The sequence below is a fragment of the Salmo trutta genome, chromosome 34, assembly GCF_901001165.1.
Source record: "Salmo trutta chromosome 34, fSalTru1.1, whole genome shotgun sequence".
In the NCBI taxonomy this organism is placed as follows: Eukaryota; Metazoa; Chordata; class Actinopteri; order Salmoniformes; family Salmonidae; genus Salmo; species Salmo trutta.
This window is the reverse complement of record NC_042990.1, coordinates 16,862,560-17,006,738: the sequence shown is the minus strand read 5'-3', so window position 1 is coordinate 17,006,738 and position 144,179 is coordinate 16,862,560. Positions and strand designations below refer to the sequence as shown.

The 144,179-nt window shown below is 45.0% G+C and overlaps 2 protein-coding genes across 7 annotated transcripts; one reads left to right on the top strand and one right to left on the bottom strand.

The window, feature by feature from the left end:
• The first annotated feature begins 34,366 nt into the window (after positions 1 to 34,366).
• Positions 34,367 to 124,593, top strand: LOC115173712 (protein Jumonji). Of its 3 annotated transcripts, XM_029732045.1 has the most exons (18): positions 34,368 to 34,904; positions 77,205 to 77,340; positions 80,706 to 80,826; positions 93,188 to 93,357; positions 98,106 to 98,129; positions 103,406 to 103,582; positions 107,754 to 107,965; positions 112,169 to 113,393; positions 114,012 to 114,526; positions 115,442 to 115,534; positions 115,687 to 115,805; positions 115,926 to 115,996; positions 116,111 to 116,225; positions 117,220 to 117,508; positions 118,137 to 118,267; positions 118,575 to 118,758; positions 121,482 to 121,589; positions 122,324 to 124,593. In XM_029732045.1, the coding sequence occupies exons 1-18, from the start codon at positions 34,860 to 34,862 to the stop codon at positions 122,504 to 122,506; spliced, it is 3,918 nt and encodes a 1,305-aa protein (XP_029587905.1). In that variant the 5' UTR covers positions 34,368 to 34,859; the 3' UTR covers positions 122,507 to 124,593. The 3 variants fall into 3 exon arrangements, with proteins under 3 accessions (XP_029587906.1, XP_029587905.1, XP_029587907.1); XM_029732046.1 differs by lacking the exon at positions 98,106 to 98,129 and having other exon boundaries at positions 34,367 to 34,904; XM_029732047.1 differs by lacking the exons at positions 34,368 to 34,904; positions 77,205 to 77,340; positions 80,706 to 80,826; ... (2 more) ...; positions 103,406 to 103,582; positions 107,754 to 107,965 and adding an exon at positions 111,448 to 111,551.
• Positions 124,594 to 125,309: 716 nt separating this feature from the next.
• Positions 125,310 to 141,102, bottom strand: LOC115173711 (dysbindin-like). Of its 4 annotated transcripts, none has more exons than XM_029732041.1 (5): positions 140,704 to 141,102; positions 135,788 to 135,870; positions 127,182 to 127,445; positions 125,923 to 126,066; positions 125,310 to 125,809 (listed from the first exon to the last, which is right to left on the bottom strand). In XM_029732041.1, exons 2-5 carry the CDS (start codon positions 135,837 to 135,839, stop codon positions 125,541 to 125,543), a joined length of 729 nt encoding a protein of 242 aa, XP_029587901.1. In that variant the 5' UTR covers positions 135,840 to 135,870; positions 140,704 to 141,102; the 3' UTR covers positions 125,310 to 125,540. The 4 variants fall into 4 exon arrangements, with proteins under 4 accessions (XP_029587901.1, XP_029587904.1, XP_029587902.1 ...); XM_029732044.1 differs by having other exon boundaries at positions 125,923 to 126,057; positions 140,704 to 141,098; XM_029732042.1 differs by lacking the exon at positions 140,704 to 141,102 and adding an exon at positions 136,345 to 136,371.
• Positions 141,103 to 144,179: the final 3,077 nt, after the last annotated feature.

Below are 144,179 nucleotides of genomic sequence, written 5' to 3'. Positions count from 1 at the left end.
AGTCGAGTCTCAACAATGCTGTCATCAGCATGCCGTGACTTTGGTGTAAATGAAGCAGGGTGATGGCATGCGAGAGAGGAGAAAAGAGAGCAGAGATCAGAAGTGAATAAAACAATGTGCTCTCTAGCTGCTCAGACACATATTGGGCCGCATCCAAAATGGCACTCCATTCCCTATATAGTGCACTACTTTTGAAGGACCCTCAGCCAGGCTGCCTTCTCCTGTTAGACCCCGCTCGGTGACCCTCCAGATACACTTCACCCTAACCGCCTGGGAAAGCAGGAAGCTGTGGTCCTGGAAAATGTCATGTTTACACTGAGCTTCCTTTAAACTTGTCTGCTGCCCTCCTTTTACTCATTGACTGAAAGTGGACAGGATCATTCTTAATAGTCACAGATTACCTTTTAATAAACACCTACGAGCCAACACTTGGTAAATAATCCAAACAAAGCCTTCACTGCTTGAAGATTAAGTAGAAACAGTGAGTCGAATCATCGCTTGAGAAACGTGCGTGCGACTCAAAGTTTCACGCAAATCTCCATTGGACATCTATGTATGATTTTCTTTAAAGTTGTGAGATAAGATCCCGTTCGTCAATCTGGGATTAAACCCTACAAAATGAAGCCTTAACTAGCATGAACACAGTTGACCCACATCCATATAATCATCATCCCTATGTCTTCACCCATATACCGTATATCCCGCACTGCTCCCTCCCCCTGCTGTAACCCGCCCTGCTCCCCGCTCTGCTCCACTCCCTCCCTCCTCCTACCTCTCATCTACCTGCATGTTTCCCATTCCCAGCCATCAATCAACCACTACCTTCCTGTCTACACCTTTCACTCCGCCCCATGTGTCGGTCTGAAACCCCTTTCTGTGTCGGTCTCAAACCCTTACTCTTAATTTCATGGATCATAGATCTTCTGCGTTCCTCCCGGCTCACAGTTCACTCCCCAACCTGAGAGATTCGTGCCTCTACACACAGCCCAGCCAGAGAGAGAGCAATGCGGTAAGCTGATACCTGGACGCTCCACTACAGTTCCCCTTGAGGGGATGTGAATGGTTGACAGGTGGACACACCTGGTCTCTACAGCAACGCAAACCTGCCGTTCTCAAAACCTGCATCCTGTTCCAAACCCACGGCCATCTACAAGCCTCTCTAAGACCCTGGAGCAAGAGACAGGGCTGGGGATAGTCTCTTTCGTCTCTTTTACAGAGATGTGAGGTGTTGACAGTTCTGCATTATAAAGACAAATTGTCCAAGGTAGAGCATTTCCAGAGGCGTAAATTGATGGTCTTAAACACTGACGGGATGACAACTGAAATCCAAGACACTGCAAAGTACATTGCAGTCTAAGCTAAAAGGTTCTCAGAGCATGTGGGATGGGAAATGGGTGAAATGTGAATGCTGTTTGAGGCTGTTGAGATATTGTACATCACAGTGACTGAAGGGAAGACTAAAAAACTGGGACAGGCCATTGACCTTGACTCTGCCCACGTAATGTGTGTGTGAGAGAGGGAAAGCACACGGGGGCAAGGGGGAGAAAGAGTGCAAGTGTGAGAGATATAGACAGAGAGAGAGAAAGAAAGACAGCAAGAGAGCAAGGGGGAGAGAGATTGAGAATGAACGAGAGCGAGATCGAGAGAGAGAGAGAGAGAGAGAGAGAGGGAAAGAGCACGATAATAGAAAGATGGGTGGAGGGGGGGTGGAGGTAGGTAGTAAGTTGTGGGTTGTGGACAGGCGTTGAAGAGAGCCGGTGATGGTATACGTGACAGACTCTTTGATTTGCATATACATGCTGTCAGTCTGGAGCCTGACGACAGGGGGTAGGAGAGGCTGGGCAGGGGTTAAGTAGCAGCTTTTTACTCGGTTTTTAAATAGCAGCAAACTGGATTTACTTTGGGGTGTGCTGAGTGGTGTGGCAGATCTATCATTCTGAAATCACCAGCAGCTCCAGCAGCTCCAGCAGCTCCAGCACTAGTCCAGGACTTACATAGTGCATGTTAGTTATGCATGGGTATCTATGAAGGTATCAACAAAAATAACAGGGTTCAATTCAGTGTATCACCTTTTTACTCTCTGTATAAAGATGACAAAACAGAGATAAAACGTGTATCCCTGGCTCTTGCCTCCCTAATCCAGCCCCAGTCTGTGACATTGTCTCTGTAGCATAGCTCAGTGAGCTCTAGACACTTTGTTGTTCTCAGTCAGACCACAGTCTGTGGTGGCAGTGCACTATAATTATCTAGGGTCTGCTAAGTCCCTCTGTAGCGACAACGAGATAAACTCCTCTTAGAGACTAAAGACTCCAGTTTAGAGACATTTTAGTCATTTAGCAGATGCTCTTATCCAGAGCAACTTACAGTAGTGAATACATACATTTCATACATTATTTTTTTATTTTTTATTTTGTACTGGCCCCCCGTGGGAATCAAACCCACAACCCTGGTGTTGCACACACCATGCTGGCATTGCAAACACCATGCTCTACCAACTGAGCCACAGGGAAGACCAGTTCTGCATAGTAAGGTGTTAAGATGCATCTGACTCTTCCTTCCATTTCCTCCTTAATCCATGCGTAATTTGAATATAAATAGAACCATACAGTGTTGTAGCCCTGAGAGTCAAGTGTATAATAAAATGGTGGACATATTTAGATCCCTTAAAATAAACTTTCCTCAGTCTCTCTTAGGAAATGACAGATTTACAATATGACAATTACCACAAGCCTCACTCAGTGTTAATTGTTGTTCTGTTCTGTTCACCTTATTTTGTCTCATAACGAGGATCAAGTTTGCTTGGCCAATTAAACATTGGGTTCTTGAAAAATACACAAGGTTGGTTAGATGAGTAGCTTTGAGGTTGAGTGGTCTGCTCCCCTTTACAGGACTATGGCGTAGAACTGAACTCACAGACAACCTCTGAGCTGCACATGGCATTGGTTCAATTCATCTGGAAAAGCAAGCAGTTTTAGACCGACATTCTGTGTCAGAAATATGGCTGAGACAGGAAAATATGTTGTGCTATCATGTCAAAGCATGACGTCTTACAACAATGGAAAACGCCACTTCTGAGAGAGGAAATGTTTTATAACTGGGGTTGATGACATAGATTTGGCTGGTTTGAATAGAGCGCTGCAGCTTCAAAGAGCTCATGCTTCACCACCAGTATATTTCCAGTTGCTTAAGTTCCTCTACCACATGACTTTTAGTGTTACAGACTTGGCTGGGGGAAGAGAGCAATGCTCGCACACAAGTATAAAGCGCAGAGAAAGTGCTACGCTTCAAACAAGGAGACTTAATCAATGTTATCAGTAATGGTTCCAGGCAGACCCTTCAGTCTAATGTGAGAGAGAGAGAGAGAGAGAGAGAGAGAGAGAGAGAGAGAGAGAGAGAGAGAGAGAGAGAGAGAGAGAGAGAGAGAGAGAGAGAGAGAGAGAGAGAGAGAGAGAGAGAGAGAGAGAGAGAGAGAGAGAGAGAGAGAGAGAGAGAGAGAGAGAGAGAGAGAGAGAGAGAGAGAGAGAGAGAGAGAGAGACTGTTACCGTGGCAATGTTGTGCCAATAGGCCAGCTGAAGCCTGGTGCTTTGCCTTGGTAGCCGGGTGTGTTGTCTTGGTGTTGGGTTCCCTCCCACTCAGGGCCAGTCAGGATGAGGTCGAGTGGAGGAGCTTCTCTTTTGTACAAAACAAATAGCAGCATGTTCGTTCGTTCATATAAAGATAATGTAGTGTGACAAAGTAAAGAAAACTGTAGTGTCCGATGAGGGTTAAACAAAGGATTACACATGGCAAGGGGAAACAGAAGGGAGGGAGTACAACATGACAGATACTCTGTCTGTGACAACAGGAGGGTTGTACTGGGAGATAGACCACGTGCAGCGACAGTTGGTGTTGAGTCATGTGATGGACCTCATGGCAGAGCCAGGCTTCTGGTTGGTTGTCTGCAGTGGAGAGCGAGGGAGCCAGTGTCAGTGGGGAGTCACCCCAGTGTGTTGGAGCTAATCTCTGGGCTTCAGCTCTACTGGGTGGAGGTCAGGGGGGAGCCTGGTGAACAGACAGTAATCAGCACAGGAAACGACAGAAGCAGGAAGAGCCGTTGCCTCACCATCCGCCCTGTCACTCTATCACTACGGTCTCAACACTCACAGCCTATCCTTTCGGCTGGAGATGTATGCCATGAAAAATTCTCTGTATCACATTCTCCCACTCAAAGCACTCCCCTGTGTCTCTGCTGAGCTAACTCATTTTAGTGCGGAGTCAGTCTCTCTCTCTCTTTCTTTCTTTCTTTCTCTCTCTCTCTCTCCATCTCACACACTCCTCCTCATGAAGTCATTCACTGGGAGAGAGGATGTACCACAGGGGAGGTTGTACCAGTCTTCCCACCTTGTTTTTTTTTTTACAGCTCATCGATGACTGATGCTGGGTTCTCAAATAAACCACTGTGGGAACAAATCTGTTAAATACACTACATGACCAAAAGTATGTGGACACCTGCTCGTCGAACATCTCATTCCAAAATCATGGGCATTGATATGGAGTTGGTCCCCCCTTTGCTGCTATAACGGCTTCCACTCTTCTGGGAACTGTTGCCACAAAGTTGGAAGCACAGAATCGTCTAGAATGCCATTGTATGCTGTAGCGTTAAGATTTCCCTTCACTGGAACTAAGGGGCCCAGCCATGAAAAACAGCCACAGACCATTATTCCTCCTCCAACAAACAGTTGGCACTATGCATTCAGGCAAGTAGCATTCTCCTGGCATCTGCCAAACCTAGATATATCCGTCGGACTGCCAGAGTGCCAATCTCTCCAGAGTGGTGATTTTAGGCTTGTGTGTGGCCGCTCGGCCATGGAAACCCCTTTTATGAAGCTCCCGACTAACATTTATTGTGCTGACGTTGCTTCCAAAGGCAATTGGAACTCGGTAGTGAGTGTTAAAACCGAAGACAGACGATTTTACCCGCTACGCTCTTCAGTACTGCGATCTCGTTCTGTGAGCTTGTGTGGCCTACCACTTCGCAGCTGAGGTGTTGTTGCTCTTAGACGTTTCCACTTCACAATAACAGCACTTATCAGTTGACCGGGAGCAGCGATAGCAGGAGAGACCTTTCCCCATCTTTACAACCATTGAATCTGTATATGTTTTGACCATGACAGTTTACAATCTAAGGTAACACCAAGTCATTTAGTCTCCTCAACTTGTTCAACAGCCACACCATTCTTACCAGATTCAGCTGAGGTCTAGAGCTTAGGGAATGATTTGTACCAAATACAATGCTCTTAGTTTTAGAGATGTTAAGGACCAGTTAATTACTGGCCACCCATTCCAAAACTGACTGCAACTCCTTGTTAAGGGTTTCAGTGAATTCATTAACTGTGGTTGCTGAAACATTTATGGTTGACTCATCAGCATACATGGACACACAGGCTTTGTTTAATGCCAGTGCAGGTCATTGGTAAAAATATAAAAAAGTAGAGGGCCTAGAGAACTGCCTTGCGGTACACCACACCCTACATGCTTGGCATTAGAGAAGCTTCCATTAAAGAAAACCCTGAGTTCTATTAGATAGATAGCTCTGAATCCACAAAATGGCATAATATCCACAATACTCAACAATAGGTTATGGTCAATAATATCAAAGGCTGCACTGAAATCTAACAGTGCAGCTCCCACAACCTTTTTATTATCAATTTATTTCAACCAATCATCAGTCATTTGTGTCAGTGCAGTACATGTTGAGTGCCCTTCTCCATAAGCATGCTGAAAGTCTGTTGTAAAATTTTTTTTTTACAGAGAAATAGCATTGTATTTGGTCAAACACAATTTTTTACCACAGTTTGCAAGAGCTGGCAGCAAGCTGATTGGTCTGCTGCTAGAACCAGTAAAGGCCGCTCTTGGGTAGCGGAATGACATTGGCTTCCCTCCAGACATCTTCCTCTAGACTTAGATTAAAGAGATGACAGATAGGAGTGGCCATAGAGTCAGCTACCATCCTCAGTAGCCTTCCATCTAAGTTGTCAATGCCAAGAGGTTAGTCATTATTGACCGATAACAAAACATTCTAAATGTCAGTTTCTTAACAGGGCATGTTTATCAATAATTGGAGGAAGCAATTTCATAAATTCATCAAGTGCAGCGTCTGGATAATCCTTATTAATTACACCAGACCAACAAATATTTTTTACATCATCCACATAAAAGTCACAGCAAAAACTTTTGTATGATCTCTTATACACTATTTTAAGCCCAGCTTTTGGAACCTTGGTTCTCCTAGATATAGCCACTATATTGTGATCACTGCATCCAATGGGTACGGTTACAGCTTTTGAAAAGAGTTCTACAGTATTAGTAACAATTTGATCAATACATGGGGATGATCATGTTCCTGTAGTGTTTGTAAACACCCTGGTAGGTTGATTAGTAACCTGAACCAGATTACAGCCACTGGTTACAGTGAGAAGTTTCCTTTTGAGCGGACAGTTTGATGAAAACCAAGCAAGTAGACCTCTCTGTTCACATCACATACACTATCAAGCATTTCACACACATTATTTAGATACTGATGGTTAGCACTTGGCGGCCTATAGCAACACCCCCAAATAATGGGCTTTAGATAAGGTAGGCGAACCTGCAGCCACAGTACTTCAATAATACTTGACATGAGATCTTCTCTAAGTATTACTGGGATATGGCTCTGAATATACACTATCGTTCAAAAGTTTGGGGTCACTTAGAAATGTCCTTGTTTTCCATGAAAACATACATGAAATTAGTTGCAAAATGAATAGGAAATATAGTCAAGACGTTGACAAGGTTATAAATAATGATTTTTAATTGAAATATACTGGTCAAAAAAATCAAGGGAACACTTAAACAACACAATGTAACTCCAAGTCAATCACACTTCTGTGAAATCAAACTGTCCACTTAGGAAGCAACACTGATTGACAATAAATTTCACATGCTGTTGTGCAAATGGAATAGACAACAGGTGGAAATTATAGGCAATAAGCAAGACACCCCCAATAAAGGAGTGGTTCTGCAGGTGGAGACCACAGACCACTTCACAGTTCCTATGCTTTCTGGCTGATGTTTTGGTCACTTTTGAATGCTGGCGGTGCTTTCACTCTAGTGGTAGCATGAGACGGAGTCTACAACCCACACAAGTGGCTCAGGTAGTGCAGCTCATCCAGGATGGCACATCAATGCGAGCTGTGGCAAGAAGGTTTGCTGTGTCTGTCAGTGTAGTGTCCAGAGCATGGAGGCGCTACCAGGAGACAGGCCAGTACATCAGGAGACGTGGAGGAGGCCGTAGGAGGGCAACAACCCAGCAGCAGGGCCGCTACCTCCGCCTTTGTGCAAGGAGGAGCAGGAGGAGCACTGCCAGAGCCATGCAAAATGACCTCCAGCAGGCCACAAATGTGCATCTGTCTGCTCAAACGGTCAGAAACAGACTCCATGAGGGTGGTATGAGGGCCCGACGTCCACAGGTGGGGGTTGTGCTTACAGCCCAACACCGTGCAGGACGTTTGGCATTTGCCAGAGAACACCAAGATTGGCAAATTCACCACTGGCGCCCTGTGCTCTTCACAGATGAAAGCAGGTTCACACTGAGCACGTGACATACGTGACAGAGTCTGGAGACGCCGCGGAGAACGTTCTGCTGCCTGCAACATCCTCCAGCATGACCGGTTTGGCGGTGGGTCAGTCATGGTGTGGGGTGGCATTTCTTTGGGGGGCCGCACAGCTCTCCATGTGCTTCCCAGAGGTAGCCTGACTGCCATTAGGTACCGAGATGAGATCCCCAGACCCCTTGTGAGACCATATGCTGGTGCGGTTGGCCCTGGGTTCCTCCTAATGCAAGACAATGCTAGACCTCATGTGGCTGGAGTGTGTCAGCAGTTCCTGCAAGAGGAAGGCGTTGATGCTATGGACTGGCCCGCCCATTCCCCAGACCTGAATCCAATTGAGCACATCTGGGACATCATGTCCCGCTCCATCCACCAACACCACGTTGCACCACAGACTGTCCAGGAGTTGGCGGATGCTTTAGTCCAGGTTTGGGACGAGATCCCTCAGGAGACCATCCGCCACCTCATCAGGAGCATGTAGGGAGTTGTAGGGAGGTCATACAGGCACGTGGAGGCCACACACACTACTGAGCCTCATTTGACTTGTTTTAAGGACATTACATCAAAGTTGGATCAGCCTGTAGTGTGGTTTTCCACTTTAATTTTGAGTGTGACTCCAAATCTAGACCTCCATGGGTTGATAAATTGGATTTCCATTGATTATTTTTGTGTGATTTTGTTGTCAGCACATTCAACTATGTAAAGAAAAAAGTGTTTAATAAGATTATTTCTTTCATTCAGATCTAGGATGTGTTGTTTAAGTGTTCCCTTTATTTTTTTGAGCAGTGTAATAAACTTTTCTTTTGTCAAAGAATCCTCAATTTGCAGCAATTACAGCCTTGCAGACCGTGGCATTCTAGTTGTCAATTTGTTGAGGTAATCTGAAGAGATTTCACCCCATGCTTTCTAGTAGCCGGGGAGTTTAATGCAGGGAAATTTAAATCCGTTTTATCAAATTTCTATCAGCATGTTAAATGTGCAACCAGAGGGAAAAAACTCTTGGCCATCTTTACTCCACACACAGAGATGCATACAAAGCTCTCCCTCGCCCTCCATTTGGCAAATCTGACCATAATTCTATCCTCCTGATTCTTGCTTACAAGCAAAAAAATTTGCAGGAAGCAGCAGTGACTAGATCAATAAAAAAGTGGTCAGATAAAGCAGATGCTAAGTTACAGGACTGTTTTGCTAGCACAGACTGGAATATGTTCCGGGATTCCTCCAATGGCATTGAGGAGTACACCACATCAGTCATTGGCTTCATCAATAAGTGCATCGATGACGTCGTCCCCACAGTGACCGTACGTACATATCCCAACCAGAAACCATAAATTACAGGCAACATCCGCATTGAGCTAAAGGCTAGAGCTGCCGCTTTCAAGGAGCGGGACTCTAACCCGGAAGCTTATAAGAAACCCTGCTATGCCCTCCGATGAACCATCAAACAGGCAAAGTATCAATACAGGACTAAGATCGAATTGTAATACACCGGCTCTGACGCTCATCAGATGTGGCAGGGCTTACAATCCATTACAGACTACAAAGGTAAGCACAGCCGAGAGCTGCCCAGTGACACGAGCCTACCAGACTAGCTAAACTACTTCAATGCTCGCTTTGAAGCAAATAACACTGAAACATGCATGAGTGCACCAGCTGTTCTGGAAGATTGTGTGATCACGCTCTCCATGGCCGATGTGAGTAAGGCTTTAGAACAGGTCAACATTCACAAGGCCACAGAGCCAGACAGATTACCAGGATGTGTACTGCGAGCATGCGCTGACCAACTGGCAAGTGACTTCACTGACATTTTCAACCTCTCCCTGTCCGAGTCTGTAATACCAACATGTTCTAAACAGACCACCATAGTGCCTGTGTCTAAGAACACTAAGGTAACCTGCCTAAACGACTACTGACCCGTAGCACTCACGTCTGTAGCCATGAAGTGCTTCGAAAGGCTGGTCATGGCTCACATCAACACCAATATCCCAGAAACCCTAGACAAACTCCAATTTAGATACCGCCCCAACAGATCCACTGATGATGCTATCTCTATTGCACTCCACACTGCCCTTTCCCACCTGGACAAAAGGAACACCTACATGAGAATGCTATTCATTGACTACAGCTCAGTGTTCAACACCATAGTGCCCTCAAAGCTCATCACTAAGCTAAGGACCCTGGGACTAAACACCTCCTTCTGCAACTGGATCCTGGACTTCCTGATAGGCCGCCCCAGATGGTAAGGGTAGGTAACAACACATCCGCCACACTGATCCTCAACACAGGGACCCCTCAGGGGTGCGTGCTCAGTCCCCTCCTGTACTCCCTGTTCACTCACAATTGCACGGCCAGGCACGACTCCAACACCATCATTAAGTTTGCCGATGACACAACAGTGGTAGGCCTGATCACGACAATGACGAAACAGCCTATAGGGAAGAAGTCAGGGACCTGGCCGTGTGGTGCCAGGACAACAACCTCTCCCTCAACGTGATCAAGACAAAGGAGATGATTGTGGACTACAGGAAAAATAGGACTGAGCACACCCCCATTCTCATCAACAGGGCTGCAGTGAAGCAGGTTGAGAGCATCAAGTTCCTTGGTGTCTAATTCACCAACAAACTAACATTGTCCAAGCACACCAGGACATGTGGTGAAGAGGGCACGAGAAAACCTAACCTAAAGACTCCAGCCACTCTAGTTATAGACTGTTCTCTTTGCTATCGCACGGCAAGCGGTACCGGAGCGCCAAATCTAGGTCCAAGAGGCTTCTAAACAGCTTCTACCCCAGAGCCATAAGACTCCTGAACGCCTAATCAAATGGCTACCCCCCCTCTTTTATCTCGGCTGCTGTTGTTATCCTCTATGCATAGTCACTTTAATAACTCTACCTACAGTTGAAGTCGGAAGTTTAGATACACCTTAGCCAAATACATTTAAACTCCGTTTTTCAGAATTCCTGACATTTAATCCGAGTTAAATTTCCCTGTCTTAGGTCAGTTAGGATCACCACTTTATTTTAAGAATGTGAAATGTCAGAATAATAGTAGAGAGAATGATTTATTTCAGCCTTTATTTCTTTCATCACATTCCCAGTGGGTCAGAAGTATTCATACACTCAAATAGTATTTGGTACCATTGCCTTTAAAACATGTTACTTGGGTCAAATGTTTTGGGTAGCCTTCCACAAGCTTCCCACAATAAGTTGGGTGAATTTTAGCCCATTCCTCCTGACAGAGATGGTGTAACTGAGTCAGGTTTGTAGGCCTCCTTGCTCGTACATGCTTTTTCAGTTCTGCCCACAAATTATCTATGGCATTGAGGGTCAGGGCTTTGTGATGGCCACTCCAATACCTTGACTTTGTTGTCTTTAAACCATTTTGCCAGAACTTTGGAAGTTTGCTTGGGGTCATTGCCTATTTGGAAGACCCATTTGCGACCAAGCTTTAACTTCCTGACTGATGTCTTGAGATGTTGCTTCAATATATCCACATAATTTTCCTACCTCATGATGCCATCTATTTTGTGAAGTGTACCAGTCCCTCCTGCAGCAATGCACCCCAACAACATGATGCTGCCACCCTCTTGCTTCACGGTTGGGATGGTGTTCTTCGGCTTGCAAGCATCCCCCTTTTTCCTCCAAACATAACGATGGCCATTATGGCCAAACAGTTCTATTTTTGTTTCATCAGACCAGAGGACATTTCTCCAAAAAGTACAATCTTTGTCCCCATGTGCAGTTGCAAACCGTAGTCTGTCTTTTTTTATGGCGGTTTTGGAGCAGTGGCTTCTTCCTTGCTGAGCGGCCTTTCAGGTTATGTCAATATAGTTCTCGTTTTACTGTGGACATAGATACTTTTGTACCTGTTTCCTCCAGCATCTTCACAAGGTCCTTTGCTGTTGTTCTGGGATTGATTTGCACTTTTCGCACCAAAGTACATTCATCTCTAGGAGACAGAACGCGTCTCCTTTCTGAGTGGTATGACGGCTGTGTGGTCCCATGGTGTTTATACTTGCGTACTATTGTTTGTACAGATGAACGTGGTACCTTCAGAAGTTTGGAAATTGCTCCCAAGGATGAACCAGACTTGTGGAGGTTTACAATTTTTTTCTGAGGTCTTGGCTGATTTCTTTTGATTTTCCCATGATGTCAAGCAAAGACGCACTGAGTTTGAAGGTAGGCCTTGAAATACATCCACAGGTACACCTCCAATTGACTCAAATGATGTCAATTAGCCTACCAGAAGCTTCTAAAGCCATCACATTATTTTCTGGAATTTTCCAAGTTGTTTAAAGGCACAGTCAACTTAGTCAACTTCTGACCAACTGGAATTGTGATACAGTGAATTATAAGTGAAATAATCTGTCTGTAAACAATTGTTGGAAAAATTACTTGTGTCATGCACAAAGTAGATGTCCTAACCGACTGGCTAAAACTATAGTTTATTAACAAGAAATTTGTGGAGTGGTTGAAAAACGAGTTTTAATGACTCCAACCTAAGTGTATGTAAACTTCCAACTTCAACTGTACATGTTTCCTCAACTAACCGGTGACTCCGCACATTGACTCATTGACTCTTCCTTCTTCAATATCCCTTTTACCCTGTACAAATCTCCCACCTTATCACCACCAAAGAACCCCCAGACCATCATATTGCCTCCACCATTCTTGACAGATGGCGTCAAGCACTCCTCCAGCAACTTTTCATTTTTTTTGCTTCTCCAGAATGTTCTTCTTTGTGATCCGAACACCTCAAATTTTGATTTGTCTCTCCATAACACTTTTTCCCAATCTTCCTCTGTCCAGTGTCTGTGTTCTTTTGCCCATCTTAACCTTTTCTTTTTTTTGAGATATGGCTTTTTCTTTGCAACTCTGCCTAGAAGGCCAGCATCCCGCAGTCGCCTCTCCACTGTTGACGTTGAGACTGGTGTTTTGTGGGTACTGTTTAATAAAGCTGCCAGTTGAGGACTTCTGAGGCGTCTGTTTCTAGACACTGTAATGTACTTGTCCTCTTGCTCAGTTGTGCACCGGGGCCTCCGACTCCTCTTTCTATTCTGGTTAGAGCCAGTTTGCGCTGTTCTGTGAAGGGAGTAGTACACAGCGTTGTACGAGATCTTCAGTTTCTTGTCCATTTCTCGCATGGAATAGCCTTAATTTCTCAGAACAAGAATAGACTGACGAGTTTCAGAACTGTTTCTGGCTATTTTGAGCCTGTAATCGAACACACAAATACTGATGCTCCAGATACTCAACTAGTCTAAAGAAGGCCAGTTTTCTTGCTTCTTTATTCAGAAGAACAGTTTTCAGCTGTGCTAACATAATTGTAAAATTGTTTTCTAATGATCAATTAGCCTTTTAAAATTATAAACTTGGATTAGCTAACACAACATGCCATTGGAACACAGGAGTTATGTTTGCTGATAATAGGCCACTGTACACCTATTTCGGACCAATTTTATGTTATTTTAATGGACAAAAAAATTGCTTTTCCTTCAAAAACAAGGACATTTCTAAGATCCAACTAAATCTTCCTTTGGTCCATCTTAATTTTCTTCCTTTTGTGGTTCTCAGACCACATTCCAGGTCTCGTGTTGATTCTGCAATTCCGTCAACCACAATGTTGTTCAGCCTTGATTGTCCCTCTAGATAATCTGATTTCTCTGTCATTGTTATGATGGATTCCCATACAGAACTATTGTCCTCTCTCAATGACTTACAGGTTGTTGTCATCTTGCTGTTTTCCTGTTTAAACTCATCAAGCTAACCCTGGGAGAACTGCAAACTCTTCTTCAGGTCCTGGACCTCTCTGGTCAGGTCGTCCATTATTTTATTTGTTGACTCCATCAGTATTTGGACACAACACTTGAAGTTATTTTCTTGTTGTTGTATCAACTGCTTGTAGAACTATTTTTGTTAATTTTAAAGATCCTTTACCTGTGATAGAGAGACACCACTGTCCTCAACGGTACCAGCTTTGGTCTTGTCATGGTAGCAACGTAGGCTACGTTGTTACTCCCCACAATTCCAGACAGTGCAGGTTGCAGGGAAGACGGAAACAGCAATAAACAGTAGGGATCTAGACAGCCACAAGCCTGGGACAATCCGAGTTCCAATGAAAACCTGCTAGCTTGATAGGCAGCTAACATTGGCAGCTAGGTCCTCAGTTGGCAGGATCCCTGGACAGATAGCAATGGTCCCAGCTGCTGATGCCAATCGCATCACAGGATCCAAAATCAAAAGGTTTCCAACTAGTAACCAAACTTTTCCAATAAAAAACCTTTTCAGACTCTTTCAAACTTTACAAACCAACAAACCAAGTGCTGCCTCTCTTCCACGTTCAACAGGAAGTTACATTTTCATATGGTTAAGTTGTTAAGGCTTGTCATCCTAAGGGTATTACCAAGGAGGTAGGGTTGCAAAAAAACAATTATGTTGTAACAACAAACCTTAACAGTGAAATATTTAGCCTGTTGCTCCTGGAATGGGAAAGGTTATTGAGGACCTAACCATTTCCATTTAGCACTAGAAAGCATTCTGGTAGTCAGAATAAGCACAACAGACTGCTCACAGACATACAATACAATCAACCCACATACTGAGTCATTAGTCATTAGAAGCATTTGCCTGGTCTCTACAGAGCATCTCCCTCCTACATCCTACAGCGTGGTGGAGGCTGAGAGTGGTGCTGAGGATGATCGGCAGAAGCAGTGAGGTTAAAAACAGACACCACACACACACACATTGATCAGCAGGAGACAGATGTCAGGCTTCATTTACCTAACCCTTCTTCCCTCCTAACTGACTAACAGGCTGAGGTGGGTGTTGGTGCTGTGACACTGAGAGTGCAAGTTCATGACCCAGTAGTAATAAACACTGAGTGTACAAAACATTAAGAACACCTGCTCTTTCCATGACAGACTGACCAGGTGAATCCAGGTGAAAGCTATGACCCCTTATTGATGTCACTTGTTAAATCCACTTCAAATCAGTGTGAAGGGTAGGAGACAGGTTAAAGAAGGATTTTTAAGCCTTGATACAATTGAGACATGGATTGTATATGTGTGCCATTTAGAGGGTGAATGGGAAATATAAAATATTTAAGTACATTTCAACGGGGTATGGTAGTAGGTGCCAGGTGCACCAGTTTGTGTCAAGAACTGCATCAAGAATGGTCCACCATCCAAAGGACATCCAGTCAACTTGCAACAACTGTGGGAGGGGGGGGGGGGGGGGGGGGGGGGGGGTGCAAGTGCAACTCAATATAATGAAGGTGTTCCTAATGTTTGGTATACTCAGTGTATATACAGCATATACATTATACTGTGTTCCTCTACAAACTCCTGTGTCTCATCCTGCCTCATTAGAACACACTAGAAGGTGAGCCTGCTAGCCTGTTAGCTGGGCTGCACACCCTGCTGCTGTTAAGAGGAGCTCTGAGATAAGCGTTTCCTCTCACCTCCCTTTGTGCTGTGCTTAAGAGATCAGCATCGTCGTGACACTTCTCCCTGTGAGTATACTCTTGACGCACCTCCCTTATCCTTATCTCCTCTCTCCTCACCTCTTCTCACATCCTCTCTCTTTACCTCCCCTCTGCCTCGCCTCCCCTGCTAAACCCAACACCCTGGACAACGCACACAGCAAACCTGTAAACAATTCATGAGGCCTCCATTTTTCATGGGTGGAGAGAGAGGGAGAGTAGAGAGAGAGAGAGAGAGGGGGGGGGAAGAGATGGGAGTATGTGTGCAAGAGATAGTGAGAAAGAGATCGAGTCAGGAAGAGTAAGAGAAAAAAGTGTCATGGAGTGGTCGAGGAGTGTGCTGGTCGAGTGGTCGAGGAGTGTGGTGGTCGAGTGGTCGAGGAGTGTGGTGGTCGAGGAGTGTGGTGGTCGAGTGGTTGTTGGAGTGTGGTGGTCGAGGAGTGTGGTGGTCGAGTGGTCGAGGAGTGTGGTGGTCGAGGAGTGTGGTGGTCGAGTGGTCGAGGAGTGTGGTGATCGAGTGGTCGAGGAGTGTGGTGGTCGAGTGGTCGAGGAGTGTGGTGGTCGAGTGGTCGAGGAGTGTGGTGGTCGATTGGTCGAGGAGTGTGATGGCCGAATGGTCAAAGAGTCTGGTGGTCGAGTGGTCGAGGAGTGTGGTGGTCGAGTGGTTGAGGAGTGTGGTGGTCGAGTGGTTGAAGAGTGTGGTGGTCGAGTGGTCGAGGAGTGTGGTGGTCGAGGAGTGCGGTGGTCGAGTGGTCGAGGAGTGTGGTGGTCGAGTGGTCGAGGAGTGTGGTGGTCGAGGAGTGCGATGGTCGAGTGGTCGAGGAGTGTGGTGGTCGAGTGGTCGAGGAGTGTGGAGATCGAGTGGTCGAGGAGTGTGGTGGTCGAGTGGTCGAGGAGTGTGGTGATCGAGTGGTTGAGGAGTGTGGTGGTCGAGTGGTCGAGGAGTGTGGTGGTCGAGGAGTGTGGTGGTCGAGGGGTGTGGTGGTCGAGTGGTCGAGGAGTGTGGTGGTCGAGTGGTCGAGAAGTGTGGAAATTCTTTTGTAGATTCTCCTCACCCGTGCTAGTACAGAGTGCAGTGCCTCAGTTGCATGTAGTGTGGCTGGCTGATGCTAATGTAGTAGAGATGCTGATTAGTTATAAATGGGTGTGAGGAGAGAGTGAGGAGAAAAGAGAGAGGGGAGAATAGAGAGAGGAGAAGAGCGGATAAAAAAAAAGAGTAGAGGAGAGTGGAGTGGAGTGGAGTGGAGAAAGAGGAGAGAGAGAGAGCGCAGCACCGATCAGCTCCACTACTTAAGCCAGTGGGCCCCAGCAGCTCCACATGGGAGCTGGCCTGGTAACAATGTAGGAGAGGCTGCTGAACAGAGAGCCTGCTTAGAGTAATGATAATTATTATCATCATAATCACACTTGGTTATTAAGGATGTTTATGAGTTCTTTTGGAGAGAAATAAGGCTTTTTATTTAATTTATTTTTTACCACAATTGTCTCCCAATTTTTCAATCTTGTCTCATCGCTGCAACTCCCCAACAGGCTCGGGGGAGGTGAAGGTGGAGACATGCGTCCTCCGAAAGACATGATCCGCCTAACCGTGCTCTTTAACCCGGAAGCCAGCCCCACCAATGTGTCTGAGGAAACACTGTGCAACTGGCACCTGGGGTCAGCCCGTAGGCACCTGGGGTCAGCCCGTAGGCACCTGGGGTCAGCCCGTAGGCACCTGGGGTCAGCCCGTAGGCACCTGGGGTCAGCCCGTAGGCACCTGGGGTCAGCTTGTAGGCACCTGGGGTCAGCCCGTAGGCACCTGGGGTCAGCCCGTAGGCACCTGGGGTCAGCCTGTAGGCACCTGGGGTCAGCCCGTAGGCACCTGGGGTCAGCCCGTAGGCACCCGGCCCGCCACAAGGAGTCGCTATATTGCGATGAGTCAACTAAAGCCCCACCGGCCAAACCCTCCCCTAACCCTGACGACGCTGGGCCAATTGTGCGATAAATCCTAATAATTCTGGTATGAGGTATGGAATAAAAAGTTTGGGATTGGAATTCATTAAAACTACACAGGGAGAGCTGTGAGCCTACCAGTAGTATGAATATACTGAGTCTACTGAGTAACATCTTGTGTTGGAGCAACCTTTGACAGGCAAATGATCCTAGTGAAATATGATAGATACACAGAGGACTACATAACTACTCTTCAATGTTCAGTTGAGTGGTTCATGGTTTCATTTATTGCCATAATGATGGTTATCAGAGCTGTATTCTCATGAAGAGGATGATATGACCAGAGAGTGCTAGGGAGCCTTTATTACACATGTATTACTAGTCACCATCCCACCACACTGACGCAGTTCAATATCGTTATTATTATTCGGTGTATGCGTTTGATAAAGGTAAAATACCAATGATGATCACTAAAGAGACCTCTATTCATGAACACAGGCCAGCAACCAGAGTAACATGGTGGGGAACGTGGTGTTCATATTGTTCACTACACTTCATGTTCTACTCCTGAACCATCACATTACAACAAGAGCGCATACAGAAGAGGTAGAAAGTGTTCAAGGTTGAATCGAGATCAACACATAAAAACACCTTTCTCTATTTTCTCTCTCCTTTCTCTCTCTCTCTACTCTCTTTTCTCTCTCTCTACTCTCTTTTCTCTCTTTCTCCTCTCTCCCTAACCAGCCTGTGGTTTTTCAGTTAGTTTCAGTACAATTACAGCCTTTTAGTTGCTAATCAGGCTGCTGTAGGACCAGGCCAGACCAACAAGGGGTTGCCTCTAGAACACAATTCTCCTTCAACCCTCCTGTCATTCACAACCCTCCAGGCTCTAACAACCTCTATCCCATCAGGAGAGGGACATGTGTAGCTCAGTGACCAGAGCCCAGGGGAACCAGGGGAAATGCTCATCAACAGGACTTTCTGTTACATGCAAACAAAGCAGCTAGGACCAGCTCCATATAAAACATAGGGAATATTCCACCATGTCTGTGAAAAGGCTCTATTCTGCTCACAGGTTATACAGTAGAGACTCATTGATGCTAGGAGTACCTGGAACCATCTCTCCCTCTCTGCTCCCTCCTTTCCCAGACTGCCCAGTCTGTCTTGTCGTTCTGTGCTCCCCAGTTGATCCTGGCCATGCCCCATTTGTGTTACTTTTTTTCCACATGGCTGAGGTCAGTGGCAGTGGCCTCGCTCCCTCTCCCTTTCTCCTCGCTCGCTCTCTCTCTATCTCTCCTTGCTTGCTCTCTCTCTCTTCGCTCTCTCTCTCCCCTCGCTCTCTCTTCTCTCTCTCTCTCTTCCCTCTCTCCCTGTGATCACAAAGCAGAGGAAGGCTGGTGTTTGTGAACGGTGCAGGTGTCCTGGGCATGAAAGGGCCTCAGGGCTACAGGGAGACCCAAGAGACTCAGGTCCCTCTGGAGAACTTTCAGCTCAACCCAGCTGAGTCAGTCAGTCAGCCGAACAGAACACCTTCTCTAGCCACTCGCTACGTGACTACACTGAGGATGGCAGGCCTCCCCTGGTCATCACTGAATCATGGCTAGAGACAAATCCACTTAATCAAACCCCAGAATGTGCGGAGGAGAAATGTGAATGACAACCAGAACGTACAGTTGAACGGAGAGATCACAGAGAGACAGTGACAGACAGAAGACACAAAGTGTCCACATTAGACTGTATCAGATGGGGGGCGTCTCCAAGCAACAGGTTCAGCTGGACAGAACCAACTCCACATCAGACAGTCCCATAGAGACAGGATGAGGACAGGGTTCCTAGGCGAGGACAGGTAAGGCTGTGGGTTCTGAGGTGAGGCTGTGACAACTAACATTGTCAACAAACACAACAACACAACAACAGCTGTGGGGCAGCAGCACCCTTGTGGTTGTGTTTAACCATACAGTAGAGCAGTAGTGTAACTGACATTTCACGACGTGAACAGTTACAGTCTTTGGATTCTGTTGTTGTTCACGTTGAACTTGGATTTTCTCTCTTTCTCATTGGTGTTTCCATTTGAGTCCAGCTGATGCAATTACCTAGCATGTATTTCATTCCAGGAGGGATTTAGGAACTCAAGGTGTCCAATTATCCTGCGTGGTAGACTGGGACTCTCAGTCCCTCTGCGGGGGCCAAGGCTGTAAAATAAATGTTGTTTGTGATCTTGACTGGTCCCAGCAGAGAGGAGAGGGCGGTGGGGGAGAGGGTAGAGGGGGCAGGGGAGGTTAACCTCACTTTAATGAGACTAGTTACAGGATTTCCATTTCAACAGGGTCATTTAATACAAGCGCGACCCTCGGCACGCCACACCATTTAAAACATTATTTCTCACTCTCTTGTGTAATATTCAATATCCTCACTAATACTTACATTTTACAGCAGCTTGAAAAGACAAAAGTGTACAAGTGGCAAGCATCTATTTTACATCCTCCTCCCCCACCCAGCAGCACAGGGCTGTTCCTCTCTCTGTTTCTGTAGTGGAGTTGTATTTTGGTAAGTGGAGTGAATTTTGGTTAAAAAGAATTACAGTATTTTTTACATGTAATCTTTATTTAACTAGGCAAGTTAATTAAGAACAAATTCTTATTTACAATGACGGCCTACCCTGGCGACACTGGGCTAATTGTGCACCGCCCAATAGGACTGCCAATCACAGCCGGTTGTGATACAGCCTGGAATCGAACCAGGGTGTCTGTAGTGATGTCTCTAGCACTGAGATGGAGTGCCTTAGCTGCGCCACTCGGGAGCCGAGTGATCATCTTTCTATTATAAAAAGAGTAAAAGAAGCCTTGCTATTTATACCAGATTCATTACTATAATAGCACATTCAACATTAAAATACCACAAAAATTATCCCAAATATTTGAAGTTACACTAACAGTGATACTGTTCCAACAGTTTAAAAACAAGTTCCCAGTACCCTGAGAGTTGAGATATATATATATATTTCTTTTTTAAGATCTCTCAACATTAATTTGGATTCCCTTTTTGTCAATGCTTTATTAGCCATGCTAAATTAATGGTATTTTCCCTCCACTGCACCTCCCGCTCGTTCCATTTACTCTGCTACGAGACATCAGTCTGAGTAGCACCGTCTTCTCTGATCAGCCTCACTCACCAATTAAAACCACGGGGAGTGAAAACTCTAATCAACCCCCCCCCCCCCCCCCCCCTCGCCGGGCCCGTCGGGACACAGTCAGACTCCTCAATCCACCTCCACACCACCTCCCCACCTCAGAGCAGACCTAACACCAAGCAGCAGTTAAAGCAGCACTCTAAAGAGGAGGTTTAAATGTGTCTGTCTGCTCAGCGTCATGGCCTGCATGGGCCCCTAGATCAAGTCAAGTGTATCTACAGCTATTAGTGGAGAACATGCATTTGGAATGGAGACCTGCAGGATTAGTGAACAGGGGCCAGGCAGGAGTAGTGAATAGAGGCCAGCAGGATTAGTGGATAGAGGCCAGCAGGAGTAGTGAATAGGGATCAGGCAGGATTAGTGATCAGAGGCCAGCAGGAATAGTGAATAGAGGCCAGCAGGAATAGTGAATAGAGGCCAGCAGGAATAGTGAATAGAGGCCAGCAGGAATAGTGAATGGAGGCCAGCAGGAATAGTGAATAGAGACCAGCAGGAATAGTGAATAGAGGCCAGCAGGAATAGTGAATAGAGGCCAGCAGGAGTAGTGAATAGAGGCCAGCAGGAATAGTGAATGGAGGCCAGCAGGAATAGTGAATAGAGGCCAGCAGAAATAGTGAATAGAGGCCAGCAGGAATAGTGAATAGAGGCCAGCAGGAATAGTGAATAGAGGCCAGCAGGAATAGTGAATGGAGGCCAGCAGGAATAGTGAATAGAGGCCAGCAGGAATAGTGAATAGAGGCCAGCAGGAATAGTGAATAGAGGCCAGCAGGAATAGTGAATAGAGGCCAGCAGGAATAGTGATCAGGGGCCGAGCAGGATTTGTGATCAGGGGCCGAGCAGGATTAGTGATCAGGGGCCAAGCAGGATTAGGGATCAGGGGCCAAGCAGGATTAGTGATCAGGGGCCAGGCAGGATTAGTGATCAGGGGCCGAGCAGTATTAGTGATCAGGGGCCAAGCAGGATTAGGGATCAGGGGCCAAGCAGGATTAGTGATCAGGGGCCAGGCAGGATTAGTGATCAGGGGCCGAGCAGTATTAGTGATCAAGGGCCAAGCAGGATTAGTGATCAGGGGCCAGGCATGAATAGTGGGCTTAAATGTCACTAAACAGGACAGAGCCCCACAGAACCCCTGGGAGCAGGAGGACATGGAAAAACAGAAAGACGTAACTCATGTCCAAAACATTAACTGAACTATTTATGTTTCTACATCAAGGTCGCACATCACTGACGAGTTAAATGATGATAAAAATATATATATTTATCCCTATACAATAACGGACATTATTATAGTGTAACAGTTTATAAATAGCTCACTGATATTTAATAAATTAGTAATAAAGATTTACAAATGTTCAGCAAATCATTAACACATACCTTAGAAATGATCTGACAACGGCTTATAAATGAAAGTTATTATATACAGTGTTACAACCGTGTGGTTAACTGGGATCAGTGTGAAGTCTGGAGGCTGGTCGCATTTAATCAGATCCATAATATAATGTCATCTGCAGGTTTCACTGTGGCTTATTGATCTGGCAGATATTGATTCATAGTGTTTGTTCATTCATGGACAAGTTCACCGCTTTGATCACTGTGAGCATGGTGCTGAATCTACATCAAACATGCTGGGGAGTGATAGCCCATCCTCGTTGCATGATTATAATGAAATCTGCATGTTCATGCACTGGTTTTCATCTGTTCCCTGTAGGGCTCATTTCAGCACCTCAGGTTCACTATCATCAGGAAGTGCACCTGATCCATCCCCAGTGTGAATAGACTGATGTTGTTTAGCTTATTAAAGAGCCAATACAACAGCAGAAGAGACTTTACCTTCCCTTTTGACATGATCTCAGAGGCTTGACTTTGCTGCTGTGAACAACAGTAACAGTACATACCCACATCACACAGGTCCACACCAGTGGTGGCTGGTGGCACTTTAAAATGGGAGGATGGGCTAATAGTAATGGCTGGAACAGAATAAATGTAATGGTCTCAAACACATCACACACCTGGTTTCCATGTGTTTGATACCATTCCATTCACTCCCTTCATTGTTATGAGCCGTCCTCCCCTCACCAGCCTCCTCTGGTCCACACAGTCTTCCCTTCACAAACTGCATCAACATGTAGGCCTCGTCATTCCTCCTGATAGGTCACTGAGGAGGAAGAGAAACCAGTCATCAAACAGTCATCACAACCAACCGAGATCCTGCTGATCAGTCCTTCAAGACGCAGACACACACACAGTTTGGATGACTTCAAAGCAATGATAAGCCCTGACAGTGTAGGGGCCAGTAGGGATGTTCTGAGTAACAGAAGGCAGTAGAGTTGTTTTTGACTTTGCAAGTCGAAAACAGTCATATGCCAAATATTTTAATCTCTGTGAACGAGAAAGGGAAAGGGGGACACCTAGTCAGTTGCACAACAGAATGCATTCAACTGAAATGTACTTCCGCATTTAACCCAACCCCTCTGAATTAGAGAGATGCAGTGGGATGGCAGTTTGAAAATCGACCTCCATCCAGGGATGGAAGATGTCGCTGTACTCCTAATTATGCCAACAGGCAAATTAAGAAGATTGAAATACTGCTCGTCAAAAACCTTTGACTAATTGGTTCCCTGTTCACTGCTAAATCACTGGTTCTCAGGTGAGAGAGGAGATTTTACCTTAGTTGAGGAGGAGGTGGTAGATGCCTACAGTTCCACTTTAGTGAAGGATGGCTTGGCAGAATGCTTAGATTCATGGTCAGTAGGCTATGATTAATCGACTTCAACTTCGAGTCAATTTTAACATGAAAAGCTCATTTTGAGTCATATTGATGGTGTATGTGCATTTGTCACACTTCTATTACTGTAACTTTCTACAGTAGCCTGGATTTCACCTGGGGTTCGTTTAGTAGCCTACAACAGAACGGTGTTCAATGTTAATTTAAACGGAAACGGTACTGAATAACAAGTTGAAGAAGAGGACTATGGAGGCCCAGATGGGATTGTGTATGGTGTGTGCAGCACCTGTTTTGCAATGGCCACACACATATTGATCAGGCCACACCTCGCTACACCCACTGAACTGTAGAAAGCATACCTCAAAGGATGTCGAATAACAGTGCGCACTGTTTTAGGGAAACATGTTCAGTAGTATGTTGATCAGCAGCGTACAAACCGTCACGCAATGTAGCAAACGTTAAACCGAACTGAACGGCAGTGGTGGAAAAAGTATTCAATTGTCATACTTGAGTAAAAGTAAAGATACCTTAATAGAAAATGCCTTAAGTAAAAGTGAAAGTCACACAGTAAAATAATACTTGAGTAAAAGTCAAAAAGTATTTGGTTTTAAAATACCAAAAAACTATGTAATTGCTAAAATATACTGTACTTTAAGTATCAAATGTTAAAGAATAAATTGTTTCTAATTCCTTATATTAAGCAAACAAGGCAGCACAATTTTCTTGATTACTTTTTATTGACGGATAGCCGGGGGCACGCTCCAACACTCAGACATCATTTACGAAAGAAGCATGAGTCTTTCAAGTTTTAATGTCACATGCACAAGTAAAACTACATACAGTTGAAGTCGGAAGTTTACATACACCTTAGCCAAACACATTTAAACTCAGTTTTTCACAATTCGTGACATTTAGTCCTAGTAAAAATGCCCTGTCTTAGGTAACAGGATATAAGATAAACAGAGTAGCAGCAGCTTGTATGTGAGTGGGTGTGCATGTGTGTAGAGTCAGTATAAATGCATGTGCATATTATGTGTGAGTGAGCAGTTAGGATCACCACTTTATTTTAAGAATGTGAAATGTCAGAATAATAGTAGAGATAATTATTTCAGCTTTTATTTCTTTCATCACATTCCCAGTGGGTCAAAAGTTTACATATACTCAATTAGTATTTTGTAGCATTGCCATTAAATTGTTTAACTTGGGTCAAACCTTTCAGGTAGCCTTCCACAAGCTTCCCACAATAACTTGGGTGAATTTTGGCCCATTCCTCCTGACAGAGCTGGTGTAACTGAGTCAGGTTTGTAGGACTCCTCGCTCGCACACACTTTTTCAGTTCTTCCCACAAATTGTCTATAGGATTGAGGTCAGGGCTTTGTGATGACCACTCCAATACCTTGATTTTGTTGTCCTTAAGCCATTTTGCCACAACTTTGGAAGTTTGCTAGGGGTCATTGTCCATTTGGAAGACCCATTTGCGACCAAGCTTTAACTTCCTGACTGATGTCTTGAGATGTTGCACCATTGTCCCCTCTGAATACTTTCCGAAGGCTGAACTGACAGGGTCAGTTCAAATACCATATTTACAATGTGCAGGGATACTGGAGTGATGGAGGTAGATATGTACAGTATAGGGGTAAGGGAACTAGGTAACAGGATATAAGATAAACAGAGTAGCAGCAGCTTGTATGTGAGTGGGTGTGCATGTGTGTAGAGTCAGTATAAATGCATGTATATATTATGTGTGAGTGAGCAGATGATGGAGTGAGTGTTAGGGCCTGTGAGTGTGCATAGAAACAGTGCAAAAATGTAAATAAGGTCAATAAAGATAGTCTATGAATCAGTCTTATTGCTTGGGGATAGAAGCTGTTCAAGAGCCTGTTAGTGTCAGACTTGATGCACTGGTACCGCTTGACAATGCGAAGCAGAGAGAATAGACTATGGCTTGGGTAGTTGGAGTCTTTAACGATTTTCCAGGCCTTCCTTCCACACCACCTGATATAGCTGTCCTGGATGGCAGGGAGCTCGGCCCCAGTGATGTACTGGGCTGTTCGCACCACCCTTTGTAGCGCCAGTGGATCGATGGTGGTGGTACTGCCATACCAGGTAGCGATGCAGCTAGTCAAGATGCTCTCAGTGGTACAGCTGTAGAACCTTTTGAGGATTTGAGGGCCCATGCCAAACCATTTCAACCTCCTGAGGGGAAAGAGGTGCTGTCGTGCCTTCTTCACGACTGTGCGTGTGTATTTCGACTATTTTACGTCTTTAGTGCTTTGGACACACAGGAACTTGAAGCTCTCGACCTGCTCCACTGCAGCCAATGTGGGTGGATGGGGGCGTGTGGATGGGGGCGTGCTCATCCCCCTGTTTCCTGTAGTCCACGATCAGCTCCGTGGTCTTACTGACGTTGAGAGAGAGGTTGTTGCTCTGGCACCACACTGGCAGGTCACTGACCTCCTCCCTGTAGGCTGACTCATCATTGCCGGTGATCAGGCCTACCATCGTCGTGTCGTCAGCCAACTTGATGATGGTGTTGAAGTTGTGCGTGGCCCTGCAGTCATGGGTGAACAGGGGTACAGGAGGGGAGTAAGCACACATCCTTTTGGGGAACCTGTGTTGAGGGTCTGTGTGGCAGAGGGGATGTTGCCTACCCTCACCCCCCGGGGTTTCCTGTCAGGAAGTTCAGGATCCAGTTGTAGAGGGAGGTGTTCAGACCCAGTGTCCTAAGCTTGGTGACGAGTTTAGAGAGGACAATGGCGTTGAACGCTAAGCTGTAGTCAATGAACAGCATTCTCACATAGGTCTTCCTCTTATCTAGATGGGTGAGGGCGTTGTGGTGAGCAATTGAGATTGTGTAATTTATGGATCTGTTGGGGCGGTATGCAAATTGGGTCTAGGACGTCTGGGATGGTGGAGTTAATATGTGCCATAACCAGCCTCTCAAAGCACTTCATGATTACAGAAGTGAGTGCTACAGGGCGGTAGTCATTGTGGCATGAAGCCTTACAGTTCTTGGGGACAGGAATGATGGTGGTCATCTTAAAACATGTGGGGAATACAGACCGGGACAAGGAGAGGTTGAATATTACCATGAATATGCCTGCCAGCTGTTCTGCGCATGCTCTGAGAACGCGCCCTAGAATACTGTCTGGACCCGCGGCCTTGCGGGTGTTGACCTGCTTAAAGACTTTTCTCACGTCGGCCTCGGAGAGCAAGATCACCCAATCCTCTGGGTTGGTGACGGCCCTCACACCCGGCACGATGTTGTTGTCAAAGCGTGCATAAAATGCATTGAGTTCGTAGAGAGGCGTTGGGCAGATCACGGTTGCTTTTTCCTTTTTAATCCGTATTGGACTGTAGCCCCTGCCACAAGTGACAGGCGTCGGAGCCTGTGTAGTATGATTCCACCTTATTACTATATTGTCAATTTTCTCGTTTGATGACTCTATGGAGGTCATAGCAGGACTTCTTGTACTTATTCATATCCTTGGCAGTGGCCTCAGGGTTGTGTAGTCCTTTCATGGATTAACAACCTCAGTGTTGGGGGGCGGAGCTAGCATGTTGGAGTGAACGGCTGTGTGTGAGAGGCTCCTGCAGCTTTTTAGCGAAATAATCTAACTTAACCTACTTTATTGCACTTTTTACAACAAGCGTTTATTTCTAATACAATATTGTAACTTTCTATGTGGAAATGCCGAGTAATAAGCGACCAAAGGACAATAAATCCACTTCGGAGGCCTACTCCCCGCCAAACAACGAGACAGACATGGCGGAAGGCACAGGTAACAACGTGACACTTACAGAACTTACCCGCGCTCTGGGAGAACTACGTGTTGCTATAGCTGAGGATCTTAAGGCTACTATTGCTGAACTGGACACTAAAATTGAGAGCACCATTCGAACGGTCGCCTCGCAGGGTCAGAGTATTGTGGACCTTGAGAAAGCCTCTGAATTCAACGCTGGTAGGATCGACGAGTTGGAGAAGCTATGCACGTCATTGCAGGATAGTGTGCAGAGGCTTTCTGTGAAAGTGGTCGACCTGGAGGGCCGATCCAGACGTCACAACCTTCGCGTTGTTGGGCTGGCAGAGAGGGATAGAGGCGGGCTCTCGCCCCACCGACTTCTTCGCCAAGCTATTGAAGGATGCAATGGGATCGGATGTTTTGGCTTCAGATCCCCAACTGGACCGTGCACATCGCGCCCTTGTCCCAGTGCCTCGACCGGGCCAACGTCCTCGCCCAGTAATCATCTGTTGTCACAGTTTCAAGACCAAGGATCTTATCCTGCGCGAGGCTCGACTGAGGGGCAACCTGTTACATAAAGGGCACCCTTTCCGTGTCTACGAGGATTATGCGCCCGATGTGGCAAAGCACCGCGCCGGCTACAGAGATGTCATGACCAAACTCTACAAACTCCATCTTCGCCCAGCCTTGCTCTTCTCTGCAAGACTAAGAATTACCCCGCCTTCCGGAGAGAAGATTTGGCTCTCCTCGGTCTCGGACGCAGAGAAGTTTATCCGGGAATATACGCCAATCCCCCGTACAGGTTAGAGTGCCTTGTCATTGTGTGTTAGGGTCTGCTCATGGACTCGAACCCATACTATACCATAACGGGTGAAACCGTACTAAACGGTCTCGACAGGGCCTGCCGAACATGTAACACGCTGAGCTGACCAATGGAGGGCGGTTAGAGCTCTCATTTAACGTCAGTTTCACTTTAATTCCGACTGGGTTCGGGGTGGTGCCTGTTTGGGAGGCCTTCCAGGTCTGATCATTGACACTTTCGGATGGATATACTTATGTTCCCCCATTTTTGTTTTGTTTCGTTATTTATTTTTCAATTCTTACATTATTCCTATTACCATACCAGTTAGTTATTGCTTGCGGGGGTCTGGGGGTGATGGCTGGGAAGGGGCAGACGCAAATACCTGGATTGCAAGTTGATGTTTTGTGCTGTTCTGCCTTTGTCATAGCCTGGCCTGCTCTCACGATTAGATTCCCACCAGACCTCCGTGGTGCTTGTGTCTGTGTAGGTGTGCGTACATATAATTACTATGTGTACTTTATTATTATTATTCTCTCTTAGCATTTTAGTATTAGGTATGTGTATATTTTAAATTAGTGTAGATTACTATTCTGGGGTGTGTGTCTGTATATATATTTTTTTAAATATTTATTTCTATAAGTATATATTTTTGGTTGTATGTGTATGCACGTGTGTACGTGTGTGTATGTGTATGCACGTGTGTACGTATGTGGGTATGCGTGTATATACTTGCGCATGGGTGTGTGTAGGTAGGTGTGCACGTGTGTATATATGTGCACGTGTGTGTGTGTATGTATGTATGTATATGTACAAGTGTGTGTATGTATGTATGTATGTAGGTATGTATGTATGTATATGTACATGTGTGTGTATGGATGTATGTGTGTGTGTATGTGTGTGTGTGTGTGTATGTATATATGTATGTATGTGTGTGTATGTATATGTATATATGTATGTATGTGTGTGTATGTATGTGTGTATGTATGTATATATATATCACTATTGTTTTTTTAGTTATTAAAAATATAATTTTTTAAATTTTATTTAGAAGGGAAAAAAAATGTATTTTTATTATTATTATTATTATTATATATTTTTTTATTTTTTATTTTTTATTTTATTGGGGGGTACGTTCAATTTATCAAAATCCTTGTTCCCATCTCCTAACCCACAATATGTAATTGTACTGCTGTCTATGTCGGTTGCTGATGGTTTATGTTTAGACCGGCCTTGCTTAGCAATGTAATCTTGTGATGCTATATCTTGCTTATCTCAGGGATTGACCCAAGATGAAGCTTAAGTGCACAATATGTTTAAGTTGCAACTTATTCTGTTTAGGTTTATTAGATGCTAATTGAACACTTTATTCGCGGGAGCCTCCTCAGTTCAGATGTTAGTAGAAGTTCTAGGATAATGAGAGGTGAACGTATAGTTGGGATTTTATTTTTGTTTTACCTCTTGTTCGAGGTCGCGCCGTGCTTTTTTGGCATCGGCCAGACAATGTGTTTATTATTTTTATTTTCATGTTTTTTTCTCTCCTTTTTGTGTATGCCTGTTAAATGTGGGTTGATGGGAGGGGTAAATTTTGGGGAAAGTAGGGGAACAGGGTGGAAAGTAAAGGTGCTTGCAGGGGGGGAGGGGTGGGTTGGATACTGCTCGGGTGTAGGTGCTACATATGCTGATCATGATGGTTTGGTGCGCTTTCTTACCTTTTTAGTAACTTACATGCTATGCAGGCCACCATAGGAACTACAAATGAGAGGAGGGCGGGGCTTACATTCACTTCCTGGAATGTCAAGGGTTTAAATGAACCAATTAAGAGAGGCAAGGTCCTAGCCCACTTGAAAGCACTCTCGTCTGATATTATATTTTTGCAAGAAACCCATCTGAAAAACAATTCTCATAACAGACTTAAATGTAAGTGGGTGGGGCAAGTGTATCACTCTAACTTCTCTGCCAAAACGAGAGGCACAGCGATTCTGGTACGGAAAGGAATTCCCTTTCAACATAAAACCACTATTGTGGACAAAGAGGGTCGTTATGTGATCGTAATAGGAGAGATCCACTCTACTTCTGTAACTCTACTAAATATCTATGGGCCAAACATTGATAACCCCTCTTTTTTCAAAAGAGTCCTTGCCCTGATTCCAGATATCTCCCATACTAACCTGGTCATTGGAGGGGACCTTAACTGTGTACTAGACCAATATTTGGATAGATCCTCTACCCGGCGAACCCCTACCTCCTATTCAAGCGAATTCTTGAATACCTACATAAAAAATTCGAACTTATTTGATATATGGAGGATCTCTAACCCTACGGGTAGGGAATACTCCTTCTACTCTCATGATATATGGAGGATCTCTAACCCTACGGGTAGGGAATACTCCTTCTACTCTCATGATATATGGAGGATCTCTAACCCTACGGGTAGGGAATACTCCTTCTACTCTCATGATATATGGAGGATCTCTAACCCTACGGGTAGGGAATACTCCTTTTACTCTCATGATATATGGAGGATCTCTAACCCTACGGGTAGGGAATACTCCTTTTACTCTCATGTTCACAATGTTTATACTCGAATTGACTACTTTTTGGTTGATGCTAAACTACTCCCCTATACCTGTAATGTGAGGTATCATGATATTATAATCTCTGACCACAGTCCACTCACCTTCTCCCTGAGATTGGGTGACATCGTACCAGACGAGAGGGTCTGGAGGTTGAATCCTCAGCTCCTCACTGAACCAACATTCTGTGAACATCTTAAAGATCAAATTACATTTTTCTTTGATACCAACGACAACACAGAGACTTCCCCAGCATTATTGTGGGAAACACTGAAGGCTTATTTGAGAGGCTGTATCATCTCCTTTCAGACTGCCAGGAGTAGGCAAAACAGAAGAGAATTGGTAGAACTGGAGGGACAAATTCACTTACTGGATAGGGAGAATGCTAGACACCCATCTAGGGAGAAACATAAAAAAATGATGTCTTTAAAATTTAAATACAATCAGATCCTCTCTGCTAAAATTGCTAAATCTTTTCTCTATGCCAAGCAAAAATATTTTGAGTTTGGTGACAAACCACACAAACTACTCGCCAGACAACTTCGTAAGAATGTGAGTGACCGTATGATTCACAAAGTTAAATCTGCATCTGGGGAATTACTCTCTTCCCCCAGAGACATAAATGACAGATTCCGTCAGTTTTATGAGACTTTATATACATCTAAAGCGGACCCTAACCCCTTAATTATGCAAAACTTTTTGGAGAACTGTAATCTTCCTGCCCTGAACCAGGAAGACTCTAACTTCCTGAATAAGGAAATATCTCTTGAAGAAATTACAGAAACAATAAAATCTCTAAAGAGTGGCAAGACCCCGGGCCCAGATGGATACCCGAGTGAATTCTACAAAACATTCAGCAACATGCTCTCTCCCTACCTACACAAAATGTTGGTTCAGGCCAACGAGGATGGAGTGCTCCCATCCACTTTGGATGAGGCGTTTATTACAGTTATACATAAGAAGGGTAAGGATCCGGAAGAGGTAGGGTCATACAGACCAATATCCCTCCTTAATACAGACCAAAAGATTTTAGCAAAAACTTTGGCTAACAGGCTGAGCACTTTAATTGGCAAATTGGTCCATTCAGACCAGACCGGCTTTATCCCTAACAGAAACTCATTCTTCAATCTCAGGCGCCTATTCAACATTATGTATTCTCAGAGGTTACCTAACGTGGACCTAGCCGTTATATCTCTTGACGCTGAAAAGGCCTTTGACCAAGTTGAGTGGCCCTATCTATTCAAGGTCCTACAGAAATTTAATATTGGAGATGGGTTCATAAAGTGGATCCAGCTTTTATATAGGAACCCCTGTGCGAGAATACTCACTAACCAATCATTGTCGCCCCGATTTAACCTTCACAGAGGGACAAGGCAGGGTTGTGCGCTGTCGCCTATGCTCTTCGCTCTAATTATTGAACCTCTCGCTCAAGCGATCAGATCTCACGCAGCAATACACGGCTATAATACTAAACATACTCTAAATAAGATTTCCCTATACGCAGATGACATTCTCCTCTATGTAACAGAACCCCAAGATAGTATTCCAGCTATTCTGGAGGTGATTAATTTGTTTGGTACCTTCTCGGGATACAGAATAAATTGGAACAAGAGTGAATTAATGCCCATTCGGTTGCAAAACACCTCCTGGCTAGAACATCTTCCACTTAAGCTATCTTCAGATAAATTTACCTACCTTGGAATTGTAGTTACCAAACAATACTCCTTACTATTTAAAGAGAATTTCCCCTCTCTGATGCAAAAACTTAAGGCAAACATACAATTTTGGAGAACTCTCCCAATTTCTCTGCTCGGAAGAATTAATGCCATTAAAATGGTCTTCCTCCCACAACTGCTCTACCTATACCAGAACATCCCAATATTCATACCTAAAGCCTTTCATAAACAACTGGACTCTATTATCAATCCTTTCATCTGGGATTATAAAACACACAGGATAGGTAAAAAACACCTCTGTAAATCCAAGCTGGAAGGAGGATTGTCTCTCCCAAACTTTATATTTTACTACTGGGCCGCCAACCTCCGCGCTGTTACGTTTCTGCTGGATGACGCACTCCCGCCATCCAGCTGGCTTAGTATGGAGCGAGAGGAGTGCCACCCCTTCTCTATTGGTGCTGTGATTCTGTCACCTGTCAATCTGGAGATGTCACTTTACCGTAACAATCCTATTATACATAGCACAGTCCGAATCTGGAAGCAAATTAAAGTCCACTTTGATCTTAGACCAATATCATTCATGCTTCCTGTTGCCAGGAATCCCTCCTTTGCCCCCTCTAACCTCGATAACACCTTTGAGCGGTGGGGAGAGTTGGGGATAAGTACCATAGGGGATTTATATATAGGGGGAACCTTTGCTTCCTTTGAATCGCTGAGGGAAACTTATAATCTTCCCAGAAGTAACTTTTTCAGATACCTACAGATTAGAGACTATGTTAGAAAATACCTCCCAACATTTGGGAATGCTAAACCTTCCATGTTTGACGGATGCATAAAAATATGCCCCACCTCAGACAAACTGATATATCGTATATATGATGCTTTTCAATCTGTTAGCGCACCCTCTACTGATGCCATTAAGGCAAAATGGGAGGAAGAACTAGGGACTGACATTTCGGTGGCAGACTGGGAAGATAGCTTGGTGTATATCCACACCTGCTCCATTAACTCCAGACATCGTCTCATACAATTCAAGGTATTACACAGATTACACTACTCCAAAACCAAACTGCATAGGATATTTCCTGGTACATCCCCTATGTGTGATAAATGTCAGGCTGAGCAGGGTACACTTCTCCACTGCTTTGCCCTATGCTCTAACTTGTATGGGTATTGGTGTGGAATTTTTGGGGTCCTCTCTGAAGTTCTGGAGACTTCAATAGACCCAGACCCGCTTCTGATAATCCTGGGAGTGTCCGATTCCCTAAACGGATTAACCAACTCCCAAAACAACTCATCTCTTACAGTCTCATTTCGGCAAAAAAATTAATCTTGTTGTTTTGGAAAAAGAGGGAAGCGCCCTCTACCAAATTATGGCTCAGCGAATTGGCAAACACTGTACACTTAGAAAGAATTAGATATATTTTGAACAATAAATGATCAACATTTGATCAAATCTGGCAGCCTTTCCTCTCTTACTTGGACCAGGCGGCGCTGTGAATTTGCACTTAACGCACTCTCAATTGTCATGCGGTAATCTACCTTTGGGCAGCGTGTGCTGGCCCCGCCACCCGAGCAGTTGGGAGGGGAATAGGGTGGAATAAGGGGGGATAAAGTGTGGTATAAGTGGGGGGGCTACATCGACCCTTTCTTTTTTTTCTACCTGTCTTTGTTTTGTATGTCTTGTTTTGTAATATTTGTTTTGTGCCCAGAACTCTGGGTCTTTTGGTTAATGTCTGCTCTCTTATGTTTAGATAAGAACTGTAAACTTGTCTTTTATACCTATACACCATTCTTGTGTATGTGTTCAATAAAAAATATTTGAAAAAAACAAACAAAAAAACAAACAAAAAAAAAACAACCTCAGTGTTAATCCAGGGTTTTTGATTGGGGAAGCAACGAACCCTCATGTGGGGACAATGTAGCCAATGCATTTTCCAGTGATGGAGGTGGTTAGCTTGTCAATGTTAGTCTCAAAAGCAGTCCTGTAGCATAATCTCTGATTCTGGTGACCATTTCTTAACGGTGTGTAGTGAGTCTGCCAGAAGTTGTGCACATCTGGAGTGAATTTAACAAGGAAGCAAGTTTTGAAAATCTGAAATCTTAGGGGAAAAAAATGACATTTACATTTTATAAGCTTCCCAAAAATAATATGGTAGCTGTGATGGAAGGTTTAATTGACTTCACCTTCCTTAGCTCAATGCACAATGCCATTCTGAAGGTGAATGTAGGCCTGTGGGCTAAAAACAGTATTTACTTTGGCAACAGAATATTACTGATTAATTTGTAGCATTGCCATTACATAGATTGAGGGCTTGAAACAAGGTTGCTAATTTGCACACTAAATATGATTGGCATCCAGATCAGCTTTTCACTTGATAGCTCAAGCCACCGAGGAGAAATAGGAAACACGTGGTAACTTGTAATTTTCAAAGAACCAACTAGTCTACGCGTGGAGATCCGATTCCTTCAAACAAAGTAGGCTACTTTATCCGTGATATATTATTCATCTCCCGTTTTGTAAAACAATTTTTACCCGGTGCCCGAAAAACGGTCTTTTAAAGTTGCCGCTGTCCATGGTAACGGATGTGATAGGCTGAACCTGGGAAAGAAAGAAGCTCGCCTCGTTCAGAATAGCAGCGGTGCTGGAGTAGCCAACAGTCGTCGTCAGATAGCTCCAGCCAAAACGGGACATCGAACCTTTTTTATTTTATTTATTTATTTGGTTCGATTGATATCCTCTTCTCAAACAAGATGTGACTTTTAAAATAAGACTAATACCTTTAGAATATTCATGTCAGGATAGCCGGGAGAGAGAACGCCGAGGGGTTTTTGCGAATGGAAGTTATTTGTTGTGAATTGTTTTGAGTATGTTATGCCGACGTGACTTTGTTTTGGGGTCGTCTCTGTTCGTCGTGGACCTTTAATTTGGAATCTAACGACAGAAACCAGATCGTTGAGGGAAACCCAGAGTGAGGATTCTACAAAGCCAGAGAGCTCGCAACAGACCGGGGATTTAAATTGTGTTTGGTGTGCTCCGGGAGAAGCGAGAGTCAAAGAAAGAAATTCATGTGGCCATTCTCTCTTTAGCAAAATATTTTGGATTGCAGAATGAGCAAGGAAAGACCTAAGAGGAATATCATCCAAAAGAAATACGTGAGTAGCTACTTTCCTATTATTGGCCAATGTGCATAAAATAATTTGACCTTTACAAGTTTGCACGTTCAATTCGCCTGTTTCGAAGAAAATGCATCCACTTCGATCACGAAGTAGGAAGGTTACCATTACACAGCTGTGGCCTACTGGGGTCGAATTGCCTTTCAGATATTGAAGTTGTAGAATGTGTTATCAATTAGACGTCTTTGATTTGAAAGAGTCTGTTTATATTTATAGTGTCTGTTGCTTCAGTTCTTCAACATCAGACAAGGCTATTTATTTGATTATTAACTCGCCATGGAAGGGCAATGCGCATTGAGGAATCATCACTGTACGAGAAATCAATAAACCACACACAACAACTTAAGTCAGAATTTTCCACATGAGCTGGCTAATTGTTTTCAGAATATCTTTTTGTCCTTTAGTCCCTTTTCAGAGCCACGAAGAGAGACCGCCATATCTCCCATGGCTGATTCCGGGTTGCATACCCCCATCCTGAGCAGCCCCTCTATACACTGGCGTTTATAAATGAACACTTTTTGGTTTTGCTGTTGGATATCACAACAACATCCACTTTAGTTATGTTGACGTGACTTGAGTGGAACTGAAAAGCACGGTCCGACCATGACGAGTGGACTGTGGCTCTTTAATTTTCTCGGTAGGGAGAGGAAGCAGAACAGGGGTTAGGAAATGTAACATTTGCGAAGAATTTATAATCATTTTACAATCGTAGTGGAACGCTCACGAGGAGTTGCTTGTCTGTGTTGGTTTACTAACAGTGATATACGATAAAGTGTCTGATCATTTTAATTGCGTGTTGCACGTCTGTGTTACCTTAGTGAATGGAATATATTGCAGCCTGAGCTTGCTGAGTCAGAACGTTAAAGCTTCTCGGACATTTTTTTCTTCTTCTAAATCCGCATTTAAGTTTAGGCAGACGAGAGACCATGGATGCCGCTAAACGAAGTGTTAAAGGGGATAGTAGATTAAACGCGAAATTGTTTTTGGTGTAATTTTAAAGAGGTGGTGTTTCAGTCGCATTGCAGAGGTTCGTGTGAAGGGGAGGCAAGAAGCGACCATTTTCTATCTGCAACTACCTAGTACCGGCGAATTTGTCAAAGGGGCTATACCAATTTAGGTAATTTCAAGATTTGTACTCTGTGTAACCCAAAAGATGTTAAATATTTTAAATTGAGTTTTAAAACAGGCGCAAACTAAACAATGACGTACTCTCTCAAACTGAGACACTGGCACATCCCTTGGCTGACTTTAACCCTCACGTTACTGCGTGTCCTCGTGTGAATTTTCCTCGTGTGAAATCAATGTCAAGTTATTATGGACTACTTTGAATAATAACATAATTTCAGATGATGCACGTTTTTATTTCCATATATTTAATCTCAAAACATTTTGGCCACGTGTGGGCCTGTTGTTTGTGGCCCACGACACTTGAGTTATCAAAGCACAGTGGGATCCTCGATCCTCGTAAGGTGTGATTGTGGCCTTGCCCAAACATTCCACTCTAACGTGATTGAGACGTTCTACTTTTATATATTATGAGGTGAAATAATACTCATTTCCCGAAGTGTTAAGCATATAGTTACAGTCCATATACTCTATACTTTCCCCAGTGTGATACTGTTTCTCCCTAACATACTCAACTTTTACTGCAATGCGAAAGTAATCAATGCACTACATTTCCAACTTTCTTTGGGACAGGTGAAATAATTTGACAGCGAAAAGGACACTGTGGAAATCTCAAGACTGAAGTCTAAAATTATGTCTGATATTTTATTCATAACTTATGTAATTATAGATGTATGCTTATATGGCTATGTTTGTGTGTGGAGTTGGACTGCACGGAACATGGCTGTCACATCTGCTGAGCTGCAGCAGCTGGGGTAAAAATCTGGTCAGACCAAACCATGCGAACGACAAAACAACCTGGAGGTGCCCCCCTTTCCTCAGGCCCCCAGGGGCCCCCCACTCAGAACGCAACACCCTCCCCCTCAGAACAACTCTTGGCCCCTCTGGTTTAACGTCCCCTTAATTAGCGTTAGACAATTAGCCATGCTTGGCTCCTCAGGAACACTGGAAAAGAGTAAGTTGTGATTCTCCCCCATGTGCTCCATCCATGTTATTAAAGTTCATACGTCAGGGGGGAAAAAATACTTTTTAATAAGCAAACAAGGCAGTTACCGCTCCTTTGATAGGACACAAGTTAACCCCCCCCAAAATGTTTATTTTATTTTTAGAGGCACAAACACTCTCTCTGAAATTATATATCTGTATATTCAGTGAATTTGGTGGGGGTGTAATAAGTCATTTGGGTAGCAGCGTTTGCTAGATTTGTGGTGATTAGTTTAACTGAACATACCACTGAGAGGAGACGTGCAGCCAGGCCCATTTTGTCCTGACTGGGCTATTCTCAGGATGTGTGGTGGGATCGAGCTGCCTCTGATTCAGGCTTTGTGGCGCTGGCCTGGCCTCTGTGTGCTGGGATAGAGCTTGGCTGTGTGGTGGGATAAGCACAGCTGCTGCAGGGGTCTTTACAAATGTAAAGAAGCTGTCAGTGTTTGTTTCATCAGGCACACAACTGATGAGGGCCAAGTTGAAAAATCCACTGCAGTGTGTTGAGCACAAAAAGAGGAAACAAAAATAGAGGGGGCCGGGGTCGAGGCCTGTAAAAGTTCGGTCCCCTCTCTCCCCCCCTCCCCAGTCCTTCAGCTTTACTATTTAAATTTGTGCCTCATATCCACCCATGAGCGTTTGTGGGCCTGAGCCTGAATGTGCTTCATTTAACCTTCTGTTTTAATGCAGATGGTCTTTTTTCTTCACGTGTGTAACACAGCAGAGTTCACAGTTCTGCCCTGAGGAACCTTGGCACTGTAACTGGGCCAGTGAGATGCTGTGAGGTAGGTTTCGACAGGAAGGTTTCAGACACCTCATTCTACACCACTAACCTCCACCTTCTTGCTCAAGCATTCTTAGTATTAATCATAGTTATATCCTCCTTTATATCGGCGGGACCACTGACTCCACAGTACGTGGAGAGAGGGAACTGGCAGACACAGCCTTTTGATGCTGATGCATTTATTGATGGATTTATTCAGTTCTCAGTGTTTTGCTGTCTGCCAACAGCAAATGTTCCACTTTACTGCGTCGTTACGGGAGCTCCCCAAACTGCCGGATTTAATTTGGGCCGCCAGTGATCAGCTGCAGCCAGCCCATCGCCTCCTATTCTCCATTCTGTCTATCCCTGATTTTATGACAGCTTTACTTCACGCACCCTGCCCCTGTTACCCTGTTATGTAATGTGACCTTTCTCTTATCAGCTGTTACCGTCTCGGCACAATCTCTGCACAAGGCCACAGTTTCTTTTCTGTTCATTAGACCAACCTCTTTATGGGCAAACTACGAGCCAGGCTCATGGACTATTTTATTAAACTACCAGGGTAGTGCCATACTGTACCAGGCAGATGAACTGCTGTGATATCATACAAATGGGGGGTGACTGTATTGATACCATGGATAATGACTCCATATCTGTGCTGAGGAGGATGTGTTCCTATGTACTGTTTGATATTGTAATCATGTGCTGAAATATACTCTATCATATGTGCGATTATTCTGCGATAAGACTGTCTGACATTGCTGTATTGAAGGACTATTCAGAGTATATGTATGTATGAGACTCATGTATACCACATATCTCACTGAATGCACTGCTTCATTTTGTTCCATGATTTATGTCTTCCTACTCCTGTGGGTTTGGCTGGACTGCCCTGAGAGGGACACAAGCTGCACTACACTGTGTGTGTGTGTGAGGCAGCCAAAGCTCATCCGTTCTGAATCCATGAGGAGATGTATCAGCATTTTTAGATGTATTTGGTTTTGCCTCAACATGCTTCAGCCCTGAGGTGGGAGGACACTTGACGGTGGTAGGTAGGCTGCATGGGTGTGACTGGAGGGCAGACCAGGGGCGGATGGAGGGCCTTATGAACAAGACACCTTGGCCGAGCCCATTTAGCTGGTGAGGGTTGTGTTCAGAGTGAGGTAGACTTCTAGGGAGTCTTACTGACTGTAAAGCCTAATGAAAGCATTAGTACTGCAGTGTCCTGCCATCCAACCACTAACCTAACATAGCAGGCCTAAAAAGACGCCTCAGTGGAGTCCCTACATCTGTTCTTTAGGGCAAACGGAAGTTAGGTGGAAAACCCATAAACGTCTGTGTTGTACCGACCCCGCGGAGAGTGAGTGCATGGACTGCTTCTATGGTTGAGCCGGGGCTGGACACATCAGTTATACACTCTCGGTCAATCCGGTATTATCTCTAGATCCCCTTCTACCTCTCTGACTTACCTTCATCAGGCAGCAGTAAGCCTCCAGGGATAAAGCAATAGAGATTCCATTCTGACTATATTGATCCACGTTAGACTCCTAATGCCTTGATGCGTGATGAGCTGCTGAATAGGCAACGAGGAGGCTGTTTTAGCCATTATGTTGTTATTCAACATGTTTTGTAAATCATTATACTCAATGTCTAAGTCTAGTTGACAGTCAGATTACACAGCTGTATTATACGTGGTTTATAGGACTCGTATTTACTCATGTCTGAGTTTTGAATCGTAGTGTACTCATTACAAAACTCTCATTATGTAGTTTGAGGTTCTAGGTTTCCACCAATTTAATCTATATAAATCGGTGATGCAATGATGTTTGTAGTGGTGTATATAATGGTTATATTTCATATGTATAATATCTGTTTCTTGCCAGAGAGCCCCACATGGACCTTTGGCCACTGCTGTGTTAGATTGGCACACTGTTGACTTATCCACGGGTTAAGTTAGAGTCAAAACATTACTCAGATGTCATATTTACTGTGACGATGAAGGTATCTCTTTTATTATTTACATTTTTATTGCAGTCATTTGAGGCCCTTGAACAAGCCGGTGTCGTTTTCTGAAAGATGACCTCTCCCTCAGTGCATGTTAATGCAGCCTTTTCAACAAGCGTCGCCCCCTTCTGAGGACAGGCCTAACTCTGGGTGGCAGCTCCCCTCTCGATTTACTACAGTAATGAGCTTGTGCAGTAAGTGGCTGCAGCGTGTACTCTGCTCACTATAAAATGCTGGAGTAGTTGGGTGGGCTGCATTGGCTTTGTGGGGACTGAGTGGGGTGGGGGGTGGGGGGGGGAGAGGAGGGGTGGACTCGCACAGCTCAAAGGTGGGGAGGCAAGAAACCGTAGATTTTTTTTTTTTTTTTTTTTTAGGTCAATGGAGGAGAGTTAGTTACAGCGCTGTGTGCACCAGCACCATGAGAAACACATTAGTCTCCTGCTCCATCTTGTCTGGTAATAGAATACAGAGTTTTTTTGTTTTATTCCCTCAGTGTCATTACTCAGCCAGGTGCAAAGAGCAGAGCGACACCGTTTCCAGTGGGATCAGCATGAGAGCAGATGCTGCGGCAGTTCTCCCGCTTAGCCAGAGAATCTCCTCTAAACTGCTGTGGAGGGGTTGGCGGTGGGATATCTTGCTGCTTACAACGCTCGTGTATATTTGTCTGTAGTGTGTTTTGTATTCATCTGTTTGGCGGGAGATCCGTCTCCTTGGTGGTTTCTTCTCTACGCTCCCTCCTCGCTGCATTCTTCCCACATTTTGTTGTTTGGCTTCAGACTGCCAAAGGAAACATTGGAAGCTTCCCCAGATAGATGGAGTGTAAACTGTTGGAATACCTCACCTCGCCTCTCCCTCTCTCACCATAAACAGGCACCCTGTGCTTTGTCCCTGTGGGTCAGCTAAACACATGAAGCCAGGAGTTTGGTTAGCCACACATTCTGTCCCTCACATGCCATTAGAGAGCTGCTGTTGTCTTGGTGGCCTGAAACGTATAAAGATTATTCACAATATGTGGTTTCATAAAGCATGTTGACATATGTTCATTATGACCCAACAGTGGGATTAATATTTTAAAATAGAAGAATTGTCAGAAATCTGATTCAGTCAAAAGTAATGCCTCTTTGATCTCGTCTCTGCACAATGGCAGCATTTTAATGGCACTTCTAGCTGCTAAGTTTTCACTAGGCCTCACAGCAGGGGACTGTAGTGTTTGGTACACCCAGGGAAGGGAGCCAAAGCCCAGGCTGAAAGGCTGGCCCTGGCCCTGGATCAAATAACCCTCCCAAAGGAAGCACTAAAAACCACAACCTGTGACAGTCTGAGAACTAAAGAGGATAGAAATAATTAAATTGGGGTCTGTCGCGGGTAGAATTTCAATCTTTACCGTTGCTGATGACAGAGCCGGTTCTGGAAACTGATCTTAATGTTGATCACTTCATACAATATATGTAGCTCACGTCAGATCCATATACTGTACAGCCTTGCTTAAATCTCATTACATTGGTAATTTTCTGCAGATTTACACTACAGCCATTTAGGCCTATAGATGTCTATCGAGGTCTGTAGTATACTGAGGACAGAGTATGAGATTTAGTAATGCTTCAGTTGGTAATCATAGCAGTTCAATCCAAACCAACTCTGCCATGTAATGTAAACTGAATCTGGGAGTCACCTAAAGACGGGGTTACCATAGTGACCAGAAGTGTTTTTTTAAATTATTTATTTTTTATTCTCCATGCCATCGGAGGGGGCCTAGCCACTCCGTTACTATAGCAACTGCTGGAGTCTGGGCAGAATGGAGCGTCCATCGGTCTGTTTTCAGCCCCGACACTCCAGTGTCTGAACGTAGTGGAGAGTTGAAGTTAGACTGTAAAGTAGCTTTGCACAGACTGTACTGAGTGGTGTTTGTAGGTAACAGGCTGAGAGGCATGACTTACTGTGGTATGAAATGTGTGGCAATTTACACTCTTGTGCTCTTTCAAGTATTTCACAACTAAGGCATTGCCTGACAGAACTAGCTGTTTGAGGCCTATTCCCTTTAATAGCACACTATTGTATTTTGAATGAAACCAGAAAACCATTACCTGGTACTGTAAATAACAGTTCCACTGAAATCAACTGAGGCATTATTACTCCTATCAGTCATTGTTGCCACATTTACTACCTCAATGGAGAGCAAGTGGAGGAGAGGCAGCCATTTAGTCCTCTGGTTATTGAATGGTCTTACTTGGCTTAGTGCTCAGACATGGTGAAGTGGAACCGTTTGCCAACCTTGAAGGACAAGCGTCTGAGTACCTTTTATCACTGGACAATCTGCCAGACCCACTGGCTGAGGCAGCAGCCATGGTTTGGTGTGGGGCTTCGTGACTGTGACTTGGCCTGACAGGACAGGAGGTGTGGGACTGGTTCTCCTGTTTACTGTGACGTTGGCAGAGGATCCTGTAAGCGGTGACACCCTGGTAACTAGGTGTCTGTCTCCGTGGCAACCAGGTTTGTCTGTGTGCCTGAGACAAAGTACGTTTATTTCACCTCCACAGGATCCCTTTGAGCTCAATTACCAACTAGAGGGAGAGAATGAGAAGGAAGGAAGGAGTGAGAAAGGGATAGAGGTATGAATCAACCCTGCTGCTCCTCTCTCTCTAGTCTGCTGGGGACCCTTCCCTCCCTCCCTTCTGTATCTGATCTAATCGTTTCTCATACATCATAATATTTTGCGCACGGCCCCACAGTACGCTGCCTCCCAGTAACACCACCCCGTCCTACCCCTACAGCTCCTTCCCTGGGCCTCTCCTCCAGTCCCCAGGCTGCAGCGTGGTTCTTTGTGAGGAAACGGGCCAGGCTATGAGGTGAAAATCACTACTTAATTGCCTGTTTTCTGCAGCTCTGTGCAAGCTAGGGGCTTTAGTGTTGTGAGCCCCAAACAACCTGAGCAGCTCCGCTAAACACCTGGCTTTGTGTCTGGGAGCAGGCTGGCCCGCTGTAATCTACAGTCATATAGCCCTGCACTCTGAATGGCCACTTTCATCATGATTTTTCTCAGCAGTGGTTTGTGTAAAAAGCATATCAAACATCTTTCCTCCCAATGACGTTTCTACAGTGTGTGATACAAAAAATGTGTTTGGGCTATACTGGCATGGACCTTTTTCTCTATTAGTTTCTGTTGGCTATTAGATTTAAAGGCTGTGGTGTAAGAAGCCAACACCGTGTTGGATGTATGTCCATGTCAGTGAGCCCAGAGCATTAGCACGGTGTAGAGCCAGGCTGGGGCCCCTCTGTGGTCAGCTTCCTGTCAACTGTCTGTTCTGCTGCGGTCTCCTCCATTACCAGTAGAGTAACGGCTAATCTTATCTCCCTGACAGTTAGCATTACACTCAGCCTTCTCTCCTGCAGCCATCTCTTTTGAGCTTCACTCTACCAGTCCGCTCATTGTCTCCGCAGAAAGAGAGCGCTTTAGTGACAGTTGAAGTTTCTCCCTCCCAGTCAAACTGGCCTGTAAAGTCCAGGCCAGCTAATCACTAGCGGCTTGTATCTGTCATCCACAGTGTGTCCTGTTGGTGACACTGGGCCTGCTGCAGGAGAACGGAGCTCACAGCTTCATTAAACCACATGAAATCCTCCACTTAATTTCTGTTGGCCCTGATAGTTGTTTTCCTCCAGCTAACAGTTAGAGCAGTGTAGTGCGACTACAACCTAACATAATCATTTAGTCTCCCAGCATCTGGCAGGCGACTCTACTCTCTGAAATCCATCCACCGCTATTTTTATGGGGCATGAATCTGTTGAAGCCACGGCTGCTGCTGGCTGTCTGGCTTTTTTTCTCCTGTTGTAAATAACTTCTCTCTCCATCAGAGAAATAGTTCATTGTTATGGGTCATTTTCAGGCCTACTTTGTTTGAACGTCAAAGGAGAATGGCTTGTGAATAAAATGAATACGTTTGAAATATGATGGTCAAACGCCTGGACTATATTGAGTAACCATAGTGCTGAGGAAAAACAAATGACATTTTCTGCTGCTATTGTTTTGGTTCCTGGAACATGGCTGGTAGGTCGGTTAGGGGTTAAGCACAGCGTTTGTATGCTGTGAACCCTCTGACCCTGGACGTTTACGGACGGGACAAAGCAGCTTTGCGTCTCTCAGCTCAGTCAGAGCGCTCTACTGGCTGTGCTGGGGCCCGGCCTCACGCTTGCATCAACACAGCTCCCCAACCGCAGTGAGGGTGCATGATGGGAGCTGCAGAGTGCAGAATACTCCTATGTTTTGGTGTAAGAGTAACCCTCCTGCTACCCCTGTGCTCTCCCATGAGCCTAGTTTTTTTGTTTCTTTTTTCTTCTTCTTCTCCCCACTACTAATTGACTGGGAACATGGCTCTGGGAGCACGGTGCTGCATGGATCCCCCTGGCTGTCAATCGCTCTGCTTGGTTGTGAGCGACAGCTACAGATGTGTGCCCTGTTCCGTCTGTCCTCAAACCACAGTACCGTGAAACTGTCAGTCTGCCTCCCTCCCCCTGTCTTTCCCCACTCCAGAGAAACTCACAATGCCTTTGACTCGTAGTTTCTCAGGTCGTGTCTACACTTGACACTTACATGCGACTCCTGCTATCAGAATACAAAGATCGCATTGAAAAGACTGGTCTAGATGTACAAAAGTCGCTTTGTGGTCTAATTGTGTTCAGATCTGGCTGACCACATCAGGTGGTCAGGGATGCATTGTGTGGGAATTTCTCCTTCGTCTGAATGCAGTCAGGCTGCAGTCAGGCTACCGACAGCGCATACAGTGGGTGTCGTCATCAGCACTCCTCCCACCAGTCTCCAGAAATACATTCCTAGCATACGAGGAACATGTTTGCAGGCCTCATCAATGCTAGCCAGCTAGTTCATATTTAGAAGAAAAATGAATTTGTTTGACTAGAGATATGCTCATTCGTTTGCAATCCCTTTAGCATTGCTTGCTGGCTAACTACAGAGGTTAGCTACTGCCATCAGTTGCGATTTTATTATAATTTTGCCTATTCCACCGTTTTGTAGAATGCGTACTGGCATTTGAATATAGCGCGGCAAAAGGGAGTCCGGATACACTGTGGACACTAGACTCATTTACATGTAGGTGTAGACTCCTGACGCTTTTGGAATTCCATGATAAGAACTCTATGATCAGAATACCAAAGCTGCATGAACTGTCAAGTCTAGACACGGCCCGCTGTGTCTTGGGGATCCCATGAGGTTTAATAGAACCACTATGATGTTTGTGTAAATGTGGTCTGTGCACAGCTTTCTCAGCAGCGAGATGTAGGCTACACTAAATCTCAGCTGTGTTGGCTATTTATACTAAATTCTCTTCAGTCCATGCCACTGAAACAGATATTTGAGTTTGACTATACTCAGTTCTGATGTATTGGAGCTGGTTATTTGCCATTCATTTATAAAGGTCTAAATGCTTTTCATTCATTGATAAATGTATACAGTAGTTCTTCATGCAAGTTTGGTTTAATGTTCTCCCTTCTCACCAGAGAGAAGCTAGTCTAAACCATACTGTTTTATTTCAGTCCTGTGAAATTAATTCATGGAAAAGCTGAGTGTAACTCTGCAGTGTGCATATTCTCTCCCCAAATGAGGGCATTGATGTATGAATAACCTGTCAGAGGAATTGATTCCAAAAGCAGCCCTCTCTTCCTCAAACACGCAACTGTTCCCAGTGAGCCCACAGATTGACAGCCAAATTTAGATTATCACCTTATATCAGTCAGTAGCACGTCTTGGTGTCTCTACCTCTCTCGACTTCAGTTTTGTGTTCAGGGCCAAGTGTTTCTTTCTGTCTCACATGATTTGATGAATAGCTTTAATACAAGGTTTCCTTTTGCTCTCTGAGGAAAAAATAACTCCAATACAAATCAAATCCAACTTTATTTGTCACCTGCTCCCGAATACATGTGTAGACCTTACCGTGAAATGCTTACTACAAGCCCTTAAGCAACAGTGCAGTTCAAGAAAAGTTAAAGTATTTACCAAATAAAGTGATTGTGCGAGGGTCATTTTGTGAGGTGTACAACTACTACTGCCTTTTTATTTTTCCTACTCTATAAACTTTTCCTCTGTGGTTTCTCCTCACCCCTACACTCTGTTGTTCATTGCCTGTCTTCTCAGTCCATGCTGCCATTGTCCGTTCTGAAAGCGACTCTGTGACAATGCCACATGCCCCCCCCCTTCGTGTGTGTGTGTGTGTGTGTGTGTGTGTGTGTGTGTGTGTGTACCTGTTCCTTCTCTCCCACTAACCTGATGTCTGCAGGTGTTTGTGTTTAACGGTGTGGTCGGCCATGCGTGGTGTAGGCCAACTGTATGGTAATTTGAGACCAGTGATTGTACAGCAGTGATTCTACTCTGAGCAACAACGTGGATCTGGAAAGCACCCGGACCTTCACTCATTCAGCTTCTCTTACAATGGCTGATTGACAGCTGGCCCTATTTAATTGTTGTATATTTCTTATGACAAACAATGGAGAACCGCGTTAAATGTGCAGTGTTAAAGGTCTTATGTGCCGTGATATTTTGTATTTTTTTTAATGTAGTTTATGTATTTACAAAGGAGGATGGGACTGAAGCGGATTGCTAAGTCCAGTATCAATGTATTGTCTACATCTAACTGGCTTTTATTCTTCAAGGCTGTTTGGACAAAGGCAGTTGTCTGAATAGGGATGTGTGAGATTTATGCACAGCTGTGCTCTGCTGAAAATAACATTTCCTTTCTAAAGCCACGACGGACAAAGAAAGTTGGAATTAGAAACAGATTTTCTAAGGACAGGTACACAAGGCAAGTATCCTCATAAGAACACACACCACCATGTTTTTGTGAAGTTATAATTCATTCTTTATTCAATGTATTCATCATACAATCAAATCTTATTTTATTAGACCTTATCTGTACTACTTCTACAAAATAAGTCAAAATTAATTAAACTGCCCATTCACAGTAGAGGAAGGCTGTCAGACAGTTTCTCCATCTCCTCAAAAGAGCCACTGCTCATCACTGCTCTCACACCTTGCTGCATGATTCTGTCCAGGGTCTGTCTCACTGTCACTCTGCAAAAGAGAAGCCTATTCCTCACCTTCCTTTTTATGTGGACCAGGCAGCTTTGCTACTGCTCGGACAGGTGCTAGCTGTGTTCGAGGGCCACGTGTCTGTTCTGCTCGCACTCCCAGAGACGTGGGCTGTCCGCCTCCACCTGGGCCATCCATGTTACAGCCTGGACAAATTGCTGGATATAGTAATGCACGTGCGAACACACACACAGGCTGCTGCTAACACCTTTCTGTGCTGAAGGGAAGGGCCTCTCTTTCTTTGTTGCTGCTCTGCTCAGCGTGGAACGAGGGAGAGCCACAATGACACAGACCACCCCCACCCATCTCTTCACCAGATGAAACAGAGCTTCACCTGGTCTTATGTGGACCTGAGCAGTCATAGAGGAACTGACCGTCCGCCATTTTTACTCCGTTACCTTCCTGTAGTGACGCTTGAAAAGTAGGTCAGATCAGAGGCCTCGTCAACCCTTCGCTGTGCTGCGTCAGGCAGACCTGCGTAGAGCAATATTCTTCTGCTGTCTCAGCCTCTCTACTGTGTTTCTGTTCAGTGTTTCCTTCCGCCAGCAACCAGCTTGACTTCCCACTGCTTCTGAGCCCCTAGGCAAGAGGCCCAGGAGGCGCGTGTGTGTGTGACCGCTGAACCCCTGTGCTTGGAGGGGTCTGTTCAGTGTCGTGCTGCAGACATGAAATGGACTGACGAGCGATAGGGTTGAGGGGGGAAATGGAGATGGGTGGTGGAGAATAATGACTGCTTCTCCACAGACAGACTGGCAAAACGGGACCGGAAAGGGGTTATGAACAGAGGGAGTGCGTCAGAACTGGAGGGAGAGAGATTGAGTGCAGTTAGTCTGCTGAGGAGAGAAAGGAAGCGAAGAGGGAGAGACCATCATGCTGCTGTTGTTAGGGCATGGGGGGAGAATGGGCGGAGCCACCCACATGCCTTGGCCAATCCCTGCCAAGCTCCCTGCTCACTCTGCTGTGTAGTTGGTCGAGGTCTCCATGGCAGAACAAAGTGCTTTTGATAGGCGAGCAGCAGTGTAACCAGACTCTGGGGGTTGAGGGACTCTGGGGGGGGGGGGGGGGGGGGGTTTTGTCATGTGTTTAAATGGCTAATAGGAGCTGAAACAAGCTCAGGATGGCACTGCCACGGCCCTTCTGCTCTCGGGGCGCTCTGTACCATCCAGCCCTGAGCTGGTGCTGACGTAAAGCATCCTGAACGTAAAGCTGAATAGATATCAATGTACTGTATCAATAAAAAATTAAGACCACAGCAGTTTCACAGAGGTACCCCCCCCTTCTGTGTATTGTTGGCTCAAGATTATTTGAAGCTTCTATCACCCTTATCAAACTGCATGGAATCCCAAATGGATGTTGTTTTTAGTCTACAAGTGGCCAACACTCCTGTCTTAACTCTCATGCATGGCAACATCAACTCAGGAAGCATGGAGCCGGTCTGTGTGTGTTTCCACCACACCAGGCTCCGAAATAATCTAATCTGTCAGTAAGGGCTCTCTCTCTTCCTGCTCCTCCCCTCTTTCTCACTCACTAGAGCGTTCCACAGACCCTGGTCACTAAGCCATCCCTCCGGTCTCTGCTCTTCTTTTCTCCTCCTTTCATAATTTAGACGATCACATTTACCAGCATTCAGACTGGCACACACAAACATGCACACTCATGCAAAGATAATTGGCAGAAATTCCCCTGTATTTGATATACAGTACCAGTCAAAAGTTTAGACATCTACTCATTCCAGGGGTTCTTTTATTTTTACTATTGCAGGAAAGAAATTCCACAAATGAACTTTTAACAAGGCACACCTGATAATTGAAATGCATTCCAGGTGACTACCTCATGAAGCTGGTTGAGAGAATGCTAAGAGTGTGCAAAGCTGTCAAGGCAAAGGGTGGTTACTTTGAAGAATCTCAAATATAAAATATATTTTGATTTGGTTAACACTTGTTTTTGGTTACTACATGATTCCATATGTTATTTCATATTTGTGATGTCTTCTATTATTCTACAATGTGGAAAATTAGTACAAATAAAGAAAAACCCTTGAATGAGTAGGCCTGTCCAAATAGGTGAAAGTCACCGTAAGTGGGTGACCGACCAACCAACCCTAGTCTGTTGGGTGAATTCTCCAGGTTCCATTGAGGCGTGGTTGAGAAACTTCCATCAGTCCTGGCCTGAAGAAAGGGGGGGGTAATTATTTATTCCTATGGGATAGCTAGATGGCAGCATTGCAGGGAAATGTCCAGTTTTTCCCCATGGCGACCAGACAGGATCCTTCTGGCTGCTCTTCCTGTTCAGATGGTTCCATCACTAGTGTGGCGTTGTGGGTCATCGGCTAGTGTCCATGATACCTGATAAGGGTATCCCCACTGCCGTCTGACAGGAAGACTCGTGTCAGGAGCTTCACTATGAGAGAACCACCTAGAAAGCCAACTGACATTTTACTCGTGAGGCACTGACTTGTTGCACCCTCGACAACTGTGATGATTATTATTATTATTTGACGATGCTGGTCATTTATGAACATTTGAACATCTTGGCCATGTTCTGTTATAATCTCCACCCGGCACCGCCAGAAGACGACTGGCCAGTTTTTCCTAGCCGCTGTGCTTCTACACCTGCATTGCTTGCTGTTTGGGGTTTTAGGCTGGGTCTCTGTACAGCACTTTGAGGTATCAGCTGATGTAAGAAGGGCTATATAAATACATTTGATTTGATTCATAATTTCAGACGTTCCGATGAAGGGGAAATGGAAAACGGACATCACTGATTTGCAGGAAATAGTCTGGTCTCATTAGCTCTTAATCTTTGGCCCAAGATGATGCCACAGTTTTTTTCCTCTGGTAACCTGGTCTGTTGGCAATTAAAAACTGAGAGAACAGACCGTAGTGTGAGTCTAGCAAAGCATTACATCATGTGGATGGAGATCCCAGGGAGCAGACTGTGTGTGTGGGAGCTGAGGGAAAGTGATGGTATGGAAACAAAGCTTTCTGTGTTCTATGGTTGTTCCGTAGCCTTAGCTTTATTCTACGAGGCGAAACGCAGGAAGATGGGGGAGGAGTTTCATACCATATCATGGAAGCCTTTGTTCATAACTTAATTGAAGTTACCGGCGATGTGACGTAAGGTGGTACAGTTACACGTGTTAAGTTGGAGATGAGTGTGTGAACCTGAGGAAAAACAATGGAATCCCATTGGCTAGAACAAGGGGAACTTCCTCTGTCAAAGGTATTCCCACAGAACTGCCTACTCCAATACAGTATCTTCCAAGTGTTTCCGAAGTAGCTTTTATAGAAAAGGATGTTCTAGAGGTCAGGGAATAAATGTGTGCAGAATCACGAGAAAATAGGAATGCCGTTTTATGGTTGTGTGTGGTTAACATTGCTATTGAGGATACGTAGTTGGTTAGTCTGGTTCAAATCAAAATCCCCACCACTGACTTGGCTGGACTGCAGTGAACTGGCTGTAGAGGAGTTTTGGAGGAACCAGAGGAAAAAGACTCACACGTTTTCAACTGAGCAGATGAACAAGAGACTAGTGGTGCACTGACATGTCACACTTTGACTGGCAATGTCCTCTGGCAGCGACAGTGGTGTGAGAAGGTGGGAGGAGGACTGGGAGCAATATCAATGGCTGCTCTTTGAGTAACATATGTTTCGGCCAGCTACTTCTGTACGATCTGTCTGTCTACTGGGGTTACAGTCCTGGTGGCTCCCTAGTTTCCCTAGGCCCTCCCTGCCACAATATAGCTCATCTTAACCAGGAGAACCCTTTTAAGCATTCATGCAGAGGCCCCCTGTGTGACTGTCAATACGGGCCTGTGTGTGAGGAAGTGACGGCGCAAGGGTGTGCGTGTGACTGTGTAATTGGGTCTCCCTGAGGCTGATCTCTGCACTCATGGTTTCTCTTTTGGCTGATGCTTTGTCTGCTTGGCAGCCTCTTATAGCACAGCACCACTGAGCTCAATTCAAGTTGCTTTCTTGAGCTCTTCCCCTCTCCCGCTTTTTTTTTTTTTTTTGAGCCGTCCCTCATTCCTCCCCACTCCTGTCATACACTTAGATCATCTGGCCCAGAGGATGAGTAACATGTGAATGCAGACTGAGGTAGCTCGGATCAGTTGGAGGTGGGTACAGTCTGCGTGCAGACGTGGCTCTAGTGTTGTCATCATCCCTCTAATGTATTTTCTGTCTGCCCTAGTTCAATGCTAAATATAACTAACTACATTGATTATTCTAATCTAGACAAATACTGTGATTTGAATGAGTTGGGTATTTTATTGTTCAAGTAAAAGTGACTGTGGCCTGACTAGAACAGAACAGGATAAACTTGTCACTGATCACAACCTGAACCCATCTCTCCTGCCTGTAGGAGATAAAACTGAACCACTTCTATGGTGTTTTAGTTCCTAGACTGGCAGTCCAGTAGACTTCTCCTCTGGCAGCCTGATGGCCCCCCTCTCTGAGCCCACTGGTACCCAGCCAGCCTCAACAGCCAGGCGGAAGTGAAGACAGATTTTTTTTTAAAGGGAGAAGATATGGGATGGATGGAGGAAGGAGTTGCCTGATAAGGAAGTTTACAATTAGGAGCCATCCGGGTGAGGCGAGGACCTCCAGTTTGAGTTTATGGTGCTGTCAAAATGGACATTTAATTCTCTGTAGCCTCTGCTCCTGTGTGCTGGAATTGAGCTTATATTTAGCTGTCTCGCAAACTTTCCCACCCAGCAGAAATGTGTTCATGAGAACCTCTGTCTGTAGAATAATGATAAAGACATGAAAGAATGATTCAGGATGGCTGAGTCACAGTAGTTTCCTCAGCGCTTCCTCCCTGCATCACATCCAATCATTATGTTGGTTTTAACCTGAGTGGGTTGTTAGGAAGATGACATCAATATCTGAAGTGGTTTTTACTCATCTCAGTGTATCGCCTACCAGAAGCTCCTTGCTTTGTTGATGAATGTTTCTGAGATCCTCCTCGGTCATGAGACTGAGCTGAAGGAAACTAGTGTTGTCACCAAAGGGAAACTCTTTCTCAGTCATTCCTCTCGCTGTCGGTGCCTTGTGATGTCAGAAGCTGTGAAATGTTAAGCTCAAATCAAATGTATTTGTCACATGCACCGAAATACAACAGTTGTAGACTTTACAGTGAAATGATTCCTTACTAGCCCTTTCCAAACCATGCACAGTTAAAGTAATACATAAATGAATTACAATATGCTCTATATGACATAGTAACACAATAAAATAACAAGGCTATATGCACCGAGTACCAGTACCGAGGCAATGTGCAGTAGTTGAGGCAGAGCGAGGTCTTCGGAGATGCGTGTTTGACTTTCTCCACTTCAGTCGGTAGTGTTTCAGCGATCGGTTCTGTGACCCGGTGGGCATTAGGACTGTTTTTGTGGTGTGGTTGTTTCTCCATGTGTCCTTGGTTTCAGGTTGAAGACCCCTGCCTGCCTCCATGTCTCTGGGGGATACCGCCCTCTGGCTAACAACATTACTCTAAGCAGAGACGACTTGTCAAGGAGGGGAGGGAGGGGAGACCCAGTTACTAACCGTTAACCATCAGACAAATTACCTCCAGTGGTTTCTGGAGCGGGGAGGCATTCAGTCAGCCAAGCATCTAGACCCTAAAGATGGGACCTGGGTGGGCTGTTGTGGGGTGAGCAGCGGGCTGGCCCTCAGGGGCTTCAGAAGCTTACGAAAGTAGAACTTGATCAGACGGTCAGGCTAAGTAATCTGACACACAGCATTGGCAAGGCTTGAATGGTCTGTGTGTCAGTGTGGCTTTAACTCAGTCACATGATGCACCTAACTGACTGAACCTCCAGTGGTTTGTTCCCTCACCACCATATTAAACAGGCTCTACTGAGTCATATGGTTGCTGGATATGGGAATGGTTTTGTGTTAAGGCACAGAGGGGCTCCTCCATTAGTCTGTCAGACAAGATCACTGTAGACCTATAAACACCCATACAGACTGTATAAATGGGCTGTTTTGAATATAAACATTATTTGTCTGAATGCCACAGCACTGCAGTAGTAGTGGGTTCTCCTGACTCGTCTGGTATGGCTCACCCTACCATGGTCTCTCTCAGGGCTGCCTCTCTGTAGCCCAGCCTTTGATCTGTCCTCTCTCTCAGGCAGCGCCAGGCTGATGATTAGATGAAGGGTCATGGAGTTTGGCCCAGGAAGGGGTGGTTGGGGGGGGGTCTGCAGCTCTGGGGGCTTAGCTGATGACTTGTTCTAATAGAACTGAGCTGTTTCAGCAGCAGACTGAAATGTCATCTACAAAAGAGATGAACAGGGTCTGCTGCAGCACAAGCCTGTAATGCACAGACAGAATGTTGGGTATTCAAATATAGCCAAGCCATAGCAAAGCATGGCTGGTGGCTCCGAGTCCTGCGTTTTTTTTAAATTGGACACACACACTAGTGGAATGTAGTTTACACTAGTGCAGAAGTACTGATGCACTTAGAGATTCATGACCAACCTGAGAGTATAGAGCCGCTAGAACAGATCATTTAAAGCCTATTTGTTAACCCTGGAATGTTCATATTGTTTGTTGCAATTCTGCATTGTGTTATATAGATTTTACTGGAGGTACAAATTGCAACTGAAAATGTGCCAAGTGTTATGTTGGAAGCACTTAACACTATCAAATCTGCAACAGCACTCGTAAACGGTGTTTATGAATGTTAATCTATTTGGTATTACTGTAGCTCCAGGAAGTCTGGGCTAGGGGATATTCTTGCTTCTCTGTGTGGGTTGAAAAAGTTCCTAAGGCCCCAGCCTCATCCAAACTCCTCTCTCACACAATGTTAACATCCATTTTGTGCCTGCCTGGTAAGGTTGGTAGAATGTGGACCTTTTGACGTGTCCTACTTCTTCAGCTCATCCAGCCTCCCACCCACTCTGCTGCTCTCCACCCACAGCTCTGGGTTTCTGTGTTGTGGTCAGGTGAGCATGCACTGCTACTGCAGCTGAACTGCATGTCATGCACGGAGAGCATCGCTGCTTCTAATGCAATAGTCTCCACTGGACTGTTCTCATTTTCTTGTTTGTTTTTGTTCAACCTATATCGAATACTGCATTGTTGGGAAAGAGCAAGCAAGAAAGACATTTTACTGTACTCGTTTATGTGACAATAATACTTGAAACAAACTCTGCAGCGAGCACTCGTCTTTTTTTCAGGTCCTCAGATGTGACGCGATTCACAGTTCGACATGACCAGGAGTTGACGTTTAACTTTTTTTTGCCACTAGGACAGATACATTTTTATACAAGCTGAAGTCACTTGTCCCGACCCCAAAAACGTCTGCAACGCCAAAAGGGTTACTGAAAAAATGAGTGAAGTACATAGAAGGAAAGAAATAATTTTCTATGCTTGTCAATATACTATGTTATTGCCCCCTAGCAGCCATACCAAAAAGTAAAAAACACACCACTACGCATTTGGCTCTTATGCTAATTGAGGGACGAGAGGAATCATGACGGACAAAATATATTTAGTGGATCCGAATCTTTTCGATTAGCCTATTCCACTCTGGTGGCACGAAAGAGGCCTAGGCTTCTACACATCTGGCTGTGTGTTCTGAAAAATGCTGATGAAGCGAGTGACAGTCAACCAGCCTCGCAGGCTGTGCGTCTTGTGATGGGTTGAAAATCATCATGGGCTGCAGAGCAACTCTGCTGTCCTCAGAACTGGATAATTATAAACTGATTTGCATTTTTTTGCCTCATTCTCTTATTAGGCCTAGGCTACTACAGTGCCTTCAGAAAGTATTCATACCCCTTCACTTATTCCACATTTTGTTACAGCCGGAATTCAAAATGGGTGAAAATCAACATTCTACACGCAATACCCCATAATGACACATTTTAGTAAATGGATTGAAAATTAAATGCAATATATAATTTGCATAAGTATTCACATCCCTGAGTCAATACATGTTAGAATCACCTTTGGCAGCGACCTACAGCAGTGAGTCATTCTCTGTAAGTCTCTAAGAGCTTTGCACACCTGGATTGTACAAATTTGTCCATTTTATTGTTTTCAAAATTCTTCATGCTCTGTCAAATTGGTTGTTGATCATTGCTAGACCACCGTTTTCAGGTCTTGCCATGTATTTTCAAGCAGATATGTCTTCTTGGTAAGTAACTCCAGTGTAGATTTGGTCTTGTGTTTTAGATTATTGTCCTGCTGAAAGGGAAATTCATCTTAGTGTTTGGTGGAAAGCAGACAACCAGGTTTTTCTCTAGGATTATGCCTGTGCTTAGCTCCATTCTGTTTTATTTTTTTATCCTGAAAAACTCCCAGTCTTTAATGATTACAAGCAAACCCATAACGGGATGCAGCCACCACTGTGCTTGAAAATATGGAGTGTGTTGTATGTTTGCGGCAAATTCAATAACACTTTGTATTCAGTACAAAAAGTGAATTGCTTTGTCACATTTTTTTCCAGTATTACTTTAGTGCCTTGTTGCAAACAGGATGCATGGTTTGCAATATTTTTATTCTGTACAGGCTTCCTCCTTTTCACTCTCTCAATTAGGTTAGTATTGTGGAATAACTACAATGTTGTTGAGCCATCCTCAGTTTTCTCCTATCACAGCCATTAAACTGAACTGTTTTAACTCAGTCATCCTTCCTAACTCAGTTGCTATCCTTGTAGTGATTGGGTGTATCGATACACCATCCAAAGTGTAATAACTTCACCATGCTCAAATGGATAGTCAATGTCGGTATTTTTTTTATCAACCCATAGGTGCCCTTTGCGAGACATTGGAACACCTCCCTGGTCTTTGTGGTTGAAACTGGTGTTTTGAAATTCACTGCTTGACTGAGGGACCTTACAATTAACTGTATGTGTGAAGTACTGATATGAGTTAATGTATAAAGTTATTTTTTTAATGACTATTGCACACAGAGGGAATCCATGTGACTTTATTAAACACATTTATACTCCTGAACTTAGTTAGGCTTGCCATAAGGAGTTGAATACTTCTCATTTATTAATTAATTTGTGAAAATAAATAATTCCACTGTGTGTAGGCCAGTGACCTAAAATAATTCTCAATTTAAAATTCAGGCTGTAACACAAAATGTGGAAAAAGTCAAGGGATGTGAATACTTTCTGAAGGTACTGTGTATGCGTTGTGGGTAGGTTGCGCAATGCTAGAGTAATATGGAAGTAGTCCTAGACCAACGAGGTATAATGGATTTCATAAGCTTTCCTCCTTTAAAAAAAAAAAAAAATCCATTCGATTTTTCCATCTTGGTATTGTTGTGGCGAAAAATATGTTATCATTCAAAATATATCTGTGAATGAGAATAGCATGGACTTTCATACTGATTATCATTTAAAAGCTGCAACTATAGGACAAACTTTGTTAGAATAGTTTGGTGAATACTCTAATTTGTCATAATGCTTTTGTGATCTTTCAGTTAGTAGGATTAGGCTTTTGGTCGTTTGGTTCGCAAGGATGGATATTTTATTTCTGCCTCATGCATCAATTGTCTTATGTTTGTTCCAATTTCTCATTAGATTTTTATATTTTGCAAATGTTTCTTCTGTCTCTTTTTTTTATTACCTTAGGCCTCCCATGGTTTTTGTGTTATTCATAAACAACTTAACTTTCTGAGATGGCCTAGAACTAGATCCATTCATTGTTCTATTAAAAAATCTAGCATGCATTGGACTGAGTGGCTTAATAGGCCAAGTCCTATTTCTATCAAATAGAGGAAGTAGAACATTTGGGCTTCTATAACAATAAGACAGTGTCCTCTATAAAAATTGGCTTCGGATATTGGCCCAGATCATTCGAGATCGAGGAAAAAAAACCTAACATTTTCTGACCAGATATTTTTCGCTACTATGGGGAGACTAGATCACCATTGTAAATATAACATATTTATTGACATAGCAATAGGTCATTTACTCAATGTCAACCATGCACTGCCCTCCTCATCCAATTCTGATCAAAGTAATTGTTGTAATTATCTTTATGTCCATTCAGACAACTGAATTTAAAAAATAAACTTTTTTTGTGCACCTGACAAGTGGACAAGCATTGATGTCGAGCCCTGCATGCCGCGCTCTCAGCCAACCAGCCAGCATGGAGGCCTTCTGCCTTTTAGTTCATCACCAAGAACTGGTTAAAGCTACAGTATGGAGCCTCAGACCAAGGCTCAGCCCTAAGAGTACAGTGTACTCTTAGGTCTCTGCGCTCAGTGCATAAGAGGTTAACTAGCAGATGCTGCTGTGGTTTTAGCTGGATGTGGATGTGTGTTTGCTCCAGTGGCTGCCCCCACTAGACCCTCCAGGCTAAACCTGTCATCATTAATATGTAATAGGGTTATGGTTATGGGGGAGGGGGGTAGTAGTGAAGGGTTATGGTTATGGGGGGGGGGGGGAGGGGGGTTTATGGTTGGGGGGGTGGTAGTGAAGGGTTATGGTTGGGGGGGTGGTAGTGAAGGTTTAGGGGGCATTAGGGTTTCATCATACTTGCCCATGATCTTTGATGCCCCAGTTAGTGACTGCCTCAGCTGCTGCTCTAAAGTGGCCTTGCTTCCTGTCCAAATTCTAGCTTTTCTCACAGAAATGTGTGTCTCTCGTTCTGTGTATTTGAGTAGGAGGTGAGGGACAGTCAGACAAGATCTCAGTTCTCGATATACACATTTTCGTTGGCTGCACATCAAGATCATCTTTCTGTTCGCTCAGTCTGTTCATCTTCGAGTCTGCTGCCTGAGTCATATATGCGCGCCGACCAGCCCTGTGTCCTCTTATCCCAGCCCAGCATGACTGCCAGTCAGTCAGAATGTGACAGCACTCCCCCTTATGTTTCTCTCAATGTAATTGTAAAGCAGAATCCAAGTAGACGAGGAAGTAGCAGAAAGACTCGTCTTTAATTAGAGGCTTGTTGATCATACTGTGACTACATTAAAAATGTATCTTGTCTGGTAGGATGTTTAGCACAGTGGATGGTGGGATTGTGTTTTTCTGAGAGGCTGGAGCCACATCAGAGTGTTGCTGTCTGTTGGGGTGAGATGTCTCTGTCTGTCTGATGGCAGGCTGCCTCAGCAGACGCCATCCTATATTGTATTTCTATCCTGCCCATGAGAAAAAGGATGTGATTTGTTAGTCGAATCTCCTATAAATATTTAACCCCTCCCCCTCACTTCAAATGGTGGTTAGCAGTTCCAGTTGCCGTGGGGATGGGCCTAGTGCTTGTTTAGCCAAACATCATCTGTTTCTCTAGTTCTGCCAAAATGTGAGTTTCTTCATGCATGTCCTTCTGACACTGCCTTCCTAAGTGGCTGCATCTCAGACAGGCCTGTGTGCAGCAGCCAGGGCTTTACTGGGTGTTTTCCCTGGGCTCATGCACTTCTGTGTGGAATAATCAATAACACATTATATAATGTCACCACCTAGGCTGTAGGGAACCTGCTGATCTGATCTGTCCCCTTTCTAATGCCATTGATTTGTGTCCTATCTTTTCCTAGCCTGGAATCCAAACTGATTATCACTATTGTTTTCATGATATTCCAGGCCTTTTCAGATGAATATTTTCCTATGTCATACTGCCATCCCGGTCTGTCCTGTGTGTTGCTACTATATAGCCCTTCTTCTGGAGGTTTCGGGGACATGATTACAGACTGAGGCTGTTAGCCTGGCCTGCTCCTCCTCCTGCTGTTGCTATTTTAAGCACCGTTTGATTAGTGCAGAGGCCCTTGCACATGTTACAGACCGCCTGGCTGACTTCAGCGCTGTCTCCTCCTCTCAATCTCTTTTTCTGCTCGCTTGTGCACTCTCTCTCATCCCATTCTATCTTTCTCCGCTCTCTTTCGCAAGTGTTCTCTCTCTCTCTCCTTAATGCACTATCGACCTCCTCCTGCTCTCCCGTGGCCTTGTCCTGTTATGTCAACTGCCACCACCCTGCTCCACCTTGTCCCTCCATCTCCCTGCTGAACCAGTTGACCTTTATCCTCTCAGAAGCAGACTTGATTTCCAAGATGGCCATATCCAACAGTAACCCTCTCCCTTCTTCCTCCCCCAGTAGTAATGTAATTAGACTGTCCTGTCTTCTCGTCCTTGAGGAGCAGGCTAATTCAGTTTGCTCTGCTTGAGGCTTTCTGACGGCCGTCACCAGGCTCACTCTCTGGCAGCATCCGGCTCTTCTCCCTCCCTCTCTCCTCAGCTCGTTGACATCCTGTCATTTCCTGCCTAAATTGGGTAAATCTGCTCTGGCTCAGAGAATCACCACAGCCTTAATGAAGTGGAACGCCCACTTTACCTGCCGGTTAACGCTCCGCCTAGTTGAGGCTCTGGCTGAAGGATGCCTGGGTAAAGCTGTACCTGTTGCTTGGTTATCAGTCTGCCTGGTCTCTACCTGCTGAACATGCTGCCAGGATAAACCTTTACCTGCCGGTTAATGGTCTGCCTGGCAGGGGTGTAAAAATACTTCGAAGTACTACGTAAGTAATTTTTGTGGTATCTGTACTTTACTGTTTTATATTTTTGACAGCTTTTACTTCACTACATTCCTAAAGAAAATATGTACTTTTTACTCCATACATTTTCCCAAAAGTACTCGTTGCATTTTGATTGCTTAACAGGACAGGAAAATGGTCCAATTCACACACTTATCCCTGGTCATCTTGACTGCCTCAGATCTGGTGGACTCACTAAGTAAGCATTCTTTGTTTATAAATGATGTTGGAGTATGCCCCTGGTTATCTGTAAATACAGAAAACAAGAAAATGGTGCTGTCTGGTTTGCTTAATATAAGGACTTTATTTATATATTTAACTTGGATACTTTAGTATATTTAAAACCAAGTACTTTTAGGCTTTTACTCAAGTAGTATTTTACTGGGTGACTTTTACTTGAGTCATTTTCTATTCAGTTGTGTTTACCTTTACTCAAGTTTGACAATTGGATACTTTTTATACTGCTGTTGCCTGGTTAAGGCTCTCTGGGTCTGCCTGGCATTAACTGCCTGGTTAACATGCTGCCCGGTTCATGATTCCTAAGATGACTCCTTAACCTGCACTAACTCATTTATCTACAGGCGAGAATGTCATGTGTAAAGTAAGCTCTGAGTATTTTCAGATTTAAGGGGATAAGTGTGCTTTGTTTCAGGAAGATCCCTCACCCAGACTGGGTATATTTAGACAGTATTATCTAGATGTGCAGTTGGCTCAGGAGATAAAATAGCATTAAAGGCAGCATAATTGCCTGAGATATGGCTCGAATGACACCCATAGGAAAAATATGACCTCACCCAGTGAAATGCACTGGCTGCACTCGCCCTCTCCTCCAGGGGCCGACTGGCCGTCTGGCGTTCCGGGCAAATGCCAGATGGACTGGTCCATTTTTAGCCCGGTGGGCCTGTAACTTGGGTTATTGGTGCAAAATTAGTGATTTTACTAATAACTGACTGGTGTGGCAGGTAGCCTAGTGGTTAGAGCATTGGGCGAGTAACTGAAAGGTTTGCTCGATCGAATCCCCGAGCTGACAAGGTAAAAATCTGTTGTTCTGTCCCTGAACAAGGCAGTTAACCCACTGTTCCCCAGTAGGCTGTCATTGTAAATAATAATTTCTTCTCAACTGACTTGCCTAGTAAAATAAAGGTTTTAAAAAATAATAATGGGGGGGCCACAGGGAACAAAATGGGCCTGTGCGTGCCTGAAAGAGAAAATGGTCCGGTGTGTTATAAATGCCAGGGCTGAGTTCTGGTCCCAGTCTGCCCCTGCTCTCCTCTTATCCCCCTTTCCCTGATCTGAGTCTGAAAACCCTCTTCTCTCTTTCTCTCTGTCCATTTTCCATGTGTTGATTCTTCTCGTGTGGGTGGGGGGGATGTAGTGGAGTGATTTCTTTTTTATATGAAAAGTCTCTGCCTATATGAGCTGAAACAGAGATCAGAGCACTGCCAAGCCCTCAAAGAGGAACTTTGTCATTAAAGAAACCAGCTCATCGTGCCAATGATCTGGGAACAACAAGACCGTCCTCCCCTACTGTACCCGTTGTCTGAGTATTTGATGCTTTAGTTGTGTGGTGGTGTTGCTCTCCGTAAAGTCACTAGAGCACGTCTCCTTCAGACACTCAATGGAGGGCTGTTATTCTACCCTCCCTCTCTGCTCCCTACTCCGCTCCCTCCCCACGCTCTGTTCCTCGGTGCATCAGCAGAAACCCTCCCTCCCTGAACCGCTAAACCGGGCTGGGGAAGCCTTTTGTCATTGCTCTGCCCGCCAGGCGGCAGCCACATTATTGCCCGCTTAATTGTGGACAGGAAATCTGGAAGTCAAGCGTGCCCCGGGGTGATACGGGGGGGGGGCGTGAGGGGGGCGTGAGGGGGGCAGTGTCAGGAGGGAAGGAAGCCAGAACCCTTTCTGGCTGGGCTCAGTCCTCTGTGTAAGGCAGGCAGCTTGGAGAAATATGGTTTCTCTCTGGCAGCTTGATTTAATGGTTCTAGGTGTAGCTGGGAGAGTAATTGAACAAGCATTTTGTTATTTAAAATGAGCCTGGCACAGGTCTGAACTAGCCAGCATCAGCTAGTGTCATTACAATGCAAGTTAGGCTGTGATCAGACACAGCTTTACTTTGCTAAATGTTTGGACCATAATCATGAGTTTTCTACACCTGGTAGCTGCTGCTCCTTTTGAGATCACTTTTGTCATTACATTTGTGTCAAGTCGTGAGTATTTCAATGCCCGGCCACTGTAATTAGACATTCTCACACTATAGTCCTGTACTGTTTTTGGCTGCGATGGAACAAGCTTTTTTCTTTTTTTTTCTGATCCATTTTTTTCCTTCTCTCCAGTAAACGAGTGTTCTTTCTTATCCAGGAGGAGCCTTCAGCTTAAAATCTCCCACTAATTGAAGAGGACAATTTACCAGCGCAAAACCCCACTGTCATTCACTAGGAAACTGAACACCGTACTTGATTCGATTCCATATTTCAGACGTGTGTGTGTGTGTGTGTGTGTGTGTATTTTGGAGCTGCATTCAGGCTGATTGCAAGTGGCGTGCAATTATGTCCTGTATTTCTTCATTTTTTTCTGCCCCCTCTTTTTCCGTGGCACAGTAAAACTGAAATTAAGGCCCTCAGTGAGCTAATACAGGGGAGTTATTGTGCGGTTCGCTAACAGAAAAATAGGTTAAATTCAACGACACATTTTATGATGCCCTATAAATCCCATAACCTGTATAAGAGTCACAAATGTACATTAAAACGCCAGGACTGGTTTAAATGCCTAGTAGGGTTTAATATAACAACCCAGTCCTCTGGTCTCTCTCTCTCTCCTCTATGGGTCTCTGTAGACAGATGGGGGTGTGGGGGGGGGGGGGGACAAATGTCCTGAGCCAATACTCTCCTTATTCACATCTTAGAGAAGACAAATTGGCACTGTCTGACTTTGCAGTTAGTTAGTACAGTGAGTGGGCCTGTATGTGTGCTGTTGTCAGCGGGCTACATACTAGGGTCTGTCTGATTCTTCTGTCTGGCCTTTGCTGTGTTTTATTCACTGCCCTATTCGTTGTGATTCCTGGTGACAGGGCAGTGGATTCCTACAAGGTAGTTTTATTTTTGTATTTAAAAAAAAAAAAAAAAGCTTGGGGGATGACCACAATAGGAATGTTGCCGGTTGGGATGACGCTATATCCACGCAGGACCAGTCTGGGCAGGGCTGAGTCAGACATGTCATGATGTGCACAGTGACGCGTTGGGTACCTGTCTGGTAACTGCACTGGTGTAGCCGGTCAGGTTCCCAGTAAGTCTACGCCACTACAGACACATATCAGGATCACCAGGAAATGATGTGACCTTGTTTGACCTCTGACTGGTAATTTCACAAACTGGTGTTTACTCCCAATATGCAGTGTCATTTAGTTTCTTAGTAGCAGGGCTGTGATGACATTATGTCCCAGTGACTAGTGCCACACACACCATTGCCATTAAACAGAGCTGGAAGGTACCAACTGTTTCGGGGCCCCTAAACCAGCCTCCTCGTTCCAGGTCCTAAAACAACATGCTGCCACCACTGGATCCAGTGTATTAGCTTTGTAAATCATATTTCAAGCCAGGGTGCTCCATTGACTTCCTTGATCTACATTCTCTCTTTTAAAATGTATAATTTCACACACGCTCTCGGACACAAAGGCACACGCCGCATGTACACAACCTGGCAGCGATTGAAACTGCCGGACTGTCTTTTAAAATGTTTTTTTTAAAATAGACGGTGATTGATGGATGGAAGGTTTGATGTGTTTATTTAGCTGCTGTCAGTGATTGATGGAGAGACTGACGTGTCTGAAGGTGTTAAGGCGTCCGCATGCGTCCCAGACGAAACGGTTCCATCTCTGGGGAATCTAAAGTCCAGCGGAATCTTTACTTGCACAGATTGATGTTGTAGCATATGTCATGACCCTTCCTGTCCCGTTGACTCTTCAGTTTAAACGCAGGGTACTGACGATGGACCTGGTGCCATGGGCGTTTCATCCATCCTGCTATTGTATATATTTTTTTCTTCTCTCTCTCCCTTTCCTCCCCCGTTCTTTCCCTTCCCTCGTACCACTTTGTCATGTAAAGGGCTTTATCTAAGAGAGACCCTGAGGTTAGGCTGAGCGAGACGCAGGATGGTAAATAATCAATATTGATTGACGGGCTCTTTGAGCAGAACAACCTAGAGGTGTCTGCTGGGAGTCCCCTTTAACCTCAAAGGCCACCTGCCTCCCTGACCCCTAACCCCACACTCCTCTGGTGCAGCTCCCTGGACATGTGATCCTGTATCTCTGTTCTGTTATCCCTCCTCCCTGCCTGCTCCCACAGATCTATTCTGTCTCTTCTGCTCACAAACATCCACCAGTCAATATCAACATTAGGAAGTGTTTTAAAATTATTATTTTTTTAGAGCTTCTGAATTGCTGTGGACATTTTAAAGTGTCCCAACCATTCCTCTTCCAGGTTCCAGTATGTTCTGACCTCTGTAAACCCCCAGAAGGCCAAGCCAGCGCCGCGTTTGTTGTTAAACCCGGCTGGCTTCTGTTTAGTGTGTGTGATTTATGTTATTAAACATTTCACTAAATAATTTATTCCATTTTGTTGCCTTAGAAATTGCACCGCGTTGCCGTCTTCCCACCAGTGCTAGGCGTTAGTTTCATATTGTCTTGCAAACAGCCACTAACAATGACAAGTTAATGGATGCTGGTGAACAGGGAAGTGCAAATTCACAAGGCAGACTTCATTTCCCTTTCTGTCTAAATTGGGTCAGTGTGTCAGACTAAATAAACAGAACAGTGGACCGCAATGAGGATAAAAGGTCCATCGTGTGCCCCGCACTTGTGTTGATATGTGGTACGTGTAGACTTCTCTCCCATCCGTGTGAAAAAAAGCAAAGTGTGAGGTCCTAGTGGTTGCTGCCAGATGGTTGTAACAGTTCTGTTTCTGTTGACTTCTCTGTAAAGCTACTGGTTACAACCATACCGCTGCTAACCTTGTGATTTAAACTGAGATGGTCATCTCTCTACTGTGAATCTGCTTTTGACAAGCTAGTGCTGACTGGTTTGACAGACTGGTGCTGGCTGACTGGGGCTGGCTTACTGCTGGATATCTTAGCTGAACCTTCTGTTGCTTTGGCCTTCTTACCTGAAATACCATGAGGTGTTGACACTATTTCAGTAATGCTGCTAGTCTAAATGCACTGTTGTTTTGAAGTCTCAAAATGAAATAAAGCTCCCAGGACACTGGCTCTCTGTAGAGGGGAAACAGCAGCCATTTGGTTGGTCAGTTTTCATGGTCTCTGTTCTGCAGCAGAATCCCTCTAGGAAGTGAAGTGTGTCAGGGTCGACATATGTTCAAGCTGACCCGTCACTCGCAATTAATGCAAGCCCATATGGAGCTAGAGGAGAATGGAGGACTGCAGGAGTGTGTGTGTGAAGGCGGATGCAGCACACATCTGTGGTTTTACAGGGTAGAGGAACGCCACAGAATCTGGCTGGCTCACTGAGCCTGCCGGAGGAGAGGAAGCCGAGCGAGTCAGTGAGTCGGAGGCAGGAGCGGGTGAGAATTACATTACATCACTGAAATGAGTGTGTTGAATTTAACATCGCTGAGACAGGTTAAGCAAAGAGAAATGGGTGACTCAGTCTACCAGGACCCCTACCGTCTACCCCCCACCCCGCTTCACCCTGCATCACACACTGACTGGGAGTAATAAAATAATAACAGCCTCTTAACTATCTACTCACTGCAAAGGTTTATCAAAGACACCAGGCCCCTGTGCTGTGAACCACTGGATGGCTGAATGTTTTGCCTGAATGTGTTGCTCTGATGGATATTATGGAGCTGAGCGGTGCTTGTTGGTTTGGCTAGAGGGAGACCGGCTTGACCTCGCGCACACATTACAACTAGCTCTGCTCTTGTTACGATAGGTCAGTGTTTTTATCCAATTACAAATTCACTCTAATTTGATTTCCTGATGTCTGACTCGACCTGATTCTCACCACTTTGCCTCTGCTCCGTCTATTAAAACTGTGATGTCATCTGAAAACAGCTGTTCATCCTGTTTTCAGTGTGCATACACACGCACACACACGCACGCTCGATCAGAGCCAAGAGCTCAGGCCCAGTAGCGTGCCACAGGGCCAGTGAGTGCCAGGGTTGAGGCCATCCCAGAACACTGTGCATTGTTTACCCCGGCGCTGCTCTGTGCCATCCTGCCCTGTGTCCTGGCACCCTCAGTACTCTCTGCTCTGTGCCACTCGCTGCAAGACATCCAGGCTCCAGCACTATCGCTGCCGCCAACAGTTTGGAAAGTATTTCCACCAGCTGTGAGAAGAGGCGCTAAAGCTCCCAGGGCTGACACACAGGAGCTGCCTTGCTCTTCTCCCCTACTGCTATTCTTCTCTCGCTCGGCTCTCTCTCCTCTTCTCTTCTGTCCTTACCACCTCAGTATTCCTACACTACCACGGAACTACATCTACTCAACATCATGCGGTGCAGTTAGGGGGTCACATGATGTAAACAAGGTGGGACAGTGTAGTGCTAGGATCTGTGTCCCAAGGGACAGGGCTGAATAATAATACCAATACAGGCAGGGGGACATGGGAGCAGCCACAGTGTTCAGGGCGCATTTTATTTCTATAAATGAACAGGAAGATTGATTCATCCCAGGAGACAGAAAAAGATGGGGGGATTTAGAGGAATGGGGGCTAGGGAGTGGGTGGTGGAGTCACACGCTTCAGCATCATTGTCTTTCTCCCAGGTTGAGCCAGGCTGGCACTGTTAGAGTGGAGCAGTGACTGTTGTTCTTTCTCGGTCATTCCATTCCCCTGTGTGAACCCACAGCTGTCTGCTTTTGTTTGGTAATAAAATAATCTCCCAAGTTGGAGGGTGTGAGGAATCACATGCTGTGGTGGTCTGAACCCCCCTGATCGTGTGTGTGGGGGGAGGGGGGTTCAGGGACAGTAAAATACATGTGTAACAGACAAGTCAGGTTTGACTGGGTGGATAAAAGTAGTGACGTTGCTGAATTGACATGTTAACCTGAAACGATGTTGCCTGCTTCGCAAAAACATGCAGGTGTGGGGGCTGGCTGGCTTTCACTGTGCACGGCTGGATTCCATCTCCAGCACAGTACTGATATGTGTGTGTGGGTTTGTGTGGAAAAGAGCTCAGTGATGCTGATTCAGATGCCATTTCAAGCTCTGGCCCCATAAGACCTTATATGACTACCATACGAGCTGAGTGCAGGAGCACAAGTATTCTGTGTGTGTTTGAGTCGACTCTCCTACTCCAGCTTGTAAGGGTTGTGGTGAACTCCCTCGGTGACTCAGTGAGCTACCCAGTGACAATGGCCACGGAGAGAGACCCAGTGCTGACTTCAATTTGGTTCTGCATTAGCTACGCTGTAATGAACATCCTATTGATTTAGTGATCAAGGATTGATTCAGAACTGTGCGGTATAATGATGCTTTCTCTTACCCACAGTACGTCCTCTTTCTAAATACAGAAACAGATTATTTTAATCCTCCAAGATTATTTAAAATATGGGGCAGAGAGGGGTGTGTGTGGAAAGCAATGCATGTTCTTTACTATTTGTGGTTGCTAGACTAATGTCCGTAGTATTCAGATAGCCAGCGCTTGAATACAGCCTTTGGCTTTCTGTGTGGAAGTTTGTGTGTTCTGTAAGCACTGCAGTGACCTCCAACCCTCGCAGCCAGATGAGAAAATCCCTGTTCAACACATCCAATGAGCTCTCAAATGGGGGGAAACCCAGGATGCAGTGTGCTAGTCCTATGACTAATCAAATACAACAGTGAAATGCTTACTTAAGGGTTCTTCCCAACAATGCAGAGAGAAAAAAAGATCACGAGGAACAAATATACACAATGAGTATAACTTGGCTATATACATGGGGTAGGAGAATTTAGGTAGGTATGTATACGGTGCATTCGGAAAGTATTCAGACCCCTTGACTTTTTACACATTTTGTTATGTTACAGCCTTATTCAAGAATGTATTAAATTGTAAAGACGGATTTTTTGAAATTTTTGCAAATGTATTCAAAATAAAACACTGAAATATCGCATTTTCATAAGGATTCAGACCCTTTACTCAGTACTTTGCTGAAGCGTCTTGGGTGTGACGCTACAAGCTTGGCACACCTGTATTTGGGGAGTTTCTCCCATTTTTCTCTGCAGATCCTTTCAAGCTCTGTCAGGTTAGATAGGGAGCGTCGCTGCACAGCTACTTTCAGGTCTTTCCAGAGATGTTCGATCGGACTCTGGCTGGGCCAGAGGACATTCAGAGACTTGTCCCGAAGTCACTCCTGCGTTGTCTTGGCTGTATGCTTAGGGGCGTTGTCCTGTTGGAAGGTTAACTTTCTGATGTCCTGAGCGCTCTGGAACAGGTTTTCATCAAGGATCTCTCTCGCTCTCTCTGTCTACTTTGCTCTGTTCTGTTCACCTTTCCCTCAATCCTGACTAGTCTCTCAGTCCCTGCCACTGAAAACATCCCCACAGCATGATGCTTCCATCACCATGCTTCACCGTAGGGATGATGCCGGGTTTCCTCCAGACGTGACGTTTGGCATTCAGGCCAAAGAGTTCAATCTTGGTTTTCTCAGACCAGATAATCTTGTTTCTCATTGTCTGAGAGTCTTTAGGTGCCTTTTGGCCAACTCCAAGTGTGCTGTCATGTGCCTTTTTACAGAGGAGCGTGTTCCATCTGGCGCTGCAGAAACAGTTGTCCTTCTGGAAGGTTCTCCTATTTCCACAGAGGAACTCTAGACCTCTGTCAGAGTGACCATCAGGTTCTTGGTCACCTCCTTGACCAAGGCCCTTCTCCCCCGATTGCTCAGTTTGGCCAGGCGGCCAGCTCTAGGAAGAGTCTTGGTGGTTCTGAACTTCTTCCATTTAAGAATGATGGGAGCCCCTGTTCTTGGGGACCTTAAATGCTGCAGACATTTTTTGATACCCTTCCCCAGATCTGTGCCTCGACACAATCCTGTCTCGGAGCTCTACGGACAATTCCTTTGACCTCGTGGCTTGGTTTTTGTTCTGACATGCAGCTGTGTAGGCTTACAGTACACGTCAAAAGTTTGGACACCTGCTCAAGCCAGGTTTTCTTGTTTTTACTATTTTCTACATTGTAGAATAATAGTGAAGACATCAAAACTATAAAATAACACATGGAATCATGTAGTAACCAAAAAAGTATTAAACAAATCAGAATGTATATTTGAGATACTTCAAAGTAGCCACCCTTCACCTTGACAGCTTTACACACCCTTGAATGAGTACGTGCTTCCAAACTTTTTACTGTGTGTGTGCCTTTACAAATCAATAGAATTTACCACAGGTGGACTCCAAGTTAAAACGTTTCAAGGATGATCAATGGAAACAGGATGCACCTGAGCTCAATTTCTAGTCTCATAGCAAAGAGACTAGTCTGAATACTTGGTGTAAATAAGGTTATTTTTATTTTTAAGACCTTAGCAAAAATGTCTACCTGCTTTGTCATTATGGGGTATTGTGTGTAGATTGAGGATTTTTATTTATTCCATTTTAGATTAAAAGGCTGTAACAAAATGTGGGAAAGGTAAAGGGGTCTGAATACTTTCAGAATGAACTGTAGGTAGTGATAAAGTGACTCGTCAACAGGATAGATAATAAACAGTATCAGCAGCCTTTGTGATGAGTCAATAGAGTTGGTGCAAAAAGGGTCAATGCAGATAGTTAACCAATAGTTACCCGGACTATTTAACTATTTAGCTGTCCGATGGCTTGGGGGTAGAAGCTCTTCAGGTTCCTGATTGGACGTTTTGATTGACTATGTTCTCCACTGAGAGGTATGGCGGGAGGGGGGCATCCTGTGGAAAAAGTAATGGGAAGAGAAAGATCTTGAGTAGTATTGACACATTGCGGGATGAGAGCAGAGGGATGACTGTACCATCTGTTCCTCTTTATCTGGTCGATTTCTGCCTGTGTAAACAGAGCTGCATGGTGGGCTCTGGGCTGGATCTCACTGAGACTGCTGATCCACTTTCAAGGCTGAATAAGTGGACACTGACACACTAAACCCTGCCCGACCTCCCTCTCCCTGTCCACACTAAACCCTGAAAGTTGAAGTGGGCCCAGGTCCATCTGTCTTTGACGAGCTGTGCTGTATTAACCTGTGTCTGGGCTGTATTAGTGTGTTAGCCTGCCTGGGCTGTATGAGTGTGTTCATGCCATCTCTGCCTGTGGGATCTAGACCATTTCACCTCAATCAGAACCAGAGCCCAGTGGAGTAATGAGACTTTGGACTTCCTGTCGTTGGATTTTTTTCTTCAGTCGTGTGACTGGTCAGTGGCAGTCAGCCTAGTTGATAAAGCCTCTTTATTGGTCCAACTTGTGCCCTGGGACCTCTCTCTAGCGCCTATATTATAATAATATAAAACATGACATTTATCCTGCTCCTTTAAATCGTTATGGTATCCTAGGGCTGGGCCATATGGTCTAAAACTCATATCTACATTTTTCTCAAACTTTTATAGGTGATTCACATATTTTTACTTGTTAAAACATTTTTCTTGAAATAAGCACTGTTGCACAATTAAAGGCCACTGCATTTCAAACCGTCAGGAATAATCCAATGAATTCAGGGCCTGTAAAATTATACCAAGGCTAAATATAAGACCCACTAATAATTAAATGATTTGATCAAAATAGTTTACCTGGCTTTTTTTTGCAATAATCACTGACCTGGCTTTCCAGTCTATGAAAATGCCCTTTTTGTTACAATGTAACCAGAACCATGCACATCCACTAATAATGACACACTTCTGGTAGCAGGAATTATAGAAAATGAACACAGGTTTCATAATAAATTGCCCACTGCTAGTGAGTAGCCAGCAAATAATAGGTTTAAAGTCTAACCGACTTGGATCTATTGGCTGTTATGAATACACCTTCCTGTCCATCTCCCAACAGTTTGAACAACGGTCTCTTCTCTTTGTTTATATGTTGAAATGGTAAGATTCTTATTTCTCAGACTGAAAGAGTTGCCAATTCCTTATACAAATGCATATTTTTATGCTCATTGCACATTTATGAAAGACTAGACAGCTAGCACATAAGTCTGTGGCTACAATGTTGCTAGCGGTACGTGGAACCACAATGCCACGTACCGTGGCAAATCAACTTGATTCTTGTGATGCAGGCATTTGGAACATTGTGCTAAAACATGCAATCAAATGAATATGATATATCGTCCAGCCCTACATTATTCTACTCCAGTTTAATGAGTCTGATGACAATGTGCTTCACAGGGCTGAATGACAGTGGCAGCCTGTCACTTAGACGTGTGTGTGTGTGTCCAAGGGAAAGGGAGGAAGAGAAGTGGGCAGGACACACAGTGATGAAGCGAGGCAACTCTTTCCCCCTCCGGGTCGACAGACCCTAACATTTCCAAAGTTCCCAAAACGGGATAATGTTTAGCAATGGTGCAGATGGAAGTGCTCTGGGTCTGAGACGGAGAACAGGAGTGTGGTCGATCCCAGCATGAGGGTGTTTAATGGTGGATACGGCCCGGGCATTCCGATGCGCTGAGGTAGAGGTGTAATGAGGTGATGACATTAAGTTCCTCACAGACCCGTTAACTCCCAGTGAGCTAGGCACTCTTACTAGGAGCAGACTGAGTGACTGACTCAGCCCTGCACTCTGGAATGGACTTCTGCTTGTGACTTGGTGAAATCCTGTCGGCTTTGCAACCCCGCCAATTAATTTGCAGCTTGTCACTTGTATTTGCAAGCTAAGTAATGGTTTGGGAGAAAAGCTGTGAAAAAGTGTTATTGATCTGGGTAAATCTTGTGTGAAAACCTCTCCTGTTAGCGCTGGGAGACGTGGAGCCTAGAGAGGGGCGGAGACCCTGAGGAGAGGGGAAGCACGAGGGAGACCATTCCTAGCTACACAAACACTAAGCCCTCTTCACCCCTCCCTAGGAGAATGTGTGTTATACAGTACTAAAACACATTTCAGCCTGATCTCAGTTGTCTCCTGGCCCACATTCTCCAGTTGATGAGATCCAGACCATCAGCACTGTTATTATTAGTCTGCCATGTGAACCAAAGCACGCGTGTTCCTTTTTTGTTTTGAAATTGGGACAACCCCTCTCCTGTGTGTGTGTGTGGGGGGGGTTATGACAATCTGCAGACGGGGGGGTCTGCTTGGTTAGATGGACTTCCTCTCGGCATCAAATCTTTCAGCCAGTCCTTGGTTTTTTAATTTTTAATTTAACCTTTTATTTAACTAGGCAAGTCAGTTAAGAACAAATTCTTATTTACAATGACGGCCTACCAGGAAACAGTGGGTTAATTGCCTTGTTCAGGGGCAGAACAACAGATTTTTATTTTTACCTTGTCAGCTCGGGGATTCGATCCAGCAACATTTCGGTTACTGGCCCAACGCTCTAACAACTAGGCTACTTGCCGCCCCAAGTACACAGTAGGTTCATCCAATCCCCGTACAGTACACAGTAGGTTCATCCAATCCCCGTACAGTACACAGTAGGTTCATCCAATCCCCGTACAGTACACAGTAGGTTCATCCAATCCCCGTACAGTACACAGTAGGTTCATCCAATCCCCGTACAGTACACAGTAGGTTCATCCAATCCCCGTACAGTACACAGTAGGTTCATCCAATCCCCGTACAGTACACAGTAGGTTCATCCAATCCCCGTACAGTACACAGTAGGTTTGAAGAACCAGTGTTCTTTTATTCCTCATTGCAGTGACCTTGTTTCCATTATTGTTCACCTCGCAAGACAATTTGTATTTAGTCATGCATCAGTGCTACAGACATCTCAAGAGCTTGGGAATTAATGGATGAATTACATTTATGTTCGTGTCAAATCGCCAGTTGGCAACCCATAGCTTATGAGATTAATTAACACAAACAAACATTACAATAATTCAGTGATAATTATTCCGTTGATCTGTGCGTTATGCACTGCATAAAGGAGGAAAAATAAATTAATAATAACCTTTATTATTATCAAGTTATATCCTTAGAGCAGTAAAAAAAATATATATATATATATATATATATATATATATAAAATACACACACAGATATAAACTTAGTATTTATCAGCATCTTTGTCAATTTCAGTTGACAGTTCTGTTCAATGTTCTCTACCTAATAGAGTACCCTAATACCACCATTCATGTCAAGTTCAAAAGAATACATTGCTGACAGAATTCAAAACCTTAAAGCCAATGATCACAATCATTTTTGCAGATAGAACCTTACAGTCCCAAGCTCTCTCTTTCTACAACTACATTCAAGCTGTATTCCATCCATCATGCAATGTTTGAGTTGACAGATGAAACTGAGTTGTCTCTGTCCTGGTTATTCTTAATGGATCAGGTGGCTTTGGACAGGAATGGTTAGAGGTTTACAACCCAGTGATGTGTTAACATGGGACATCTCACTACATCACTGCTCAATAAGATGCACAGGGACCGCAACCGTCTCCCACTACTACTAATGTTGCTGTTAAAAGGACATTTCCAAAAAATTATACAAATCTACAGCGCCGCCCCAACATTAACACATGTGAAAATGGCAGGTTTCTATGTTTTGTAGTACAAAAAAAAGGGCAAGATCAGCGTTTCCAACCCCGACTCCCAATTGGTCAAAATCACACGATGCACACCGATGTTATTGGAAACGCTTATCTTCCTCTCTTTTTTACCACAAAACATAAACGCTCCATTTTCACATATGTTGGGGTGGTGCTGGAGATGATGAATATGAAGTTGAAACATTTTTGAAGTTTCCCTTTAAGACTAGCTCCTGCTTTCGACTCGGGTACCAACGCTATAAATAACCAATCCACTGGGCTTCTAGTGTAAACAGCAGCCTCAGAACAATCAGGTGTCGACTACTTATCTTCCTGAAGCCTATTGGGGAGGTTCCAGACCGTAAAGCGTTTACAAGTTGACATGGTTTCTTTCTGGCGTCTAAGTCTCTACTGGCGCGTGTTTACAGTGTGAGGGAGCCAGCGTGTCGTCTGATGTAGAGTCTCCTCCGTCTGCTGTGACAGACGTCTGTCTGGGACTACCCACCTTTAGTCTCGGTCTGCGGATATCCACCTTCCCCATCCTGGCTCGTCTCAGTGGGAATGTTAAAGGAGTAGAGGCTCTTGATGTCATTTAGAAGAGCCTCCGTGTGTCTTTCTGTTCGCTGTGTTTGCCAAGGTGGTGCGCTGTGGTATGAAAGGCAGCGGGTTCTGAGTCCCTTTGGGGCCCCTAAAACGTGTGCGTGCTGTGTGCCAGTCGTCCCGCAACAGACACACAAAGGCCTCAGCGTTCATTAGCAGGCTGTGGGTTCCCAGTGGGAGCGGAGGGGGGGGCGGGTGTAAGCGGGCGGGGGTTGTCAGCTCAGTGCTGCGTGTTGTCTCTATGGTGGTGCCAGCTCCTCAGCTCTCATCTGAGCCCAGGCCCTACTCTGCTCTGCCAGCAGCCCGACTCTCCCTCTGAAGAGGCCTGGCAACCCTCCTTCAGTCAGCCCTCTCCACGGCCTGTCTAACTGCCCACTCCTGCCTCTGCTAGTCTCTCTGCCTACCTACGTCTGTCTGTCGGTCGTGCCAGGAAAAACGCATTTACTTACAGCAAAGGCACGATAGCAATGTTGGATTTTTATACCATTTTTGGTCTTTTCTGAAAGCATTGAGATGAACATGTTGTGATGTATGACACATAAGGTTTGAGTGTTGAGAAGGTTTAGCCCTTACTAAGCAGACGGGCAGGGCTGCTTTCTGTTAAGACAAGCCATCTGCAGAATAAAGTCCTATTTTAAAAGATTTAAGTGTTGAGTTGTTTCGGTAGAATGTTGGAAACCTTTTTGACTCCTTTCAGTTCCTTTTTTCCCCCCTTTTTCTGTTGATGTTTTACCTTGTGTTGTAAAAAAAACATTTGCTACATTTTGTTGCATCTCTTTGCGGGGCTCGTCTGACGATGCCTCTCGGCTGACGAGCCCAGCACTTCGCAGTTTCCAACTCGGCGTCACTAAGTGTAGGGAGATGAGGAAATCACTCTGGCAGCCTGCCAGCCTCCAAGAGGAAGAGAAGGAAAAACACACACTTGCAAGCACATTTTTGGTCTGCTCCCAGAGTTCAAAGCCAGAGGTGTCAGCTGTGTGCTAGCTTGCATGTGTTTGTGTCAGTCAAAGCTAAGTGTAACGAGGAGCGTTGGTGCACAGCATTGGCAACACAGTTGAGTGTGTCTGCAGGGAAACATGGCTGTCACCCCCTCCGCTTCATCACAAGGAGACAGTCGATTGTCTCTAACTTCATCACACTGATTCTCATGGAATATCTCAGTGATGTCCACTACTGATGATCACTACAGGGAAATTCCAAGTTAATGGTATTACGCTCAGTGTCCGATTTAAGAAAAAAAAAAAAAGAAAAGAAAAAGACAAAAGAAACAAAAAAAAATATATATATATATATATATATATATATATAAAAAAAAAATAAATATATAAATAGAAAGATGGTAAAAAAAATATAAAAATGTACTTTAACCACAAACTCTATGCTCAATGACTACTTCGAACAATTTACACAGTAAAAAATATATTATTTTGCTGGAAAAACGTATCAAACTTTGCATGTGCAGTTTTTCCTGTAAAATGTGTTTTTATAAAATGTTCAGTGGAATTGTTGAAAGTAGTCCTTGTTCATACAGTTTTGTGGTTTGTTAAACTTTGATGAAATCAAGGTTTTTGTTTGCTATCGATTTAAAACTGAAATCTGAGTAATTTCGATGGAATTACCCTACAGCTACACCATATATACAGAAGTATGTGGACAATCCTTTAAAATTAGTTGATTTGGCTATTTCAGCCACACCCGTTGCTGACGGGTGTATACAATTTAGCACACAGCCATGGAATCTCCATAGGTACATTTTGGCAGTAGAATGGCCCGTACTGAAGAGCTCAGTAACTTTCAACGTGGCACTGTCATAGGATGCGATCTTTCCAACAAGTCAGTTCATCAAATTTCTACCCTGCTAGGGCTGCCTTGGTCAACTGTAAGTGCTGTTATTGTGAAGTGGAAACATCTAGGAGCAACAACGGCTCAGCTGCGAAATGGTAGGCCACTCAAACCCACAGGACGGGGCCAGCGAGTGCTGAAAATTGTCTGTCCTCATTTGCAACCCACTAGTTCCAAACTGCCTCTGGAAGCAACGTCAGCACAAGATCTCCAGCTTCATGAACTGGGTTTCTGTGTCCGCGCAGCCGCACACAAACCTAAGATCACCATGCGCAATGCCAGGCGTCGGCTTGAGCAGTGTAAAGCTCGCCACTATTTAACTCTGGAGCAGTGGAAACGCCTTCGCCAAAGCGTGATTCATCACTCCAGAGGATGGCAGGAGAACGCTACCTGCCCCAATGCATAGTGCATTGTAAAGTTTGGTGCAGAAGGAATAATGGTCTGGGGTTGTTTTTGCATGGTCAGGCTCCTTAGTTCCAGTGAAGGGAAATCTTAATGCTACAGCATACCATGACATTCTAGACGGTTCAGTGCTTCCAACTTTGTGGCACCAGTTTGGGGAAGGCCCTTTTCCTGTTTCAGCATGACAAAGCCTCTGTGCACAAAGCGAGGTCCATACAGAAATGGTTTGTCAAGATTGGTGTGGAAGAACTTGACTGGCCTGCACAGAGCCCTGACCTCAAACCCATCGAGTACCTTTGGGATGAATTGGAACGCCGACTGCGAGCCAGGCCTAATTGCCCAACCTTACTAATCCTCGTGGCTAAATGGAAGCAAGTCCCCGCAGCAATGTTCCAATATCTAGTGGAAAGCCTTCCCAGAAGAATGAGGCTGTTATAGCAGCAAAGAGGGGACCAACTCCATATGAATGCCCTTCATTTTGGAATGAGAATGTTTAACAAGCAGGTTTCCACATACTTTAGGTTTCAGTAGAGATCCAGCTTGTTTGGTCATCTCGTTCTAATCTAATTTCCGAAGATGATTTAGTGTTACACATCAAACAGTAGCCTAATACAGCTGCACTGTGTGTAGGAAGCAGTGCTGTACTGTGAGGGGAAGTAGTGTTATACATTAAATCTGCTCTGTGTAGGAAGCGTGTTATTTCTGTATTCAGACACTGGAGACCTTAGTAATGAAGCATGTTGGAAAGTTAGTGTAATGTAACGGAAGTCTGACACGATCCTATTCTTCTGTCTTTCCTGGTGGTGTACTGCTGTGAGTATCTGTGCCACATTGACCTCATGGACTGTCCCTCCATTGTTTAAAATTCGCAATAGTACTGAGATGGAAAGAGGGTTATTGTCAAAGATGAAAAGTGATGAAGGAAAAGGAAGCAGTGTGATTAAGACGTCTGTCACCCTTGTTACAATAACATCCTGTGTCTGTCTTTGTCAGCCAAGGGAATCGACTAGAATCTGTCATACTAGGCAGCCGTAGTCTCCCAATTTAATTCATTATTAGGCTTTATTGGTTCTGGGTGATGGCTCACAAATATAAATATTAAATATATGTAAAATGCGAACTCCAAAGGACCCTTCTATGGATTACATTTTGTTTAAATCCCCCAAACCATGGTTTTGTGAACCATCACCCTTCTGTCTTTTGTGGGTCATGGTTATGTTGTGAGAAACGTGATGCTGCTTGTAATGATTTGCTATGTTATGCTAATGTGCCATGTTATTCTTATACTAACGTCTATCTACTATGCTGTGTCATGTTAAGATGCTGTGTTATGATAATCAGTAGTCCTCTGTCCTGTGTTTTTAGGATGACATAGATGGGATCCCCTGGTCAGAGGAGAGGGACGTGAGGAAGGTGCTCTATCTCTCCCTGAAGGAGTTCAAGACTGCTCAGAAAAGGCAGCTCGGAGACGGCATCGGAGATGGAACCAAATACACTAATGGTGAGTTTCCCCTGGGACCCTTTTCTCTGCAGCACTGACCCAGTCAGGCTTTTGTCTGGATGCTCACAGACCTGCGATAGGCTGCTCTGTCTTTAGTTTTTTACAGTGGACCAGTTAATAATGATAGGAGTGATAGAATAGTAACACATTAATATGCCGTTATTTCAGAGTGAAGGTGCTTTGGTATGCACAATGAAACAGAGGGTGTTGCAGGGTTTTTTTCTAAGCAGGTGCAATAACATCCAGGGAGCTCAGGCTGCCTGTTTGTGTCCGTCTGTGGTATAAAGGCTGGTCTGAATTATCTGCTGCTGCTTTGTTTGACACCTTCGCTGTGCTTCAATCCACTCTGCTCTGTCTCTTCTCTGCTTCAAACGCCAGCCAACTAGGAGATTTGAACTTCACACGGGCCTCTGAACCTATTCTCAGCTGTCACCGACACAACCCAGAGACCGAGAGAGATAAAGGCCTCTGGAAGTTTACACCGTGCCAAGCAGGCAGGGAGAAGCCTCAGTTCAGATCTAGGTCACAGGCTCAGTCGCACACAGACTGCCCTGTACCGGCTGAAACTGTCATCCATTTTGGAGAATCAGTCAAACAGCAACTTTTGTGATGGTCGTGTTCTCATCCCTCTTCACCCCCCTCCCCCCCCCCTCCCCCCGCAGTGTTGTCAGTCTCTTAGAGGAGTGTGTCTGGCTGGCTGTCTGGAGCCAGCTGTCTGCAGAGGGATGTGAGGAAGGTGCAAATTAGATTACAACAAGATGACCAAACAACAAGCTGTATCTCTACTGAAATACACTACATGACCAAAAGCATGGATCCTACAGCAGAGTGAAGGGACCGACCCTGCAAGGCCCTAAGCGTGTGTCCCCCCCCCCCCCCCCGTCTATATCCCATAACCGACAATCATGCCATCTCCCTGTCCACTTTACGTCTCACTGTTGGCAGGCATCCATCTCTCCATCTCTCTTTCCCTCGCTCTCCCTCTGCATTATTCAACTAATTATATGATGCCCTTCTGCATCCTCTCCCTATCCTCTCCCCTCCCTGTCTCTCCCCTCCCTGTTATCCATCCTTAGATGGAAGGCATCATTTCATCAATAGGCGTCTGGTTACTGTTGCTCAGGAAGCTTTCTTCCCGCTCCCCTGCCCTCCTCTCCATACCCCCCCATTGATGAAACTACTGGCTGTGTTCCAAACCATTGGATATGGTGGATGGTAGTGAGTGTCTGCCCAATAGTACCACCGGCGTTGTTCTGTCTGTCCCTTAGAACTGACCCTGTCCTGTCTCATGGGGACCTTAGGGAATGACACTGAAAGTTTGGACCAGAACAGAGTGGAAGAGGGCACAGATCCTTGGTGGTGGAGCTGGCTTCCTCTCGGATAGGGAGAGTGAAACAGACTGACAATCTGCAGCATGTCATTCTCACGTAACACATCTACTCAAATCATTTTTATTTTAAAGTATATTTAAGGTATTTTATGAAGATGACAGTGAGGAAATATAGAGTTGGTGTCAAAAGGCAGTAGGCCAGAGTCCAACCTTTGCCAACACTGTAGACATACAGTATGTGCCAGAGGAGGCTGCGGTTTAGAATGCCAGACCACCCTAGGCCACACAGACAATAGTTACTAAATAGGATCTGTCTATTTCGGTCTGGGGTTGATTTGTGGTCAGAACTGTGTGGTTGAGACAGCCATTTTAAAAACACTACTTTTGTTGTCCTCTTGTAGGGTTGTCTCCTAGAGTTCCCTTTTTAGTATCCTGTTCTATTGTCAGAAGTGGTTGAAAATGCATTCAAATGGGTTAAAATCCCACACGTCAAACGCATTGTTTATTTTTATACACACTACAGTCCCAATCATACTGTGTCATTAAAAGCTTTGAGAGAAATAAGTATTGTGTTACTAGCCACAGTACAGAGGGTTACTGCTACAAGCTGCTGCTGGACCCTGAGCTTGCGCCATTAGAAACATTATTATTCAGTCGTAATCACTTTGTGTTTGTAAAGGTGATTTAAGCTGAAGTAATGCCACTCTCCTGGCTGTTAATATTTTCTGTCTGCATCTGGGCTTCCTGTCTGCATTACTCCACCTCCCACTAATGGGCTACACTCTGGCTTGCTATGGTACGCACCCCCAACCTCGTTTCTCTCCCCATCTCCTTCATTGTCTCTCTCTTTCTCTTTCTCTCTCGCTTTCTCGCTTTCTCGCTTTTCTCTCTGGAGAGCAGGAGGAACATAGCAAGGTGATGGGCTTATTGAAACATGCATAAATCTGATTAGAGTCCCTTACGGATCAGCCGTCATCCTCCTTCCCAGCTAGGCCTCACTGGGACCAGGGGAAAGAATTTAGGCCCCAGCCCAGTCTGGCTCCCTTTCGTGGTTGCCAGTTGCATCCCTGTCTCCCCCTCCTTGCCCGGCCCCTCACAAAGGCACTGATGTGAAACCAACATATGTAAAACATCTCGGAAGGGCGGAGAGGGGAGGGAGTAGAGAGGAGACAAGATGGCCCCTCACCAGGCTGTTTATGTTCAGTATGAATATTATTACAGTCACCTACTACTACAGATTAGACAAATATTATTATAGCTGAATCAGAAGAATGGTTTCTTTGAGTTCTTGGTGCTATAAGCTTCACCCTGAGCACAGAACACACACAAACCAAACGTATAGAGTCAGTTCCCTGAGCATCACTATGGTGTGACTCATACTGCCAGAGCATGTTAAGAGGTCCACAGACATGTTAAGTCTATGGCTGGTCTCCTGCTATCAGGTAGTGACCTGCACTCGGTACACAGGCTTCAGCTGCCTGGGTTTGTTCTGGGTACTTAAAACAAGTTTTCAGAGGAAGCCGCCACTCAACTCAACCATTTGCCACTATGTCATTATTACCATTCTAATTTATGTTCCTTTGACACCTGCAGTGAAGGGTTGTGGTTTTGGGTTGGCATGTGATTTAAGGCCTCAGTCCTAAGGAATGGGATGGGAGGGTCATGCGTCAACTAGAAATGCCAGTACCAGGTAGAATTTTACTACCTACAAAGATTTAGTGGATCATAATTGATCTGTTTTTCTTAACCATCATTAATACTTCTTACGTTGTTTGTGTAATTGCAGTGAATGTGGTTTCGTTTGATCAAGAGGGTTTCACTTTATTTTCATGTCTTGGTTACTCATCAGTGCTGTCTTCATTTGACTGGAATGTCTTTTTGAGATCTGCTCAAGTCCTGACTTGTTCACTTTGTTCAGCTAATGGGCTCCAAACACAAATCAGCCCTCTTACTTTGGTCACTGTGTTTCTCTCCAGTCAACATGTCCTAGCAGTACACTGCATGGTCTCTAACCCATGTCTTCTTGTCTCTGTAGGTTCCCATGCCCGCGGGCAGCTCAATGGCTCAGGGCAGAAGGGCCACAATGCTGACGGGTCACGGTTCCAGACCACCGACGGCAGCAGCGAGTACTCTGAGGATGGCCCTGCCAAGAAGAGGTGAGTGTGTTAACCTGTACTCTGGAGCGATGGCTCTCTCGCTCTGCTCTCTCTGATCGGCAGCAGCTTTGAACCAGAGAGTGCTTGAATGAAGGTTGTGATAGTCAGGGGGAGCTCTACAGTACCTGGGCCCAGATTCACAAAACCTTAAGAAGAAATGTCTTAACTAGCATTTTTTCCTTAACCTCTTCGGACTGGGGGCACTATTTTCACATCTGGATGAAAGGCGTGCTCACAGTAAACTGCCTGTTACTCAGGCCCAGAAGCTAGGGTATGCATATAATTGGTATGGATAGAAAACACTCTAAAGCTTCTAAAACCATTACAATAATGTCTGTGAGTATAACAGAACTCATTTGGCAGGCGAAACCCTGAGGACAAACCATCCAGGGGAAAAAAAGAAATTGAGGTCACTGTTTTCAATTTGTTTTCTATGGGAAACTATATTTGGGGCACCTGGTTGCAGTTCCTATGGCTTCCACTAGATGTCAACAGTCTTTAGAAATTGGTTGATGTTTTTCTTTTGAGAAATTAAGAAGTACGGCTGTTCATTGTGAGTGTCAAGCCAAGTGGACTCTATTGTTTGTTGCGTGTGACCTGAAGCTCGCTCCACGTTGATTTTATCCGCTATATCCAGTCTTAAATCTTATCGATTATTTGTTTTAGGATACGTGAGGTTGGATTAGGAACGTTGTTTGAAATGTTTGGACCAAGTTTACAGGTAACTTATTGGATAATTTGTAGTCATGTTGGGCGAGTTGGAACCGGTGTATTTCTGAATCAAACACGCCAAATAAATTGACATTTTGGGGATATAAAGAAGGAATTTATCGAACAGAAGGACCATTTGTGATGTTTCTGGGACATTTTGGAGTGCCAACAGAAGATCTTCAAAGGTAAGCCATGAATTATATCGTTATTTCTGACTTTGATGTTGCACCTCCCTGGTTGAAATATGTTTGTCATGCGTTTGTATGATGGGCGCTGTCCTCAGATAATCGCATCGCATGGTTTGCTTTTGCAATAAAGCCTTTTTGAAATCTGACACGGCGGCTGGAATAACAATAAATGAAGCTTTATTTTGATGTATTGCACTTGTGATTTTATGAAAGTTAAATATCAAATAATTTCATTTGAATTTCGCGCTCTGCAATTTCACCGGATGTTGTCGATGTTCCGCTAGCGGAACGTCTAGCCGTAACAGGTTCTCCTTAAGCTAAAAGTTAAGAAATTAGATTATTGAAAATACAATAGATTAACCCTTGTCTTAAACTCAGGGCAATGAGAGAAAGTTCATGAAAGCAATTGAACATATTTAATTCACTCACAAACGTCTGATAGTTTCAGTTTTGATTATTTTAAACCCAAGAACATGTTTTAGAACAGTAATCTTAGTAAGAAATATGCTAACATGATTGCCATTGCTAGCTAGATAGCTAAAATGGTTGCCTAGCAACAAACATTTTAAGAAGATATTTGAGAAGTTCGTTGGAATGATTTTCTATCTTAAGATATTGTTGAGGATTTGCACTTACGAACTTTCTTATGAACTTTAAGAAGCTAATGTTTTTTTCGTAAGTAGTGTTTTCTGAATCTGGGCCCTGATTTAAAAAAAAAATAAATAATTATAATATATATTTTAATTTTTTTATGGCCTGCAGTACAGCCGAGGCACTCATAGAGGTGTTTTGATCCAGGTGATGTCAGCATTGGTTAATTCAGCGCTCTCAGATCCGTGTGTGTGTGAATTATCAAAGCCAAAATATACAATTGTGGTATTAAATGTATAAAAGCCTCTGCTGTCTTTTTATTAATTCCCTTCCTTCTTGCTGTATTCTCTTCTCCTGTTCTCCAGTAATGTGTTTGGTTAAGTAAGGGAATTACAGTAATGGGACATGACAGCATCAACAGTGAAGGGTAAAGAGGAGTTTGATTCAGAAGAATGGGAGCTCTTTAACCAGTGTTCATTCTTAAAAGGCGGAAAGTTGTTTTAATTTAACCTTTATTTAACTAGGCAAGTCAGTTGAGAACAAATCCTTACTTACAATGACGGTCTATCCTGGCCAAACCATAACCCGTACGACGCTAGGCCAATTGTGCACCACCCTATGGGACTCCCAATCACGGCTTGTTGTGATACAGCCTGGAATCGAACCAGGGTCTGTAGTGACGCCTCTAGCACTGAGATGCAGTGCCTTAGACCGCTGCGCCATTCAGGAGCCCTAAATTAGGGATTAAGAGATGTGTTGGCATTTTCAAATCATAATTTAGGACAAAGTTAATGCATTCAAATACAACAATTACCTTGTTTCCATGTCATTCCTAGTAGTGATTTGTAATCTATAAAGGCCTTGGGGGAAACTGCTTCACAAGAGCTTCTCTCACTCAGTTTCTCTCCTCGGGTTCATTCTCATGGAAAATGGAATGACTATTATTTGGATAGTATGCAGGGAAGTATTTTAATTTTGAAATTAGACATTGAAGATTGGTACTTGTGCTTCTTATAACATTATCCCTTTGAGGTTGAAGTGGTTGATCTCTAATGGGTTATTTTCTTCAGGTCTAGTATAACGAGAAAGATAGGTTGAAGACTCAAACTGTCTATAGTATGAGTGAAATATTGTGCCTAGGTTGAACATGGGGCAGTGTGTTGGCCTGGTTGTTCCCTGTAGGGTTCCACTCTGACATGGTGTTCTGTACCTCTTGGCTGACTGTCACCTGGGGAGCATTTGTTCAGTTAATAATCTCTCTGGGTCATGTGGGACGCTAACGTCTATCAACAGCCAGTGAAATAGCAGGGCGGCAAATTCAAAACAACAATCTCATAATTCAAATTTCTCAAACATACAAGTATTATACACCATTTTAAAGATAAGATGCTCCTTAATCCAACCACAGAGTCCGATTTCAAAGAGGCTTTATGGCGAAAGCATAACATTAGATTATGTTAGGACAGCGCCTAAACAAGAAAAACCACAGCCATTTTCCAAGCAAGGAGAGGTGTCACAAAAACCAGAAATACAGCTAAAATGAATCACTAACCTTTGATCTTCATCAGATGACACTCCCAGGACTCAATGTTACAAAATACATGTATGTTTTGTTCGATAAAGTATATATTTATATCCATAAACCCCATTTTACATTGGCGCGTGATGTTCAGAAAATGTATTCCCTCAAACCTCCAGTGAATGAGCACATCAATTTACAAAAATACTCATCATAAATGTTGATAAACTTTACAACAGTTATTGAAAGAATTATAGATACACTTCTCCTTAATGCAACCGCTGTGTCAGATTTTTAAAATAGCTTTACGGCGAAAGCACATTTTTCAATATTCTGAGTACAGAGCTCAGCCATCAAAGCAAGCTATACAGTTACGTGCCAAGTTCTGGAGTCAACTAAACTCAGAATTAGTGTTATAAATCTTCACTTACCTTTGCTGATCTTTGTCGGAATGCACTCCCAGGACTCCCACTTCAACAAGAAATTCGATAAACTCCATATTTATGTCCAAATACCTCCGTTTTGTTCGCGCGTTCAGATCACTAATCCAAAGGCATAACGCGCGTGCGCAAAACCAGAGACGAAAAGTCATAGTTCCATTACCGTTCATAGAAACATGTCAAACGATGTTTACAATCAATCCTTATGGTCTTTTTAACAAAAATCTTCTATAATATTCCCACCGGACAATAGCGTATTCATTACAGAGGAAAAAGAAGGAAGGGCGCGCCCGCGTGAGTGCGCAGTAAACAACTCGTTGGTCCCAGGCTTGAGTCAGCTCCTATTCTCTGCCCAGTAACAGTAGAAGCATGAAACAAGGTTCTAAAGACTGTTGACATGTAGTGGAAGCCTTAGGAAGTGCAAAATGACCCCACAGACACTAGTTTTAATAGGGATTAGATAGAAAAACTACAAGCCACTTCCTGGCTGGATTTTTTTTCTCAGGTTTTTGCCTGCCATATGAGTTCTGTTATACTCAGACATCATTCAAACAGTTTTAGAAACTTCAGAGTGTTTTCTATCCAAATCTATAATATGCATATCCTACCTTCTGGGCCCGAGTAGCAGGCAGTTTAATTTGGGCATGTTATTCATCTGAATTTCTGAATACTGCCCCCTGTCATCAAGAAGTTAATAAGATGGAGATACAGGAGCGTGGTCCTCAGGAAGAGCAGAAGGAGACTGGGCTGGGGGGGTATGAGGGACTGGAGGAGACTGGGCTGGGGGGTGTGAGGAGACTGGGAGATGCTCTGAATGAAAGCCAACTGACGTTTACTCCTGACCTGTTGCACCCTCGACAACCACTGTGATTATTATTATTTGACCCTGCTGGTCATCTATGAACATTTGAACATCTTGGCCATGTTTTGTTATAATCTCCACCCGGCACAGCCAGAAGAGGACTGGCCACCCCTCATAGCCTGGTTCCTCTCTAGGTTTCTTCTTAGGTTCTGGCCTTTCTAGGGAGTTTTTCCTAGCCACCGTACTTCTACACCTGCATTGCTTGCTGTTTGGGGTTTTAGGCTGGGTTTCTGTACAGCACTTTGAGATATCAGCTGATGTAAGAAGGGCTTTATAAATACATTTGACTGGGCTGGAGGGTGTGTGGGACTGGAGGAGACTGGGCTGGGGGGGGCGTGAGGGATTGGGCTGGGGGGGTGTGAGGACTGGGCTGGGGGGGGTATGAGGGACTGAAGGAGACTGGGGCGCAGGAGTGGTGTGAGCACACTGGTGGGTTCAGACTGGGAGGGATTCACTCTCAATTAGCAGGTCCTGGTTCTATAACAGACCAGCCACTGTGGATTAAATGCACTGCTTGGCACACACACACACTCACAGCTACATTAAATCATATATATTCATATGCACATGCTGTACTGCAGCAGCCATAGCTCAGAGATCTGCTCTTTAATCTCTCACCGTGAGACCCTCCTCTGTGTAGCCAGCCATCGCATGATTCCTCAGCTCCCCGTCTCCACCACCTCTTTTCACCCTTTGTGTGTGTGTGCAGTACCTGTTATTTAATAGTCCAGCAGAACTGGTCATTAAGAGGCCTGGCAAACCTGAAAAGGAGAACAAGATGGACAGGGAGAGAAGCAGAAAGACGTTGCGTCAACAACAGGCCTGTGTTCACTACAGTGGTTTGATGGCTTTCATTAGTTCTCATGCTGGAATAAAAGTACGCTCTCTCCCTCTCTTAATGAGCAGCCGGCTCAGAGTGCTTGGCAATAGCTCAGGCCTTTTGGTATGGGGAGTGTGTGTGGAGGATGACTTCTTGGCCCTGGCATCTGCAGCCCACGCCATACTATAACAGGGTGGCTGATTGAGGAGGTGCCAGGACCTTTCACACCTGGCAATGCAAGAACTAGCAGAGAGAGGAGGCGCAGGTGCGTGGTTTTGGCTGCTTCATCCTGGGGTGCAGGGGAGGGTACCAGTGTGTTTTGGGAGGGGATGGGCGGTCCCGGGGAGGCGTTTGGGGACCTTCAGTGTTCATCTTCCTAGGACACCGAGATTGGAGATCGGGCCCAAGCATCTTAGAACCCTGCCAAGTACTGGAGAGGTTCTTCCCTCCTCCTCCCCTTCCCAGCCACACCACAAGGCTGGAGTAGGAAACACACGGTTCAGCCATGGTGACCAATGTTTGATAGCTCCACTTCTTAGGGAGATTTTGAGGCCAATTCTCCTCAGTTGTAAGAGCCAAGTAAAGCTCATTGAGCTGCTTGTTGTGTTTGTTTTAATGAATGCCAAGTTAGTAAGCACTGCCTTTGTCTGCCGTTCTGTTGCGCCCCCCCCCCCCCCCAAGTTTTCTGAGCAAAAGTGGAGATCAAATACTTTTTTAATTGTGGGAATGTGTTCCAAGGTATTCCCACGTGTAATAGAGCGATGTGATTGTACACAAATGTAAGCAAGGTTTGAAATGTATTGTTTTTGGTCAAATGATTATATCTGCTTGGGTTTCTTGCGGTCAATTTGCAGTCTACAAATGATTTGTAAATATGTTCCGGCCTCCTGACCATACGCTCAAGAAAGAGTCGGTCCGCAGCTCAATCTAGTTGTTGATCCCTGCATTACATACTGTCACACATCATTCTGAATAAACTCTCACAATACTGTCTGCTGAGTGGAGGAGGGTGTATTATACATTGTGATATTGTATACCCTGTTACCAAGCAGTGAAGACAGTAGGTGAGATCAGAGAGGGAGCAAGGCATTGTCATAAACCGTGTTTGTTCCAGTTTCTCTATTCTCTGCAGGCTGTTTGTTTTCACTGAAGACAATAGGCCCCTCAAAGGAATAAAACGGCAACATCACAAACTATACAGCAGTTCTGAAGTAGTTTTGTTCTATCATAATCGGCTGTGGACTGGGTGGCATATCTCATGTTCCACTGCTGTGGCCAGAACTAATCAGAGCCTGTGATGTCATGGATAATGTCCTGATTTTAAAGTGATGTCAGCAATAACACAGCTTTTCTCTGAGCCTGCTCGTTATTGATCTGGCTTAGCATGATTTTTAAGATGGCCGCCAAGATCATGGATTAGAGGTCAGAGACCAGGGTCAGTCCAGTAAAGTGGTCGACCCACTGAGCTGAGGAGAAGGTGATGTTGTCCAGCGCCGACTTAATACACAGTTCATCAGCTCACTGCTCTAAGCATAGAGAATGTACTGGGACCAATGGTGGTAGTATACTGAAGAGCAATAGTGGACAATAACATTGTAGTATACAGTGGTGTAAAAATACTTTAAAGTTGTTTTTTGGAGTATTTGTACTTTACTTTGCTATTTTATGTTTTTGGCTACTTTTACTCCACTACATTCCTAAATAAAATATGTACTTTTTACTCTCATATGTTTTCCCTGACACCCAAAGGTACTCGTTACATTTCTCATGCAGGACAGCAGTATGGTTCAGTTCACACACCTATCAATATAATACATGGTCATCCCTACTGCCTCTGACCTGGCGAACTCACTAAACACAAATAGTAGGTTTGTAAACGATGTCTGATTGTTGGCGAGTGCCCCTGTCTGTCCGTAAAATAAAAACTAGAAAATATTGTTGACTGGTTTGCTTAATATAAGTAATTGGATGTATAGCATTTACTGTTAATTTCACTCAAGTATGTCAATTGTCTACTTTTTCCACCACTGTACATATGTACGTTTTGAAACCAGATACTTTTAGATATTCACTCAAGTAGTATTTTACTGGCTGACTTTCACTTGAGTTAAGAAACCTTAATAGAAAATGACTCGAGTGTAACATTTAAAGTACTTTTTCCACCACTGGTTCTATAATAATGAGAAATAGTGTACACAGTAACATGGTAGTACTATACTAAAGGGAGATAGTGGACACAGTAACATGGTAGTACTATACTAAAGGGAGATAGTGGACACAGTAACATGGTAGTACTATACTAAAGGGAGATGGTGGACACAGTAACATGGTAGTACTATACTAAAGGGAGATGGTGGACACAGTAACATGGTAGTACTATACTAAAGGGAGATAGTGGACACAGTAACATGGTAGTACTATACTAAAGGGAGATGGTGGACACAGTAACATGGTAGTACTATACTAAAGGGAGATAGTGGACACAGAACAGGTTTGAACCTCATCTTCCCACAGATAATGCATTATGCAACACCAAGGCGTAGGTTGCTTTAATTAAATTATGTCCAAACTGGATTGTGTGAAGGTCGTGTAGGACTCATAAGGCTTAGCCTTATGTACACATCACACACCAACACTGCGCCAATATATTTGTTAGTCTGTGGTAACTCGCATTGGAATGCTCGCCTGCACTCCCTGTTTCACATCATCTAAAAGAGAAATGTGTTCACTGGTGTGGAAAAATCATGACGTCAATGATCTTCAGGTTGGAAAGTTGGAGCTCTAGAAAGAGTGGCGAGTGGGATGACCGTTCAAAATGATTTATCCCAGTTGGAACACTTTTTCGTTTTTTTTTTTGTCCCCCCCCCCCCTCCAGAGTTCCCAGTTTTCTTGAATGCACTGAAGTTGGAAGTCTGAGATTTCAGAGTTCCCAGTTGTTTTGATCGCGGCAGAAGTCTTGGTTAAGTCTTGGTTTTGAATAGACTAGAAACCGCCAGCCAGCATAGTACTGCCTGATACAGATCCATCAGGGTTGTTCTGCATCAGCAGATTCCACACAATGGTATAGTTAGACTGTTTCACGGTGAAATAGTTGTAATGAACTCTTAGATGAAATTCAAGCGATCCAGACTTCAAGGGTCTTGTTTGTCTCTCACCCTCGTAGCCTTGTCTTTCTGCTTCTCTGACCGATGACCTATTATGGCATGGGGAGTGTTGAGCCCTGGGGGGGGGGTTACAGGGTCACCAGGTCACAGTCGGCTCAAGCAAGGCCATCTCTCCTCCAAGCGCTCAACACTCAGACAGAAAAGCAATAACACATTAGCAGGAGTGGCTCTCTCCGTGAGCGCTGTTTACACTAACCCTGACCCTAACCCCCTACTTTAGAATCCCAGTCATTTGATTCATCCAGTCTTAATGTTTGTATTGACAGCCGTGGTCATGGTGTTGATGTTCTAGGAGAATGGTGCTGCTGTGAGGAGAGACTTTGGACACAAAGCTTGTTGCTGTAGTTTCACCTGGATACTAAGCTCATGGGTTTAATCAATCAAATGTAATTTTAAAGCTCTTCCTACATCAGCTGATGTCACAAAGTGCTATACAGAAACCCAGCCTAAAACCCCAAGCAGCAAGCAATGCAGGTGTATCAGCTACATACTCCCCTTGTGGCTGTGTTAGTTTGATGTCAATCAATACTTTTAAACAAGGATGCAATAATCATTACTGCAGCTTAACTGAATATTACTAGTCTGGCTACCATGTCTTTACACTCTCGGTCGCTGTCTCGGTCTCTCTCCGTCTGTCTGTTTGTCTCTTCTCCTGCATCTGACGGTCTCCTGTCTCCTCTCCAGCTGCTGAGCACTGCAGTGTCTGCTGGTAGAGTTTATTAGGACCATGTGGACCATCTGGAGCGGTTTAGAACTTCATTCCTCCCTTCATTTAGCCGGGGGAATCCAGACATTGTTTCTGTTCCGGCGCTGGGTAACCCTCTGCCTGAGAGCTAATCAATGATACAGAGCGGAAGCACGTGTAACATCAGAGGAACGGCAGCTTTGAAGAGCGGGGGAGGGGAAGGAGGAAGATTAGTTTGGGATGAAGGGGACATCCTGCAGTAATCCCTCCTCCCCTGTACGCCTGTGCCTCTACTGCAGGTGCTCTGCTCTCCCTCCCTCTCTCTCGCTCCCAATCTCTCTATTAGGCGTGTGTAGAGCAGTGCCTAGGCAGCGAGTAGAAGTCTGGGTTAGGTGGTGGTAATAAACGGCAGACATAGCATGTCTTTAGACCCCTATAGAAGGATAGCACCTCATCAAGCGACTCCCGTTTTACCCCACTTCTGACATAGGACCAGTGTTAGAAAATATCCTTATCACATCTGCTCATATATATATATTTTTTAAGATCATGGACGTGACGGTGCTGAGAAGTTTGTGCGTCTACGAGAGCTTTCTAGAGGGAGGCTCTGCGTTCGAGAGGCTTGGTGTCTGCTATTTGTCTCTTTAAGTCCTGCTGGGCATTGTGGGTACATCATGGTGCCATGACACTTTGGGCATTGTGGGTACATTGTGGCGCCATGATATCCTGACTAGATGGTCTGTACTCCGTCCTCCTGGGGAAAGGGTCCAGATTTTAGTCTTGTGGTTCAGTTCACTGTTGAATGTCTTTAATACAGATAGGAAGAGCCCCTCCAATAAAAGCCACTATGCTCATTGGGCTCAGGTCTGTCTAGAGCCATGGCACTTCTAATAGAGCATTAAACTATCTTATGTCTCTAACTGATCCTACCTTTAACAACCACGTCCAGTTAAATGACTCCTATTTATCGCTGGCTCTATTCCCATGAGCAAGATCATATTTCTGAAGGGGTTTATTGAAAGCCATGTTTTTCTCCTGTTACTGTCTGGGAGGCAGTCATTAAATACCCTCGTCCACGTTCTAATGGTCCACTGCTGTCTGCAATGTTGGTTCTGCCTTCATGGAGCTGTAGTGTTGGTTCTTCCCCCAAGTAAGTTGTAGTGTCGGTTCTGCCCTCTGGGAGACGTGGTGTCAGGGAGCCACTGTAACTAATGCATTCTGCATCTCTAATCTGCACCAGTCTCCATGACTCACAATATCTCGCTCTCTCTCTCCATCCTGAGGCCCTGCCAGCTATAGGGCCATGAGTCAGGCTGTTTAAACAGCTCATGTTTTACCAGTCTGGCAGGGAAACTAATAGCTCCATTTACAACATAACGACGGGCTGGTGACACCTGTCATGTTCAGGTGTTTGAACCATGTGACCTGCAACAGCCATTGGTCTTTCCAGGGGGGGAACAGAACCCTTTTTGTTGTTCTCTTCACTGGCTGAACTAAAAGCATGAGAACAGATTGGTTATCATACTGATGCACCTGCTCATCTAATACAGAATCCTTCTTGAACAATGGCTTCTCTCAGGACCTAAACAGATTGTTCCGTCACTGAACCCAGTATATGTGTGTATCGACGCAATCTCTTCACGGCTTCTTGTTCAAGGTATTTAGTCAGGGTTGGTGTTATATAGGCTGTGCATTGCTTTGTGATTGAAGTGCAATTGGAGAGCTGTAGGTTCTGGGGGTTTGATGGAAACAAAATACATTGGGTTTTTTCAGGGCATAATTTGCCAAATGTCATGTGTTTTTTTTGGGGGGTGGGGGGCTCACTGTAGGATATCATGAAGCATTTCCCTCCCTACATGTAGCACAATGAGACAATCAGCCGAGTAGTCACAATCTGTCTGGAGCAAGTGGCTGTGGTCTCAATTGATTAGTGATGCTGTCTGTGTCTGTCAACCTGCCTGGAAGGCCTGAACATTCTCCTCTAAACAAGCATCAGATTGAATGGGAGATTGTTTCAAACAGGATGGTGGAATACAGGGAGGCAGTATGAGCGTGGCATTGTCTTTTTCGGTTTACCGTGAGACCGGCCTGTATCTGGCATCAAACGTCCCTGAAACAAGGAGACGGTGAAATGAAATGGCACACTTCTTTTAAAAGCAGGGTGCTGTGTGTGTGATAAAAGATGAAGAGGTGTGACCAGGTCCATCTCCAGACAAGCTGCTCTTAGTATTCCATCCTGTCAGCCTGCTCCCTCTGTGGAATCAGAAGAAAGAACGGACGCAGAAAGAGATCTGGCCTGGAGAGACGGAAGGGGAAAAAAGAAATCTGGCCTTAAGTCTGTCTGCAATTTGACACCTCCTTTGTACTTGTTATCAGTTGTCAGCTGCTGCAGATGTCTTGGCTTTAATGGAGAACTTAATTACAATTCAAAGAGTCAACATGAATCAGAAGTCTTTTGAGGTGGACGGCTACTTGCAGGTGCTGCTGGGGGTTATTCTGAAAGAGGATTATCATTGTTTTAGCCTCCGTGGACACTTCAGTCAATGGCCACTGCAGTGTTATTAAAGATAATTAAATCATGTCCAATGCCCAGACTGACTAAATTAGGCATACTAAAAACTGAGGCCAGAGTTGCGTTAAACCGCTGAACAGAGGGGGTATACTACAAACCAGAATTAATGAGTTAGCTGGTTAACTTTTGATACCCCCCCCCCAAAAAAAAAGATTTTGGGGTTCATTAAGAAATCTAAACGGATACAGTATGTGTTTTTGGTTGTTGAGTCAATTAGACCATGCCCATTTCAGGTCCTGGGCTGGCGTGGTTACACGTGGTCTGCGGTTGTGAGGCTGGACGTACTGCCAAATAATCTAAGACTACATTGGATGCGGCGTATTGTAGAGAAATGAACATTCAATTCTCTGGCAACAGCTCTGGTGGACGTTCCTGTAGTCAGCATGCCAATTGCACGCTCCCTCAACTTGACATCTGTGGTGTGATAAAACTGCACATTTTAAAGTAGCCTATTTAATTGTCCCTAGCACAAGGTGCTCCTGTGTAATGATCATGATCAGCTTGTTAATATACCAGACCTGTCAGGTGGATGGATCAGCTTGGCAAAGGAGAAATGCTCACTAACAGGAATGTAAACAAATTTGTGCACAAAATTTGAGAGAAATCAGCTTTTTGTGCGTATGGAACATTTCTGGGATATTTTATTTCAGCTCATGAAACGTGAGACCAACACTTTACATGTTGCGTTTTATTTGTGTTCAGTGTAAATGAAATGCATACACAAAACAGGGCGAACTGTATGTCAGTTCCTATCGTAGGTCTGTGTAAGGATGTATGGAATAAACCTGTTTTCTCCTGTCTCTTCCCAGGCCCAGACTGCAAGCACAGAGGAAGTTTGCCCAGTCTCAGCCCAACTCTCCCAGCACCACCCCGGTCAAGGTGTCAGATACCGCCCTGCCCGCACCCTCCGCTCACATCAGAGACATCTCCAGACGAAAACCGAAGACTGAAGACTTCCTCACCTTCCTCTGCCTGAGAGGTACAGTAACCCTGTGGTCCACGCCTCACATCTCACCTTTTCATCCACACACTCAGTCCTTCATCCTCCCACCTCACTAATTTACTCATTCAGTCGGCCACTCACTTGCCCAGTCACCCTAGCACCGTCTCGTCACCAGGCCAACACCAGGGCCCTGCTCCTCTGACCTCCGTCAGGACTAGGGCTTCAGTTCAGCAGCCACACATGTCAGGAGAGTTCCAGGCCTTCCTCCCAGCCTGCCTTTGACCTAGATCCAGGCCTAGCTGTGCAGAAGGAATAGTTCAGTCAGAGGTCCAGGTTCATTGACCCTGATAAGGCAAACACCAAACCCATTCTGTCCTCACAGGTTACACATTGGCTACAGATAATGTTAAAACAATGAATATTGAATATTGTTATCTGCACACAGTCAGCTTTGAGCACCCCCCCACGCACACACCCACACATACATCCTGGTAGAGCCAGATAACCCTGCTCCTGTACCTCAGAGCACAGAGAGGCCTGGGTTGCTCTCTGCCGCGCACCAACACAAACACGGCCAAGCTAGGGAAAACAGGGCAGCATTTCAGCTACAGGGTTCAGCTGAAATCCCACCTCGCATAATTTCTGTATTGGTATAACAGGTTTCTACAGTGCTATACGGGACTCAAGAAGTTCACTCTCATGGACATGTTTCCCTTTACTCTTTATCTCAATGATGAATTGAAACACGAAAACAAGAAATAGAGAAACTGAGTGGAGTATAGCCTCACCTCAGGAACAAAGAGGAATCTTGGATGTTTTTTTTTTTTAATGAACAACCTTGGCCTTGGCTTTTACTGATGTCTTCAATCCCAGAGAGTGTTTAACTCTGAACAGTGTCTCCTCCCACCCAGCAGAACCCTCCCCGACTCATCACAACCAGAAATAGCTCTTTAGGAAGAGTAATGCCTTGATTAGATTAATTTGGTATTGCCATTAACCTCGGCTGGCAACATGAAGTAGGTTAAAACGAACTGGAATCAGCTGGGAGCTAAGAGGCCCAGAGGAGAAGAAGACTCGTTTTTTAAAAGCCAATGTCACTTCAATGTAACGTAATTAGCGATCAGTCAAACTGACAGGGTTGGCAGCCTTATTCTTAATGGAACATATCTGTTCTCAGAATGTTCCAGTAAATGTCTTCTATTGTTCAGGTTTTGGACAACTCCTGGATGCTATGCTAACTCCTGACCAGTTTCCTAATGTTCCCCCCCCCCACTGTGCCGCGCCTGGTTGACCGCTGCACCCTGTCTCTGTGGCAGCATTATTTATAGCTCTGTTACCCGGCCGAGAGGCGGACTGATTCCTCTGCAGAGCTCATGCTGCCTTAATGGCATTTTCATACACAGGGTTGTGCTCTCTCTTCCTTCACTTTAATGGCCCGTGTGGAAGAGACCAATACATCGAGGAGACGTGCAAGAATGTCAGGGCAACACGGGTGTGCATGCACACAAGCACGGTCGGTGTCCTGGGGACAGATAGATATAGACCATAAGGCAGCAACGTTTTTAACATTTTATTTTTCAAAGGTGCTTTTGGCCTTTTGATTTCATTCAAAGGGCTTTGTACATCTGAATCCACTTTGGTGGCCCAAGACCAGGCAGCTATGTTTGAGTCTAACACTTACAATAAAGTGTATCAATTTATTTATATTTTCCCCAGAGCTGACAGGGAGGGGTAAGGGAGGCAAGCAGTCAGCACGCGGTCTGTTCCTCTAGCTCTGGAACAGATCAATGGCGTTCCTGGTCGACATTAGAGGTCAAACGGTCATTCTGTTCAAACGGCTCCGCTCCTCTCAAATGTTTATCTTATCTGACAAACATGCCACATTTACCCAGCAAGCCCCCTGTCTGACCGCTGTAGAAAAGCGTCTGATAATAAAGCGCTGGTTATGAAAGCAGGCCATTTCCACCATGATTTCATGGGGAGAAGTTTTCCTCTGTTCTCTACCGCAGCAGCAGCTTGTAATCTCCCCTGCTTATTCATCTGGGACTCGGCATCATAATGAGCTGTTTTCTTTCTCCTGATTTTTAAACAGGAATGATATATTTTTAATCCCTCTTGGGAAACTGCTGGTTGTTCTGATGCAATGTGGCGTAACGTGCGACGGTCACATAAACACGACCGATTCACTCCGTTATGTGCTACGTGCCTTCTCGCATCCCTTTTTATTGCGGCGGTGGCAGAATCCATTTGGAGGCTGGCCAGCCAGCTTGGCTCTGAGGCTGGGGTAGTAGTCCAGACAGCCTGTCGGCTTGTGTAGGCTGTCGTAGTAGGCTGTCGTAGTATGCTGTAACTCTGAGTCTGAAGCCTTGGATACAGGCAGCACAGAGGCTTGCCTGTAGAGAGGGTAATTGTTGGTAGTGGCTGTGACAATATCCACGGTTCCTCATCGCAGCTGAGCCTCTCTCTGTACACAAACACGCATGGCTGAGTGCGCCAAATATAGTAGATGAGTAACCCCCACTAATATGCTCGTCCAGTGTTACATAACAGGTACTACTATATGTGTGTGTACCATGGCTGGCTGAGCATTGAATGTGTCTGGGTCTAGGTCTGAGGCTGCTGCCGTGGTTGTTTACGAAGGCTGATTTTTTTTAAATAAGCCAGCGACTCCTAGAGCTGACTGGAGCCGAGTGCAGCGTGGGTTAATGGATTTGCAGACATTCAGGAATGTAAATCAGAGGCGACATAATCCCCAATCCTCTTAGATTCACCCTGCTGCATCGGCCTGTAAAACAATGTTATTGAAAAAGCCCCAGTCCACTCTCTTCCATTCCCTCCCCTCCTCTCCACCCATCTTCTTCCTGACGAGGCAAGTGGTGAAGTATGAGGGGTTGGAGAGGGGGCCGAGTGTCTGACATGGTCTCTCCACACACTGTCTCTGTCTATGACGGGGGATTCAGCCAGGGATTGGCCCTCTACTTCCATCGAAGAGGAAGGTCATACACTTGACTCAATGGCGTCTGCTCTTTTTATACACGTCTTGGAACTGCTTTTCTGAGAGACTAGAGATTCCGCAGGGTCTTTAGGCTATACCCGAGAACCAGTAGAAGTGCTAATTTTCCCTAACATGGATGTTAGTCAGATTATACATTTGTGTAATTTTTTCTCAGTTAAAGCTCTTGATTGGCTGTTTAAACTCCTCATTGTTTAAACTCTATTAAAGGACAATGTTTTTTAAGTCGACCATTTTGGATGTAATTACCCCTGTCTAGTGAAAAATGACAGTCATAATGGACTCTTTCAGCCTTAATTATGATTTGACTGTGGTTCTGAGGCACATGAAAGGCCCATAATTGAGGATTGGGAGGAGGGAGGGGAACAGGCCTGGAGGAGGGAGGCCCGGGTTATATTTCTCTGTCTGGGAGCTGACAGACGGAGTCTCTGCACCAGAGAGCGCGGCTGTTAAGCCCAGCACCACCCTGCTCCCCTCTGTCTGAGAACCACCCGCTGAAAACACAGCCTAGCCATAGACCAGACACCAGTGACCAGAGGTGCCAGCCCAACAGGCTTTTTCTCTCCCTCCCTCTGACTCTGGGGGCTACTGTAAATACATGGGAGTAACAGGCTTATTTTGGGCCACTGGAAAAGATTACAGGATAACATTGTCCAGTCTCATCCTCTCCTCGCTTTCTCACTTCCCCACAAAGAGATCCCTCACCCATTAGATGAGACCTCACCCCCATGCATCACACCACCTCGCCAACTCCCCGTGCCCCCCTGGGCCTGCTAGCCATTGGCCCTGTGACCCCAGAGAACACAGAAAGTGAAGCTATGTTAATGAAGCAGGTCACTTGGAGCTGATTGGGACTTTGTTGACTCTTAAGTCCCCCTGGCCTCTGTCACCAGGAGAAAGAACCAGTTTGGAAAGCTGACACAAATGTGCTACTATCACACTCCTCTGCAGTCAGTCAATCAATCACATTTATTTTTAAAGTCTTTTTTTACGTCAGACGTCACAAAGTGCTTATACTTAACCCAGTTCTCTACAGCCTGGTCTTAGCCTGACCTGGAGCCGAGAATGAAATCAGCACCTCAAACCTAGTCCAGACATGACTTCTTCTCACGTTACACATTATACTCTTCTCCTAAACCTTACACAATGACCCCTAATAACAATGGACTGGCGTCTCTGCTCTCTCTACATGCAGGGATAGTCAAAGTATCGAGTCACACTGGCATTTTAGTCCTGTTGTGATAAGCTTTAAAAAAATATATATTTAACCTTTATTTAACTAGGCAAGTCAGTTAAGAACAAATTCTTATTTACAGTGATGGCCTACCAGGGAACAGTGGGTTAACTGCCTTGTCCAGGGGCAGAACGACAGATTTTGACCTTGTCAGCTCTGGGATTCGTTACTGGCCCAACGCTCTAACCACTAGGCTACCTGCCGCCCCAAAAGCTGTGTTGTATTGTGGGTACTGACTGTATTGTGCTTTCTTCTTTTTTTTGTAGGCCTACTAACTATTCTGATGTGCGTGTGAGTCAGAAGGCTCCGATATCACTGTAATTCATTACTGCATTCAAAGTAACCCGAACCCCATTGGCTCCCCTATTGTAACCATAACAATAAGTCGCTTATTAATGATGCTCAGCTTAAAGCACAATTTGCTGCAATAGACCAGTTCCTATCATACTGTTGATTTTATGGATTTGCATCCAATTTGATTATGAAGTTTTGGTTTTGATGTCTGACTAATTCTAGCTTCACCACATCTAATTTCAGGTTACTCCTCGTGGCCAAATGAAGGTTAGTTAAATTTATACCTTTTTTAAAAAGTACTTGTTATCTAGACAAATGTTAATACACAATCATGTAGAGTACCTTCGGAAAGTATTCATTTTGTTACAGCCTTATTCTAAAATGGATGAAATGTTTTTTTCCCCCTCATCAATCTACACATAATACCCCATAATGACAAAGCAAAAACAGGTTTTTAGACATTTTTGCTAATTTATAAAAAATAACTGAAATATCACATTTACGTAAGTATTTTCAGACCCTTTACGCAGTACTTTGCTAAGCACCTTTGGCAGCGATTACAGCCTTGAGTGTTCTTGGGTGTGATGCTACAAGCTTGGCATACCTGTATTTGGAGTTTCTCCCATTTTTCTCTGCAGATCCTCTCAAGCTCGATGGTGAGTGTCACTGCACAGCTATTTTCAGGTCTCTCCAGGGATGTTCGATTGGGTTTCAATCCGGGCTCTGGCTGGGCCACTCAAGGACAGTCAGACACTTGTCCCGAAGCCACTCCTGCATTGTCTTGGCTGTGTGCTTAGGGTCGTTGTCCTGTTGGAAGGTGAACTTTCGCCAGTCTGAGTTCCTGAGTGCTCTGGAGCAGGTTTTCATCAAGGATCTCTCGGTACTTTGCTCCTTTCATCTTTCCCTCGATCCTGACTAGTCTCCCAGTCCCTGCCACTGAAAAACATCCCCACAGCATGATGCTGCCACCACCATGCTTCACTGTAGGGATGTTGCCAAGTTTCCTTCAGACTTGGCATTCAGGCCAAAGAGTTCAATCTTGGTTTCATCAGATCAGAGAATCTTGTTTCTCATGGTCTGAGAGTCCTTTAGGTGCCTTTTGGCAAACTCCAAGTGGGCTGTCGTGCCTTTTACTGAGGAGTGGCTTCCGTCTGGCCACTCTACCATAAAGGCCTGATTGGTGGAGTGCTGCAGAGATGTTTGTACTTCTGGGTTCTTCCATCTCCACAGAGGAACTCTGGAGCTCTGTCAGAGTGACCATCGGGTTCATGGTCACCTCCCTGACCAAGGCCCTTCTCCCCCAATTGCTCAGTATGGCCGGGAGGCCAGCTCTAGGAAGAGTCTTGGTGGTTCCAAACTTCTTCCATTTAAGAATGATGGAAGCCACGGTGTTCTTGGGGACCTTAAATGCTGCAGAATTATTTTGGTACCCTTCCCCAGATCTGTGCCTTGACACAATCCTGTCTCAGAACTCTACAGACAATTCCTTCAACCTCATAGCTTGATTTTTTGAAATGCACTATCAACTGTGGGACCTTATACAGACAGGTGTTCCTTTCCAAATCATGTCCAATCAATTGAATTGACCACAGGAAGACTCAAATCGTAGAAACATCTTTTTTATTTTTCCGTTATTTTACCAGGTAAGTTGACTGAGAACACATTCTCATTTGTGGCAATGACCTGGGGGAATAGATGCATGGGAGAGGAGGGGATGAATGAGCCAATTGGAAACTGGGGGTTATTAGGTGATCATGATGGTTTTGAGGGTCAGATTGGGAATTTAACCAGGACACCGGGGTTAACACCCCCAACTCTTACGATAAGTGACATGGGATCTTTAATGACCTCAGTCAGGACACCCGTTTAACGTCCCAGCCGAAAGACCGCACCCTACACAGGGCAATGTTCCCAATCACTGCCCTGGGAAATTGGGATATTTTTTATTTTAGACCAGAGGAAAGAGTGCCTCCTACTGGCCCTCCAACAGCATCTGGTCTCCCATCCAGGGACTGACCAGGACCAACCCTGCTTAGCTTCAGAAGCAAGTCAGTAGTGGGATGCAGGGTGGTATGCTGCTGGTGATCTCAAGGATGATCAATGGAAACAGGGTGCACCTGAGTTTAATTTAGAGTCTCATAGCAACAGGTCTGAATACTTATGTAAAAAAAAAATATTTGTAATGTGCCAAAGTGTCCGAACCTGTTTTCGCTTTGTCATTATGTGGTATTGTGTGTAGATTGTTGTAGGCTGTAACGTAACAAAATGTGGAAAAAGTAAATGCGTCTGAATACTTTCCGAAGGCACTGTATTTCCCACTGTCATTAGGAATGAGCATTTTTTTTAATACTTTTTTTATATATGTATTCTGTGACATGAAAATGTAATGATTGACAACACAAACTTAATTCAAACATCTTAACTTGGGTCTAATCAAAGCTCATTGGAGACCATTACAACGGTTTAAACCGATAAACCACAATGGAGACCGCTGATGCATACAAACCATCTGTCTTTTCCTCTGGTGTATCTAATGGCCGCAAGAGGCCAGACCCTAGTCCTAAAGCGGTTCCTAGTCCTAGCTGGCCATTGAACTGCTTTCTCTGTGCTCCGGGTCAGGGTTCTGCAACTGGCGGCTGACGTGCAGAATTTGGCCAGCGGGTGATTTTATTTGGCCACCCAAATTTTTGGCGCAAATATTTTGTTGGACATAAAACACTAAAACATTTGTGTTAGGAAAGGGTTCCTAATGTTTGATATATTCAGTGTATTTGATCGTGTACAATACTTTTGGTAGTGTATGAGGACACCTGCTTGTCAAATCTCATTCCAAAATCATGGGCATTAATATGGAGTTGGTCCCCCCCTTTGCTGTTATAACAGCCTCCACTCTTCTAGGAAGGCTTTCCACTAGATGTTGGAACCTTGCTGCGGGGACTTGCTTCTATCCAGCCACGAGGATTAGTGAGGTCGGGCACTGATGTTGGGTGATTAGGCCTGGCTCGCAGTCGGAGTTCCAATTCATCCCAAAAGTGTTCGATGGGGTTGAGGTCAGGGTTCTGTGCAGGCCAGTCAAGTTCTTCCACACCGAGCTCAACAAACTATTTCTGTATGGACCTCGCTTTGTGCACAGGGGCGTTGTCATGCTGAAACAGGAAAGGGCCTTCCAGGAACTGTTGCCACAAAGTTGGAAGCACAGAATCGTCTAGAATGACGTTGTATGCTGTAGCATTAAGATTTCCCTTCACTGGAACTAAAGGGCCTAGCCCAAACCATGAAAAACAGCCCCAGACCATTATTCCTGCTCCACCAAACGTTAAAATTAGCACTATGCATTGGGGCAGGTAGCATTCTTGTGGCGTCCGCCAAACCCAGATTTGTCCGTCGGACTGCCAGATGGTGAAGCGTGATTCATCACTCCAGAGAACGTGTTTCTACTGCTCCAGAGTTCAATGGCAGCGAGGTTTACTCCACTCCAGCCGACGCTTGACATTGCGCATGGAGATATTAGGCTTGTGTGTGTTGCTGCTCGGCCATGGAAAGCCAATTCATGAAGCCCCCGACTAACAGTTCTTGCGGTGACGTTGCTTCCAGAGGCAGTTTGGAACTCGGTAGTGAGTGTTGCAACCGAGGACGGACTATTTTTACAAGCTTCAGCACTCGGCAGTCCTGTTATGTGAGCTTGTGTGGCCTACGACTTCGCGGCTGAGATGTTTCTCAGAACAGGGCAAACTGGCTCTAACCAGAATGGAAAGATGAGTGGAAGGCCCTGGTGCACAACTGAGCAAGAGGACAAGTAAATTAGTGCAAAACGCCAGTCTCAACGTCGACAGTGAAGAGGTGACTCCGGGATGCTGGCCTTCTTGGCAGAGTTGCAAAGAAAAAGACATATCTCAGTCTGGCCAATAAAAATAAATGATTAAGATGGGCAAAAGAACACACACACTGGACAGAGGAACTCTGCCTAGAAGACCAGCATCCCTGAGTTGCCTCTTCACTGTTGACGTTGAGACTGGTGTTTTTGTGGGTACTATTTAATGAAGCTGCCAGTTGAGGACTTGAGGCGTCTGCTTCTCAAACTAGACACTCAAATGTACTTGTCCTCTTGCTCCGTTGTGCACTGGGGCCTCCGACTCTCTCTATTCTGTTTAGAGCCAGTTTGCCCTTTGTGAAGGGAGTAGTACAGTGTTGTACGAGATCTTCAGTTCCTTGGCAATTTCTCGCATGGAATAGCCTTTATTTCTCAGAACAAGAATAGACTGATGGGTTTTAGAAGAAAGTTATTTGTTTCTGGCCATTTTGAGCCTGTAATCAAACCCACAAATGCTGGTGCTCCAGATACTCAACTAGTCTAAAGAAGGCCAGTTTTATTGCTTCTTTGTTCAGAACAACAGTTTTCAGCTGTGCTAACATCATTACAAAAGGGTTTTCTAATGATCAATTAACCTTTTTTAAATGATAAACTTGGATTAGCTAACACAACGTGCCATTGGAACACAGTCATGGTTGCTGATAATGGGCCTCTGTACGCCAATGTAGATATTCCATAAAAAATCTGCCGTTTCCAGCTACAATAGTCATTTATAACATTAACAATGTCTACACTGTATTTCTGATCAATTTGATGTTATTTTAATGGATAGAAAATCAGCTTTTCTTTCAAAAACAAGGACATTTCTAAGTCACCCCAAACTTTTAAACTGTGTGTGTGTGTGCACAAGGTTTGAAATTGTTTTAGTCAAATGATATATGTTTGTGCTTCCTGCAGTCAAACTATTTCTAATTATGTTTTGCCCCTCCCTGACCATCCGCTCCTAGAAAAAATCTGCCCGCGGCTCAATCTACTTGATGATCCCTGCTCTAGGGGTTATAGGTGAACTACGGGTGTGGGACCACATGGACATATACACTGTCAACACTATTAGTATTCCACACCCTATGCACCTTCTATTGCAGTGTTAAGTCATTCATATCAACATATCTATGACTCACCTGTATTTATTCAATTATCTAGTGTGTGTTCCCAGTGTCCCGTAATTCACCGGTCACACTCCTATATAATTTGAGAGACACTGGAACATGGTGCAGACAATGGTAATTGTTATGCATGTTAACACAGGAGAGCAAGGAAAAGGAGGGAGGGAGGGGAGATTTAATATCACCTGTTTATTTCTTTTACATTTTCTGGGATGCTGTGATTTTTACAGTACTGGTGTTTGCCAGCACATTACACTGTCAGAAGGCTGCAGTAGTTCTCTCTCTCCTCTCCTCATAGCTGCTTGATAGGTTCTCACTAGTTTTAACTCTTTTCTCTGTTTCTCTCCTCTCTTTCTTTCTGTTCTCGCTCTTTTTCTCTTTCTCTTTCTTTCTCTCTGTTCGCTCTTTTTTTCTCTTTCTCTTTCTTTCTCTGTTCTCTCTTTTTCTCTGTTCTCTCTTTTTCTCTTTCTCTCTTTTTCTCTCTCTTTTTCTCTTTCTCTCTGTTCTCTTTCTTTTTCTCTCTGTTCTCTCTCTTTTTCTCTTTCTCTGTTCTCTCTCTGTCCTAGGTTCGTCAGCGTTGCCAAGTAACATGGCGTACTTTGGGAGCTCTCAGGATGAAGATGCGCTGGATGATGAAGAGGAGTACGAGGATGTGAAGCCAGACGTCAGCGTGGCATCTACTTCCTGTCAGTCCACGCCCAGGAAAGGCAAACCCCAAGGGAAACACGCCGTCAATGGCCATGGTACGACAATTTCCTCTTACATACCTCAATGCTAACCTTAACCCTGCGAAACTATCCTCTCTCTCTCTGTCCTTCTCACCCACCCAACCCCGAACAGCCCGGGAAACACGTTGTCAACGGCCACGGTGCGACGCTTCAGCCGTCATACTGCCAGCTCCCTTAGTCTCTATAGAACTCTGTACATGCAGTACAGTACCACACCACACTCTGACCAATCACAACAGACATTTAACACTGACCAATCATGGTTGAGGGCCGAAGGGAAACGGGTGGTTTGGTTCCAATGGACCTAATGTGCACAAGAGACCCACACGGTTAGAGCTGTCTGCAACCGAGCATGGCTGATTTAGGGATGGATGGAGGGAGGTAGGGAAAGAGAGAGCATGGAGACTGAGGAACTCACATGGGAGTGTGGCAGGGAGCATTCCATCTTTCCACTCCAATTAACACTAGGAGGGAACAGCGGTAACAAGGTGTTTATGCATTCAGCTCACAGCTGGCCAGGGAGGAGGGGAACAGGGATGGAAAACAAGGAGCACACACCCCAAAGCTCCACTGCTCTCTCTCACACACACACACACACACACACACACACACACACACACACTGTGTGTGGTTCTGAGGGGAGCTTGTCTTAATGAAACACGTCATGTTAAAACACAATGTGTCAGTGGTGATGAAGGCTACAAGCAGGCAAAGCCACGCAATAAATAGCTACATGTTATCAGTGGCGCATGCTTGGTGTTGCTCAGCAACTTTCAGTGGTTATTATAGAAACACACACACACACACACACACACACACACACACACACACACACACACACACACACACACACACACACACACACACACTTGTAAGTACAGTGCTATGTTCCTGACTTTGTAGTCCTCCTCCCTGTGACACCAGATCCACCAGCCCAGGCAATCCCCATGGAAACAAGGCCAGTGTTCTTAGTTCCAAGTATCTTAAACGCCTGTATGCCAGTAGTGTTAGGCCTAGACCGTAAGTACCTGAGAAGCCTGTCTTCCAGTCAGTGGTGATTTTTAGCATGTAAATCTGGGTTTGGCAAACACTTCTTTTTTTTTTTTTTTTTTATTTTTTTTTTACATGCATGCCAGCAAAGCCACTAGACAGTTCATGAATTTCACTATAACAGTGACAAACTGAATCGAATCATGATGATGTAAGTGATCTTCAGGTTGGAGCTCTAGAAAGAGGCTCTTGCAATTTGGATTAATGTTCAAAATGTATTTTCCCAGTCTGAGCTTGTTGTCTTCCGAGTTCCCAGTTGTCTTGAACTCACTGAAGGCTGAGATTTAAAGGTTTCCAGTTGTCTTGAACTCACTGAAGGCTGAGATTTAAAGGTTTCCAGTTGTCTTGAACTCACTGAAGGCTGAGATTTAAAGGTTTCCAGTTGTCTTGAACTCACTGAAGGCTGAGATTTAAAGGTTTCCAGTTGTCTTGAACTCACTGAAGTCTGATATTTCCAGGTTTCCAGTTGTTCTGAGTGGGGCAGAAGTCATGCTGCTGGATTGACAGCATGGTCAATGTTGAATGTTTATCATTTTAAGCTTGGAAAAGAGACCCTTAAACCCAGACTTGGACCACACACCCACTCCACTGAATAGCAGGCTAATGATTGCTTCGCAATGCTTGCAGTTAGCCACTGATTGTTGAATTTGCGATTTCCAACTTGTTGTAATGTGTATGGCCGATGAGCACCGATACATTTTATCTATAATAGTGTCCACATGAATGACTGAACACTGAGCCAGTCACGGCGCAACGAGAACATTACAAACCCCTACACTCCGTATTTTCCGCTGGCTGCCCCACCACCACGGAAGGCACTGAGCTAGGCTGAAACACCTGCCTTTCTTAAGAAAGTATAAAAGAGACCAGGTTTTAATGCAGCTTTATTAACTCAATATTTTTTTTTTACATTGTTTGCAAACTGATATGTGACACGTATTAATGCCAAAATAACAGGCACACAAAAAAGACTGGTCGCCACTGCTCCCAGTACAGTGTTAGGCCTGGTCTGGAAGTACCATAGAAGCCTGTCTCCCAGTACAGTATTATGCCTGGCAAGTACAGTACACTTTAAGGCCGTGTGTCAGCTGTGACACTTTTAAAATGTAGCGTGGGCAGGACTTCAGTAGTTTATTTGAGCTGCTATGCACAGAGCGAGAAGTCATAGAGCTCTGCTTTCATTACCCTGCACCTTGCTAACCCCAACCATGTTTACATTTTCGAAATTAAACACCTTTTTTATTGAGTTCAGTTTTCCAGTAGCTTTTCAAAACGCTGAAGGAACTTAGACAGGGGGGGGGGGGGAGAACGAACCATGCCGTTTTTATAAACGCCGGCGACTGTTGATATTAAAACACTGTAAAAAAAATAAAAAAAATTATTGTGGACCTCCCATAAAATATAAAGAGAGCTATTGAATGTGTTAATTGGAATGGTTCAGACGGCTAATATCAATGCTTCTGCTCTAGTCTGAGGTTAGCAGGGCTGTAGTCTGGGGCTTGACCAATATAATGTTCACCACAAGTCACTGTACAAGAATGGAGGAAATATTTCATTGAAATGATAAATTCTTGTTCAAGTTTTAATATACAGTGCCTTCAGAAAGTATTCACAACCCTTGACTTTTTCCACATTTTGTTACAGCCTGAATTTGAAATTGATTAAATGTAGATCTTTTTTTTTTTTTGCTCACTGGCCTACACACACTACACCATAATGTCAGTGGAATTGTTTTTTATTTTTTACAAATGAATTACTAAAGAAAAGCTGAAATGTCTTGAGTCAATACGTATTCAACCCTTTTATGGCAAGCCTAAATACTTTCAGGAGTAAAACATTGCTTAAGTTGCATGTACTCACATTGTGTGCAATAATGGTGTTTAACATGATTTTTGAATAACTTCTTCATCTCTGTACGCCACACACATAATTATCTGTAAGGTCCCTCAGTCGAGCAGTGAATTTCAAACACAGATTCTACCACAAAGACCAGGGAGGTCTTCCAATGCCTCATAAAGAAGGGCACCTATTAGTAGGGTAAACATAAGAAAGCAGACACTGAATATAGCTTTGAGCATGGTGAAGTTATTAATTACACTTTGGATGGTGTATCAATACACCCAGTCACTACAAAGATACAGGTGTCCTTCCTAACTCCGTTGCCAGAGAGGAAGGAGCCGCTTAGGAATTCACCATGAGGCCAATGGTGACTTTAAAAACAATTAGTGTTGAATGGCCATGATGGAGGAAAACTGAGGATGGATCAACATTGTAGTTATTACTCCACAATACTAACCTAATTGACAGAGTGAAAAGGAAGCCTGTACAGAATAAAAATATTCCAAAACATGCATCCTGTTTGCAACAAGGCACTAAAATACTGCAAAAAAATTGTGGCAAAGCAATTCACTTTTTGTCCTGAATACAACACATTACAGAGTACCACTCTCCATATTTTCAAGCATAGTGGTGGCTGCATCGTGTTATGAGAATGCTTGTAATCATTAAAGACGAGAGTTTTTCAGGATATAAAAGAAACGGAATGGAGCTCAGCACAGGTAAAATCCTAGAGGAAAACCTGGTTGTCTGCTTTCCACTAGACACTGAGATGAATTCCCCTTTCAGCAGTATAATAACCTAAATGACGTAAATGTAAATGTAAAACACAAGACCAAATCTACACCAGAGTTGTTTACCAAGAAGACATTGAATGCTCCTGAGTGGCAGAGTTAAAGTTCTGAGTTAAATATGCTTGAAAATCTATGGCAAAACAATAATGGGCAAATGTTGCACAATCCAGGTGTGGAAAGCTCTTAGAAAGACTCACAGCTGTATTCTCTGCCAAAGGTGCTCCTATTTACTTATGTAAATTAGATGTATATATTTCATTTTCAATACATTTTGAAAAACATGTTTTCACTTTGTCATTATGGGGTATTGTGTGTAAATGGGTGAGACATTTTATATTTAATCAATTTTGAATTCAGGCTGTAACACAACAAAATGTGGAATAAGTCATGGGGTATGAATACTTTCTGAAGGCACTGTAAGCCAGCACTGACCTGAAATCATCTTTTCTCTGTTGATCCTGTGTTCAACCTCCTGATCTCAGATCCTTTCTTTCCTGTTGGTTCAGTGTTGAACGGCCCCAGCAAGGCGCCCCGAGACAGCCCCAAGCCCAGAGGGAAGGAGTGGGTGCAGGTGAGAGAGCGCAGTGAGAGGGCCGAGGCCCGCCGGGAGCATGCCCTCAGCCAGCTAGAGGCTACAGCCAGGGGCCACACCCTACCCAGGGGCCACAATACCAACGGACTGCCCCACAGGAGGGCCGCAGAGGAGCTCTGCAAGCAGGTACTGTATCATACTTAATCTATACCTGAACAGTGTGCTTCGTTGATTTGGCTAATATGTAACTCTCTATAATGGTCGTAAAGATGACTGACCAGCATGCCTCAGTAGCCACCAGGCGCGTGATTAAAGGGCAGACATTATCGTCATTAGTAGAGCAGTAATGTGTTACGATAAACAAAATGATTCTACATTAATAGAGTAACGTAATAGCAGCGTGCTCAGTGTTGTATGAAATCCCTGAGCTCCTCTCCTCCCTTTGTCTCCGTGTAATGATTGTGTTTCAGTCTGCTACTATATTTAGTACTGAGGCTGGGTTGTGAAAGCTGCCTTCCTGTCCAAGACGTTCCGTTTGGTTTAAAATAGCTCTACTAAGGCGGAGAGGTCGGGAGGAGGAGGGAGAGTAACTTTTGACTCGGCTCAAAAACGCACATTGTGCTTCTGACAATTGCGTGAACTAATCAGAATGGAGTGCTGGGGGCTTTGCCTCGTCAGAGAGGGTAGCGTCAAGACTAGCAGCTCTCCCAGACGGCCAGCAGATGGGGCCGAGCCACGCGGTCTCATGTTGATGCCCGGGCCTGTCGGTTTTAAGTGCCGCCAACTGACTAATTAAGGAACAATGAATCTCAATGAGCAGGGGAGAGCCAAGACAAACTACGCTCAAGTTATTGGCCTTTGTTCTCTCCCTCCCTCCCTCTGCACTACTCTCTCTCTCTCTCTCTCTCTCTGCTTTCTGTCTCTCTCCTTTCGCTCTCTCCTTCTGATTAATCCCCCCCCTCTCTTTCTCCTCTCACTCTTTACCTCTGTTCATGTGTTATGCTGGCAGATTTACCATCCTTGGCAACAGAGCTCCAATCATTTTGAGGGATTAGCATTTAGTGTTTTCTGATATTAACTGTGAGAGTGCCGCAGCAGGCTGATGTCCAATCCCATGGCCCGAAAGCAACGCGTTTAGGATCCCTTATCTGTGGAAGGGAATCAGCCATAGGTTAAATTCTTATCATACAAGAACCCAGTGGCCCTGTTGTACAGCAGTTAGAGTAAGCCAGAGTCATGATGTTCTATGAGATCCGAACGGAGGAATGTTGATTGCGCAGGAATATTGGGCTGCTGCTCCGGTCTCCTGTTGACCTTTCTGTCTCAGTTTTAAAAAGTCAATATTCTGAAGGCTATTCATGAAGACTGCTAAGGTCACATCTTTTCAGCTATCACATTGGTGGGTTTGTTTGTGTGTCTGTTTGTGTTTGTGTGTCTGTTTCTCTAAGCACTGGAAGGGTTACGTTTCCAGCTCCTCTTCCTGATCCAGTCTGTTTCAATTGTTTTTGTTGAGATGGATCCAGTCTGTTCCTATAAGCAGCTGAGTTGCAGATGTTCCATGGAAATCTTCTTGCCATCCTGCAGATTGGCTATAGCAACACATGATGTCATCCTGGCCCATCCCCCGCCTCCCACTCACGTGTGACCAAAAACCCACTTCAGAGGGTTGGCTGTGGTTCTCTTTCTCTCTCTCTCACCCTCACCTCTGTTTCCGGCACTGATTGTTCTCCTTCGTCCTCACCAGTCTTTTGGTGCTTTCTACAGTGACACGGGGCCTTCTCCTGCTCCATGGGGCTGGGATGTAGCCTGTCTTCTCTCTCCCTCTCCTCTCTTCTCTCCTCTGTCTCAGACCAGACTATTACAGTGCAAGGCCAGGCCTCACGTGCACACCAACCCTCAAGGCTTGTGCAGCAGCGCAGTGCCAGTGAGCTCTCTAGTGGTGAAACCCAAGTAGATCACCACCCAGCCCGCTGTGCCTTTTGTCAGCATATCTGTTCAGTCACAGTTGACTGACTGGCTTTCTGTTTCTATCACTTTGGTCTTCGAGGCCAAACGGATGAGTTTGACACTAAAGGAAGGTGTTGTTTAAGTTCTGCCGACAGAAGTCTTGAGAATCTTCTTTAATCTTTGGTTATGACCCTAACCTTCTATAGTTGAGAATCTGACGTGTTGGTTGGTTCTTGGCATTATGTTTTGAGCCCCTGGCAGACGTCACGCTACGGTTAGACATCATCACTCTGGCCTGCCGGGGCGACGCGGTTCTTTCTCTCTCAAAAATACAAAAGGGCTTTATTGGCATGCGAAAACGTGTTTGCATTGCCAAAGCAAGTGAAATAAATAAAAGTGATAACTCAAAACTAATAGTAACATTGCACTCTCAAAGGTTTGAAAATGATAGACATTTCAAGTGTTATATTATCAACTATGTACAGTGTTTTAGCAATGTGCAAATAGTTGTAGTACGACTAGTAGGGGAAGATGAATAAACAAATCAGTTATTGGTGGTATTTACAATGTTTGTTTGCTTCACTGGTTGCCCTTTTTCTCATGGCAATGGGACAGATCATGCTGCTGTGATTGCACACTGCGGTATTTCGCCTAACAGATATGGGAGTTGATCAATGTTAGATTATTTTTATTTTTTTCATTGTGGGTCCATAGGATCTGTGGGAAATGTGTATCTCCTAAGGTGGTCATACATTTGGCAGGAGGTTAGGAAGTGCAGCTCAGTTTCCACCTCATTTTGTGGGCAGTGTGCACGAAACCTGTCTTCTCTTGAGAGCCAGGTCTGCCTATGGCGGCCTCTCAATAGCAATGGATTTTATTAATTTTGGGTCAGTCACTGTGGGCAACAATGCTGTTTTTTTTTGGTTGATTCTTTCCAGTGCCAATTAGTTATCTTTTTGCCTTCTCATAATTTGGTTGGGTCTAATTGTGTTGCTTACCTGGTGCTCTGTGGGGTCTTCTGTGAACAGAGCCCTGAACCAGCTGGCTGAGGGGCCTCTTTTCTAGGTGGATCTCTCTGTAGGTGAGGGCTTTGTGATGGAATGTGTAGGCATTCTGTGTGTGTCTCTTGTCTCCCCTCTCTGTCGCCTCGCTCTCTCCCCCTCTCTCTCGCTATCAACTCCCCTCTCTCTCCCCTCCCTTCTCCTCGCTCTCCATCCATCCTTCCTTCTCTGTATTTTTCCACTGTTGGAGTGGAAGGGGACAGGATTGATGAAGGGGGTCACATTTCACTCCCCTTATCTTTTAATAGCCTCTCTTTGTGTTGGCTGCACCTGATAGGAATACAATACAGATGCGGCTCTGCTTCAAACGCAGCCGTCAAGCCTGCTGTCACCTCCCTCTGGCACCTCGCTGATTCGATAACGCCATCCTCTCATCTCCTCTGCATAGTTCACTTACAGCAGGATGCTTCAGCAGGGCTACTAGGTTCACTTACAACAGGGTGCTACTCAAACTGACAGGGATGCAGTGGGAAGAACAGCAGAGCAGCTAGTGGGGTCTAAGCGGAAAGCTGGTGTCCAGCTGCCAGAAACCCCAATGTATCCGTCCCAGGGTCTCAGTCCAGACATCCCCTCTGTTTTGACTACACACAACTTTTCCATTTTTACTACACACACACACACATGTATATTAACATGAATGAAGTTTGTTCCTGTTCAGGTTGATGTTAGTCTGTATTATGTTCTGGGGGGGGGGGGGACTAGGGCAAGTGAACAACATGACGGGAGAGGGAACTGAGAGGGAGTCGACTCTGCTTCTTCCACTGGTGGGTCTGTGTGGCTTTATTCCCCCAGCTGCCATTAGCCAGAGAGGTCCCCGACGTAACCCAAACTACCTACGTTAGAGCTCACATGTTCAGCAGGGGTTCTCAGATCTGAAAAAAAAAAGTTTATTTTCGCCATTAAAGAGCTTAAGGAAACCATACCAAATAAAACTGGCTTTCTGCTGGGATGGGGTTTCAAGTAGTAACCCATTTTATGTAGTGTTTTTTTACATACAGCAGTTGACTCTGAAGTGAACCTCACTCTCCATGTTAGGGCCGGGATGGCTTTTTCATCTGTTGTTGAAGCTGATATTGATCTCTTTTTTTGCCCTGTGAGAAGAGTGTTTGTCTATAACTACCTGATTTGAAAGTACAGCAACCCTGTATAGGCTTTAATGAATGGCAGCAATTTCCACATAGCATAGTTCTAAACCTAACTCTTTACTTTTATAGTGGTTTCAGCGGGGGAATGTTTACTTGCCGTTTTTACTTCAATGTGAAGCGCCAGCTCCTGAGAGTCTGTGTTAGTGCAGTGATTCTGTGTTCTATGTTGCTGCACTACAGTATGTGAATAAACAACTCCATGTTTCTGGTCTCTCTCTCTCGCCTCCCACTCTCAGGTCTCTAAAGTGAACGGAGTCACACGGTCGTCCCAGACAGGCATGCACGCGGCCGGTGCCAAAAAAATGAAAGACTTCAGACTGCCGTCCAAAACTGTGAATGGCCTCGTCACATACACCAAAGGAAAACGAGAACTGGTCAAGAAAACCAAACTGAACAAGCGCAAACACAGCACTGCTGCTACCCATAGAGCCCATAGCAACAATCGCCACCACAACCACCTCCAGCGCCACCAGCGACTCCCCCTCTCCAACTCAGGAAAAGCCCAGAATAGCAAAGCAAAAACAAGCAAACAGGTGCTATTATCCAACGGAGTGCACAAGGTGACCAACGGGGGCGAAGTGCGCCTCAACGGGCACCTCTGTGCCAAGCAGGAGGTGGGCAGGCAGGGGCGTGAGGGACTGAGGAACTCCAAGCGGAGGCTGGAGGTGGCGGTGGCTGCCATCGGGGCGGTGGCTGACTCCCAGGGGAAGCTGGTCGTCCTGGAGACTAACCCCAACCGTAAGAAGACCAAACGGAACCAGACCAGCCCTCTGGAAACACGCAGTAAGAGAGCATGTCAGGGCAAGGCCTCGGTCCCTAACGGACACATCGTCATGGAAACCACCCCTCCCCCCTCCCTGCTAGCCCCACCCCCCCCCTCCACACCACTAGCCAATCCAGAGCCAGGGCGTCAGCGGCCCAAGCGAGCGTCAGCCGGCAAGTTGATGTTCATCAGACAAGCACAGCACCGGGCGCAGGCTGCCTCTAACCCTAACCACACCCTTAACCGCTCAACTACCTCAGAGTCCCCTGGCCACACCCCTGGACACACCCCCGGGCATACCCCTCACAAACCAGCAGAGCCCCGGCCTGACAGGGAGTGGGAAAGGGAGAAGGAGAGGGAGCGGGATAAAGAGAGGGAGAGGGCGGAGAGGAGCAGGGCGAGCTGGGCAGCGTTGGGTGAGGCACCAGAGTTCTGTCCCACCCAGCGGGAGTTCCAGGACCCCCTGGTGTACCTGGACTCTGTGCGGGAGGGGGCGGAGCCCTGCGGACTTTGTCGTGTGGTTCCCCCGGCTGACTGGCGCCCAGAGTGCAAACTGAACGATGAGATGCGCTTTGTGACCCAGGTGCAGCGCATCCACAAGCTAGGCCGTCGCTGGGGCCCTAACGTACAGAGGCTAGCCTGCATCAAGAAGCACCTCAAATCTCAGGGCATCACCATGGAAGACCCCCCACTCATCGGTGAGTCTAACTCAGACTGTCCCTACTTTACCAGCAACACAACCCTAACACTGGTCATCAGTTAGTCTGACAGTCAGACACACTCACATAGGCTGGACGACTGTCACAAAACGGACCTCTTTAGCAAACATCACAAAGATTGGGTATTGACAATCCAATAAAATGTTTGTTGCGTTCCATCAACCGTATCTGGTATTTATACTGTGAGGTCGATAACAATGTTCAGATGTGGCCTGTATGTCTGAGACAATAAAACTATTCCCAGCAGCTTGTCTGTCATTTTAGATTTCTCACTCAGCAGCTTGATGTGTTTTAAAACAGCCTCTAGCCCAGTCAGTCTATATGGCTGAAATAAATGTTTACTGAATCGGTTTGAGAATAGGGCCGATGTAGTGCTATCATACTACTGCACTGTTGGAGCTAGGAACACACGAATTTCGCTACACCTGCAATAACATCTGCTAAATATTTGTATGTGACCAATAGAATTTGATTTGATCATTACTGTAGGAGTGTTAAACTCATGGCCATAGACCCTAACCCGTCTCTCTCTCCCCAGGCGGCTGTGGGGTTAGGGTTAACTCTATCTGACCCCATCGATCTGTCTCTTCCCCCCAGGTGGCTGCGAGGTGGACCTGGCTCGGTTCTTCCAGCTGATTAATGACATGGGCGGCATGCAGCAGGTGATGGACCTGAAGAAGTGGAGTAAACTGGCTGATCTTCTGCGGATCCCCAAGTCAGCCCAGGACCGGCTGGCCAAGCTGCAGGAGTCCTACCTCCAGTACCTGCTGTCCTATGACTCTCTGTCCCTAGAGGAGCACCGGCGCCTGGAGAGGGAGGTGCTGCAGGAGAAGGAGGGCCTGGAGCGCCGCAGGGGGCCCCTGGAGGGCCACACAGAGAGGAGCCTGACCCTGCCACGCTACGAGCCCAAGAACGGGCTGGCCGGCAGTCTGGTGCAGCACAGCAACGGTCAGCTGTGCAGCCGGCTGAAGGAGCTGGACAGTCAGCAGCTCAAGGTGGGACGTCGGAGGCTGTTCTCTCAGGAAAAGAGGAATGGGGAAATGACACAGCAGGAGGAAGAGGAGGATGAGGAGAATGGGGTTCTCAGTGACCAGCACAAGTGTATTTACAAGGTGAGGCAAGGGCAACAACTTTGCACATCCTTTTTAAATCAGTGTTTTTGTTCATTACTCTCATGCTCTGCTCATGCTACAAGAGGAAGGGAAACCTGGTAGTGTAGCTCCAGTCTTCCTGTTTGTCTGCCTGCTCTGTTCTGTTGTTCTAGCTGATGGAATGTAGGTCAGTGCTGAGCTGGGTGAAATGGACCCACAGACAGCAGGCCACTGCCTCTCTACTCAACATCGTTCTGCTCTGCCTCTGTTACCACTGCCCAGACATCGAGACACACACACACACACACACACACACACACACACACACACACACCACAGCTTTGTGACCCAGACGTTGCCCCTGCTGCTCTTCTCATGGAAGAGCCTGAGTGTGGTGTTGTGCATGTTGTTTCTAACCGTCTCCTTCCTCCGAACCTGCTGTGTGTCTGATCATGACATCTCAAACACTGTTCTAGTCTGGATTCCATTTCAATCTTTTCCCTCTTTTTCTTGTAACCAAATCCCCAACACAAGCAGACCCATGAGATGTGAGTTCAGTACAGTAACCTAGCTCTCACATAGAAGAGGGGTGAGGAGAGGGTGTCTTTCAGCGGGGTATTAAATCCAGGGATGGTACAGGCAGATTTGTAGACTCTATCAACACCCCTCCATTCTGAGGAGGTGTCCCGGCGAAGGTTCATATTAACTACAGTCAAGCTCGGAAACTTTCAGGACAGACATGCAGCGGCAGAGACTTGCAATACAGTACACTGAGGTCAGCTAGTCTTTAATTTTCCATTGCAGAATTATGCCCTGGTGGTATATGTATATGTTTCTCTTCCAAGGCTCGTCTATAGGACGGCATTTGCGTTTACAGGGTACCTGACTTTGTTTGATGCTAGCTGTACTATCCTGGTGTGGCTTCTCTTGTTGCAGGGGAAATCTGTATCTCTCACCAACTTCTTCAGGATAGCCAGGAACACCATGACCATGTGCTTTAACAAAGAGCCTGGGGCTGCAGAGGTTGAGGTAAACCTAGTCTCAATCCCTACTGGCTTCATGTAGAGGTCAGCTCACTACTGTAGCATACCATTGACCTCCATTTATTAGTCACTGTACATTTTTGTTTTGTCCAGTACGCACATTTATCTATCACTTCTCCTATTCGTCTTCCTTTACAGCAAGAATACTGGAGGATAGTGGAGCAGAGGCACTGCCATGTGGCAGTGCACTATGGGAAAGTGGACACCAACACACACGGAAGTGGCTTCCCCGTGGGAAAGTCAGAGCCATTTTCTAAGTAAGAGAACCCAATGTCATCACACCCTAAACACAGTAATAAGCGTCGTGATAACCATAGAGTTAAAAACGTATCTCTTGACTGGCCACTGTGTAATGACTGTTCTTCTCTCCGTTTCAGACATGGATGGAACCTCACTGTCCTCCCTAATAATTCTGGATCCATTCTGCGGCATCTTGGAGCTGTGCCCGGTGAGATTTCTAACCCGTCATCCTCGCCCCTGAGGCACACGTCTTTCTGAGACAATGTGATGCCTGTTGTGGTGTCTGCTATGTTAAAATTGAATTCTCTCTCTCTCCCCGTAGGGGTCACCATTCCTTGGCTGAACATTGGCATGGTCTTTTCTACCTCATGCTGGTCTCGAGACCAAAACCGCCTTCCATACATTGATTACTTACATACTGGTGCTGACTGCATTTGGTAAGTATCCCAACATGACCACCTCTGTCTCTCTTCCTCCTCACAGGTAATGTGTACTGTACAAGGACATTACAAAGATGTGTGGTTTTTCTAAGGCGACACGGAATACGTGATATAAAACGTAACATAACACTCGGATCAGACTTGTAATTAGCTGATCAAATTCCACCTTCATTGAACACACGCCAGTCTTTTGAAAATATGTATTTACGCCCAAGTGGCTCTCATTAAAGCTACATTTACTTACAACAAGAAATGACTGGGTGGCAGCGAAAGCCACAGGCGTTGGTGTGTTGTGTATTGACCTGTTATGAAGGCAATGTTTAATCTCTTTGCATTAGCCCAACTTGAATGTAATGGTAATGAAGGGTTTGAGAAAGGGCAGGGGCTGTAGACATCCACCAGCCCAACCCCTCCCTCCCCATCTGTGCTACCTGCCCATTGGTGGTGACACAGGTGAGTAGAAATGTGCTAGGAGGTTCCTGAGATGAAGGCAAGTCATAATCATCATAATTGACTGCCTGCTATCTTGAAGTATGAATGTTCCACTCATCTGTTCATTGTGTCTGCATGTCCTACAGTTACAGGAAGGGCTAGACAGTCTAACGGCATGTCCTAAAGTTACAGGAAGTGCTAATTTGGGATGCCCTAGGACAAGCATAAGTCTGTTACACTATTCCCAGAGGACTTAGTTGGCCAGTGAGTCTGTTTTAAAAAGAGGTCTCTTTCTATTATGCAATCAAGGTCCTCCATTTGACAGATCAACCCACAGACGGACAGACAGCTCTACCTGCATTCTATGATCCCCACAGGAAAGCCACCTCTTTAGGATCTCATTCTCGTTCTCAATCTTCTCTCTCTAACCTTTTGAGGCAGAGCGTAAGCACAGACCTAACTCTGACTGTTCAAAGCTGAGGGGTTACACAGCACAGCTGATGTCCAGCATAACACACACACTCTTGCATGAGCTTGATTGGTCCTCTCACCCTACCAGGTATTCTGTTCCTGCTGAGGAGAAGGTAAAGCTTGACAAGGTGGTTCACACACTGCTGCAGGCCAACGGGACCCCCGGGCTGGAGATGCTGGAGAAGAACATCATGATCTCTCCGGAGGTGCTTTGTCGAGAGGGTATCAAGGTCCACCGCACCGTCCAGCAGAGCGGTCAGTTCGTGGTCTGCTTCCCCGGGACCTTTGTGTCCAAGGTCTGCTGTGGCTACAGTGTGTCGGAAACTGTGCATTTTGCCACCCCCCAGTGGATGAACCTGGGATATGAGGCTGCTAAGGTGAGTCTGAAGCCGGAGCTGCCACCCAGTGGCCGTTTAGAGACATAGCTCATTGTCTACCACAGTATCTCTATTTATTTAGATTTAACCAGGCAAGTCAGTTAAGAACAAATACTTATTTTACAATGACGGCCTACCACGGCCAAACCCTCCCCTAACCCAGACGACACTGGGCCAATTGTGCGCCGCCCTATGGGACTCCAGATCACAGCCGGTTGTGATATAGCCCGGGATCGAACCTGGGTCTGTATTAACACCTCTAACAGTGAGATGCAGTGCCTTAGACCGCTGCGCCACTCGGGAGCCCTTGCCTAACCCCGTTCCTGGAGAGCTACTGCGTCCTGTAGGTTTTTGGCTTCAAATGTAATTTAGCACACCTGATTCTAATAATTAGGTGGTTGATAAGATTAATCCGGCTAGTTACAACTGGGGTTGGAGCGGAAACCTACAAGAGGGTATTGTAGCGTTCCAGGAACAGGGTTGGGCAGCACTGCTCTTACAGTCTATGCAGGTTTTTGTTCCTGTTGATTAGTGTAGTGTCATGTGTAATCTGGTTGATACAAAAGGCTGTAGGATATTCTGTCAATGTTCTGTGTTAACGCAGTGACTCTCTGCCTTCCCACTGTAGGACCTGAAATGCCGGCACATAGCCAAACCCTTCTCCATGGAGAAGTTACTCTACCAGATCGCCACGGCCGAATCCAAACGTGAGAACGGGCACATTCTGACTACGATCTCCGCTCTTCTCAAAGACCTCAGGTCGGTAGCCATGGAAACCGGACACATCAAAACATGGATGCTGTTACGGCCTCATTCTTTATCCTCTGTTGCCATGCCAGTATGATCAAAGACATAGCTCAGTCTAACTGTGCTCAAAGCCAAGTTGAAAATACCCCAAAATCTTCTGTTCCAAATACACTCCATGATTTAATGGATGGGCTTAGTGTCTACATCAGGGCGGAAAGACCTTTAGATAGTACTAACTGCTTGCTGTACTGAGCTTTAATCACGACATTGTGAATTGTGGTGTTCTGAATCACTGAGTTGTGTTGCTCCGCTCTAATAGGAACATAGAGATGAGACAACGGCAGGAACTGTACGAGGCAGGGCTTCTGTCCTCTGCCCGCTACGGAACACATGATAACAGCCTGGTGCCCGGTGACGGACGCAAGAAACCCAGGAAGTGGCTGGCGCTGGAGTCGTCAGAGAGACGCTGCCAGACTTGCCAACACCTCTGCTACCTGTCCATGGTGAGAGCTGGCCCATGGGGAATAGTGATAGGGTTAGGGCTGGGTTATGGAGAATAGTGATAGGGTTAGGGCTGGGTTATGGAGAATAGTGCTAGGGTTAGGGCTGGGTTATGGAGAATAGTGCTATGGTTAGGACTGGGTTATGGAGAATAGTGCTATGGTTAGGGCTGGGTTATGGAGAATAGTGATGGGGTTAGGGCTGGGTTATGGAGAATAGTGCTAGGGTTAGGACTGGGTTATGGAGAATAGTGATGGGGTTAGGGCTGGGTTATGGAGAATAGTGCTAGGGTTAGGACTGGGTTATGGAGAATAGTGCTATGGTTAGGGCTGGGTTATGGAGAATAGTGCTATGTTTAGGACTGGGTTATGGAGAATAGTGCTAGGGTTAGGGCTGGGTCATGGAGAATAGTGCTAGGGTTAGGACTGGGTTATGGAGAATAGTGCTATGGTTAGGGCTGGGTTATGGAGAATAGTGCTATGGTTAGGACTGGGTTATGGAGAATAGTGCTAGGGTTAGGGCTGGGTCATGGAGAATAGTGATAGGGTTAGGGCTGGGTTATGGAGAATAGTGATAGGGTTAGGACTGGGTTATGGAGAATAGTGCTAGGGTTAGGGCTGGGTTATGGAGAATAGTGATGGGGTTAGGGCTGGGTTATGGAGAATAGTGATGGGGTTAGGGCTGGGTTATGGAGAATAGTGCTATGGTTAGGACTGGGTTATGGAGAATAGTGCTAGGGTTAGGGCTGGGTTATGGAGAATAGTGATAGGGTTAGGGCTGGGTTATGGAGAATAGTGATGGGGTTAGGGCTGGGTTATGGAGAATAGTGATAGGGTTAGGGCTGGGTTATGGAGAATAGTGCTATGGTTAGGGCTGGGTTATGGAGAATAGTGATAGGGTTAGGGCTGGGTTATGGAGAATAGTGATAGGGTTAGGGCTGGGTTATGGAGAATAGTGCTAGGGTTAGGGCTGGGTCATGGAGAATAGTGCTAGGGTTAGGGCTGGGTCATGGAGAATAGTGCTAGGGTTAGGGCTGGGTCATGGAGAATAGTGCTAGGGTTAGGGCTGGGTCATGGAGAATAGTGATAGGGTTAGGGCTGGGTCATGGAGAATAGTGATAGGGTTAGGGCTGGGTTATGGAGAATAGTGATAGGGTTAGGGCTGGGTTATGGAGAATAGTGATAGGGTTAGGGCTGGGTTATGGACAATAGTGCTATGGTTAGGGCTGGGTCATGGAGAATAGTGCTAGGGTTAGGGCTGGGTTATGGAGAATAGTGATAGGGTTAGGGCTGGGTTATGGAGAATAGTGATAGGGTTAGGGCTGGGTTATGGAGAATAGTGATAGGGTTAGGGCTGGGTTATGGAGAATAGTGCTAGGGTTAGGGCTGGGTCATGGAGAATAGTGCTAGGGTTAGGACTGGGTTATGGAGAATAGTGATGGGGTTAGGGCTGGGTTATGGAGAATAGTGCTATGGTTAGGGCTGGGTTATGGAGAATAGTGCTATGGTTAGGGCTGGGTTATGGAGAATAGTGATAGGGTTAGGACTGGGTTATGGAGAATAGTGCTATGGCTGGGTCATGGAGAATAGTGCTAGGGTTAGGACTGGGTTATGGAGAATAGTGCTATGGTTAGGACTGGGTTATGGAGAATAGTGCTAGGGTTAGGGCTGGGTTATGGAGAATAGTGCTATGGTTAGGGCTGGGTTATGGAGAATAGTGATAGGGTTAGGGCTGGGTTATGGAGAATAGTGCTAGGGTTAGGGCTGGGTCATGGAGAATAGTGCTAGGGTTAGGGCTGGGTCATGGAGAATAGTGATAGGGTTAGGGCTGGGTCATGGAGAATAGTGATAGGGTTAGGGCTGGGTTATGGAGAATAGTGATAGGGTTAGGGCTGGGTTATGGAGAATAGTGATGGGGTTAGGGCTGGGTTATGGAGAATAGTGCTATGGTTAGGGCTGGGTTATGGAGAATAGTGATAGGGTTAGGGCTGGGTCATGGAGAATAGTGATAGGGTTAGGGCTGGGTCATGGAGAATAGTGCTATGGTTAGGACTGGGTTATGGAGAATAGTGCTATGGTTAGGGCTGGGTTATGGAGAATAGTGCTATGGCTGGGTTATGGAGAATAGTGATGGGGTTAGGGCTGGGTTATGGAGAATAGTGCTATGGTTAGGGCTGGGTTATGGAGAATAGTGCTATGGCTGGGTTATGGAGAATAGTGATGGGGTTAGGGCTGGGTTATGGAGAATAGTGCTATGGTTAGGGCTGGGTTATGGAGAATAGTGCTATGGTTAGGACTGGGTTATGGAGAATAGTGCTAGGGTTAGGGCTGGGTTATGGAGAATAGTGATAGGGTTAGGGCTGGGTTATGGAGAATAGTGATAGGGTTAGGGCTGGGTCATGGAGAATAGTGCTATGGTTAATTTGGGTTGGGACTAGAGCTGGTGCTGGGCAAGGCTGAATGTAGTAAACCACTCCATGTACAGGGCGGCAGGTAACCTAGCGGATAAGAGCGTTGGACCAGTAACCAAAAGGTCGCTGGTTCGAATCCATAAGATGACTAGGTGACAAATCTGTCCATGTGCTCTTGAGCAAGACACAACCCTAATTGCTCCTGTGCGTCGCTCTGGATAAGAGCGTCTGCTAAATGGTTTAAATGTAAAGATGAATTTAGTTTACCATTCCATGAAAAGATGTTTGAATTCTGAGTTGTGATGTCCATCCCAGGTGGTCCAGGAGAACGAGAACGTAGTCTTCTGTTTGGAGTGTGCTTTGAGATACGTGGAGAATCACAAGTCCTGCAGAGGCCTCAAGATGATGTATCGTTACGATGAGGTAAGATTCCATCCCAGAAAACCGGGAACATTCCCAGGACATTAGCTAAAATTCCCATTAAGGGCTCTATTCAATTTATCGCTGAAGCGTTACAGATTGCGCGATGGAAAATTATCATAACATTTCTGATTGAGCCATCGTATGCAGCATTTAACGTGAATACTGTCTCTGCCGCCGTGGGAACATTGCCTTTAAATTGGGCATTAAGGCTGAACTTCCACTATACGGATTGAATAGATGCTTAAGTTCTAGTTCGGTTTTTATAGAACATTATGATGAAAACATTCTTTTAATGTTTTAGGTAAAATGTATTTTTTTTTTTATGTTTTAAATGAAATATCCTTGGAATGTCTTCCTAATAGTCACAAAAATGTTGTGCACATCATCTGTAACAACCCGCACAGAACATTCCCCTAAGTTTCTTATGTTTCCAGGTAATGTAATAACTAAATGTGTTCTGGGAACGGTCTTGCAATCAGGTGAATGTTTATACAAAAATGGTATAATCATCAGCACAACTGGACAGTTTTTGAATTATTAGAACTTTTTGGAACAATTTTGGTTTGCTGGGATGACCCGCTCTTATCTGAGTAGACTTGATCAGAACCTTCAAGAGCGGAGTGGTGTAACATGCAATGTTTGGATAAATATGATATTTGTTCATTTATAGTGTAGTGTTCATTATAACGCATATGTTTTGTCTGATCCCTCCATTCCCTGGCTGTGCCCCCCAGGAGCAGATCAACAGCTTGGTGAAGCAGGTGTGTGGCAAGGCCCTGGGGAAGACGACCGAGAAATGTAACGGTGCAAGCCCCATCAAACCACCATCTAAACGGGGACCCCGGAAGAGAGAAACCGTGGAGGTGTCCCTGTCCCGCCTCTCCTCCTCCCACCTATCTCCCGCAGCCGTCACATGAGGACGTTATCAACCCCCACTGCCCCTCCATCTTAGTTTGGAGAATCACTGTTGTCCTTTTTTTAAAGAAAGAAAAAATATAATGCCCCAAATCTCCCACGCAACCTTACTATGACGAACTACCCCACCCACCCCCTTAGTATGGCAAACTTGTGAAAGCAAGCAGTCTTTTTTTGCACTAGCACGGAAAATGTTTCTTCAGTTTCTTTTTTTTGGGGGGGGGTGTTGGCATTAATTGAAACGTTCACAGGTAAATGTTGTGCCCCTTTCACTGCCCCCCCAATGTGTGCAGTCAGACCCATCGCCATCTGTCACTCAACTGTGAACAAAGGGATGAGTGGAGAAGGTGCTCCTTTTTTCATTTTATTGAAATGACACAAGTAGAACCCAAAGTTTTCTCTCATCTTTAGTTTTTGAAGATGAGTTGTTTTTATTCTCCTCCTCTGCCTGCAGAAGCTCCTGTTGTTCAGGGCCTGTTGTTCAGGGCCTGTTGTTCCCGAACCCACGCCAGGTAAAACTTGAAAGGCAGATGCGTTTTGGCTGGCTTGTTTTATTTGGGATTTTAGCTTTGATTTTAGATTTTGAGAAAGTCTTCTGTGTTTATTTTGTTGTTGTTGTTTCCTTTTTCTTTGTTACTTGTGGAACTAGTGGTGCCATGGCTGTATGTCAGAGAAACAGCCTGGGGTGCCGTGGCTGTATGTCAAACGGACCAAGGTGCCATGGCTGTATGTCAGAAATACAGAGCTAGGTGCCGCTGGTCTCTGTCTCTGTAGTAGGAGGGAGGCCTCCTTTGCTAGCAAGTGAAAACTGTGCCTGATACTCAACAAAGAGATCCATTGTTTTTGGTGCTGTTGGTTATTATTACTGTATAACAATACAAAAGAAAGGTGGGGTGCTGGCTAACTGCTAGCCCCCTCTCCCACAGGGCGGTAGCCTCTAGGCTCTTCTCTCTCATAGGGTTAGGGTTCTAGGCTCTCCTCTCTCATAGGGTTAGGGTTCTAGGCTCTCCTCTCTCATAGGGTTAGGGTTCTAGGCTCTCCTCTCTCATAGGGTTAGGGTTCTAGGCTCTCCTCTCTCATAGGGTTAGGGTTCTAGGCTCTACTCTTCTCGATGTGCAATCATGTTAACATTCCATTCTTCCAGTCCTACTGTTTCATCTGTACCAGTAAACATTAATAATTTTATTATTTTCTATTTTGATTGTGTTTTTGTTCTGATGTGCGAGTAGAGTCACTAGTCAAAGGGTGTGAAATGTGAAATATGGAAATCCAAGTTTTCTTTTGGTGTGTGTGTGTATTTTAGGTTTTTCCCTTTTTCAGATGTATTATGAATTATTTTAGCAGAAGGTCCAACACAACATACATTTTTGTACATAATCCTGTAAATGTCTTTAAATACTCAAGCCTTTTCTGGGGTGAAGGAAGGAAAATGATACCTCTAAAGGTATTACAGGAAGCAAGAGAGGAAGTGCTTGATGAAGAAAAGCCTTACGTTTCAGTTTCTTCATCTGTGTGAGTTTGATGCTTACAGGGTTGCTCTGGTTACGTGTATACATTTTAAGTGCTGCTTACATCACTAAGACAAAGATATGGAGTAGCTATGGCCCCCTAGTTTTTTTCTTTTTTTTTCTTTAGCTTTACTTTTTTAAAGAAAAGGGAAAATATGTTCACAAAAATGTACTGAAAATTCAACAATGTAGTAGCTCCTCATGTTGCACTGAGCTTGCCAGTGGTGGCTGACAAGGTGATCCTATTATCCAGTTTGTTGGTTGTTGTTGTCCTTTACAGAAGACTGAACTGTTTTAGGAATATTTAATGAAAATCAAGTCGGTCGTTTTCAACAAAAAAGTGGTTGTCAAGTTTTTATGGCCTTACAATGTATTTTATTCAGATTTCTTTGCGATTTTCTTTTTCTACAGTATAAACTATTGCTCACGGTCTGGCAAGTTAATTTATTAGCACTGCGTCTCCATCTTTCCTTCAACTTGGAAAGAGTTCATGTTGGTTATATTGCCAGTTTTTTACTTTTGCAGTTTGTACTAAAGGTTTAATAAAAACGTACAGACAATTCACTGTCTTTTCTTTTGAACCTGCATGTCTGTCGTTGTGGTGGTCTGAAGATGTCATGTTACGAAGCTAACTAGCCATTCTACTAATAAGTCTACTCTCCGTGTCTAGGGGTCCAAGCCTGACTAACTGGTCCATAACCTGATACAAATGTGTGCATTCAGTGTGAAACGAGGGTAAGCGGACAGATGTCTGTAATGTACCCAGGAAACAGCGTACTTACCAGGGTCCAGGGCGAGTTCTGTCCTGACTCTCTAGACGGCCAGCCCTACCAGACCATTTTAAGTTCAAATGGAAATATCTAAAAGGTGTAACAACAAAAAGGTGTCAAACCAACACTAAGCCCCCCCCCCCCCCCCACCAGACAGAGACGCTACTTAGTCCACCTCTCACTCTGCAATAACCTGCCAATCACACACACCTGTGAGCGATTACTCCATTAGCAGGCCGTGCTGGCGCTTCAAGCAACTAACTGTATGATATAATATTCTATAGAATCATGTTATGAAAACATATGCTGGTGTGTGTGCAATGGCCTCTAGTAAAGAAAAGAAACCGTGAATGTACGTCGCACTCGTCTGCGGTGGCGCCGGTCAGCTGTCCCTGTGTTCAAAGGGTTCAGGCTGGGTTAGAAATCAACAGACTAGTGGGGCGGAACAATGAAACAGGGTAGTTCTATTCCAGTTTCATTTCATTCTGAAATAGTAGAAAGGGATCAGTATGAGAAATGGCAGTACAAGGGGGTGAAATGTTTATTACCAATTCAAGAGATTTGGGGGGAATAATATTGTAACCACACAATGTTCAACATGGAATTATTTCTTTACAAAACGGATGAAAATACAGTGAACATAAATGATGCATCTCTTCCATGCATCCAGTGCATAGCAACCAGTCCTTGCAGGGTTTTGGTCCCTTCAGTGTCTTCACTTCTACCCTGGCCCTTACGTGGCCTGTGAGCTGCTGTCCTCAGTGTTTAAGTGTCTGGTTTCTGGGTGGGTGCAGTGGCTGTAGCAGTGGCCTCCCTGCTAGGCCTGTGTTGGGGGGAACCTCTGTCTCGTATGATTGCACCCCGGCAGGACAGTGGATGCGGTCCTCCCTACCCCCTTCATCCTCCCTGGCCTTGGTGTCCTGGCTGTCAGTGCAGGTGGAGGAGAGGGAGGACAGCTTGTGTCTTAGCTCAGCCTGGGTGGGAACCTGCAGTGTGATCTCTGTGGTTAACGACTCCACATCTGGGCCTGAGAGACAGAGGGAGGTTTTGTGCAGTGCCCGAGAACTAATCGAAGTATGAAGTTGCTGTTTACTGTTTACTGTGTATGTCTGTTTACATGTGTATGTGTGTCTGTCATACCCAGCATGGGCGAGGCAACGCTGTTGTCCTCTCCCCCAGAGTGGAGGAATACGTCAAGGCTCTCATGGTCGGACATGTCCATCAGGTCCATCTGCTCCAGCATGTCTACGTTCACCTCCATGGATGAAAAGCTGCCTATTGGCCCTGAGCAGCAAGACACAGGTGTTAGTCTCCAACGCATACAGAACTAAACCAAGAATGCAACGGCAAGGGGCTGAGTCCAGGAAGAGCCTTGAAGTCTTTTTGTTTAAAAACTCTCAAAGAAATAAAAATCCCAAATCATTTACTGCTTTCGGCAAATATATTTATATTTGAACCCACAAAATCTTGCATGCTTGAGCTAACTGACTATTCTTCTGGGTGTGGAAGTGGCTAAATCTGAATGAACAGAAACCGCAGATTCAGCGCCTACTCACCACAACCCCCCCCCCCCCCCCCCCCCAAAACCTTCAGATTATTCAAACACAACCTTCAAGAAATCATGTTCCATCAAAAGAGCTGATCTTCATCTGAATAATTGTTTTAATCAATCCTCACTGACTTGCCAGAAACCCTGAAATTGTTCTAGGTTTATGTCTGTAGGGTTCTGTCATGTCTAAATTGATTCCAGCCTGGTGTCTATGGTTCTATCCTGTCGGAAATTATTCCAGGCGGTGTCTGTATTCAATCAATGTCCTGGATTCATCACCTTGCAGGAACCGTATCTGTTGTAATACCGGTGTTAAGATGACGTGGTGCATGCGTTACAAACACACAGTGCACTGTGAGGGATGATTGACAGCGGAGGCGGCATACCTCAAGGATACGAGGAGAGCAGGGCAGGACAGCAGGGTGGGGCAGAGTAAACAGAGAGGGAACTGTTATTAGCCAGCCACACGCACACATGCACGCACACACAACTGGTGCTTTTCCAATGAGACCCCCACACCAGTGGGTCGCCAGTGTTTTATCTTAATGTAAGCTGTTGTTTTTCCATCAACAGTGTGACACTAAAGACTTGTGGTGAGCAACATCAACAATGTCTGCATCATTCAAATCTGTTGTTTTGTGAGAAGGTGCAGGTCCGCCGGAGCCATGGCCCAGTGTAAAACAGATTCCGACCCATGTAGATTGAAACAAAAAAGTCAACCTTTTGGGTAAAACACTGGGGTAAATCCTTATTGGAAATGTACCAGTACACCCACACACACACACACCATCTGTCACTGTGACCATACTTCTCCATTGAAGATGATAAGGCGTTAAGGTGGGTCTCTCACCTCTCCTCTCAGTGATCTGCAGGTAGCCGGTGGACAGGTACTGATCCATGTCTTGCTGGAATGCCTCTTCAAAGAACTTCTGCCTCTCCTTCAGATTCACCAGGGCAGGTTCCACCTCCTTCAGCTTAAACTGGCTAGACTCCACCTCCTTTGGCTTCACCTGGGCAGGCTCCACCTCCTTTAACTTAACCTGGGCAGGCTCCGCCTCCTTTAACTTAACCTGGGCAGGGTCCGCCTCGTTCACCTGGGGTGGCACCTTATCCGCTACACAGGGCCGAGATATTTACATTTTTTCATTTAAATGTCCAATGCAGCCATTTTTATCTCAATAGCAAATCATTTCTGGGTAAAAATGAAGTACCTTTCTGTGATTTCTTTTCAATAAAAATAGTCAAAAAGAAAAAAATCGCTTCTTAGCAAAGAACCATTTCTCAAACAAGAATTTTGCTAGGACTTTCTGGGAGTGGTCTGATTGGGGAGGGGAAACTGAAAACAAGCTGTTATTGGCAGAGAGGTTTAGAACTGGTCTGTATTGGTCTGGTCACCAGGCAGGCCGAAACTCCATCTCACCAAAACAGGCAAACATTTCAGGCGGTCTTTTCAAACAACTCATACATTAAAAGGGCATTATCATAATTTTCTCAATTTCACAGTGTTATTCCAACCTCAAAGTTTGGAAGTATATATAAAACAAGAAAATCACGTTTTTGCCTGCACTGGGCTTTTAACAGCTAAACTCAAATAACAATGAATGATTACCGGCATCGATTACAGGGGGTTACTAGCATAGGTTACAGGTGTGTACAACATCCCATTTACACTATTGTAGCTATGTTGCATGAAATGATTTGATACAAAATGCTGTGATATCAGTTGCCCTAGAGCTTGGGCCTTTGAAAAGCAACTGACTGTCTGTGTCTGGATAATGACAGAGCCTACTGACCATCTCTGTCTGTCTGGACGATGACAGGGCCTACTGACCATCTCTGTCTGTCTGGACGATGACAGGGCCTACTGACCATCTCTGTCTGTCTGGACGATGACAGGGCCTACTGACCATCTCTGTCTGTCTGGACGATGACAGAGCCTACTGACCATCTCTGTCTGTCTGTACGATGACAGAGCCTACTGACCATCTCTGTCTGTCTGGACGATGACAGAGCCTACTGACCATCTCTGTCTGTCTGGATGATGACAGAGCCTACTGACCATCTCTGTCTGTCGGGACGATGACAGAGCCTACTGACCATCTCTGTCTGTCTGGATGATGACAGAGCCTACTGACCATCTCTGTCTGTCTGGACGATGACAGAGACTACTGACCATCTCTGTCTGTCTGGACGATGACAGAGCCTACTGACCATCTCTGTCTGTCTGGACGATGACAGAGCCTACTGACCATCTCTGTCTGTCTGGATGATGACAGAGCCTACTGACCATCTCTGTCTGTCTGGACGATGACAGAGCCTACTGACCATCTCTGTCTGTCTGGACGATGACAGAGCCTACTGACCATCTCTGTCTGTCTGTACGATGACAGGGCCTACTGACCATCTCTGTCTGTCTGTACGATGACAGGGCCTACTGACCATCTCTGTCTGTCTGGACGATGACAGGGCCTACTGATCATCTCTGTCTGTCTGGACGATGACAGAGCCTACTGACCATCTCTGTCTGTCTGGACGATGACAGAGCCTACTGACCATCTCTGTCTGTCTGGACGATGACAGAGCCTACTGACCATCTCTGTCTGTCTGGACGATGACAGGGCCTACTGACCATCTCTGTCTGTCTGGACGATGACAGAGCCTACTGACCATCTCTGTCTGTCTGGACGATGACAGAGCCTACTGACCATCTCTGTCTGTCTGTACGATGACAGGGCCTACTGATCATCTCTGTCTGTCTGGACGATGACAGAGCCTACTGACCATCTCTGTCTGTCTGGACGATGACAGGGCCTACTGACCATCTCTGTCTGTCTGCACGATGACAGAGCCTGGTGATTTAGACAACACAGCTGAAGTGACACTAACTGTTTCTCTCAGGCGGGGAGAGTCCGTTATATAAGAACGATCTAAGTCACGAAAGGGAAAGAGAGACTGGGATAGATAGAGTGGAAGAAAGAGAGCGGGTACAGTTGACGTCCCCATTATCAGCAGCTGTCCCCAGTTTCTCTCCCCCTTTCTTTCTTTAGCTTCCCCTCTTTCTCTCCATCACTCACTGTTGCCCTTCCCCTCTTTCTCTCCATCACTCACTGTTGCCCTTCCCCTCTTTCTCTCCATCACTCACTGTTGCCCTTCCACTCTTTCTCTCCATCACTCACTGTTGCCCTTCCACTCTTTCTCTCCATCACTCACTGTTGCCCTTCCACTCTTTCTCTCCATCACTCACTGTTGCCCTTCCCCTCTTTCTCTCCATCACTCACTGTTGCCCTTCCCCTCTTTCTCTCCATCACTCACTGTTGCCCTTCCACTCTTTCTCTCCATCACTCACTGTTGCCCTTCCCCTCTTTCTCTCCATCACTCACTGTTGCCCTTCCCCTCTTTCTCTCCATCACTCACTGTTGCCCTTCCCCTCTTTCTCTCCATCACTCACTGTTGCCCTTCCCCTCTTTCTCTCCATCACTCACTGTTGCCCTTCCCCTCTTTCTCTCCATCACTCACTGTTGCCCTTCCACTCTTTCTCTCCATCACTCACTGTTGCCCTTCCACTCTTTCTCTCCATCACTCACTGTTGCCCTTCCCCTCTTTCTCTCCATCACTCACTGTTGCCCTTCCCCTCTTTCTCTCCATCACTCACTGTTGCCCTTCCCCTCTTTCTCTCCATCACTCACTGTTGCCCTTCCACTCTTTCTCTCCATCACTCACTGTTGCCCTTCCACTCTTTCTCTCCATCACTCACTGTTGCCCTTCCACTCTTTCTCTCCATCACTCACTGTTGCCCTTCCCCTCTTTCTCTCCATCACTCACTGTTGCCCTTCCCCTCTTTCTCTCCATCACTCACTGTTGCCCTTCCACTCTTTCTCTCCATCACTCACTGTTGCCCTTCCCCTCTTTCTCTCCATCACTCACTGTTGCCCTTCCCCTCTTTCTCTCCATCACTCACTGTTGCCCTTCCCCTCTTTCTCTCCATCACTCACTGTTGCCCTTCCCCTCTTTCTCTCCATCACTCACTGTTGCCCTTCCCCTCTTTCTCTCCATCACTCACTGTTGCCCTTCCACTCTTTCTCTCCATCACTCACTGTTGCCCTTCCACTCTTTCTCTCCATCACTCACTGTTGCCCTTCCACTCTTTCTCTCCATCACTCACTGTTGCCCTTCCCCTCTTTCTCTCCATCACTCACTGTTGCCCTTCCCCTCTTTCTCTCCATCACTCACTGTTGCCCTTCCCCTCTTTCTCTCCATCACTCACTGTTGCCCTTCCCCTCTTTCTCTCCATCACTCACTGTTGCCCTTCCCCTCTTTCTCTCCATCACTCACTGTTGCCCTTCCACTCTTTCTCTCCATCACTCACTGTTGCCCTTCCCCTCTTTCTCTCCATCACTCACTGTTGCCCTTCCACTCTTTCTCTCTATCACTCACTGTTGCCCTTCCACTCTTTCTCTCCATCACTCACTGTTGCCCTTCCCCTCTTTCTCTCCATCACTCACTGTTGCCCTTCCCCTCTTTCTCTCCATCACTCACTGTTGCCCTTCCCCTCTTTCTCTCCATCACTCACTGTTGCCCTTCCCCTCTTTCTCTCCATCACTCACTGTTGCCCTTCCACTCTTTCTCTCCATCACTCACTGTTGCCCTTCCCCTCTTTCTCTCCATCACTCACTGTTGCCCTTCCACCCTTTATCTTTGTATGTGTGCTGCTGAGTGTGGTTGGTGTGTGTGTGTACAGTATTTGAGTGTCTGTGATTTGTTTTATGTGCGTGTGTGTTTGTGTGCCTGTGTACATGCATATGTGTGTGTGTTGTGCTTTGTTTGAGGATGAATTAAAGGTAGTGGGGTTCCTAAGGGACTCCAGTGTGTTTCATTACTGTGGTTAGTTGGCTTCGTCTTTGTTAACCCTGAGAAATAAAAATATTCTGCCCTTGTAGAATGTGTCTCTATAGTAGAATTGCACATGTTGTAAAAATGAAATGAGTCATATATACTGTGCCAAGATGATTGAATCATGTCCCGGACATGCTGTTTTCGACCCACTCTCTCTCTCCCTCCCTCCCTCCCTCTCTCTCTCTCCCTCTACCACACCTGTTGTCTCGACCTCTGAATGCCCGGCTATGAAAAGCCAACTGATATTTACTCTTGAGGTAGTGACCTGTTGCACCCTCTACAACCACTGTGATTATTATCTATGAACATTTGAACCTCTTGAAGAACGATCTGGCCTTAATGGCCATGTACTCTTATAATCTCCCCCCGGCACAGCCAGAACAGGATTGGTCACCCTCAGAGCCTGGCTCCTCTTTAGGTTTTTTTCTAGGTTCCTTTCTTCTATATCTGCATTGCTTGCTGTTTGGGGTTTTCGGCTGGGTTTCTGTATAAGCACTTTGTGACATCTGCTGATGTAAAAAGGGCTTAATAAATACTTTTGATTGCATGCTCATGTGTGCTATCAAATAAAATATTTGTATGTTGACTGATGAAGAACTCTGTATTTATAGACATTAGTATTCCATCCAAACATATTCCAACCACACCAATAAACAGATGTGTGGGTATTACTACATAACAACTCTTAATGGGTTGTAATCAGAATGGATGACCAAGGTTCACTTATAAAGCACACAGTGCATTCGGAAAGTATACAGACCCCTTGACTTCTTACACATTTTGTTGCGTTAAAACCTTATTCTAAAATGTATTAAATCGTTTTTTTCCCTCATCAATCTATGCACAATACCCCATAATGACACAGGAAAAACAGGTTTTTAGAAAGGTTTGCAAATAAAGAAAAAAGAAAATGGAAATATTACATTTACATAAGTATTGAAACCTTTTACTCAGTACTTTGTTGAGGCACCTTTGGCAGAGATTACAGCCTCGAGTCTTAGGTGTGACGCTACAAGCTTGGCACACCTATATTTGGGGAGCTTCTCCCAATCTTCTTTGCAGATCCTCTCAAGCTCTGTTAGGTTGGATGGGGAGCGTCGCAGCACAGCTATTTTCAGGTCTCTCCAGAGATGTACGATCAGGTTCATGTCCGGGCTCTGGATGGGCCACTCAAAGACAGTCAGAGACTTGTCCCAAAGCCACTCCTATATTGTCTTGGCTGTGTGCGTAGGGTCGCTGTCCTGTTGGAAGGTGAACCTTCGCCCCAGTCTGAGGTCCTGAGCGCTCTGGAGCAGGTTTTCATCAAGGATCTCATTGTACTTTGCGTCATTTATCTTTCCTTTGATCCTGACTAGTCTCCCAGTCCCTGCCGCTGAAAAACATCCCCACAGCATGATGCTGCCACCACCATGCTTCACAGTAGGGATGGTGCCAGGTTTCCTCCAGATGTGACGCTTGGCATTCAGGCCAAGGAGTTACATTTTGGTTTCATCAGACCAGAGAATCTTGTTTCTCATGGTCTGAGAGTCTTTAGGTGCCTTTTGGAAAACTCCAAGCGGGCTGTCATGTGCCTTTTACTGAGGAGTGGCTTCCGTCTAGCCACTCTACCATAAAGGCCTGATGGTGGAGTGCTGCGGAGATGTTTGTACTTCTGGGTTCGTCCATCTCCACAGAGGAACTCTGGAGCTCTGTCAGAGTGACCATCGGGTTCTTGGTCACCTCCCTAACCAAGGCCCTTCTCCCCAATTGCTCAGTTTGGCCGAGAGGGTTGCTCTAGGAAGAGTCTTGGTGGTTCCAAACTTCTTCAATTTAAGAATGATGGAGGCCACTGTGTTCTTGGGGACCTTCAATGCAGCAGACATTTTTGAGTACCCTTCCCCAGATCTGTGCCTCAACACAATCCAGTCTCAGAGCTCTACAGACAATTCCTTCGACCTCATGGCTTGTTTTTTGCTCTTACATGCACTGTCAACTGTGGGACCTTATATAGACAGGTGTGTGCTTTTCCAAATCATGTCCAATCAATTTAATTTACCACAGGTGGACTCCAATCAAGTTGTAGAAACATCTAGGATGATCAACGGAAACAGGATGCACATGCTCTCAATTTTGAGTCTCATAGCAAAGGCTCTGAATACTTAAGTAAATATGGTATTTCATTTTTTATTTATTTTTTACATTTGCAAACATGTCTAAAAACCTGTTTTTCGCTTTGTCATGATGGGGTTTTGTGTGTAGATTGATGGGGGAAAACATTTATTTAATCCATTTTAGAATCAGGCTGTAATGTAACAAAAAAAGTCAATGGGTCTGAATACTTTCCGAAGGCACTGTATAAGCAGTAAAATTATATTAGTATTCTGTGAGAGGGTTTTGGCTGGGCCTCTATGAAACTGGACATCATTATCTGATTGCAGGTCTCCATTTAGAGTGTTGCCAGACTACACAATTGAGCTGTCTCGTCCAGCCCAACAGTGGAAAGTAGGCTAACGCAAGCACATCCCACCACAGAGACAACAGATTAGCAATAAACACCATTCACGAGGGCACATTACTCAAAATACAGAACAATGCTGTCAATTTCCCTCCCTTATTCTTCTGAAACGCATCAGCTCAAATTATTGTCTATTATTTGATTTTTTTAAATACATATAATAATTCATATAATTTGGTTCTTATAAACTCATCATCTTAAAGGATTGTCTACTCTGAAATTAATTTACGCTGTTAATAGTGGCGAGTTAGAAATAAAGGATCAGTAAGCAGTAGTGGAGAGTTCGTATGGGTTAGGGTTAGTGATTGAGGCTAGAGTTGAACTGGGATGTGGACATAAAGCTTGGGTTAAGGTTAGGGTCATGGTTGAGGCTTGGTAAGGGTTTAACCAGGATGTGAACATAAAGCTTGGGTTAGGGTTGTGGTTGAGACTAGGGTTAGGCTTAAACTGGGATTTGGGCATGAACCTAGGGTTAGGGTTGTGGTTGAGACTGGGGTTAGGGTTGTGGTTGAGACTAGGGTTAGGGTTGAACAGGGATGTGGACATGAACCTAGGGTTAAGGGTTGTGGTTGAGACTAGGGTTAGGGTTGAACAGGGATGTGGACATGAAGCTAGGGTTAGGGTTGTGGTTGAGACTAGGGTTAGGGTTGAACAGGGATGTGGACATGAAGCTAGGGTTAGGGTTGTGGTTGAGACTAGGGTTAGGGTTGTGGTTGAGACTAAGGTTAGGGTTGAACTGGGATGTGGACATGAACCTAGGGTTAGGGTTGTGGTTGAGACTAGGGTTAGGTTGAACGGGGATGTGGACATGAAGCTAGGGTTAGGATTAGGCTAAAGGTTAGGGTTAGGGTTGAAGCTAGGGTTGAACTGTGACGTGGATATGAAGCAAGGGTTAGGATTAGGGATAGCAACATGCTCATCTGTGCTTGTCTGGCACACAGGATTAATTACATTCATGTATCGAGCGCCTCATGACAAAGTGAACTGATGGTGAGCTGCTCATGACAAAGTGAACTGATTAATGACTGTGAGGGGGGCGCCAGAATGACAAGACCACTCTGTCTTTGTTTGCTTTGTTTAATAGCTTCATTTGCATCCAGCGTACATGTGCTATAATGATTATGGCAAAGCAAACACACACACACACACATACACAGAGGAGTTTCCACTACAGTACTCACGGGAACACAGTGCCCAGGCTATCTGCATTCTACTTTGGTTTGTGCAGACAAGAAAAGCGTAGGAGTGGGAACCTGGGGGCAAACTGAGTCACTCTACTGCTGTCAGGCCCACTCAACATCCTAGAGAGAGAGCTGGCAGAGTCAAATTAACAACACTCTATTAGAGCACTAACCATTATATCTACCAAGAACTGTCTATTAGAGCAATAAGCATTATATCTACCAAGAACTATATATATTGGAGCACTAAGCATTATATCTACCAAGAACTATATATATTGGAGCACTAAACATTATATCTACCAAGAACTATATATATTAGAGCAACAACCATTATATCTACCAAGAACTATATATATTAGAGCACTAAGCATTATATCTACCAAGAACTATATATATTAGAGAAACAAGCATTATATCTACCAAGAACTATATATTTTAGAGCAACAAGCATTATATCTACCAAGAACTATGTCTATTAGAGCACCAACCGTTATATCTACCAATAACTATATATATTGGAGCACTAAGCATTATATCTACCAATAACTATATATATTGGAGCACTAAGCATTATATCTACCAAGAACTATATATATTAGAGCACTAAGCATTATATCTACCAAGAACTATATATATTAGAGCACTAAGCATTCACTGCCATTAAACTATCTAATGTTAATTTTGAACTGCTTACTCACTTCATTGCTGGAACTGTCAGTGTTCTATGTCAGCACACTAATTTAAACCAATGAGGCAACTGTAAACCAATGGTGGCTTATTCCTGTGACCAACACATATTTTCATAGCCTCCAGTGATGGTTTATCTCATAGTAACTCCTATTTTAAACACATTTATGAACAATGAATAGATTGTGCAAGATGGACCTCTTCCTCCTCCTTCTTCTCCTCCTCCTCCTCCTCCTCCTTCTTGCAGCATTCTCAAGTCCGATGGACAATCAGCACTAACCCTGAGTGGGAGAGAGAACCATGAGTAGGGAACATCACTGCCAAATCAGCAAGTAACCAAGCAACCAGTACAAAGTAGTACCACACAGTACACCACTGGTAATATTCCACTGTTTCCAACTTCTTAGTCTGTTAAACTGCTTGCACTGCAACACATTCCAATGTGTCACCTTCTCCTAAGTAAGCATTTCACTGTTAGTTTATATCTGTTGTTTACGAAGCATGTGACATATTTGATTTGATTTGATCTTTCCTTACTGACCCAATACCTCTCTGGCTGCATTTACACAGGCAGCCCAATTCTGATATTTTTGTCCACTAAGAACATTTTACATCAGTTCTTTTCCAAAGCTAAACTGATTGGTCAAAAGACCAATTAGTGAAAAAAGATCAGAATTGGGCTGCTTGGAAGGGCCTCCCTAGTGGCGCAAAGGCATAAGGCACTGCATCACAGTGCTTGAGGTGTCACTACAGACCCGGGTTCGATCCTGGGCTGTGCTGCTGCCGGCTGTGACCGGGAGACCCATGTGGCAGTGCACAATTGTCCAGGGTAGGGGAGGGTTTGGCTGGCTGTGATGTCCTTGCTCTAGTGACTCCTGTGGCAGGCTGGGTGCATGCATGCTGATAGGGTTGCCAGTTTCCATTGGCGTGGCTGGTTAAGCGAGCAGTGTGTCCAGCCTCTGTGTGAGTCTCCTCCCTAACCAAGCAGACAGTAGATTAGAGCTTCTCTGTGTATGAATATTCCAAAACCTTGCATATGGTTTTTCAGATGATACTGTACTTTACTTAGTTTCACTGGAAAAAAAGCTCACACACAAGTTATGCTAAATCATCTCTGGAGAGCCCTGTCGAAGCAAGAGGCAATATGGTTCTACAACAGTCTTTTAGAAGATTATCAACGATAGATAAGACGATGTCATGTCATCCCAGTGTTCATCTCTCGTGTACAGATATACAGTTGAAGTCGGAAGTTTACATACACCTTAGCCATATACATTTAAACTCCGTTTTTCAAAATTCCTGACATTTAATCCTAGTAAAAATTCCCTGTCTTCGGTCAGTTAGGATCACCACTTTATTTTAAGAATGTGAAATGTCAGAATAATAGTAGAGAGAATGATTTATTTCAACTTTTATTTCTTTCATCACATTCCCAGTGGGTCAGAAGTTTACATACACTCAATTAGTATTTGGTAGCATTGCCTTTAAATTGTTTAACTTGGGTCAAATGTTTCAGGTAGCCTTCCACAAGCTTCCAACAATAAGTAGGGTGAATTTTGGCCCATTCCTACTGACAGAGCGGGTGTAACTGAGTCAGGTTTGTAGACCTCCTTGCTCTCACACACCTTTTCAGTTCTGCCCACAGATTTTCTATGGGATTGAGGTCAGGGCTTTGTGATGGCCACTCCAATACCTTGACATTGTTGTCCTTAAGCATTTTGCCACAACTTTGGAAGTATGCTTGGGGTCATTGTCCATTTGGAAGACCCATTTGCGACCAAGCTTTAACTTCCTGACTGATGTCTTGAGATGTTGCTTCAATATATCCACATCATCTTGCAAGCCTCCCCCTTTTTCCTCCAAACTTAACGATGGTCATTATGGTCAAACAGTTCGAATTTTGTTTCATCAGACTCAGACCAGAGGACATTTCTCCAAAAAGTACGATCTTTGTCCCCATGTGCAGTTGCAAACCGTAGTCTGGCTTTTTTATGCCGGTTTTGGAGCAGTGGTTTCTTCCTTGCTGAGCGGCCTTTCAGGTTATGTCGATATAGGACTTGTTTTACTGTGGATATAGATAGTTTTGTACCTGTTTCCTACAGCATCTTCACAAGGTCCTTTGCTGTTGTTCTGGGATTGATTTGCACTTTTCGCACCAAAGTACGTTCATCTCTAGGAGACAGAACGCGTCTCCTTCCTGAGTGGTATGATGGCTGCGTGGTCCCATGGTGTTTATACTTGCGTACTATTGTTTGTACAAGCTGTTTAAAGGCACAGACAACTTAGTGTATGTAAACTTCTGACCCACTGGAATTGTGATACAGTGAATTATAAGTGAAATAATCTGTAAACAATTATTGGAAAAATTACTTGTGTCATGCACAAAGTAGATGTCCTAATCGACTTGCCAATACTATAGTTAACAAGAAATTTGTGGAGTGGTTGAAAATCAAGTTTTAATGACTCCATCCTAAGTGTATGTAAACTTTCGACTTCAACTGTATGTATGCATAACTGGTACCATAGATTCTATCGGGCAGGAATGGGATGCGGTGATAACGAGGTTATTTGGAAAAATCACGGTTTTGCAGGTGTTGGTATCTTTCGAATTTCGTAAGGGGAGGGGACATTAACTTGCAAAGAGAGAGGGTGGAGCTGCTTGTTTTCCGGTTCCGCTCCTCGTTCTAGCATCTTTTCATCTCTTCTCTTCACATGTATGGACCCAGAACTTAATCAAGCAGCTGACCAATTACGTGGGACTTTATTTCTGGGTTAACCAAGACTAACCCAGTGTACAGTATACATCTCTAACCCTAACCCAGTGTAGACATCGTGCCAACCCAGTATAGACATCATGCCATTCGCCAGGTGTGCCAACATCTGTCAAATAGGCTAAAATACTCCAGACTGCAGTAACTCATTACATAACATTTCCTTGTTTTACTAGCCTTGTGAGGACTTCCGATACCAACAAGGATAGTAAAAACCAAACCACACACATACACACACGCGCGCATGCCACACGCACGCACAACCACACCGTAAACAATGCTTTGGGGGCAACCTTTAATTCCTTCAATATACAGTTGCTTCTTCTTTCATTTTCTCTCTTTGGCTTTGCTAATGTTGTTGGTTCCCTCTGGCTTTCATCATAAAGGGCTATTCAGATCCACCAGCTAATGTTCCCACTCCTCTACAGCACTGTTATTGTGAAGCTTTTCAATAGATTACAGAGACCAATGTTCAATGTTCTGTCCTTTCTTCCTGTCCTGTTCTATACTGCCCTGTCCTATCTCTGTCCTGTCCCATCTTTTTCCTGTCCTGTCCTACCTCCGTCCTGTCCCATCTTTTTCCTGTCCTATCTCCGTCCTGTCCCATCTTTTTCCTGTCCTGTCCTACATCCGTCCTGTCCCATCTTTTTCCTGTCATGTCCTACCTCCGTCCTGTCCCATCTTTTTCCTGTCCTGTCCTACCTCCGTCCTGTCCCATCTTTTTCCTGTCCTGTCCTATCTCCGTCCTGTCCCATCTTTTTCCTGTCCTGTCCTACCTCCGTCCTGTCCCATCTCTTTCCTGTCCTGTCCTACCTCCGTCCTGTCCCATCTTTTTCCTGTCCTGTCCTTTCTTAGCTCTGTCCTGTCCCATCTCTTTCTTGTCCTGTCACATCTCTTTCCTAAACCCTGTCAAACCATCCCATCGAAACCATCCAATATTCTGCTTTCAAAATGTGTGGCTGTTTTAACAGACCATGGAACATGAATGTCCTGAGACATACAAAGGGGATGTATGGATGGGTGGGTGGATGGAAGGGGATAGGGAGGAGGGAGTTGAACATGGTGGTGGAGAGGTGGAGGAGGGAGTGGTGGAGGAGGGGGATGGATGGGTGGGTGGATGGAAGGGGATAGGGAGGAGGGAGTTGAACATGGTGGTGGAGAGGTGGAGGAGGGAGTGGTGGAGGAGGGGAATGATGGGTGGGTGGATGGAAGGGGATAGGGAGGAGGGAGTTGAACATGGTGGTGGAGAAGTGGAGGAGGGAGTGGTGGAGGAGGGGGATGGATGGGTGGATGGATGGAAGGGGATAGGGAGGAGGGAGTTGAACATGGTGGTGGAGAGGTGGAGGAGGGAGTGGTGGAGGAGGGGGATGGATGGTGGATGGATGGATGGAAGGGGATAGGGAGGAGGGAGTTGAACATGGTGGTGGAGAGGTGGAGGAGGGACTGGTGGAGGAGGGGGATGGATGGGTGGGTGGATGGATGGAAGCAGATAGAGAGGAGGGAGTGGTGGAGGAGGGGGATGGATGGACGGGTGAATGTATGGAAGGAGATAGGGAGGAGGGAGCGGTGGAGGTGGGGGATGGATGGATGGATAGATAGATGGAAGGGCAGAAGGAGAAGGGAAGTGGGGGGTTCAATAATAATGAAAGCAATAAAAAGCTTTCAGTCTCTCATCTCCTGTGTGTTTGTGTTTGTTTGTGTGTGTGTGTGTGTGTGTGTGCGTGCGTGTGTGTGTGTGTGTGTGTGTGTGTGTGTGTGTGCACGCCCACACTGAGCTGTCACAATCAGCCACATCACCCATCAATCATTGGTAGCTACAGCACCAATAATTTCCATCCCAGATGTTTTGTTATTCATTAATAACATACGTATCTTAGTATTACTGTATGTGTTCAGTTGTGGTTGAAGGCTTGCACCTTATCCTCTTCACTCCAAATGTTTGACATCAAATAATGCTGATATGAATTCCATACACGTTTGAAACGAAATCCATACGTTTGAATCTAAATCCAACCCGTTTAGAGATTAATCTACAACCACCAAAGAATTACTACATTTTTTGTGACAACTATGACCATTATCAAAGTTCAGATTACATTTTTTTTAAAGAAAACCAGATAAAAAAAGGCTACCAGGAAGAAGAAGAAACATATCTACAAATATTACAACTATCTAATAATCATGCATGGATCAACATCTGCTAGTCCACCATACATTAGCATGTAGACATTATGACACAAACAAAAAACAATAAGGAAATAAACCAATACAAGCGGGTGTCAGTAGCATAGAAATATAATTATATGCATATATACTGTACGTATATCTATGGTGGGTACCTACAGCTATTCCTCTGTCTTCCGTCCATGGATCCTGGAGAAGAAAACATCCCAGCGGTGTTGTAGATCAGAGCCAGAGGAAAGGAAGAGAAGGGCAGGATGGGTTGAGGACAGGGTGAGGCGGCAAAGAGAGGCGATGTTACCAACTCTCAATCACAGCACCGTCTGTCTCCCTCTGCCGCTCATCCTAAGAGGCTGCTTAAACCACTATCTCACACACACAGTCATGCACATATACAGTATTATACACACACACTCTCACACACAGAAGTACGGCAGCAACGTTCTCCCCCACACTGGCTGTCTGAAAGGGTCGAGCTGCTGCCTGCAGGCTGAATGGTCTGGCTGTGGAGACAGAGAGGCTTCAGCACAGCTAGGAGCTGGGGATGGACCAATCTCACGGCTAGGAGTTGGGAATGGACCAATCACATGGCTAGGAGCTGGGAATGTATCAATCACATGGCTGGGAGCTGGGGATTGACCAATCACATGGTTAGGAGCTGGGAATGTACCAGTCACTCAGCTAAGAGCTGGGAATGTACCAATTATATGGCTAAGAGCTGGCAATGTACCAATCACACGGCTAAGAGCTGGGAATGTACCAATCACACGGCTAAGAGCTGGGAATGTACCAATCACGCAGCTAAGAGATGGGAATGTACCAATCACCTGGCTAAGAGCTGGGAATGTACCAATCACATGGCTAAGAGCTGGGAATGTACCAATCACATGGCTAAGAGCTGGGAATGTACCAATCACACGGCTAAGAGCTGGGAATGTACCAATCACACAGCTAAGAGATGGGAATGTACCAATCACATGGCTAAGAGCGGGGAATGTACCAATAACATGGCTAAGAGCTGGGAATGTACCAATCACATGGCTAAGAGCTAGGAATGTACCAATCACATGGCTAAGAGCTGGGAATGTACCATTAGCCACTCTTCTTCTCTCCTGCCTCTTCTCTTAGGGCCCAATTCAGATTTAGGAAATGTACGCCTTTCCTGTGCACACATTTCCTACGCACTTCTCAGTAGCTGGTATTCAGACTTACAGTACCAGTCAAACGTTTGGACATACCTACTCATTCAAGGGTTTTTCTTTATTGTTACTATATTCTACGTTGTAGAATAATAGTGAAGATATTAAAACAATGAAATAACACATATGGAATCATGTAGTAACCAAAATAATATATTTTAGATTCTTCAAAGTTGCCACCCTTTTCCTTGATGACAGCTTTGCACATTCTTGGCATGCTCTCAACCAGCTTCACCTGGAATTATTTTCCAACAGTCTTGAAGGAGTTCCCACATATGCTAAGCACTTGTTGGCTGCTTTTCCTTCACTCTGTGGTCCAGCTCATCCAAAACCATCTCAATTGGGTTGAGATCGGGTGATTGTGGAGGCCAGGTCATCTGATGCGGCACTCCATCACTCCTCTTCATGGTCAAATAGCTCTTACACAGCCTGGAAATGTGTTGGGTCATTGTCCTGTTGAAAAACAAATGATAGTCCCACTAAGCGCAAACCAGAAGGGATGGCGTATCGCTGCAGAATGCTGTGGTAGTCATGCTGGTTAAAAGTGCCTTGAATTCTAAATAAATCACTGACAGTGTCACCAGAAAAGCATCCACACACCATCACACCTCCTCCTCCATGCTTCATGGTGCGAACTACACATGCGGAGATAATCCGTTCACCTACTCTGCGTCTCACAAAGACACAGCGGTTGGAACCAAAGATCTCAAATTTGTACTCATCAGGCCAAAGGACAGATTTCCACCAGTCTAATGTCCATTGCTTCTGTTTCTTGGCCCAAGCATGTCTCTTCTTCTTATTGATGGCCTTTAGTAGTGGTTTCTTTGCTACAATTCGACCATTAAGGCCTAATTCAAGCAGTCTCTTCTGAACAGTTGATGTTGAGATGTGTCTGTTTCTTGAACTCTGTGAAGCATTTATTTGGGCTGCAATTTCTGAGGCTGGTAACTCTAATGAACTTATCCTCTGCAGCAGAGGTAACTCTGGGTCTTCCTTTCCTGTGGTGGTCCTCATGAGAACCAGTTTCATCATAGCACTTGATGGTTTTTGCGACTGCACTTGAAGAAACAGATTTTCCGGATTGACTGACATTCATGTCTTAAAGTAATAATGGACTGTCGTTTCTCTTTGCTTATTTGAGCTGTTCTTGCCATAATATGGACTTTGTCTTTTACCAAGTAGGGCTATTTTCTGTATACCTCCCCTATCTTGGCACATAACAACTGATTGGCTCAAACGCATTAAGAAGGAAAGAAATTCTACAAATTAACTTTTAACAAGGCGCACCTGTTAATTGAAATGCATTCCAGGAGACTACCTCACGAAACTGGTTGAGAGAATGCTAAGAGTGTGCAAAGCTGTCATCAAGGCAAAGGGTGGCTACTTTGAAAAATATCAAATATTTAACACTTGTTTGGTGACTACATGATTCCATATGTATTATTTCATAGTTTTGGTGTATTCGCTATTATTCTACATTATAGAAAATAGTTTAAAAAAAATTTAAAACCTGGAATGTAGGTGAAGATGTGTCCAAACTTTTGATTGGTATTGTACCTTATGCAGGTACATAACGGGCTCTGCAGGCGTGATCAGCCAACTTCCTGCATTTCAACACATTTTGCCATGGTGCAGAGATTTTTTGTTGTTGTTGCTGTTTTATTTATTACATTTTTTAATTTTTAATTTAACCTTTATTTAACTAGGCAAGTCACTTAAATTAAGAACAAATTCGTATTTACAATGACGGCCTACCAAAAGGGATTAAAATTAGAATTGTTTTAAATAAATAAAATAGAAATATAAGACAAAACACACATCGCGACAAGAGAGGCAACACAACACTACATAAAGAGAGACCTAAGACAACAACATAGCAAGGCAGCAAAACATGACAACACAGCATGGTAGCAACACAACATGACAACAACATGGTAGCAACACAACATGGTAGCAGCACAAAACATGGTACAAACATTATTGGGCACAGACAACAGCACAAAGGGCAAGAAGGTAGAGACAAGAATACATCACGCAAAGCAGCCACAACTGTCAGTAAGAGTGTCCATGATTGAGTCTTTGAATGAAGAGATTGAGATAAAGCTGTCCAGTTTGAGTGTTTGTTGCAGCTCGTTCCAATCGCTAGCTGCAGCGAACTGAAAAGACGAGCGACCCAGGGATGTGTGTGCTTTGGGGACATTTAACAGAATGTGACTGGCAGAACGGGTGTTGTATGTGGAGGATGAGGGCTGCAGTAGATATTTCAGATAAGGGGGAGTGAGGCCTAAGAGGGTTTTATAAATAAGCATCAACCAGTGGGTCTTGCGATGGGTATACAGAGATGACCAGTTTACAGAGGAGTATAGAGTGCAATGATGTGTCCTATAAGGAGCATTGGTGGCAAATCTGATGGCCGAATGGTAAAGAACATCGAGCCGC

What these genes read in the sequence shown, in the direction of transcription:
- LOC115173711 (XM_029732041.1), bottom strand. Translation starts at nt 135,839, where the DNA reads ATGCTGCAAGAAGGAGGAGGAGGAGGAGGAGGAGAAGAAGGAGGAGGA. An exon ending in GCAGATCACTGAGAGGAGAG is followed by an intron (nt 126,067 to 127,181) that starts GTGAGAGACCCA and finishes CTTGCTGCTCAG; the next exon opens with GGCCAATAGGCAGCTTTTCA. An exon ending in CGTTGCCTCGCCCATGCTGG is followed by an intron (nt 125,810 to 125,922) that starts GTATGACAGACA and finishes TCTGTCTCTCAG; the next exon opens with GCCCAGATGTGGAGTCGTTA.
- LOC115173712 (XM_029732045.1), top strand. Translation starts at nt 34,860, where the DNA reads ATGAGCAAGGAAAGACCTAAGAGGAATATCATCCAAAAGAAATAC. An exon ending in ACACGCCGTCAATGGCCATG is followed by an intron (nt 103,583 to 107,753) that starts GTACGACAATTT and finishes CTGTTGGTTCAG; the next exon opens with TGTTGAACGGCCCCAGCAAG. An exon ending in ACTGGTGCTGACTGCATTTG is followed by an intron (nt 116,226 to 117,219) that starts GTAAGTATCCCA and finishes TCACCCTACCAG; the next exon opens with GTATTCTGTTCCTGCTGAGG.